General features: G+C 37.1%; 1 pseudogene; it reads left to right on the top strand.

The window, feature by feature from the left end:
- Window positions 1-27,328: 27,328 nt before the first annotated feature.
- LOC113898715 lies at window positions 27,329-104,435 on the top strand (annotated as a pseudogene).
- The last annotated feature ends 39,744 nt before the right edge of the window (window positions 104,436-144,179 follow it).

Here is a 144,179-nt window from a genome sequence, read left to right as displayed (position 1 = left end):
GAAGACTCTTGAGAATCCCTTGGACAGCAAGGAGATCCAACCAGTCCATCCCAAAGGAAATCAGTCCTGAGTGTTTATTGAAGGGACTGATGTTGAAGCTCTCACTTGAAAAGAGCCTGATGCTGGGAAAGATTCAAGGCAGGAGAAGGGGACTACAGAGGATGAAATATTTGGATGGCATCACCGTCTCTATGGAGATGAGTTTGAGTAAACTCCGGGAGTTGGTGGTGCACAGGGAAGCCTGACTGCTGCAGTCCATGGGGTCACAAAGAGTTGGACACACTGAGTGAATTAACTGAACTGATTTTTAATTTTATGAGAAACTTCCTTATGGTTTTCCACAGTGGCTCCATCAATTTACATTTCCAACAATGCATAAGGGCTCTCTTTTCTCCACATTCTTGCCAACACTTCTTATTTCTTGTCTTTTTGATTAGCCATTATAACATGAGGTGATATTTCATTATGATTTTGAGTTTCATTCCCACAGCATTAGTAATGTTGAGCATCTTTACATGTATCTTTTCATCATCTGCACACCTTCTTCAGAAAATTTTTTATTCAGATCACTGATTTTTAATAGGATTGTATGTTGTGTGTGCTAATATTGAAATGAATCCCTGTCATAACTCACTTAATTCAATGTTCTGGCCCCTGCAAAAGCAAATATATCATAGCGGATTACAGTGGTCTGGTCTAACTTTAACCACGTGATAGGCTCTATCATAGCTTCTCTAACATATGTAGTATCTTACTGAGACATATCACAAAACCCTGAACATTGGCAAATGGTTACTAATGTGGTCTTATTACCCCAGACCAGGATGGGAATCAGAAGTCATTTACATTCCTTTAGGACAGAAAACAGGACACATTTACTAGCTTTAGAGTTATATTAACATTCCTTCTCTGCCAGAGTAAAGTATGAAAAAGGCTAGACTCTGTGGTCAATGTACAGAGCATCATGCATGTCCTCCATATTGACAAGAACTGAATCAATTTTGGGGCTTTGACTGAGCCAACAGCAAGAGAGGAACCTGTATCTATTTCAAATTACAATACTAAGTAGTTCTGTCAATTGAGTCACACAACTTTGCAAATGCCATGATGCCAGAAAAAAGTCTATACCTTCCAAAATAATAATGTTATTAAAGTGTCCAGAAAGTAGATAAATATATGCAAATATCTTTATGCATTATCCAGAAAATTTAATGGAAAAAAGATTTCACATTTAAATAGCAACACCAATAAAATACCTAGAAATAACAGTAAAGAACATTGCTTGAGATTGACATGAAGAAAACAACACAATTTTATTATTACAAAAAAAGTCTAATACATTTGAGTTAGGTAAGAGGATAAACTTGTATCTCCAAACCAATATACTATGGTGTGTATGAATTGTACATTCCCTATATAATAAAACTTAAGGTTACCAGATGCTGATGCAAAGAGCTGACTCATTTGAAAAGACCCTGATGCTGGAAAAGATTGAGGTCAGGAGGAGAAGGAGACAACAGAGGATGAGATGGTTGGATGGCAACACTGACTCAATGGACATGGGTTTGGGTGGACTTCAGGAGTTGGTGATGGACAGGGATGCCTGGTGTACTGCAGTTCATGGGGTCACAAAGAGTCAGACATGACTGAGCGACTGAACTGAACTGAACTGAAGGTTACCAGAAATCTGATCATTAACAGAGTAGAATGACTGGCCAAGAATTTTGAATTTTACTTTGGTATTTTAGGAATGAGTTTGATAATTTGTGGATTTTGGAAAGGTCTGGCGCTGAAAGGTCTAATTTGGAATATCAAGAAGCCATAGTCCATAAAACAAGGTCTATATGACAATGACATAATTATTATTGGTGTGTATATTAATAAAAGAAGATTAACCTGATAAGATTAGTTTATAATTGAAATACTACTTAAGAAAGCAAAATACTCTGTTTCAATCTTCCCAAAGAAATATGTATGTGTGTGTGTATGTGTGTGTGTGACAGCTGTGTATAAAATTTAAAATGTAACCGTCACTGACTTGATGACTTTTTTTTAAAGTTTATTTATTTATTTATTTATTGGAGGCTAATTATTTTACAATATTGTATTGGTTTTGCCATACATCAACATGAATCCACCACAGGTGTACATGTGTTCTCCATCCTGAACCCCCCTCCCACCTCCCTCCCCATCCCATCCCTCTGGGTCATCCCAGTGCACCAGCCCTGAGCACCCTGTATCATGCATTGAACCTGGACTGGCAATCCATTTCACATATGATAATATAGATGTTTCAATGCCATTCTCCCAAACCATCCCACCCTGCCCTCTCCCACAGAGTCCAAAAGACTGTTTTATACATTTTTGTCCCTTTTGCTGTCTCGCATACAGGGTTATCGTTACCATCTTTCTAAATTTCATATATATGCGTTAGTATACTGTATTGGTGTTTTTCTTTCTGGCTTACTTCACTCTGTCTAATAGGCTCCAGTTTCATCCACCTCATTAGAACTGATTCAAATGTATTCTTTTAATGGCTGAGTAATACTCCATTGTGTATATGTACCACAGCTTTCTTACCCATTCGTCTGCTGATGGACATCTAGGTTGCTTCCATGTCCTGGCTATTATAAACAGTGCTGTGATGAACATTGGGGTACACGTGTCTCAATTTTGGTTTCCTCAGTGTGTATGCCCAACAGTAGGACTGCTGGGTCATATGGCAATTCTATTTCCAGTTTTTTAAAGAATCTCTACACTGTTCTCCATAGTGGCTGTACTAGTTTGTATTTCGACCAACAGTGTAAGAGGGTTCCCTTTTCTCCACACCCTCTCCAGCATTTATTATTTGTAGACTTTTGGATCGCAACCATTCTGACTGGCGTGAAATGGTACCTCATCGTGGTTTTGATTTGCATTTCTCTGATAATGAGTGATGTTGAGCATCTTTTCATGTATCTGTTAGCCATCTGTATGTCTTCTTTGGAGAAATGTCTGTTTAGTTCTTTGGCACACTTTTTGATTGGGTCGTTTATTTTTCTGGAATTAAGCTGCAGGAGTTGCTTGTGTATTTTTGAGGTTAATTCTTTATCAGTTGCTTCATTTGCTATTATTTTTTCCCATTCTGAAGGTTGTCTTTTCAACTTGCTTATAGTTTCCTTGTTGTGCAGAAGCTTTTAATTTTAATTAGGTCCCATTTGTTTATTTTTACTTTTATTTCCAATATTCTGGGAGGTGGGTCATAGAGGATCCTGCTGTGATGTATGTTGGAGAGTGTTTTGCCTATGTCTTCCTCTAGGAGTTTTATAGCTTCTGGCCTTACATTTAGACCTTTAATGCATTTTGAGTTTATTTTTGTGTATGGTGTTAGAAAATGTTCTAGTTTCATTCTTTTACAAGTGGTTGACCAGTTTTCCCAGCACCACTTGTTAGAGAGATTGTCTTTTCTCCATTGTATATTCTTGCCTCCTTTGTCGAAGATAAGGTGACCATAGCTGTGTGGATTTATCTCTGGGCTTTCTATTTTGTTCCATTGATCTATATTTCTGTCTTTGTGCTAGTACCATACTGTCTTGATGACTGTGGCTTTGTAGTAGAGCCTGAAGTCAGGCAGGTTGATTCCTCCAGTTCCATTCTTCTTTCTCAAGATTGCTTTGGCTATTCGAGGTTTTTTGTGTTTCCATACCAATTGTGAAATTATTTGATCTAGTTCTGTGCAAAATACCGTTGGTAGCTTGATAGAGATTGCACTGAATCTATAGATTGCTTTGGGTAGTATATTCATTTTCACTATATTCTTCTGATCCATGAACATGGTATATTTCTCCATCTATTAGTGTCCTCTTTGATTTCTTTCACCAGTGTTTTATAGTTTTCTATATATAGGTCTTTTGTTTCTTTAGGTAGATATATTCCTAGGTATTTTATTCTTTTCATTGCAATGGTGAATGGAATTGTTTCCTTAATTTCTGTTTCTATTTTCTCACTGTTAGTGTCTAGGAATGCAAGGGAGTTCTGTGTGTTGATTTTATATCCTGCAACTTTACTATAGTCATTAAATAGCTCTAGTAATTTTCTGGTGGCGTCTTTAGGGTTTTCTATGTAGAGGACCATGTCATCTGCAAACAATGAGAGTTTTACTTCTTCTTTTCCAATCTTCTTTTCCAATTCCTTTTACTTCTTTTTCTGCTCTGATTACTGTGGCCAAAACTTCTAAAACTATGTTGAATAGTAGTGGTGAGAGTGGGCACCCTTGTTTTGTTCCTGACTTTAGGGGCAATGCTTTCAATTTTTCACCATTGAGGATAATGTTTGCTGAGGGTTTGTCATACATATCTTTTATTATGTTGAGATATGTTCCTTCTATTCCTGCTTTATGGAGGGTTTTTATCATAAATGGACGTGTAAGGCTCAAAATGGTTGGCTTTTCAAATACATTCTATGGCTCAAAAACTGCAATCAGTCTTGCTATGGCTGTTGGTAGTTCTGATATCCAGACCAGCATGAGTGTTCCTGCCTTAGCGGAAAACTGCCAATCCCCTCAGTATCTATTAAGATTTCAGAATTGTTTTCTCTTTTCCTGATTTGGTTTTGATGTAGATATGTTACCAATGAACATTCTACTTCACTCCTGTCTAGGAATTTCATTTTAACACCATCTCTGAACATTAAAAACTAAAATAAAATCCCTTAAGGGTAAATAGAAATGTCTGGATAGAGATAAAACATAAAGTATTTGAAGGTGATTCTAAGGTTGGGGATTATGCATATATACATATGAAAAATCTAGTGCAATGCCAATAATCCCTTTGAACTTGCACAGAATAGATTATTCAAATGTATTTAAAATGAATCATCAAATTAGACAGATTCCATTTTCCAGATAGTCAACAAACTAAAGCAGCACTTTCCACATTGTACAGCTTTCTTAGATATAAATATGGTTAATAATACAATACAAAATCAATTAGAAGTGTTCATTCCATTATTAGACTTTTGTGAGATACAATGAAAAATATTTTGCATAGAATAACATTTGAAAATTTTAAGTCTCCTTGACTCTCGTTTCTAAAAATAAATGTTTATGTTTCTGCTCTGGCATGTAGGGTCATTCTTTCAATTAAAAAAATGCTAATAAGCTGAAAGACAACTCAGAGAATTGAGGTCAAAGAATAAGGTGTGGCCTGAAAATCTGAACAGAGACTCAGATTTGGAGATTCACAGAAATCACAACTTACTTGGTGCAGAAGCCACTGCTGGCACTGGTACAAGTAGGTAGACATAAACTGTAACTGAACAACTGCTGGCAGTTAAGTGTGGAGTATCATGAAAGTTATGCACTTTGGGGATCCTAGTGTTAGGAAGGAGAAGGCAATGGCAACCCACTCCAGTACTCTTGCCTGGAAAATCCCAAGGACGGAGGAGCCTGGTAGGCTGTAGTCCATGGGGTCGCTAAGAGTCGGACACGACTGAGCGACTTCACTTTCACTTTTCACTTTTCACTTTCATGCATTGGAGAAGGAAATGGCAACCCACTCCAGTGTTCTTGCCTGGAGAATCCCAGGGATAGGGGAGCCTGGTGGGCTGCCGTCTCTGGGGTCGCACAGAGTTGGACACGACTGAAGCGACTTAGCAGCAGCAGCAGCAGTGTTAGGGAGGCCACCAATGTTTTATGTAGTTTACCTTCAGGATCCCTGCCAGCTTCTCACTGTGTAAAGAAAAAAGGGAAAAAAAAAATCCCTTAGTTCTTTCTTCATATAGTATTGATTACTGTAGCTTCATAACAGTATTTAAAAGTGGATACTCTGAGTCTTTCCATTTTTTTTTTTTTAAAGTTGTTGTGGCTACTTAAAATCCTTTGATTTTCCACATAAATATTAGAATCAGTGTGCAAACATATGCAAAAATATGATGGGAATTTAATTGGAATTCCATCAGCTCTATAGTTCAAATGGGGAAGACTAGTAAATTAGCAATACTGAATCTTTAACTCCATCAACAGAATTCTTTTTCCACTTAACAAGGTTACTTAAAAATGTATTTGTATTTGGAATTTTCTTTATCCAGTTTTACTGAGGTATAATTGACTTACAACATTGTATGAGTTTAATGTATATAACAAGATGACTTGATACAGGCATATGTTGTGAAATGATCACCACAATGAGGTTAATTAACATACACACTTCACATATTTACAACTGATTTTTCCTGTGATGAGGACTTTTAAGATCTAGTCTCTTAGCAATTTACAAATATACAGTACAGTATTGTTATCTGTAATACTATAATATTATAATACCATCAGGCTTCCCTTGTGGCTCAGCTGGTAAAGAATCTGCCTGCAATGCAGGAGACCTGGGTTCGATTCCTGGGTGGGGAAGATCCCCTGGAGGAAGGCATGACATGACAACCCATTTCAGTATTCTTGCCTGGAGAATCCCATGGACAGAGGTGGTCTACAGTCCATGGAGTCTCAAAGAGTCAGACACGACTGAGTGACTCAGCACACAGTACATTATTATCTATTGTCATCAGGCTGTACATTACAGTTAGAACCAAACATGGAACAATGTACTGGTTCCAATTGGGAAAAGAGCATGTCAAGGCTGTATATTGGCACCCTGCTTATATAACTTATATGCAGAGTACATGATGAAATGTTGGACTGGATGAAGCACAAGCTAGAATCAAGATTTCCAGGAGAAATATAAATAACCTCAGATATGCAGATGACAACCACCCTTATGGCAGAAAGCAAAGAGGAATTAAAGAGCCTCTTGATGAAGGTGAAGAGCAGAGTGAAAAAGATGGCTTAAAATTCAACATTCAAAAAACTAAGATCATGGCATTCAGTCCCACCACTTCATGGCAAATAGATGGGGAAACAATGGAAACAGTGACAGACATTGTTTTCTTGGGTTCCAAAATCACTGCAGATGGTGACTGCATCCCTGATATTAAAAGCCCTTGCTTCTTGGAAGAAAAGGTATGACAAACCTAGACAATACATTAAAAAGCAGAGACATGAGTTTGCTGACAAAAGGTCCATGTAGTCAAAATTATGGTTTTTCCAGTAGTCATGAATGGATGTGAGAACTGAACCGTAAAGAAGGTTGAGCACCGAGGAATTGATGTTTTTGAACTGTAGTGTCAGGGAAGACTCTTGAGAATCCCTTGGATCCCTTGCAAGGAGGTCCAACCAGTCAACCTTAAAGGAAATCAGTCCTGAATCTTCATTGGAAGGACAGATTCTGAAGCTGAAGCTCCAGTAATTTGGCCATCTGATATGAACAGCTGACTCATTAGAAAAGACTTTGATGCTGGGAAAGATTAAAGGCAGGAGGAAAAGGGAATGACAGTGGACAAGATGGTTGGATGGCACCACTGACTAAAAGGAAATGAGTTTGAGCAAGCTCCGAGAGATGGTGAAGGACAGGGAAGCCTGGCATGCTGCAGTCCATGGGCTCATAAAGAGTAGGACATGACTGAGGGACTGTACAACAACAACATTACATCCCTAGGAGTCATTTATCTTATATTTGGACATTGTACCTTTTGACCACTTTCCCCATTATCTTACCCCAACTCAAACCTTTGCCAACTATCATCTTGATCTCTGCTTTTACAATTTTTTTTTTCCAGATTCCACATAGTAAGTGAGATCATGCAGTACTTGTCTTTCTCAGACTTGTTCCACTCAGCATAATGTTCTCAAGATTCATCTATGTTGGTGCAAATGATAGGATTTCCTTTTGAATAACTAATTAGCATCTATATCTGTACATCTATCCACCTGTTCCATTCTTTTTTGTATGTTCTATTCTTTTTTTCCCTCAAGGAATGCTAGTAATGCTTTCTCTAGAACTCTAAAATCATGGAGGAAAATGGGAAATATATATATACATTTTAATTGCTTTCTGTATAAAGACTGAACACTGATGTAGCTCACCAGCCATGTATAACTAGATTCAATAAACGTTATCTTATTATATTAGGGTGATTTTTTTTCCTTTTGTTTAATTCTGTATGTAATTTATTGCGTGAGTTTCACTTATATTGTCATAATATCTTATCGTTTGCAAAATAGCAGGCCCAATTTTAAAATGGGAATCCCTAGTGGCTCAAAGGTAAAGAATCTGCCTGCAATTCAGGAGACTGCCTTCAGTGCAGTTCTATCCCTGGGTTGGGAAGATCTCCTGGAGAAAAAAATGCCAACCCACTCCATTCCTGCCTGGGAAATCCCATGAACAGAGAAGCCTGGTAGGCTACAGACCACAGGGTCTCAAGAGTTATGCATGGATCAGTGACTAAACTACCACCTACTTAAAAATATTTCTATATGGTAGGAGTATTCCCATTTTAGATGAAGAAATTTTCAAAGAGGAAAAATTTTGATAAAGTTTACCAAGAAAATATACATTAAAGTTTGAAAATAAATTAGTGCTTCCAAAATCCTTGTCATTGTTCCATACTTACTCTGTGTTTTATGTAATGGTGCATTTAAACATTATAATAAAATTTAATGCTGAATGTATAACAATATGTTTATAAAACTGATTAATGGACTGTGAAGAAGGCTGAGCGCTGAAGAATTGATGCTTTTGAACTGTAGTGTTGGAGAAGACTTTTGAGAGTCCCTTGGACTGCAAGGAGATCCAACAAGTCCATTCTGCAGAAGATCAGCTCTGGGATTTCTTTGGAAGGATTGATGCTAAAGCTGAAACTCCAGTACTTTGGCCACCTCATGCGAAGAGTTGACTCATTGGAAAAGACTCTGATGCTGAGAGGGATTGGGGGAAGGAGGAGAAGGGGACGACAGAGGATGAGATGGCTGGATGGCATCACTGACTTGATGGACGTGAGTCTGAGAGAACTCTGGGAGTTGGTGATGGACAGGGAGGCCTAGAGTGCTGCGATTCATGAGGTCACAAAGAGTTGGACATGACTGAGCGACTGAACTGAACTGAACTGAATTAACAATTAGACTTTATATCTGTGTTGTGAGTAATCTGGGGATATAAACCTATTCATGAGTAAGATTTACCTAATCTAGATATCATAATACCATTATGTGGTTTAGACAGTAAAGAACCTACCTGCAATGAGGGAGACCTGGGTTCAAACCCTGGGTTGCAAAGATCTCCTAGAGAAGAGAATGGCTACCCACTTCAGTATTACTTACCTGGAGAATTCCACGGACTGAGGAGCCAGGTGGGCTACAGTCCATGGGGTCACAAAGAGTCGGACATAACTGAACGACAAACACTTTGACCTTCATTCAATATATCACGAATATTGGTATCAAGAATTTTTATTTTTAAATTTTATTTATTTTTTTAATTGGAGGATAATTGCTTTACAGAAACATGCTATATTTAAATGAATCTCTATCCAGGAAAATTACTTTGTCATTGATGGGCTATATAGGAAATTATTATTTAAGAAAAAAAGATATAATTTTAAAAATCCTCGCCTTCCCACTAGGAAAAAAAAGATTGAAGTAAACAGAAATATTAAATTATTTTAAGAACTAATTAAATAGATTTATTACTAAAGAAAAAGAAAATATTTTCCTATATTTTTTATTCTGTTCTTCTAAATTGAAAATATATTACTGTGCTAGATATCAAGCCAAACCTCCAAGAAAAACACTTAACAGTTTCATAGTTTCATTGACTAGTGTTTAAGATAGTTACTTTAAATCATAGCAGGATATGTGGAGTTAAATGATTTTATCTTGGCTTGAGAATTAACCAACAGCTGAGCATTTTACCTGAAAACTCACTCAATGTGATTTTAATGGACTAGTTCATGGGAAAATGCCATCACAATTAAAATGAATCTTTTAGGTTTATGAATCCTTGCAGAGACTAACACAAGAAGGATATCAACACAGGTTAAAAAGAGTTATTTCAAGCTTGAAATTATTTCTAATACCCTGAATAGGTGACATTTTTACAAACTCTTACAATTTACATATTTTCTTTTTTAATACACAAAAAATAATCAACTAAATATTATGTGCATATTTTTTAAAGTGCTATAGACCAGATGTTAATGGTATTCCTTTCAAGAGGATTATTTGCACTTCAGGGCTTTAACTACTCTCTAATATACAGAATTCTATACTGAGCAGTTTGCTCAAGTGTCCCTAATCCTCTGACTTTGAAAGATATTGTCATTAGAGGCATCAAAATTCTAGATCCAAAACAACAACAAAAAAATGCTCTTCATCTAGAAGGATTCTGGAATTAACAAAATCACTGGAGGCAGTTTCCAATCAGTTTTTCATTTTTTTTCAGTAAGATTACAGCATTATTTATTTCAACAGTGTTTAAAATAATTTTAATGGCAGAAGTGTTGACAGCATTAATAGTATGATAGATTTAAATGAAAAAGCAAATAAAAATTCATAAAGAGTACCTTGTTGGTAATAACACATAGGCAGGAAAGACAACAAAGACAAGTTGATAATTGGAAAGACACTTGAAACTGCAAGGATAGCGAGTCTTGGACTAGGATGGGAAATAAGGTACAGAATTAAAGGAGGTACTCTCAGATTCTTGAAAATGAGTGCCTCCCTACATTTTGTGCCCTAGGCTCTTGGCTTACCTCATCTTAGTCTAGACCAAGAAAAGCTGAATTAAATACTACACAGATTTCCTAAGTTTGGATATCTCAAAGGACTCATCAAACTTCCCAATGCATATACACATACTGCTTTTTAATTAAAATATGAAAATAAAAGACAGCAATAGAAAGAGAGTACAGACAAGTTCTAGAGGACTGAAAGATACTCAGTCCTCTACAGAATCTCTATAGACAATCTCTCTGTAGACAATCTCTACAGAATCCATAATGCACACTGGCTAGGCATTAACACCAACTGAGCTATCATGATCAACTGGAATGAAATGTGGGTCTTGCGAGCACTTAGGCAGAAGTAAGGGAGAGGGATTACACATATTTGGCTATGCAGTTAAGCTAATGTAGCTAACACGATACACGGGTGAAAACCACTAGTAAATCAAGCCCTAGGTGTATATAGGAGATTTCGACTTTTAACTACACCTTATAAATATGGCAACCCACTCCAGTATTCTTGCCTGGAAAATCCCATAGACAGAGGAGCCTGGTAGATTACAGTCCCTGGGGTCGCAGAGTCAGACACGACTGAGTGACTTAACCCAATGTATAAATATCACAGCCCTTATTTTCATTAAAGCTGACCTCCTATACCCATAAGAGAAGGATAGAGTTTTCCTAGAACACCTGAAAATCAATTCTATCCTATACATATTTCAATATGACTTCCCAAACCTTAAAGCCTCTGTGCAGAAACATTTTGACAGATGCCAGCTGGATAGCAAGTTAGTTTTAAAACAGTCTTAAGAATGCAAGAGATATTTTGAACAGATCTAGATGTAGCCCAGGACTCCCTGGTGACTTGATATTAAAGAATCTGCCTGCAATGCTGGAGACCCAAGTTTGATCTTTGGGTCTGGAAAATCCCCTGGAGAAGGAAATGTCAACACACTCCAGTATTATTTCCTGGGAAATCCCACAGACAGAGGAGCCTGGTGTGCTACAGTCCATGGGGTCACAATGGGGTGAGACATGACTTAACATGTCTTCCTAAGCCTCACTTGACTTCGTGAGCCTCAGGAAGGAAGCATCAGTACGAACAAAGCTAGTGGGAATGATAGAATTCCAGTTGAGCTATTTCAAATCTTAAAAGATGATTTTGTGAAAGTGCTACACTCAATATGCCAACAAATCTAGAAAACTCAGCAGTGGCTGCAGGACAGGAAAAGGTCAGTTTTCATTCCAATCCCTAAGAAAGGCAATGCCAAAGAATGCTCAAACTACCACACAATTGCACTCTTCTCTGCTGCTGCTAAGTCGCTTCAGTCGTGTCCAACTCTGTGCGACCCCATAGGCGGCAGCCTGCCAGGCTCCCCCGTCCCTGGGATTCTCCAGGCAAGAACACTGGAGTGGGTTGCCATTTCCTTCTCCAATGCATGAAAGTGAAAAGTCAAAGTGAGGTCGTTCAGTCTTGCCCAACTCTTAGCGACCCCAAGGACTGCAGCCTACCAGGCTTCTCCGTCCATGGGATTTTCCAGGCAAGAGTACTGGAGTGGGGTGTCATTGCACTTATCTCACACACTAGTAAAGTAATGCTCAAAATTCTCCAAGCCAAGCTTCAGCAGTACATGAACTGTGAACTTCCAGATGTTCAAGCTGGTTTTAGAAAAGGCAGAGGAACCAGATATCAAATTGCCAACATCTTCTGGATCATGGAAAAAGCAAGAGAGTTCCAGAAAAATGTCTATTTCTGCTCTCTTGATTAAACCAAAGCCTTTGACTGTGTGGATCACAACAAACTGTGGAAAATTCTTAAAGAGATGGGAATACCAGACCACCTGACCTGCCTCTTGAGAAATCTGTATGCAGGGCAGGAAGCAACAGTTAGAACTAACATGGAACAACTGACTGGTTCCAAATAGAGAAAGGAGAATGCCAAGGCTGTATATTGTCATCCTGCTTATTTAACTTCTATGCAGAGTACATCATGAGAAATGCTGGGCTAGAAGAAGCACAAGCTGGAATCAAGATTGCCGGGAGAAATATCAACAACCTCAGATATGCAGATGACACCACTCTTATGGTTGAAAGCAAAGAACTAAAGAGTCTCTTGATGAAAGTGAAAGTGGAGAGTGAAAAAAGTTGGCTTAAAGCTCAACATTCAGAAAACTAAGATCATGGCATCTGGTCCCATCACTTCATGGCAAATAGATGGGGAAACAGTGGAAACAGTATCAGACTTTATTTTGGGGGGCTCCAAAATCACTCCAGATGGTGACTGCAGCCATGAAATTAAAAGACACTTGCTCCTTGGAAGAAGAGCTATGACCAACCTAGATAGCATATTAAAAAGCAGAGACATGACTTCGCCTACAAGCTCTGTCTAGTCAAGTCTATGGTTTTTCCCTTAGTCAAGTAAGGATGTGACAGTTGGACTATAAAGAAAGCCGAGCACCAAAATATTGATGCTTTTGAAATATGGTGTTGGAGAACACTCTTGAGAATCCTTTGGACTACAAGGAAATCCAACCAATCCATCCTAAAGGAAATCAATCCTGAATATTCATTGGAAGTACTGATGTTGAAGCTGAAATTCCAATACTGTGGCCATCTGATGTGAAGAACAAAAGAGCCTGATGCTGGGAAAGATTGAAGGCAGGAGGAGAAAGGGATTACAGAGGATAAGATGGTTGAATTACATCACCAACTCAATGGACATGAGTTTGAGTAAACTCCAGGAGTTGGTGATGGACCCGGAGGCCAGGGGTGTGAAGTCCACGGGTTCACAAAGAGTTGGACCTCACTGAGCAACTGAACTGAACTGAACTGACTTAGCAACTAAACAAGTTATGTTCAAATGTGAGGGGTGGTACATAAAGAAGGCTGGGTGCCAAAGAATTGAGGCTTTTGAATTGTAGTGCTAGTACAATCCAGTCGCTCAGTGCTAGTACACTCCAGTTGCTAAGTCTCCTGGCAATCTTGATTCCAGCTTGTACTTCTTCCAGCCCAGTATTTCACATTATGTACTCTCCATATAAATTAAATAAGCAGGGTGACAATATACAACCTTGATGTACTCCCTTCCAGATTTGGAATTAGACCATTGTTCCATGTCCAGTTCTATTGTTTCTTGACCTTTATACAGATTTCTCAAGAGGCAGGTCAGGTGGTCTGGTATTCCCATCTCTTTAAGAATTTTTCTCAGTTTATCATGACCCACACTGTCAAAGGCTTTGGCATAGTCAACAAAGCAAAAGTAGAGATTTTTCTGGAACTCTTTTGCTTTTTGATGATCCAGCAGATGTTGACAATTTGGTATCTGGTTCCTCTGCCTTTTAAAATCCAGCTTGAACATCTGGAAGTTCACGGTTCACATTCTGTTGAAGTCTGGCCTGGAGAACTCTGAGCATTACTTTGCTAGTGTGTGAGATGAGTGCGTGTGCGGCAGTTTGAACATTCTTTGGCATTGCATTTCTTTGGGCTGGAATGAAAACTGACATTTTCCAGTTCTGCAGCCACTGCTGAGTTTTCCAGATTTGCTGGCATATTGAGTGTAGCACTTTCACAGCATCATCTTTCAGGATTTGAAATAGGTCAACTGGAATTCCATTTCTTCCACTAGCTTTGTTCATAGTGATGTTCCTAAGGTTCACTTGACTTCGCATTCCAGGATGTCTGGCTCTAGGTGAATGATCACACCATTGTGGTGCTAGAGAAGCCTCTTGAGAGTCTCTTGTACTGAAAGGAGATCAATCAATCCTAAAGGGAACCAACAATGCATATTCATTGGGAACACTGATGTTGAAACTGAAGCTCCAATTTTGGCCACCTGATGCAAGCAGTCAATTCATTGGAAAAGTTCCTGATGCTGGGAAAGACTGAAGGTAAAAGGAGAAGAGGGCAACAGAGGATGAGGTGGGTAGATAGCATCACCGACTCAATGGATATGAATTTGCACAAACTCCAGGAGATAGTGGACTGGGAAGCCTGGCATGCTGCCGTCCATAGAGTTGCAAAGAGTCAGACACAACTTGGTGACTGAATAACAACAACAATAATAACTGACTATAGAAATCTGAATACTCTGGATAGTTATCAAATTTTGCCTTTTCATTTTTTTGGTCCCTTCTTCACATGCACACCCTTTACATGTACTGAAGAATTCCAAATCTGAAAACCTGCATTATATTTAGCCATTTGCAATATGCTTAGACAATGTTGAGTGTTCAGTGACCTGATCCTTAAAACAGGTTTCTTTGGGAAATTTTCCAAAACTATATATTATCTTTGAACTCTTGCATGTACTTATTTGCTCTTTTAGTAGGTAAGAATAAAAGAAAATAAAGAAATTAAGTATAACCAATTTAAAATGGTTAGTAATCACATAGGTGAAACATTTAGATGAAATAGGAATGTTTGTATTATAATTAACACATTTCAGTGCCCAGTAGTAGTTGCCCAGTTGAATCTAACTTTGCAACCCCAAGGATTGTAGCCCACCAGCCTCCTCCATCTGCAGAATTTTCCAGGCAAGAAACTAAAGTGAGTTGTCATTTCCTTCTCCAGGGATCTTCCCAACCCAGGAATTGAACCTGGGTCTCCCTCATTGCAGGCAGGCTCCTTACCATCAGAGCCACAAGGAAAGCCCATAATAGCACATTTGGAGAGTTTAGATACAAAACCAAATGCCTGTGAGAATTTCCATATAGTTTGATTTCTAGTTTCCAATACAGTGTATGTAAAAATACTTTGAAATTATGTTTTTCTTTCTCACTAAGAAAAATTAATGAAGGTACCAAGATAGCATTAAGATTGAAAATACTCTGAATTTATATTTTATAGATAGAGTGTCTTAAGAATTTTATTTATAAGCATCTGTTCAGATATATTTTTATTTTCTATTAACATATTCAAAAAGTAGAAAATTTTTTCTGTCCAAAAATATTTTACCAAATAAATGTATAATATTAAGGCATACATTTACTATTTAAATTACACTGAGATTACCAAAGCAAAAATTAAGACTCGGAAAAATGTTTTGAAATTACATGTTTCTGTGAAATTAAAGTAGTTAAAGTAATTCTTCAACATTAAAATGATAGTTATTTTCTTCATTTAAATAAGATATTATACCGATTTAGATACATATAAGATGATGGAAATTTTTCATTGATTTATAAAATCAGAGCATAAAAAAAGAAATATTCAAAAACAGTAAATTATATTACAAATTCCAGGTGAATGAGGTCAATAAAGCCACAGAAATGTTTTGGAATTAGCAGGATGAAATGACTCATGAATATATGTGATAATGTACTACTTAGCTATTAAAACACTAACCTATGTTGTATAAATATGTACTGCTTAACATCTTTTATTATAATTTTAATTTTAGTTTTACAATTTTATTTTAAGCATCATTATCAATACTGTGTGATGGCATTATTTAAAGATGAAGAAAATTTAAGTTTTATAATTTTCATTAAAAATTTGAGAGAACTATATAGTAGGGAAAAAATCATTGGAAATGTTATAATTAAAAATTTTTATGAGATGAATGTATTTCTATTAATGTTAAAAAGAACAACTTAGGAACTATAATATTTTGATATAATTTTGAATTATCTGAGTTACTTTCTTTAAATAGTGCCTCATTCTTTCTCAGTTTTCTAGATTGGTTGTTAGGGGACTTCAGTGGATGAGGATATTGTACATATTATACTTTCAGTAAAAAAAATTAAAAATCATATTTCCGTCAATGAATTTGAGACATATAGTAGTTCAGCTTTAGAAACAACATATTAATTCATCAGTTTTTTAAAACTCTTTTATATATTACTAACACTTAAGTCTATTAGAATAAATATGTAAGAATATCCTTTAAACTTGTTACCAAAAATTTTTTGTATGCCTCAGTGTGTAGTTTTATTACGCTCATACAATTAAATTCAGTTCAGTCACTCAGTCGTGTCTGACTCCTTGGGACCCCATGAATCGCAGTATGCCAGGCCTCCCTGTCTATCACCAACTCACAGAGTTTACTCAAACTCATGTCCATCAAGTCGGTGATGCCATCCAGCCATCTCATCCTCTGTCGTCCCCTTCTCCTCCTGCCCCTAATCCCTCCCAGCAACAGAGTCCTTTCCAATGAGTTAATTCTTCACATGAGGTGGCCAAAGTATTGGAGTTTCTGCTTTAGCATCAATCCTTCCAAAGAACACCCAGGACTGATCTCCTTTAGGATGAACTGGTTGGATCTCCTTGCAGTCCAAGGGACTCTCAAGAGTCTTCTCCAACACCACAGTTCAAAAGCATCCATTCTTTAGTGCTCAGCTTTCTTTAAAGTCCAACTCTCACATCCATACATGACCACTGGAAAAACCATACTCTTGACTAGACGGACCTTTGTTGACAAAGTAACGTCTCTGCTTTTTAATATGCTATCTAATTTGGTCATAACTTTCTTTCCAAAGAGTAAGTGTCTTTTAATTTCATGGGTGCAGTCACCATCTGCAGAGATTTTGGAGCCCAGAAAAATAAAGTCTGATACTGTTACCAGTTTGCCCATCTATTTGCCATGAAGTGATGGGACCAGATGCCATGATCTTAATTTTCTGAATGTTGCACTTTAAGCCAATGTTTTCACTCTCCACTTTCACTTTCATCAAGGGGCTTTTTAGTTCCTCTTCACTTTCTGCCATAAGGGTGGTGTCATCTGCATATCGGAGGTTATTGATATTTATCCAGGCAATCTTGATTCCAACTTGTGCTTCTTCCAGCCCAGCGTTTCTCATGATGTACTCTGCATAGAAGTTAAATAAGCAGGGTGACAACATACAGCCTTGATGTACTCCTTTTCCTGTTTGGAACCAGTCTGTTGTTCCATGTCCAGTTCTAACTGTTGCTTCCTGACCTGCATATAGGTTTCTCAAGAGGCAGGTCAGGTGGTCTGGTATTCCCATCTTTTTCAGAATGTTCCACAGTTTATTGTGATCCACACAGTCAAAGGCTTTGGCATAGTCAATAAAGCAGAAATAGATGTTTTTCTGGAACTCTCTTGCTTTTTTGATGATCCAGTGGATGTTGGCAATTTGATCTCTGGTTCCTCTGCCTTTTCTAAAACCAGCTTGAACATCTGGAAGTTCACAATTCACATATTTCTGAATCCTGGCTTGGAGAATTTTGAGCATTACTTTACTAGTGTGTGAGATGAGTGCAACTGTGCGGGTAGTTTGAGTGTTCTTTGGCATTGCTTTTATTTGGGATTGGAATAAAAGCTGACCTTTTCCAGTACTGTGGCCACTGCTGAGTTTTCCAAATTTGCTGGCATATTGAGTGCGGCACTTTCACAGCATCATCTTTCAGGATTTGAAATAACTCAACTGGACTTCCATCACCTCCACTAGCTTTGTTCACAGTGACGCTTTCTAAGGCCCACTTGACTTAACATTCCAGGATGTTTGACTCTAGGTGAGTGATCACATCATCGTGATTATCTGGGTCATGAAGCTCTTTCTTGTACAGTTCTCCTGTGTATTTTTGCCACCTCTTCTTAATATCTTCTGCTTCTGTTAGGTCCATACCATTTCTGTCCTTTATCGAGCCCATCTTTGCATGAAAAGTTCCCTCTATGTCTCTAATTTTCTTGAAGAGATCTCTACTCTTTCCTGTTCTGTTTTTTCCCCTCTATTTCTTCGCATTGATCACTGAGGAAGGCTTTCTTATCTCTCCTTGCTATTCTTTGGAACTCTGAATTCAGATGCTTATATCTTTCCTTTTTTCCTTTGATTTTTGCTTCTCTTCTTTTCACAGCTATTTGTAAGGCTTCCTCAGACAGCCATTTTGCTTTTTTGCATTTCTTTTCCATGTGGATGGTCTTGATCCCTCTCTCCTGTACAATGCCACGAACCTCAGTCCATAGTTCATCAGACACTCTCTCTATCAGATCTAGGCCCTTAAATCTATTTCTCACTTCCACTGTATAATCATAAGGGATTTAATTTAGGTCGTACCTGAATGGTCTAGTGGTTTTCCCTACTTTCTTCAGTTTAAGTCTGAATTTGGCAATAAGGAGTTCATGATTTGAGCCACAGTCAGCTCCCGGTCTTGTTTTTGCTGACTGTATAGAGCTTCTCCCTCTTTGGCTGCAAAGAATATTATTATGGCCATATATAGATTAAATATGCATACCTAAAATAAAATTGAATACAAAATGGTACAGAACTCCTAAAATGTGAAGTTCTTAACTTTGCCGTCCAATATGCAAGTGCCTTTTGTACATAAAAACTGCACTCATCAGAATGGTCATCATCAAAAAGTTTACAAACAATAATCGCTGGAGAGGGTGTGGAGAAAAGGGAATGCTCTTGCACCATTGGTGAGAATGTAATTTGATACAGCCACTATGGAAGATGATATGGAGATTCCTTAAAAAACTAGGAATAAAACCACCATATGACCCAGCAACCCAGCGACACCACTCCTTGGCCTATACCCTGAGGAAACCAAAATTGAAAAAGACACTTGTATCTCATGTTCATTGCACAACCTACAATAGCTAGAATATGGAAGAAACCAAGGTGTCCAACACAGATGAATGGATAAAGAATGTGTGTATGTGGTACATATACACAATGGAATATTCAGTTCAGTTCAATCAATCGGTTGTGTCCGACTCTTTGCGACCCCATGAATTGAGCATGCCAGGTCTCCCGGTCCATCACCAACTCCCAGGTTTCACTCACACTCATGTCCATCGAGTTGGTGATGCTATCCAGCCATCTCATCCTCTGTCACCCACTTCTCCTCCTGCCCCCAATCCCTCCCAGCATCAGAGCCTTTTCCAATGAATCAACTCTTCGCATGAGGTGGCCAAAACACTGGAGTTTCAGCTTTAGCATCAATCCTTCAAAAGAACACCCAGGACTGATCTCCTTTAGGATGGACTGGTTGGATCCCCTTGCAGTCCAAGGGACTCTCAAGAGTCTTCTCCAACACCACAGTTCAAAAGCATCAGTTCTTTGATGCTCAGCTTTCCTCACAGTCCAACTCTCACATCCATATGTGACCACTGGAAAAACCATAGCCTTGACTAGATGGACCTTTGTTGGCAATGTAATGTTTCTGCTTTTTAATATGTTATCTAAGTTGGTCATAACTTTCCTTCCAAGGCGTGAACATCTTTTAATTTCATGGCTGCAATCACCATCTGCAGTGATTTTGTAGCCCCCAAAAATAAAGTCTGACATTGTTTCCACTGTTTCCCCATCTATTTGCCATGAAGTGATGGGAGAAGATGCCATGATCTTCATTTTCTGAATGTTGAGCTTTAAGCCAACGTTTTCACTCTCCTCTTTCACCTTCATCAAGAGGCTTTTTAGTTCCTTTCCACTTTCTGCCATAAGGGTGGTGTCATCTGCATCTCTGAGGTTATTGAGATTTCTCCCAGCAATCTTGATTCCAGCTTGTGCTTCTTCTAGCCCAGTGTTTCTCATGATGTACTCTGCATATAAGTTAAATAAGCAGGGTGACAATATACAGCCTTGATGTACTCCTTTTCCTATTTGGAACCAGTCTGTTGTTCCAGGTCAAGTTCTAACTATTGCTTCCTGACCTGAATGCAGGTTTCTCAAGAGGCAGGTCAGGTGGTCTGGTATTCCCATCTCTTTCAGAATTCTCCACAGTTTATTGTGATCCACACAGTCAAACGCTTTGGCATAGTCAATAAAGCAGAAATAGATGTTTTTCTGGAACTCTCTTGCTTTTTCCATGATCCAGCAGATGTTGGCAATTTGATCTCTGCTTCCTCTGTTATAAAAAGGAACACATTTAAGTCAGTTTTAATGAGGTGGATGGACCTAGAACCTATTATACATAGTAAAGTAAGTCAGAAAGAGAAAGATAACTATTGTATTCTGACATGCATAGAGGGAATCTAGAAAAATTGTACTGAAGAATTTATTTATAGAACAGCAGTGGAGAAACAGACATAGAGAATAGACTTATGGACATGGGGAGAAGGGAGGAGAGGGTGAAATGTATGGAAAGAATAACATGGAAACTTACCTTTTCATATATAAAGTACCTAGCCAACGGGATATTGCTGTATGGCTCAGGAAACTCAAACAGGGGCACTGTATCAAGCTAGAGGGGTTGAATGGGGAGGGAGATGGGAAAGAAGTTCAAAAGGGAGGGAATATATGTATACCTATGGATGATTCATGTTGAGGTTTGACAGAAAACAACAGAATTCTGTAAGGCAATTATCCTTCAATTAAAAAATAAATAATAAAAAAAAAACAAGCTTTAAATCCTCTCTACCACTAGGATAAAACGCTGAATTGAGACACGGTTAATGTATCAATTTGATGAATACAATTTATGCTAATTTCAATCAGCTTTGACTTGCGGCCACGTGTGCAGACGCAGATGAGGAGGTGAGAAGACCCAGAAGGCTGGAACTGTGTCTCTATTTAAATGACTATTCCTAAAAGGTGCAGAGAGTGGAGCTATGAGAGCCTAGGGAACGGTGACAAGAGGGACATGAACACCATGGCGCTGTCCCTGCTGAATGCACCGAGCCCCACGTGCTGCTGAGCCAGTAGCTGGAGGAGGAAGTGAAGCATTGAGGTCAGTTAATATACACTATGCACCTGGGCACCTGACTGCCTTCAGGAGGAAGGAAATCCTGCACTATACTGACGGTGCAAAGAGATGAGCATGTCGCGAAACACAACACCATGACCAGCGATCTCGCCTACAGTGTCAGGCTGGCCCAGAGGGACTGGGAGAACACCATCAGTTTCCGTCCATGACACTGTGTCTCCCACCTCCAGGACAATGCCTTGCACCTAGGGGGCCTGAAGAGCCCAGGACCCCAGCATCATTTCTCCAGTCCAAGTCTGTCTGCGGAAAGGTCCAGAGGCCTCAAGGCAGCGCCTTGTCTGAGAGCGGCTCTGGGCCTGCGGAAGCCAGTTGCTTGGTGATCCTGTTTCCTACTCTGCCAGGTCTTCCACATTTTTTGGCAGAGTACACCGTGGAAGCGGGGAGTCAACATCAAACAACACTTACGTTCCTTCACAAAATCGACTGGCTGCCCCACCAAAGTGGACAGTAATGGATCCCATGAGGCCGAACCTTGCACCTTTATCCCTGAGTGCACGCACACTGGGTGGCACCTGGTCCGGCCTCCTTTGTTCGGAAATAGCAGAGCGTCTGCATCACCAGTGAGAGTGCTCGGAGCACCAGCCCGTAAGCTGCTGGCTGCCTCCGAGCTGACGCCAAGTGCCTGTTTCTCCTCCCAGGAGACCCAGCGATTGACTGCCATAGGGTACCGGTGCCTCTAAGGGCCAATCTACATCAGAAAATGTGTGACAATCTATTACTAGAAGAAGATGAGCCCTTTGTTGACACTTTCATTAAAATCTACCAAGTATATTTTTTCCAGTAAAATCACACCAAGCGGCTTTAAAAGAGAGACAAAATTATCATTCCAAGTAGACACCGTGTAGTTCTTCTCAGAAAAAGCCATTTTGAAATCCCCCTGACGGTGAAATAGGTCATGGCTTGGGTGAAATGACTGATAAATGACATTCATATAAAGGCTCCATATTCTATGCCTTTACTCAAGACTCCTAGAAAATTATGTGAATCATTGTACTCTCTCACAGACGCCACTCCTTCTCATCTATACTCTTCATTTGGACCAGAAGTTTCTCAGATTTGTAAGTTTGAAATAGATGCAAAGCTGAGTAAAATTGCAAGTTCTTTTAGTTTATCCACAGTTGTTTCTTCTGAGAATATTAGGCAACATCTAGTGCTCTGGATACATTTCTTTCAGATTAAAAAAATACATATCATATACATATATACACACACATAGATACATGCCTATGTGAGATAAATTTCTATTTCTATATGGCTTTGAGTTAGGAACATTGTTTCTTTAATATTGAAGTGTTTCTTATATAACTGTCTTTTATATTGTCATTTCATGTCATCTAAAGTATTGCCTTTTAAAAATCCCTTCATTTCTGTTATGATTCTATAATCCTTTCATGTACTAGTGTGAATCATGCAGAAATATATTTGAACAAAAGTACCGGTCTGTTGTGCCATGACAAAGCAAGGCATGGCCATAGATGACAAAATCTTGTCTAAGCCCAAAATGAGAGCTATGCATTGCAGAACTTGAATAGGCCCTTGTGTTCATGTCAAAACAAATTCATCTTAATTCCTAGGAAACAGACTCAAAGTTCATAGTTACTGAATAATGACAGAATAACATCATTGGTCATTTATAGAGGACTGCACATACTGTGACTGCACTAGAACTGATTTTTATTTAACAGTTTCTTGTATCGCAAACTAATTTCTCAATTTTCTTAAGTTTTCTTAGTTTCAATTTTTATCTTCTCATAAGTTCTTATTTAGTAGTACCATTTTGAAAGAACTGCAATGTTTAATTTAGGCCATTTTGCTACTCATGATCAAACCATGAAAAGATTGTGAAGTGCAGTGTGAAAATTTCCACTCAATGAATAAAAAACTCATATGAAATGTATAAACTGAGTAAGAAAATGTTAATGAATATTTGATTTCTTGAACAAAATGTAGGAAGGTCAAAAATAGATTTAGAAGGTGATAATTTTAAATCTTTAGAAACACTTCAAGCAAACCTAAAATAAATAAGACTTATTAATAGAAGACAAATGCAAAGCTTGAACTTGCAAACGTACAAGAAACCCCAACAAAAACCATACATTTGATCATGAAGATAAACCTTTAAGCTGCAAACATGAAAAATCTTGTGACTACACATTTCTGATTACAATTCACTAGTATTGGAATTAACAAAAGAGGGATAGCCAAACAACCAAATTTTCCTGCTCAGATATTTAGTGCAAGAAACAGGCAAAAGCAAAACATATATTTAATACAAAAATGAAATTAAAGCAAATGTTAAATTTTTTGAGATTAATCAAACTTTATTGCAGAGCTTGTGTGGAAATTTAAACACTTAAATATCTTTATTGAAAAATATGAAAAGCTGAAAATAACTTAGCAAAGACATTAACTCAATAAGTTAGAAAACATGACAAAATAATCTTTAAAATGGAAGAAATATGAACATATAGTGGTATGAAGCAAAATCACAGAGTATAACTTATCAGTAAAATGAGAATATTTTATCATAAAACCTATATACATGAAACTAAACAGACATTTAAAGGAACTAAGTATGAAAAAAATAATTATTTAAAAAAGGAAAACATAAATGTAAGACAGTGAGATTTTAAATAATTAAGAAATTAAAACATTTTTATATTAATAATTTTAATTAGAGATAAAAGGACTTAATCCAGTGAAAAACGTAAATAGAAACCCCTGAAGAATAAGTAGAGTACATGCATATATTAATAATTTTGTAAGATCATTGAAAATAAACAAAAATTTGATACATAGATTTGTGGTTAGACTTAAAGGAACAAACCAAGATTACTGGGGCCCAGGGGACTAAAAACCAAGGAACTTCATTACCACACATAGGTGGAAGGTAAAAAGAACTGTATTATGGGAACCTGGGAAAAATTCAAGTCTACAAAATAGATCCTTTACCAAGAGTTGTAGCCCTTGGAAAAAGGATGGCTCCTGCTAAAATTTCAGTCCTAGAGAAAAGAATCAAGAAATAAGTACACTTGATTCTGCTGTCAACCTCTTCCATTAGGTGGATACAAAGGGGACCCAGAGTGTACAAAACAAGGTTCATGACAGTAATAGAGGTCAGCCTCCTAGGCCTAGAATAGGTAATTGGAAGATAGAGAAGTCTCTGAAGTGGCAAATACAAGTTGTCCCATTGCAGAAAAAGTAGTCCAATCAAACTTGAATATTGGTAGAGTAATCTTTGGATATGACATACCCTTTCAAAGCACTGTTTAGATTTGTTGTATCTTATGGACTATGCCAAAGCTTTTGACTGCGTGAATCACAATAAACTGTGGAAAATTCTGAAAGAGATGGGCATACCAGACCACCTGACATGCCTCTGGAGAAACCTATATGCAGGTCAGGAAGCAACAGTTAGAACTGGACATGGAACAACAGACTGGTTACAAATAGGAAAAGGAATACACAAGGCTGTATATTGTCACCCTGCTTATTTAACTTATATGCAGAGTACAACATAAGAAATGCTGGGCTGGAAGAAGCACAAGCTGGAATCAAGATTGCTGGGAGAAATCTCAGTAACCTCAGAGATGCAGATGACACCACCCTTATGGCTGAGAGAGAAGAAGAGCTAAAGAACCTCTTGATGAAAGTGAAAGACAAGAGTGAAAAAGTTGGCTTAAAACTCAACATTCAGAAAATGAAGATCATGGCATCTGGTCCCATCAGTTCATGGGAAATAGATGGGGAAACAGTGGAAACAGTGTCAGACTTTATTTTTGGGGGCTCCAAAATCACTGCAGATGGTGACTGCAGCCATGAAATTAAAAGACGTTTGTGCTTTGGAAGGAAAGTTATGACCAACCTAGATAGCATATTCAAAAGCAGAGACATTACTTTGCCAACAAAGGTCCATCTAGTCAAGGCTATGGTTTTTCCAGTGGTCATGTATGGATGTGAGAGTTGGACTGTGAAGAAGGCTGAGCACCAAAAAATTAACACTTTTGAACTGTGGTGTTGGAGAAGACTCTTGAGAGTCCCTTGGACTGCAAGGAGATCCCATCAGTCCATTCTAAAGGAGATCAGTCCTGGGTGTTCATTGGAAGGACTGATGCTAAAGCTGAAACTCCAATACTTTGGTCACCTCATGTGAAGAGCTGACTCATTGGAAAAGACCCTGATACTGGGAGGGATTGGGAGCATGAGGAGAAGGGGACGACAGAGGATGAGATGGCTAGATGGCATCACTGACTTGATGGACGTGAGTCTGAGTGAACTCCAGGAGTTGGTGATGGACAGGGAGACCTGGCGTGCTGTGATTCTTGGGGTCACAAAGAGTCAGACACGACTGAGAGACTGAACTGAACTGAACTGAATGCTATCTATTATGTATAGCTTATACGCAGAGTACATCATGAGAAACGCTGAGCTGGAAGAAACACAAGCTGGGATCAAGATTGCCGGGAGAAATATCATTAACCTCATATATGCAGATGACACCACCCTTATGGCTGAGAGAGAAGAAGGGCTAAAGAACCTCTTGATGAAAGTGAAAGAGGAGAGTGAAAAAGTTGGCTTAAGGCTCAACATTCAGAAAACTAAGATCATGTTATCTGGTCCCATCACTTCATGGCGAATAGATGGAGAAACAGTTGAAACAGTGGCAGACTTTATTTTTTGGGGGCTCCGAAATCACTGCAGATGCTGACTGTGGCCATGAAATTAAAGACGCTTGCTCCTTGGAAGAAAAGTTATGAGCAACCTAGATAGCATATTAAAAAGCAGAGACATTACTTTGCCAAGAAATGTCAAAACTATGGCTTTTCCAGTAGTCTTTTATGGATGTGAGAGTTGGACTATAAAGAAAGCTGAGTGCTGAAGAATTGATGCTTTTGAACTGTGGTGTTGGAGAAGACTCTTGAGAGTCCCTTGGACTGTAAGGCGATCCCACCAGTTTATCCTAAAGAAAATCAGTCCTGAGTGTTCAATGGAAGGACTGATGTTGAAGCTGAAACTCCAATACTTTGGCTACCTTATACAAAGAACTGACTCATTTGAAAAGAGCCTGGTACTGGGAAAGATTGCAAGCGGGAGGAGAAGAGGACAACAGGCTGACATGGTTGGATGGTATCACCGACTCAATGGAGATGAATTTGAATAAACTCTGGGAGTTGGTGATGGACAGGGAGGCCTGGCATGCTGCAGTCCATTGTTGCAAAGAGTCGGACATGACTGAACAACTGAACTGAACTGATGCTGTCTATTATACATTATTTTCACAGTTGTATTAAGTAGATTATTTAGTATTAGTAATAGTTGAGTTGCTTTTCATTTGTTTCTCCCTTTTATGGCTTTTGATATTCATTTTTAAAAGCATATTTACTATTATACCTCTTTTGTCTTATTGCCCCAGAACCTTTGTTTCAGTCTTAAATCATAGTAATGATAAACTCTAACCTTGTTGGTAATTTGCATGCATATACTTCTTCAACTTTGAGTATTGTTTATGCTATAAACCAAGTAGGTAGGTTTTGGTCTTTCCAGGTGGCACCATGGGTAAAGAATCCACCTGCAATGCAGGAGATGCAGGGAGATGTGGATTTGATCCCTAGGGTCAGGAAGATCCCCTAGAGGAGGGCATGGCAACCCACTCCATATTCTTGCCTAGAGAATCCCACGGACAGAAGAACCCAGTGGGATACAGTCTATTGGGTTGCAGAGTTGGACACAACTGAAGCAACTGAGCATGCACACACAAATAGCTTTTGATAGCATTAAGCATTTTTTTAACTGAAATTGTATTTTGTGTTTATAGTATATGCTGCATACTAAGTTTTCAAATCATATATAAAATGATATCCACCAAGATAGGCACATAGACACATTATTACAATATGTTACTATAGTAACATAGTCCTTGCTAGAAATGGATTTATTGAAAAATTTTAGTAAAGGAGGGGTTTGGTCAGTAAGATAATATAACAGGCAGTATCTCACTTGTGTCTCTCCAGCTACCTGTGGATAAAAATGCCTTTGTATGAGCATTGGGATCCAAATAGGAGGTTCTGAAACCCTCATGAAGCCCAAGACTGAAGAGAAATACTTTGAGAAGACACACCATGCCCTGGTGGCAGACTTACTATGGTCCTGGCTACAGGCCCAGAAAGAGCCCCATTCCCCTGTAGACTCATCTACATCCATGTTTGGCCTTGACTGTGGCTCTAGTTCCACTCATAGAGTGACCTTGGAGGAGTAATGTGTGCCTGTGTCACAGGCAACAGACTGAAACTTATTTTACAAGGCCAGAATACCCTGATACCAAAGCCCTATGAGGCACTGCAAGAAAATAATATCCCTGGTAACCATATATGTGAAAATTCTCAGCAAAATATAGCAAGCTGAATTCAACAGCACATTTAAAGGATAATGCAGAAATATCTAATGAGATTAATCCCTAGGGTGCAAGGATAGTTCAACATATGCAAATCAGTATTTGTGAACACCACATTAATAGAATGAAGGACAAAAATTACATGATCATCTGGGTAGAAAAAGAAAAAAACTATATTTGAAAAAATTTAGCATCTTTTCATGACAAACTCTCAACAAATTAAGTGTAGAAGGAATATACCTTCTCATAATAAAAGCTCTATATGTCAAGTATACCGTGTGATATCTTACTCAATGGCGAAAAGCAGAAAATTTTCTTTTCAAGTTCTGGAACAACTCAGGTTTACCCAGTCTCATCACTTCTACTCAACACAATACTTAAGAGTCCTAGCCAGAGCAATTAGGCATGAAAAATAAATGAAAGACACATATATTTTAAAGGAAGAATACAAATTGTATCTGATTTCAGATGGCATGATCTTATTTGTAGAAAACCCTAAGTTCTCCACCAAAAGATATTAGAGCTAGTACACAAATTTATTTATTATAGGATACAAAATTAGTTGTGTTTCTACATACTAACAACAACTATTGGAAAAAGATATTAAGAAAACATTCCCATTATAATACAATAACATCAAAAAATAAAATAAGATAAAGTAGATACTTAGGAATAAGTTCACTAACAAAATGAAAGATCTGTACAATGAAAATTGTAAGACATAGATGAAAATAATTGAAGTAAAAAGAAATAAAAGATATTTTGAGTCCATAGGAAGAATTTGTTCAGTCACTAAATCATGTCAACTATTTGTGACCCCATGGACTGCAGCACACCAGGCTTTCCAGTCCTTCACTATCTTCTGGAATTTTCTCAAACTCATGTCCATTGAGTTGGTGATGCCATCCAATCATCTCATCCTCTGTTGCCCCCTACTCTTCCTCCCCTAAGTCTTTTCTAACATCAGGGTCTTTTCCAGTGAGTCAGCTCTTCCCATCAGGTGACCAAAGTATTGGAGCTTCAGCTTCAGTCCTTCTAGTGCCTATTCAGGGTAGATTTCCTTTAGGATTGACTGTTTTGATCTGCTTGCAGTTCAAAGGACTCTCAAGAGTCTTCTCCTGCACCACAGTTCTAAAGCATCAATTCTTTGGTGCTCAACCTCCTTTATGGTCCAGCTTTCACATCCATACATGACTACTGAAAAACCATAGCTTTGGCTAGATGGACCTTTGTGGGCAAACAGATGTTTCTGCTTTTTAATACATTGTCTAAGTTTGTCATAGCTTTTCTTCCAAGGAGCAAGAGTCTTTTAATTTCATGGCTGAAGTCACTGTCCACAGTGATTTTGGAGCCCAAGAAAATAAAATCTGTCACTGCTTTCACTTTTTTCCCAGGCATTTGCCATGAAGTGATGGGACTAGATGCCAGGATCTTACTTTTTTGAATGCTGAGTTTTAATCCATCTTATTTGCTGTCTTCTTTTATCCTCATCAAGAGGTTGTTTAGTTCCTCTTCTCTTTCTGCCATTAGAGTAGTATCATCTGCATATCTGAGGTTATTTCTCCTGGCAACCTTGATTCCAGAAGAATTAATATTGTTAAATGCCCGTACTGTCAAAGTAATCTACAGAATTGATGGAATCTCTTTCTAAATTCTGATGGTATTTTTCACAGAAAAAAAGAAGGAAAAGGAAAAAAAAAAAAAAACTAAAATGAGATAACAAAAGACTTTTTTTTTTTAGTTTCTGCTGTCCAATGAAGTAAATCAGCTATATGTATACATATACCCACCTTCTCTTTGAACTCCCTTGTACTGTCTTCATCCCACCCATCTAGGTCAGGGAGCACTGAGCTGAGCTCTCTGTGTGTTATAGCAGGTTACTCTATTTTACATATGGTAGCGTATTTATGTCAAACCTAAACTCACAATTCATCCCACAATTCATCACAATTTCCTTTCCTTCACTGTCTCCTGACATCCATTCTCAATGTCTGTGTCTCTATTCCTGCCCTGGAACTAGATTTTTATAGATTCAACACATATTTATTAATGTGTGATATTTGTTTTTCTCTTTCTTATTTATTCCATGCTGTATGACACATTCTATTTCCACCCACATTTCTACAGGTGACCTAATTTGTTCCTTTTTATGACTAAGTAATATTCCATTGTATATATGACAAACATGATTTCAGGTTGAAAACTGCACCATTGTATGAAAAATATCAGACTAGGTAGTAAAGGCAGGCTAAAGCAATTGACTAAATATATGAATGTTTACCAGACTTCCCAGATGGTGCTAGTGTTAGAGAACCTACTTGCCAATGCAGGTGATGTAAGAGACACAGGACCATCACTGGGCTGGGTAGAGCCCCTGGAGGAGGGCATGGCAACCTACTCCAGTATTCTTGCCTGGAGAATCCCATGGACAAAGGAGCCTGGCAGGCTGCAGTCCATGGGGTCACAAAGAGTTGGATATGACTGAAGTGACTTAGCATGCACACATGAATGTTTACCAGAACAATTATACTGTTATGCTGTTTATTCTCAAATGGTCAATATAAAACGTTTTAAAGTTAATCAGTATTAACTGGGCTTTTAAATACACTGAGCTATATTATATTTATTTATTTTGTCCAAGGTAATATAGTTCTTCAAAATAAGTTTGCTCCCACTTTCCTCATCTGATACAATTATATTATTTGTCACAAACAACAAGCATCATGTAGGGAAAAGAGAGTCTCTTACATTTTCTGTGATACTCTGTGATGCTTTCTCTGTCATTGGCATGAATCAAGTTGTAAACTTCCTGACAAAGTCAATGTGAACAAGCGAACTCAATTTAATGTTTGGTTGAAGATGTTCTTGGCCTACCTCAGAGGTCAAGGTGGGGTAATCCTTTTAACTTCCATGGCAAGTTTGAGGAGGGGTGAATTTGAAAGCAAAACATAAAGAGATATTTGGGGAAAAAATGCAGAAATGAAAGCTTTGGAGGACATTGAGACATTTTCATCATGCTCTTTCCAAAGTCATCATATACAATTCTCCTCAACTCTCAAATCTGTAGCTCCTTGGTTTCTTTATTACACCAGAGTTCTTTCTCTATTTACATGTATGATTGAGCCTCCTCATCTTTTAGTTTTTACACCTCAGAGAGACCTTCCATAGCTGTCTTGTATATGTAGACTCCCCTTGCCCTCCACCACTCTTATTTTTAACAAAATCTTGTGTTGTTTCCTATAAACCATACATCACAGTTTGATTTCTAAATTAGCTTTACATCAGACTTGTGTAAAAACGTGTACTTGTGTTTGTTTTTTGTCTATTTCTCCTTGTATAAAATATGTTCCACAAGAGTATAGGCTTTGCAACTTTTTTCAAAACTCCAGAACCTGATATAGTGTCAGATAACTAGGAGAGGCTTGTAGGTACTTTTTAATTAATTGATGATAATATTGTTGTCTATAATTAACCATGGGAGAAGACGTGTGAAAGTCATGTACCTCTATATTATAGGCAAAGAAAAGTAACCAGAATTTATAGTCCATGAATATTAAAAACCTAAAAAATCAAGCTGAAAGGCAAAATATACAATACAAAACAAGGAAATAATGCAAGATATTTATATACATGAATATGTTGGCACTAGAATGGGCCTTACTGAATATTATCTAGTGCAATTCCCATGTTAAGTAATTACAAAAATAAATACATAAGAGTAATAAATGACTGAGCTTTGCAAATAGGCTTACCTGTCTCAGAAAAGTCTTACTAATATAGTACACAGACTTGTTATAGGAACAGGCTGTGTATATCCTAATCTATTTCAATAATGTATTTTATTTATATATATTATACTTTCACATATTAATTCAGTTTATCTCTAGTTATGTAACTTGCATGCTTCTGTGTGTTTTTGAGTTTTGAGTGGAGTGAATACATTATATATCTCTATTTGAGCATGACTTATATTGCTCTGTTTTAGCCATAGACTCTTTTCCTTTCTTATCATTAAAATTGTGCTAAAATAAAATTAATCTAACTCCATTCAAATTTACCTAAAAGAATATACAATAATACAAGAATATACAAATAATACAAGAATATACAATAATACAAAAAGAGTTGTTACACTCAAGTAATATCTATTAGTGCCGAAGAATTGATGCTTTTGAACTGTGGTGCTGGAGGAGACTCTCGAGAGTCCCTTGGACTGCAAAGAGATTCAACAAGTCCATCCTAAAGGAGACAATAATAGCAAATGAAGCAACTGACAAACAACTAATCTCAAAAATATACAAGCAACTCCTACAGCTCAACTCCAGAAAAATAAATGACCCAATCAAAAAATGGGCCAAAGAACTAAACAGACATTTCTCCCAAGAAGACATACAGATGGCTAACAAACACATGAAAAGATGCTCAACATCACTCATTATCAGAGAAATGCAAATCAAAACCACTATGAGGTACCATTTTACACCAGTCAGAATGGCTGTGATCCAAAAGTCTACAAGTAATACATGCTGGAGAGGGTGTGGAGAAAAGGGAACCCTCTTACACTGTCGGTGGGAATGCAAACTAGTACAGCCACTATGGAGAACAGTGTGGAGATTCCTTAAAAAACTGGAAATAGAACTGCCTTATGATCCAGCAATCCCACTGCTGGGCATACACACTGAGGAAACCAGAAGGGAAAGAGACACGTGTACCCCAATGTTCATCGCAGCACTGTTTATAATAGCCAGGACATGGAAGCAACCTAGATGTCCATCAGCAGATGAATGGATAAGAAAGCGGTGGTACATATACACAATGGAGTATTACTCAGCCATTAAAAAGAATACATTTGAATCAGTTCTAATGAGGTGGATGAAACTGGAGCCTATTATACAGAGTGAAGTAAGCCAGAAAGAAAAACACCAATAGAGTATACTAACACATATATATGGAATTTAGAAAGATGGTAACAATAACCCTGTGTACGAGACAGCAAAAGAGACAGTGATGTATAGAACAGTCTTATGGACTCTGTGGGAGAGGGAGAGGGTGGGAAGATTTGGGAGAATGGCATTGAAACATGTAAAATATCATGTATGAAACGAGTTACCAGTCCAGGTTCAATGCACGATACTGGATGCTTGGGGCTAGTGCACTGGGATGACCCTGAGGGATGCTATGGGGAGGGAGGAGGGAGGAGGGTTCAGGATGGGGAACACATGTATACCTGTGGCAGATTCATTTTGATATTTGACAAAACTAATACAATTTTGTAAAGTTTAAAAATAAAATAAAATTGTAGTTGGAAAAAAAAAAGAAGTAAAACAAACAAACAAAAAAAAAATAAAAAAATAAAAAAAAATAAAGGAGACCAGTCCTGGGTGTTCATTGGAAGGACTGATGCTGAGGCTGAAACTCCAATACTTTGGCCACCTCATGTGAAGAGTTGACTCATTGGAAAAGACCCTGATGCTGGGAGGGATTGGGGGCAGGAGGAGAAGGGGACGAGAGAGGATGAGATTGCTGGATGGCATCACCAACTCCATGTACATGAGTTTGGGTGAATTCCAGAAGTTAGTGATGGACAGGAAGGCTTGGCATGCTGCAATTCATGGGGTCGCGAAGAGTCGGACACAACTGAGCGACTGAACTGAACTGAACTGAACTGAGCTCTAAAAATTACCACTTTAAAAATATTACTTATCCTTTTTCCTGAGAATGAGAAGAGTGACAGGAGTTGCCCATAATCTCACTGTCTTGGTTCTAGATCCCCCAAACTATTATTCTGTTTTGTATTCCAAATTTATTTCCCATTTCACCTCAAAATTATCCTTTGAACACGGAGGTCAGTCTGTTATATGTCAGTTTCTTTTCTTCAAGTGTCACTTTCTCCTTGAAAGTTTTTTGTTTTGCTTTGTTTTTCATTTCTTACTGACTTCTGGTCTCACTAGCAATTTCCAGTATTATTTTCTCTAGGTGCAATATATGCAGTTATATTTAGTTTTCATATCTCCACTGAAACTCAAGTATAACAGCCACAGTGATCAATTGTGTATTTCCAAGTCATTCAAAGTTATAGAAAATAATTTAATAACATAAAATCTTGCCTTCTGAAAGAATGGCTCACCAGTGCTTCTTTGTACCCAAGGATACCCTTTTCACAAAATACAAACTTCCAATACTCACAGTATCAAGGTCTCAAGCTAACTGATTATTCTTCTAAAGCAGGGCTACATTTCAGATTGCTGTTTTAACAGATGGTAAGATAAAAGGAGACTAGGGATAAATGTTTCATATGGAGTGATTCTTTTTCTCAGCTACTTTACCTGCTAAACTTACTTTCTAAGAGTGTAGGCCTCCAGGGCAAGGACTTGTCTTCTTTATGCCTTTTGTGTGGCTGCAACAAATGATAAGTAACAATGTTTAACACATTATGGTAACACAGTGCATTTCTTTAGTATAGAGTATTTTTTCAGTCTATACATTTAACTTTATCCAGAATTTACTCCATGTTATTTATTTATTTTTTTTAAGTTGGCTATCTTATAATAAGCAGTGAGGTAAAGTCAGATGAATTTTCTTTTACAGGGCCCTGTTTTAATGACCTATTAATTTGAAACAACTTGAGAGGAAAGTTTAAAATTCTATTAGAAGAATTCCTTATGCACTACTAATAACTAAAAACATGGTTTTGTTTCTTATTGGTTCTTCATTTAATTACAGTTAAACATGTTTATACAATTCATTGTATGATGTACAGTGTAAAAATGTAAAAGATGATCCTTCTTATTTTCCTGCTTTTAAAGTATCTAGATTTTTCCTAACATAAGTAAATTTATAATTGATGTGGAATATATGTAGAGACTTTCAATATTTCATTACACATCAATTTAGTAAGAGGTAGTTGAGAATATGACTAGCACTACTTAGGGACTGGTTCATTTTAGAGATTTATATTAATGGATATTCTTAAACTTTGTTCATGCTTTATCTATTATAGTATTCCCCAATGATTGCGTGAGTAAAAACAGAATCTTCAGAAGCAAAGTCATAAGACTATTAGATACTCAAAGAAAGACTACTTTTGGCATGGAATAGGTTGATTACAATATACATTAACTATGTTAAAGATATTAGGGAGACTTCACTAGTGGTCCAAAGGTTAAGACTCTGAGCTCCCAATGCATGGGGCATGGGTTCTACCTCTGGTCAGTCTGGTCAGGGAACTAAGATCCCACTGCTAAGATCTTACATGCTCCATGGCATGGTAAAAAAAAAAAAAAAAAGTTAGGTAGATAAAGGAAGGAAGTAAATAGAAGTCTGTCCAAATTTCATGCTTTTTATATAGCATCTTAGCTACAGTGGATATAAATCAATAAATACATGCATACCTGAACACAGGAAGTATACAAAAGTAATTTTAGTATTATACTTATTGTATTGTTATCATTTGTTTTTCTTTTAATGATTTGCTCCCTTCCAAATACCTTCTATTTACCTACCTATTTATCATCTAATTTTCTCTCTACAGGGTCAAAGATTTAGCTGGAAATAGGAATCTACACTCAAATAAAATATAGAAACCCCCTTTGTCTGCAGGGAATATATTCCAGTACCCCCAGTGGATGCTTGAAATGGATGACTGTACCAGATGCTACATGTCCTGTGTTTTTCTCTTATGCATACAAACCTATGATGCAGTTTAATTTATGAATGAAGCACAGTGAGAGAACATCTGAGTTCCCGACATCACTACTCATGTGCTCCAGGGCCATAATTAAGTAAAATAAGGGTTACTTGAACACAAGCACTGACTGTGAAACTTGGAAGGTGATCTGATGACTGAGACAGCCACTAAGTGACTAATGGGTGGGTAGCATATTCAGCATGGATACACTGGACAGAGGGATGATTCACATCCTGGGAGCAACAGGGTGGGATGGTGTGAGATTCATCATGCTACTCAAAATGGCCTGTGATTTAAAACTTATAAATTGCTTATTTCTGGAATTTTACATTTACTATTTTCAAATCTTGGTCGATCACAGGTAACTGAAAGCACAAAAAGCAAGCCCGTGGAGAAGGGGGACTACTGTAGAAAGGCCAACAATACTGTTCATCTTAACGAAAATTCTTAGTTTTCCTAAAATGGATGGCTCACAATGATCCCACATGAAATATTTCATGACATAGATGTACTTCTCAATAAGTTCAGCATCTGAGATGTTAATTCTTTATACTTCAATGATAATTTAGAAAGAAGCAAATTCCATAAACTGTTGTTGCAATTAGATACCTCCCACTACACATGAATCTTTAATATCAGATTGTTTTATCTGCATCAAGAAACTCATGCTTTTCTACCCATAAGTGGAACAAAATAAAGTTTACTGAAATTTATTGTTTTTATTTTTTTGAATATTCTATTTACTTGGTCCCTCAATACATTTCTAATATGTCCTAGTAAGTACTGTATTTTCCCTCTATTTTATTTCATTGCAATATAGTTTGTTTTTAAAATGCTTTTCTTCAAAAATAAAGCAGTGCCAGTATACTGAAAAACAGTAAACTGCTAAGGATGTTGTATGTTGCTGGTCTGTTCTCAGAAGGCCAGAAGGCCATGGAAAGGTCTGCATTTGGGAAAGCTATAGCTGCAGATTGTACTCTCTGGATCCAAAAGCACTAGGAAACATACCGAAAACAAGCCAATCAGCAATCATATCCTATGGTGCTGTTAGGATTTGACTACATTCTGCAACATGTACTATTTATTCTTTTGTGGCTTCTCTTTATGTCCTGGTGAAGCTTTATACCCATACTGACAGACAAATTTTGTGCACAAAGAAAGCAAAATCATGACTTAATGTAGATTTGTATTTCCTAAGGGTCAAGTTTCCTGAGGCTCAAGTTGCCTTTGAGGAAATAGACAATAAATATTAGCATGTGATTAGGATACAATGGAGTCATTTGGTATCATTAAGGAAAATATATACCGTATTGCAACTGGAGAGGCACTGTTCCTTGTTTGTAGGAAAGGTCACTTGAATAAACTGTAGTCAGGGATATGTTGGGGCTTTTAAGGTATTTGAAGAAAACAATGATTATCAGGATAAAAACCTTGGATAAAAATCCTGAATAAAACTGATTCTGTTAGCAGCACCATTTCCAGGAAAAGATAGTTATACTATTAAAAATCTCCTTGATACTCATAACAAACAAACTGATTATTGTAAGCTTCACAAAGCCAAATTTCACTTTCATTATGGAATGAATCGGTGAAAGCCAGAGATACATATCAATGCCTTATAGATGTCTTTTTTTTTAATTTTTTTATTATTATTATTTTTTTTACTTTACAATATTGTATTGGTTTTGCCATACATCAACATGCATATAAATAAAAATTTAAAAATAAGTATATATGTATAGGGTAATCTTGAATTCAGTTCAGTTCAGTCGCTCAGTCGTGTCCGACTCTTTGTGACCCCAAAATCGCAGCATGCCAGGCCTCCCTGCCCATCACCAACTCCTGGAGTTCACTCAAACTCACGCCCATTGAGTCGGTGATGCTATCCAACCATCTCATCCTCTGTCGTCCCCTTTTCCTCCTGCCCTCAATCCCTCCCAACATCAGGGTGCTTTCCAATGAGTCAACTCTTCGCATGAGGTGGCCAAAGTACTGGAGTTTCAGCCTCAGCATCAGTCCTTCCAATGAACACCCAGGACTGGTCTCCTTTAGGATGGGCTGAATGGATCTTCTTGCAGTCCAAGGGACTTGCAAGAGTCTTCTCCAACACCACAGTTCAAAAGCATCAATTCTTTGGCGCTCAGCCTTCTTCACAGTCCAACTCTCACATCCGTACACGACCACTGGAAAAACCATAGCCTTTCCTAGATGGACCTTTGTTGGCAAAATAATATCTCTGCTTTTTAATATTCTATCTAGGTCGGTCATAACTTTCCTTCCAAGGAGTAGGCATCTTTTAAATTCATGGCTGCAGCTAATAGTTTAAATCAATTCTAGCTGAAATAACTCTTGAGTGTAAATGATAATTCAATGCTTTTATGACTAAATTCTTATTCTATAAGTTAGTGACATATTTTGTGTTCTATTGATCACACACTGAGATTTCGAAAAAAATGATTTATAGCATGTGTTTCCTACCTTATGATCTGGTTTATTTGACTTCAACACTATAAGATTGTCTGAAAGCTTATTTCTGTTTTTTGAGATTCTGTTTTGATGTGGTGGCAACATGTTTTTAAGGAAGGAGAGAGACAATAACATAATTGCTGGACAGGATGAAGTAACAGAATTCAAGTGAATATCAGTTTGAAGTCACTGAACAATTTGTGTTGATATAAGATAAAATCTCAATAAAGATATTAGAATTATGAGAATTCAAATTCAAAATATCACACTGAAGAAATATTTCAAAATTTCAGGAGGAAACTGAACATACACATTTTAAAGGAATGAATTTTTATGCACGAATATGTGTGAAAATGTAAATGTTTAGCTGATAATCTAACATATTAAGTTATTAAAAAGAAAAATGTCTAGAATATTTTTAGTAATGTTGGGGGCGCATGTAATTTGCTCGATTTTGTCTTGTTACAACAAAAATTTAAAGTGATGGACGGACCAGTGTTAAAGACCCATGTAATTTCCTCAGACAGACCAATGTTACAGCTCTGTGTTACAGCTCAATTTTATTTATAAAGCAAAGGTGAATACATCCTTGAGGTGTGAGGGTGGGCTGACCCAAAAGACGTGAAGAGAAGTCCCTAGCCCAATTTTGGCTCCTCTTTTTATATGTTTTTTTCCCCCTCCCTCTGGGCCTACCCTGTGTAAATTGGGCTAGCCAGGAGTGCTGTTTGTTCTACCTGAGGTCCTCATTCCAGTCTTCAGACCTTCCTTTGTTTTATTTTCACAGGCTTTTCCCTTCCTAGTCTTTTAGCCACCACCACTCTGGACTCCATTTTCCTATTCTAACTACCTAACAGTAACATAAATATTATAACAGAATTTTAATAAGCTGTGATAGGATGCACATATTTATCTCTACCCATCCAACTTTCACAATTCATATATATATATATATACATATATATATATATATATATATATATATATAAAAGACTAAATCTTCATAGATAGATACAGGAAACAAAAATGACCACAGATGAGAAATGCTAACCAAGTTTGCCAAAGAAAGTAAATGTACAAATAATAAATGACATAGGGTTTGCTGTATCTATCTGAAGTGCCTAAATGAGTGTCCAAGATAAGGTGGAGAATAGTCCAAGAATCCCATAGGTTTCTTCCAGAGAATTCCTTCCAAATGCTCAGTGACTTGGGACCAATGCATCTCTCTGGAAGAATGTGTGCAAGGCAGAGATGCTGAAAGGAGGACTGCTTGAACATCTATGAAGATAATTGATAACCCTGTCACTAGCTAGCTAAGGGACTGCTTTCCTCCACTTCTGTCAAAAAAAGAAATCTGCTTCTTTGGAAAAGTGAATAAGAGAAATTCTGTCCTGGGCCCATTGAACACTGATGAAGCTGAGGAAAAGAAAAAAAAAGTGTCTTACACCATAAAACTTCTGATCTTCACCTCAAACCTTCTAAGCATACCTGGCCAAGCTTAGAATCCTTTTTAGGAAACTAAGCAGTTCAAGAGAGAGCCCATACATATAGGTTCTGGTGATGGGAATGGATACTCCACATAAATCAGCCAGGTCTTGTACTGCACAGTGGACCTAAAGGTCCATCAGTTTATAAATTGTTCATGCATCTGAGCCTTCTGGAAGCTTTGAATGCCTAATTCATAGGTATGAAAATATACACACCGAGAATCATCAGTTGTTGAAAAATATCTCAAAAAAAAAAAAAAAAAAGATGGATTGAAACAACAAAAAAATACCTCTTATTTTAAAAAAAAATGTATTTATATGACAACTTTCCTCCTACATACATCCCGATGCTAAGAATAATTATTATTAAAGATTTTACAACACTGACTTAACAGATATCCTTTATACCACACAGAGAAAGATCATTAGTGTATTTATGCTTTTAAAAGCCACATTGTATGAAACTCACTGCATGGGTTATGGTCATTAAGACCTATGGAACTCAAGAAAACATTTTCCTATTTTGACAAGTTTATGATATTCATTATTGAAGTGCCAGGATGTTTCTGTCAGGTTTGCTAGCCATAGACATTATTCTCATTTGCAGTCAGTAACTTGACTGGCAGGCAACTCCTAGAGAAAGTGAGGATATTTAACTGCTAGCTTTGCCACACTACATCATTTTACTTCATCTTTCAAGCATTTTTCATATGACACAGCACAGAAAATGCCACAGAACACTGCTTCATAATTAGTTTCCTATTTCCTTTTGATATTTTTTTTTTTATGAGAGGCTCTATATCTTATTACAATATGTCATCCTAACACTGTGTAGCCTATTGAAGATTTTATGTTGTGTCTTCCTTTCTTCTTTAAAACGGGGAGGGAGGTTATGGCACATTTTCAATGTAATTAATAATTCTCAGAGTCCAAAAACTATCTCCCTTAATTGCCAAATGTCAGGTTATAATATTTATTATTTTCAGTCTTCATTTAAGTCATGGTGTTGTTAGGAAAAACCCTTTTCATATATCACATATTGTTATATTGCAGTGGGTGAATTGTGATGCCATTTTGCTTTGATTGCTCCAATTCTACCCATAATTCCAACATCCAACAGTCCATAGTTTAAAAAACACATTAAAGTTTTGTTTTTTCTTTTTCCTCACAATTTTGATAGCAGAAGAAAAAAACATGGGTGCCTAAAATCTACAACTTCTGTGTCTGAGTTGATCACAGTTAATGGATTTTGAATTTCCATGAGAGAAATGTGTTATAAATCAAACTACTTTAAATCATTTATCTCTTAGTTAAATGGATGCAACTATGAGGAAGTCCTAAAATATTTATGACCAAAGTTTGAAGAAACTGGGGTGGAGACAGCAGTCATGCTCCAATCTAGAAAATGTATAGATATAAATACAAGTGTGTTCTGAATTAGTGGTATTTTGGTATTTCTCTCACTACAACATTCATGTGAATCATCAGCCTTGTTCATTTCCACAAGGCACACCAACTTTGGCCTCTGTCTGCCCTTGTTTCATAGAACTTGCATGTTCTCTTCTTTCTGCATGGCTTTTTTGCTTATATCTTAGAATACTTGCCCCGGTTTTGTATTTTGTGGCACAGTGCATATGTTCCTGTCATGAAGCTGTACAATGGTGAGTGAATTCTGTTGCAGCAAAACTATAGCATTGCTTACTGCAGTTATCAGCCAGTAGCTCATAGGGCAGAGAAGGCAATAGCAACCCACTCCAGTACTCTTGCCTGGAAAATCCCATGAACGGAGGAGCCTGGTGGGCTACAGTCCATGGGGTTGCACGAGTCGGACACGACTGAGCGACTTAACTTTCACTTTTCACTTTCATGCATTGGAGAAGGAAACGGCAACCCACTCCAATATTCTTGCCTAGAAAATCCCAGGGACGGGGGAGCCTGTTGGACTGCCGTCTATGGGGTCGCACAGAGTTGGACATGACTGAAGTGACGCAGCAGCAGCTCATAGAGAATCACGTCTGCCTCTCTTCTGCTCATCAAGTCTCATGTGAGTGAAATTATCTGACATGGCCTAAATGATACTGAGGATCCCAGCAACAAAGGACTACTTAAATATAGTGTTTTAGCTTTGCAACTTCTCCTGCTAAAAAGAGAGGACTGGAATAGCATTGAAACATGTATATTACCATATGTGAAACAGATGACCAGTCCAAGTTTGATGCATGAAACAGGGCACTCAAACCTACTGCACTGGGACAACCCAGAGGGATAGAAAGGGGAGGGAGGAGAAACAGGAGTTTGGGATGGGAGACATATGTACATCCGTGACTGATGCATGTCAATGTATGGCAAAGACCACCACAATATTGTAAAGTAATTAGTCTCCAATTAAAACAATTAATTTTTTTAAATTACTTTTAATTTTTTTTATTTTAAAATTTAAAAAAAAAGTAAAAAAAAGAGAGGAATGGAATTTGAAGCAATTTAAGTTACAGAGATATAGCTAGAGGTTGATGAAAATATGGTAGATAATAGATATTGTGGACTAGTAAAAATAATGATACTTGCCTCTGCACAAGGCTTTTGAATAAAGACCAGGCCTGTGAGAACTTGAGAAACATGTTAAGACAACCCTATTAGTGGATCTGGAAAAAGGTCAAGGAATTACTTTTCTGCATGACAAATTGCATGTTTTTGCATGTTCAGATGTCTTCAGGGAGTGATGCCTTTGTTATTATTTGGCTATCCAAAAGTTCTTAAACATGCTTTGAAATATTCTTCAACTTTCTTCCTTTGAAACTTTAAGCCTCCTAATAAATACCTACTGAAAGCTTTTTATATATCTTAAAAATGCCGCCAAAGATATAAGACATTTTAGTCTTTTGTTTAATCATTTCCCTTAAAGAGAGTTTTACTGAGTATCCAATGTGACTCAGATTCTTCACTGGAGACAGTCCATCAGTGAAATAGAAAAATGAACTAATAGTTGCATTCTGTGTAGTAAGTGCAAATCTCTATATTTGAAGAATCGAATGAAAAAGCTATCCATGTTGATGGGGTCAGTTGATCCAGGCAGGGAAAGAAGAGTCAACCAAGCTCCAAGGCCTTGAAGTTTACATCAGTTCAGTTCAATTCAGTCCCTCAGTCATGTCCGACTCTTTGCGACGCCATGAATTGCAGCACGCCAGGCCTCCCTGTCCATCACCAACTCCCGGAGTTCACTCAAACTCATGTCCATCGAGTTGGTGATGCCATCCAGCCATCTCATCCTCTGTCATCCCCTTCTCCTCCTGCCCCCAATCCCTCCCAGCATCAGAGTCTTTTCCAATGAGTCAACTCTTTGCGTGAGGTGGCCAAAGTGTTGGAGTTTCAGCTTTCGCATCAGTCCTTCCAAAGAACACCCACTACTAATCTCATTTAGGATGGACTGGTTGGATCTTCTTATAGTTCAGGGGACCCCCAAGAGTATTCTCCAACACCACAGTTCAAAAGCATCTATTTTTTGGCCCTCAGCTTTCTTCACATTCCAACTCTCACATCCATACATGGCCACTGGAAAAACTATAGCCTTGACTAGACGGACCCTTGTTGGCAAAGTAATGTCTCTGCTTTTGAATATGTTATCTAGGTTGGTCATAACTTTCCTTCCAAGGAGTAAGCATCTTTTAATTTCATGGCTGCAATCACCATCTGCAGTGATTTTGGAGCCCCAAAAAGTAAAGTCTGACACTGTTTCCATGGTTTCCCCATCTATTTGCCATGAAGTAATGAGACCAGATGCCATGTCTTAGTTTTCTGAATGTTGAGCTTTAAGCCAACTTTTTCACTCTCCTCTTTCACTTTCATCAAGAAGGTTTTTAGTTCCTCTTCACTTTCTGCCATAAGGGTGGTGTCATCTGCATCTCTGAGGTTATTGAGATTTCTCCCAGCAATCTTGATTCCAGCTTGTGCTTCCTCCAGCCCAGCATTTCTCATGATGTACTCTGCATATAAGTTAAATAAGCAGGGTGACAATATATAGCCCTGACGTACTCCTTTTCCTATTTGGAACCAGTCTGCTGTTCCATGTCCAGTTCTAACTGTTGCTTCCTGACCTGCATATAGGTTTCTCAAGAGGCAGGTCAGGTGATCCGGTATTCTCATCTCTTTCAGAATATTCCACAGTTTATTGTGATCCACACAGTCAAAGGCTTTGGCATAGTCAATAAAGCAGAAATAGATATTTTTCTGGAACTCTTGCTTTTTTCATGATCCAGCAGATGTCGGCAATTTGATCTCTGGTTCCTTTGCCTTTTCTAAAACCAGCTTGAACGGAAGTTCATGGTTCACGTACTGCTGAAGCCTGGCTTGGAGAATTTTGAGCATTACTTTACTAGCATGTGAGATGAGTGCAATTGTGTGGTAGTGTGAGCATTCTTTGGCATTGCCTTTCTTTGGGATTGGAATGAAAACTGACTTTTCCAGGCCTGTGGCCACTGCTGAGTTTTCCAAATTTGCTGGCATATTGAGTGCAGCCCTTTAACAGCATCATCTTTCAGGATTTGAAATAGCTCAATTGGAATTCCATCACCTCCACTAGCTTTGTTTGTAGTGATGCTTTCTAAGGCCCACTTGACTTCACATTCCAGGATGTCTGGCTCTAGGTCACAGTGATCACACTGACGTGATTATCTGGGTCGTGAAGATCTTTTTGGTACAGTTCCTCTGTGTATTCTTGCCATCTCTTCTTAATATCTTCTGCTTCTGTTAGGTCCATACCATTTCTGTCCTTTACATAGGAAAAGCTAAAAAGAGATGGAATCTTCATGTCTTCAGCTATTATCCCAGGTCTTCAGCTATTATCCGGGATCTTAACACGAATGTTTGTTTATGTGATTGAATGAATGAATCTGTGTATGAATGTGTGGAATGACTGTGTTTATGTAAATTCATAGGAGGAACAATGCTGTTAGGTTTCCCTAAGTCCATGTTAGTAAGTGTTCTTGGAAAGGACATGATCTATAATAGCTCTTTTCAACTCTAAACTGGTTTGTGTAAACTTATACCTTTTTGTTTCCTTTCCAATCACCTATTCTTGATTGGTTTCTTAGTCTTTCCCATCACCTCTGTAACCATTTCCTGCATTAAATTCCTTCTGTTAAAAATTCTTAGAGTGGTTTATGTTTTCATAGCTAGATCCTGACTAATAGAAACTTATCACTAATAGAAGTAATAAAGTATTTCTACAAAATTGTGTATTCTTCCAGAGTTCAGCAATGCATCTTTGAATGAAAGTGAAAGTTGTTCAGTGTTGTCTGACTCTTTGTGACCCCATGGACTATACAGTCCATGGGATTCTCCAAGCCAGAATACTGGAGTGGGTAGCCTTTCCCTTCTCCAACGGATCTTCCCAACCCAGGGATTTAACCCAGGTCTCCAACATTGCAGGTGGATTCTTTACCAGCTGAGTTACAGGGAAGCCCAAGAATACTGCAGTGGGTAGCTGATCCCTTCTCCAGCAGATCTTCCCCACCCAGGAATCAAACCAGGGTCTCCTACATTGCAGGCAGATTCTTTACCAACTGAGCTATCAGGGAAGACATGTAACTGAATATGATGTATAATAACCCAGGTACACTTACTATCAGATATATAGTGTCAAAGTTTTGACGTAGATTCCCACTTGGTACTTCAAAATCTCTGCGTATATATTGACTTCAGCTGTGTGGAATGCATTGCGATTCTGGCTCTCCAAGTGATCAGATGTGGACGGTCACTTGGCATACTTGATACTGGCTAGATATTGGATGAAATCTGCAAGTGTTTCAACATGACACATAAGAACATTGAATGTCAGGTCCTTGATATCCTGAATTATAGCTTAGTAAATGTGAGCTACTCAGATAGCCTGTAGAGGCTCCATTGTAGCTCAGGCAGAACTAGAACATGACGGGATAAAGGCCTTACTTCTGCTACAGCTCTGCTAATAGGGTGAGGGATATTGATGACCTTGATGCTGATTATATGTAGATACTCACTGAATGCTGTGCCTTAATCATAGTGAAACTATGAAAGCTACATATAAATACAGATACATTTTGTGGAGACCAGAGTATCCACTTTCCTGTCATGTATCAACAATTTGGTCTCACATTGAAAAATATAGAGCCATGTCAAATGTTTACCTATGGCCAAATTCCTTGACAGATCCTTGAACCTTGTACTACTGAAGGTACCTGGAACCTATACAGACATTGAATTATACTCAGATTACAATACTTATTCAGTCTTGCTTTTCTCAAACCAGGTACTTGTTAGTACATCATCATGAGCCTCAGTTTCATGGCAGATCTGTTTCTGCCTTTTTGGACCTTAGCTCTGAACACCGTTTCACTTACTGCCACGGTTCCTAGTATCCAGCCCTGCAGCACAATGTTATAATAAAGGAACACATCCTTTACTTTGGATAGGAGGAAACTATATAAAAAGTTTGGGCTTCCCTGGTGCCTCAGTTGGTAAAGAATCAATCTGCAATGTCGGGGACCTGGGTTCATCCCTGGGCTGGGAAGATCTCCTGGAGGAGGGAAAGGCTACCCACTCCAGTATTCTGACCTGTAGAATTCCACTGATGGTATAGTCCATGGGGTTGCAAAGAATCAGACATGACTGAGCACACTACAGTGTATTAAAAAGTTTACTTATGATAAGAAATATACATTATTTACGTTTCCTCTAGTGTAAAATCTCCCTGTCAAAGTTAATGATAACCTCATTTGGTTTACTAGGTTTTAAATACAATGCCCTTATCAACCTATATGTGGCAATTTTCAGCATATTATTTAAATGAACAAAACTTTTGATACTCAAGCATTTTATTTCATGACATTTTTATTAACTAGTGCTGGTTCCTTTTCAAGGAAGGCTTGTAATTTTTTATTTGTTATCTTTTTCTTAAAATAGGGTCTTAATATTTATTGGCATATATATATATATATATTTTTTTTTCTGTTCAATTGTCATTGCACAGCCTAGCTAGAACAGCTGTCTCTGCATGGTGGTGTCCTGTGTTACACTGAGATCTTTCTCCAGCTTGGAGATCATGAAGTGTCCCACTCCTCATCCATTCCTACTTTCTTATTGTTGGTCACAGGTTATTTCATAATTGGAGGTTGTGTTCTGTGTAAGAAAATGGGGCTTTTGTTAAAGATTTAAAGCAAAGAAGAAAAATTATCTTAGTTTTAGAGATGACATGATATGTATCTAAAATCTTAATTAACATATAATTATTAGAATATATAAACTTAGCTATATTTTAGGTTGAGGGATACATTTAAAACTATAAATTTATATGTACTCTCACAAATAATTGAAAGTAAAGTTACTATATTATGATACCATTTCACCCAGAAATAGAAATGAGTTTAACAGGATATTCACAGTTTTTACATTGAAAGTTGCAATATATTGCTGAGAAAAGCTGGGCAAAATCTAAATAAATAAATGGAAGGATATATCATAATCACAAATCAGAAGGCTCAATATTATTAAGATGTCAGTTTTCCTGAAATTGGTTCAGAGATTCATTGTATTCTGAATCAAAATTTCAGATGGGCTTTTATAAGGAACTGCTATACTAAGCCTAAAGTTTATGTGGAATGCAAAGGAAATGGAAGAGATAAACAGCGTTTTACAAGGAACAAAGTTGGATGCATTTACTGCCTGATTTCAAGATTTACCATAGAGCTATAGTCAACAAGACAATGTAGTATTGGCACAAGGCATTTCAAATAAATCAACAAGACAGATTAGAGATACCATAAATAGACCAGTGTTTACATGGTTATTTGATTTTTATCAGAAGTGCTGAAGCAATGCACATATAAAATGACTGGGATCACATTTTTATTTGAATTTCTCCTATTTGGAAAAATATTTAAAATTTGATAGTATCAATTATTATAAGCATATGATGAAATAATTTCTGTAATGCCCGGATGGCAGAGTGAATTAGTATAGGCAATTTGGAGAACAACTGGTATTATTGACAAAAAAAAAAGTAGAACTCTCTGGCAAGATAGACTCTAAGCAGGGGACAGTGATTTCTTCTTAAGGTGAGGAAGTGAAAAGGTGCTTTTCATTTGTGAGGAAAATGTTCCACGGAGGCTTGCTTTATCTGTTCTATATAAGAGTAAAGGAGAAAGTATGCATATATTAGACTGTTTAAAACGTATGTATAGTATAGATAGGTTGGAAGTAAATGTTGAGTTATTTATTCTATTTAAATATGTGTATATATTGACTTTTGGTAGCTGGTTTTTTTTTTTTTTTTTGTATTCTGTGTATTAATTATTACACCATCTGCAAGACCTGCAATTGATGCAGTCAGTCCTCAAAAAGAATGCTTTCCATCAAGTTCCTGACTTCTTGTTCCCATCCCATTCCTCAGATGCAGGAGCTTTGTGCAAGCCTCGACTCTCAATACTTGGTTCTCAGGTCTCTCTCTCCATGTAAGCCTTCTCATCCTATTACCAAAATGGGCTTACCTTAATCCTCTTGCTATCAGACATTCAATAACCTAGAATATCCCTGCATGAGTTTCTCTCTGCAGAAGGCTTGCTCTAGAGCCAGCAGTTATTCAAACACATGCAGCTTCTCCTTTTTGTTTATTCTACACAGCACCACCTAAAGAGTGGGGTCCTTTTTATCTCTCCATCATGGCTAATGTTCTATCATTCTGTGTGTGGGTATAGTCCTGTGATAACTCTAGTATGTTTTATCCCAACTTCATAGAAGCTACAGACAGGATCACCGTGCTTTTGGTAACCGGTTCTCCTTTGATTAAATACTGTACTTTAGGCATCTGGTTGTCTCTTGGCTACACTGTTGCTGCTGGTTGCTTGTTGTAAGCATTTGGACAGGGCTTTCCTGTGGATGGGATCCAATTTGAGGTTTCATATTGACTAAAGTCTCTCTCCAGCTTTATCATCTCACACATGCACCTTTCTCCTTTTTTTACAATCAGTATTTTTTACTACACAAAGGGTTTGTTGAGACTTTCTTAAATGCCATAATCAAATATTATGCCATCCTCATAATTAGACATTTTACAGCCATGTTTAAGAAAAGTGGCTCTGTCCTCTAAGCCATGGTTCTGCATTGACACCTGTCTTTATGCCTATGCTGTCAATATCACACTCGACTCTTTGTGGCAGAATTGTCACTTTCTGTATATCAGAGATTCTGTAATGACTGAAAAGATGTCTCAGCTTCTGTAGCTGCAAATACTCAGTATTCACACTTCCATTATCTCTCTCTCAAGGTATTTTTATACATAAAACTATTTTTGCTAACTGAGACAGAACCCCTATGCAGTACCTAAACAGAGTCACTATCTTTCTAATGGTTTTCCAAAATGCCTGCCCCTATTATTCCAGAAATAACTTTTCCCTCTATGTTCTCTTTGGCACTGCTCTGATTATTTTCTTTTGTCCTAAGTTCTGTTGTGGGTTGGAAAGGTTATCCAAGAACTCGTTATATTTTGGTTGGAAAACAAAAAAAAAAAATCCACTTTTAGAAATGTCAGAGTTGGCACTATAGAATGGAATGTTATTATATGCTAGTGGTATTTGATACAGAATTAAGCATCCTTTGCTTGGCTTCAGCAACCAATGGTTTTACAATTTAACATGATTTGTTAGTTTAATATATTTTGTTAAGCAAATCCCACCAATACTTTCTACTTAATGAAATTCTAACAGTCCTTTTATTTACAAGTTTGAGTTATAATCCTTGGAAATTTTCTTGATGCCCCTTTGGAATTAATTGATCCTTCCTCTGCATTCCCATGTTATTTTTATCTCAGTGAAACTACTTGCTTCTGTATAGGTGGAACTAATAGTTTGTGTCCTTTTTTTTTTTTTTTAAATCTAATACCCCTTCCCAAATACGAGCTTCATTTTTAACAGGAACTTTCATGTCATCTTGCTGAGAATGTAGCACACTTAAAATAGTTGATATTAAAAATATGTTTTGAAAACTCAACTTTTACATGTTTAGAAGGATAAGTATAGACTAAACTTCAGACATTTAAGTGTATAACTAGATGAATTTTCAAAATTAAATTTGAGATAAGGAATGGTACCTGTAACACAGAAACCTACTTTGATCTTTCCTAGTCAATAACATCATTATATATTAGATCTGTCCATTTTTTTAAACTTGGGTTAATGAGACAACAGAGTATTAATTTGTTTCTGGCTTCTTTCATTCAACATATCTGTCAAATTCATAACTATCTTTGCATATACTTGGGGTTCATTTAATTTACTGTATGAACATTCCACATTGTAGTTAGTTATTCCTTCTACTGTTAGTGAACCTTTGTTTCAAGTGTTTGGCTATTGTGTACATATATGTATTCAGGATAGCTGAATGCATGTCTAAGAATTGATATTATAAAGTGTGTGCTTAGTTGCTCAGTCATGTCTGACTCTTTGTGATCCCATGGACTGTAGCCCGCCAGGCTCCTGTGTCCGTGAGGATTCTCCAGGCAAGAATATTGGAGAGGGTTGCCATGCCCTCTTCCAGGAGATCTTCCAAACCCAGGGATCAAACCCAGGCCTCCCACTTTGCAGGCAGATTCTTTACAGTCTAAGCCACCAAGGAAGCCCAGAATAACGTATGTAAGTACATATGTTAAGTTTTGGAAGATTTTGAGTTTTCCAAAGGTTAATTAACCTTACTTACAGTATATGGGACTTTCCGATATCCACATTATCCTCAGCACTTGCCAGCACTAAGACAATTTTTTTTTATCTTTCGTATTTTAAGCTATTCTCATAGTTGTGTGTCAGTATCTCATTTTAAATGGCATTTTTATTGTTGACTACTAATGCTGAACATATGAATATTGTGTTTTTGTATGTCATATTTGATTATTCCTGGAATAATGCTCACTTATCAGTTTTGTATATCATTTTTATGTATTGTTGGGATTAATCTCCTAATATCTAGTTTAGAATTGTTGCATCTATATGCATGAGAGAAATTGGATCTACCATTCTTTTTATGGGGCTTCCCAAGGGAGCTAGTGGTAAAGAACCCACCTGCCCATGCAGGAGACATAAGAGATGTGGGTTCTATCCCTGGGTTGGGAAGATCCCATGGAGAAGGGCATGGAAACCCACTCCAGTATTTCTGCCTGCAGAGTGCCATGGACAGAGAAGCCTGGCCGGCTACAGTTCATAGGGTCACACAGAGTCAGACACAGCTGAAGCAACTTAGCACAGCACTGTATCCTTCTTATAATGTCCCTATTGGTTTAAAATTTATTAGGGCCTTATAAAATAAATTGAGACACTTTTTTTTCTCCTTAATTATTTAATTAGGCACATTATTTTACTTATTTCCTTCTATAGTTTTTCATTCTTCATTAACTCTTTAGGATTATGTCAGAGAGTACTATATGCTGCCTTGATGTATTAGTGTCTATTTTAAATTAGTATTCTTATCACTTCCTGAACAATATGAGGCCTACAAAAATTTTAATTTCATTTTTTTCTTCCCCATCAGCCTTTCTGCTGTTATTTTCAAATCTTTTAATTCTATGTAAGTTTAAAAGCATACATAACCTTCTTATTATTTTCAACAGTATACATTTTTCACACATAGCTATCTTTTGCAATAGTTTAAATTTATTCCTGTATTTCCTTCCTTGCACGTGGATTTTCTATTTGTCTGAAGACCATCCATTAGCGTTCCTTTTGGTAAGTTTTTCTGGTGATAATTTATATTCTATCATTTTTTGTTTGATTGAAACACTGTATTTCTCTCCTATTTTTAAGATATTTTTCATTGGCTATAGAATTCCAAGTCAGCAGCCATTTCTTTCAAAGACCTAATTCAACTTTTATATCTCTAACACTGTTAAAAAGTCTGCCATCCGTCACAAGATTACTCTGTTAGAGATAGTTTGTGTTTGTGTGTGTTTAATCCTGCTTTTAAGTTTTCACTTCATTTTCTGGTTTCAGTAGTTTTATTGTAATGTGACTATTTGTAGTTCTTGCTGCTGCTGCTGCTAAGTCGCTTCAGTCGTGTCCGACTCTGTGCGACCCCATAGACGGAAGCCCACCAGGCTCCCCCGTCCCTGGGATTCTCCAGGCAAGAAGACTGGAGTGGGTTGCCATTTCCTTCTCCAATGCATGAAAGTGGAAAGTGAAAGTGAAGTCGCTCAGTTGTGTCCGACTCTTAGCAACCCCATGGACTGCGGCCCATCAGGCTCCTCTGTCCATGGGATTTTCCAGGCAAAAGTGCTGGAGTAGGGTGCCATAGCCTTTTCATAGTTCTTGGGGTCCATCAAACTTGAATCAGTGACTTGGGATCTCTCATCAGATACAGAAATATAAGTCACTATTTCTTCAAATATGACCTCTATGCCTTTTGCTGCTGAGATCACAACAGGCTGTAAAGATTATGTACAATATTTCCCTTTAGCTTTTCCTTAGTCCTTTTGATTTCTTTTTGTCCTTGAATTTGGATATTTTTAAACTGATGAATATGAGTTGCCTAAATGGAATCCCAATTGTTGGCATATCTGATGATTTTGTTCCTAAATTCTGGACATTGCATATGAAAAAACTTGTCAAACTCTATGTGGTATTTTCCTCCAGTGTAGGGTTTTTAAATTTTTTTTAATGATCTTATAAAAGATCATTTGATTCTGTCTTCTCCAATTTAGCAATTCAGGTGCCATGAGAACACTCCATTTGTTTTATGCTTAGTTTCTCTGTCTCTCTATCAGCTTAAAACCTGAAACATTATTGAGAGGAAATTGCAAACAGAAATTTTGGCTCACTTCTTTAAGGTTTCATTCCTTCTGAAATCCTGGTTTTTCAATTTCACCCTTTTTTGCCAATTCTGAAATCTAGCCTCTGTCTCCCCTACCTTGGGACACTCAGATGCCCCAAGATGCTGCTTTGTACTTGGTGTCTATCTGCAGACATGGATATTGGCAAATTCCTGCAGTTGCCACTTACCTTGAGTGGTCCTATACTAAAGAGGAGAGTTAAAAACAAACCACTGTTATAGGCCACTCCTGGTATCGATTTTTTTTTTTTTTAATGTACAAGGCAAGAATTTCAGAATACCAGAAGAGATACATCAGACATGCCTTTTAAGGTGAATTTCAAATGAAGACTCAGGTCTGAGAGAATGAGATCTCTTGAGTGGGTACTGCATGAGACATCCTTTTAGGGACTTTTCTCTCTTGTAATAGTTCCATGGACTCAGCAAGGAAGAAATCCTAGGTACAAGTAACACTCGACTTATGAAAACGCAAATGTGTGAATTCCAGGAGTTCTTTATAATTGGTTTTACTATTCCAAGTCAAGATACAACTTACCAATCGGAAGTCATTTTTATCATAAGCAGTTTGCCTAGTAACACAGGTGATAGTCCATCTTTATCAAATTTCTAGTAAAATATGAAAGTTTAACCCAAACTTAATCTCCCACAGAGAAAGAGATCTTGAAGACTTTTATTCATGTAAACTGGTGAGTGAGTGAGTGAAGTTGCTCAGTCATGTCAAACTCTTTGTGATCCCATGGACTGTAGCCTACCAGGCTCCTCCATCCATGGAATTTTCCAGGCAAGAGTACTGGGGTGGGTTGCCATTTCGTTCTCCAGAGGATCTTCCCAATCCGGGGATCGAAGCCAGGTTTCCCACATTGCAGGCAGACGCTTTACCATCTGAACTACCAGGGAACCCATGTAAACTGGTAGAAAATTAGAAATTTATTTGGGCTTCACCTCAGTGTGCCACCCTTTTCTATGGACATCAAAGTTTTGATGTCATGATTGTTTTCAGTGTTTTTAAGCAGTTGGTTTATATATTTTATGCAACCGTTGATGTACTTACCTGGGGTGTTAGTGTGATAGAATTATTCTACTACCTCCAGAGGTAGAAGTGAGTCAAAAAAGTTAAAGTTGTATATAGGTTAGCTTTTATTATTTCCTTTTTTTGGCTTCAAAGAGATTTATAAAGGTCATGACCCTGGGAGCTGTAAGCTATTTATATTTAGTGGAATCTTTGAACAGATTGTAAATTGTAAAATAGTCTTCTGTATACATCTGAGGATATTTCAGTGAGAGTTGCAGGGGAAATGATGATACTTGAGCTTCTAAAGAGAAGAAAATTGACAGTGTACATCATTACTCTCTAGAGACCACTTTATGTTAAAAAAATATAGCCACCTATTATATATATGTTCTATTAAATTCAAATTATTACACTGTTCTCTATATCTATGAAAAGATCATATCAGAATATTAGAAAATCAGTTATTATAGCAAATTTGGTACAATTTTCATATATTTTTATTTACCCCCAGGAAGAGACAGATAAGAAATAAAACTAAAGTAAGGAAGTAAAATATATAAATCATCTAAAAAGTCAATTGATAATATTTTAAGAACATCCAGAATAAAAGAGGTAGAAACATCTACTATAATTCTATGCTAAATCCATAAATTAGGAGTTGGTGGTAATTCAAGAACAGAAATTTGCCTTTCATAGTCATCAAAGTATTACTTAAGAATTCAGCAGTATTAACAGTTGCAGATTGTTCAGATTTTTCTTGGAAAAGATACTTATGAGACTTAAAATAGTTTATTTGAAAGTAACAGATTCTTACTAATTCCTTCTGTCATGAGAAATGATGCTCTGTTATATAGAAATCTTTTAAAACTTTGGATGATGTGCATGATCCATACATAAGAAGTTTTAGTGTCAAAAATATAATAAAATGAACACATTAGTTTTCACCTTAAATAGAGAGAGGATTAAGCAAACTATGTATGTTTTGATTTTTACATTAAAAATGACTTTTTTGCTGTGATTAAATGTTATTTTTCTATTGTGTAGTAATTAACATTGACTTATGGCTATATTTGTTGACTTCAGTACACACTCACAGACACATATCTTTGTATCTACCTATCTATCTATCATCTGCTATATGTCATTTAAAAAATTCTACAGATCTCATCCCTTTGTGAGAGTCTGTAACCAAGATTGGAAAATAAAAAGATTCTGAACATTGTAACTGTCTTTCTCTGGTGTTGTCACTTTTTCCTTTTTATTTATTTTGTTTTTCAAGATGCTTTCTCTCTATGACCTTATATATTCTAGTTTCATCTCATGACAGCACTACTCCTATTTACTCCAGAATGTAGGTGGCATCTGTACACACTGGTTACAATAGGTAATCTGGTATAATTATAATGTTTTAATGTATCAGCTAAATTTCAGTTTCTCTCATCTTTGTTCCTTAAGGGGCCACTAAATTATCTTAATTCAGAGTTTTACTAATTCAAGTTCATTACCATAGTCATTTCCTTCTGGTTTTATTTATTTCTGTTATCTCATTTAAAAAGTCACTCTTTTTCTCTTTGACACAGCCTTATACACACATCTCAGTTACTCTGCAGATAAAAAAATCAAGTAAATGTAAAACACTATCAATAGTTACTAAGAGTGAATGATTGAGAATGCCCTAACTTTAGTGAACTCAAAATGGGATTTTATTTTTTTCTTTGGGTGTGTGTGTGTGTGTATATATATATATATATATATATATATATATAATTGAGGTATAGTTGAGTTACAATGTTTTAGATGCACAGCCAAGTGATTCAGTTATACATATACACAAGTATTGTTTTTCAGATTATTTTCTAAGTTATTCTAAGATACTGACTATAGTTCCCTGTGGTATACAGTAAACCTTTATTGCTTGTTGCATATATATTCTTTAAATTAGAAATTTAGCATTCTATTTTTATGAAGTCAAACAAGTACAATCAAAATGTCAAATTTTTTAGTTAGGCAAAAATTCATGTTTTCTAAAATATATATATTATGCATAATGTTTATATATATATATGTATACATACACAAAAGCTTTTCTACTATGCTTGATAAAAGCTTGAGAAAGAACATCAAAACAGAGAAAGAGATGGAGAAATTGGAAAACATAAACTAAATGAAATGTGAGCACTAAATATGAAAGAGAAAGTGAAGCAAACTGCTACTGCTAAGTCACGTCAGTCGTGTCCAATTCTGTGTGACCCCAAAGATCACAGCCCACCAGGCTCCCCAGTCCCTGGGATTCTCCAGGCAAGAACACTGGAGTGGGTTGCCATTTCCTTCTCCAATGCATGAAAGTGAAAAATGAAAGTGAAGTCGCTCAGTCATGTCCAACTCTTAGTGACCCCATGGACTGCAGCCTACCAGGCTCCTCCATCCATGGGATTTTCCAGGCAAGAGTACTGGAGTGGGGTGCCACTGCCTTCTAGACAAAAGTAAAAGATCATCATATAGTTGTTTTTAAACATGGTTGCTCATTAGAAATATATCTGGAGATTTTAAGGAAAAAAAAGCAATACGTGGGCATTTGTATTTTTCAGAAAATTTTCCAAGGTAATTCTATATGCATCTGGATTTTAAGAAGTGATTACAGTTTTTTTCTATAAATGTTAGTTTTGGTGATATAGACATATTTTCCTGTTGACCAATCATGATACAGTGGTATTAAGTGAATAATAATTACAGAATCACGATAGTAAAATATGTTTATAAGTTTTCACAATCAATATCGAGACAAAAAGTAAAAGATAATTACAATTGCAAGCCATCATGGGAACATGATTGATCTAACAATATAAAATAATTATATACAATTTGGGGGGGTCAAGCAGAGTGATGTGGTAAGTGTACGTGCCACATGTTTTCATCTGTGCAGCCACTCTATGGCTTTTGGTCAGTGCATTTAATTTATTTACATTTAAGCTAATCATTGATATCTTACAGTTGGAGAAGACTCTCGAGAATCCCTTGGACTGCAAGGAGATCCAACCAGTCCATTCTGAAGATCATCCCTGGGATTTCTTTGGAAGGAATGATGCTAAAGCTGAAACTCCAGGACTTTGGCCACCTCATGCGAAGAGTTGACTCATTGGAAAAGACTCTGATGCTGGGAGGGATTGGGGGCAGGAGGAGAAGGGGACGACAGAGGATGAGATGGCTGGATGTCATCACTGACTCGATGGACGTGAGTCTGAGTGAACTCCGGGAGTTGGTGATGGACAGGGAGGCCTGGCGTGCTGCGATTCATGGGGTTGCAGAGTCGGACACGAATGAGCGACTGAACTGAACTAATCATCGATATGTATGATCCTATTATCATTTTCTTAATTTGGGGGAGTTTATTTCTAGTAGGTTTTCCCCTTCTCTTGTGTTTCCTGCCTAGAGAAGTTCTTTTACCATTTGTTGTAAAGCTGGATTAGTGGTGCTGAATTCTCTTACCTTTTGCTTCTTTGGAAAACTTTTGATTTCTCCATCAAATGTGAATGAGTCTTGCTAGGTAGAGTATTCTTGGTTGTAGGTTCTTCCTTTTTATCACTTTAAATATATTGTGCTATTCCCTTCTGTCTTGTAGAGTTTCTATTGAGAAACGGACTGATATCATGATGGAAATTCCTTTGTATGTTACTTGTCATTTTTCCCTTGTTGTTTTTAATGTTTTATATTTGTCTTTAATTTTTGTCAGTTTGATTACTATGTCTCCCAGTATGTTCCTCATTGCGTTTATCCTGCCTGGGACTCTGTGCTTCCTGGTCTTAGTTGACTGTTCCCTTTTTCATATTAGGGAAGTTTTCAGCTATTATCTCTTCAAATATTTTCTTAGGTCCTTTCTTTCTCTTTTCTTCTGGTACCCCTATAATGCAAAGGTTTTGAATTTAATGTTGTCCCAGAGGTCTCTTGGGTTGTCTTCATTTTTTTCATTCTTTTTTCTACATTCTGTTCTGTGGCAGTGATTTCCACCATTCTGTCCTCCATGTCACTTATCCATTTTTCTGCCTGTTAGTTTGCTATTGATTCCTTCTAGTGTATTGTTCATCTCTGTTTGTTTGTTCTTTAGTTCTTCTAGGTCTTTGTTAAACCTTTCTTGCATCCTTTCTGTTCTGTTTCTGAGATCCTGGATCATCTTCACTATCAATATTCTGAATTCTTTTTCTGAAACATTGCCTATCTCCACTTCATTTAGTATTTTTTCTGGAGTTTTATTTTGTCCCTTCATCTGGGATATAACTTTCTGCTTTTTCATGCTGATTAACTTTCTGTAATTTTTGTTTTGTTTTGTTTTGTTCTAGTTGCTGTGGGATTGTAGATCTTGCTGCTTCTGACTGTTCTCTAGTGTATGAGGCTATGAGGCTTCTATAAGTTTCCTGATGGGAAGGATGGAGTGGGGAAAACTGGGTCTTGCTTTGGTGGGCAGGGTCTTGCTCAGTAAAGCTTTAATCCAATTATCTACTGTTGGGTGGGGTTGCACCCCCTCCCTGTTAGTTATTTGGTCTCAGGCAAGCCAGCCTCAGGGTCTAGGGGCTTTATGGTAGGGTTAACTGAGACCTCCAAGAGGACTTATCTGAAGGGGGACCTTCCAGGACTGCTGCTGCCAGTGCCCCAATCCCTGTGGTGAGCCCCTGCTGACCCACTCCTCCACAGGAGAGCTTCCAACAATAGCAAGTATTTTTGGTTCAGTCTCCTATGGGGTCACTGCTCCTTTCCCCTGGATCTTAGAGCATGCAAGATTTTGTGCCCTCCAAGAGTTGTCTGTTTCCTCCAGTCCTGTATAAGTCCGATAATCAAATGCCGCTGATATTCAAGGTTGGATTCCCTCGCTGGGAAGCCTGATATGGGGTTCAGAACCTTCACAACAGTGGAAGAACTACTTTGGTATTATTGTTGCCAGTTTGTGGGTCACCCACCCAGTGAGTATGTGATTTTATTTTATCGTGATTGTGCCCCTTCTACCATCCTGTTGTGGCTTCTTTGTGTTTGGATGCAGGGTATCTTTTTTTGGTGGGTTCTAGCGTCCTTCCATTGATAGTTGTTCAACAGCTAGCTGGGATTTGGTGCTCTAGCAGGGGGAGATGAGTGCATGTCCATCTTGAAATGGAAGTCCTCAAAAATAGGATTTTAAATTGCTTCAGAAATTATTGTCATAATGTCATGTGTGTCGTTTTAAAACTGAGTTAGTTATATCTATACAAAGTATAAATTGAATTAACAGATAATTCTTGATACATATTAATATTTGTGTATCATATTATAGCAGAGGGAAAAACCTGTTACCATAATTGTTTTAAATGTTTAATGTGAAGGACAAGCTCAGTTATAGTGACTTTATCATGATGTTTGTAAAAAAATTTAAGTTCCTCTGAGAAAGATAGTGTTAGAGAAATTTCAAAAATAGAATGTCTCATTATGATTTACCTATGAGAAAAGATTCCTCACATATGCAGTGAAGAGTAAGATATTTTTCCTTTAAACAATTAATATTCAGATTATTTCATTTCAGTGACCAAATGGATGACATATTTGGATTTTTTCTTGTATGTATGACACTTTTTACCTCAAATTTAGCTCCCACATTTATCATCATATTTTCACTTCCAAATAAGTGGGCATAGCAAATGCATAGGATATTCCCATTTTTCATTTTAGGAGACAAAAGCATTGAACTTAATTAACTTGTCTGAGGAGAAAAAGCAGGAGTGGTTACAATTTGCTTCTTTCCAGAATACAAAGGGACAAATTAATTTCTGTGTTATGTTCTGTTTAACCCTTCTTTCAGCATATATGTATAATTTGCTAATCAATAAACCTGCCAAGTAAATCAGAATATGCAATAAAAGGTTGTGTTCATATTTCAAGCATTATAGTTGAAGATTTTCTAGCTCTTGTAATATATCACCATCTATAAAGGTATTTTGCTTGGCCTATTTTAAATGGTAAACAAAAGCAGCCCAGTAGTCTTATTTTAAACCTGCAGTAGTTTTCTGCATTAGAGAACCACTTATAATTATGACAGACCATGAATGTAATAGCTATTAAAATAGAGTTCTTTAAGTTAGGGTTGAGGCTATCATTCCCAGGTTAAATGTATGATGTCCAATTACATGGAGAAGGCAATGGCACCCCACTCCAGCACTCTTGCCTGGAAAATCTCATGGACGGAGGAGCCTGGTGGGCCACAGTCCATGGGGTCGCTAAGAGTTGGACAAGACTCAGTGACTTCACTTTCACTTTATACTTTCATGCATTGGAGAAGGAAATGGCAACCCACTCCAGTGTTCTTGCCTGGAGAATCCCAGGGATGGGGGAGCCTTGTGGGCTGCTGTCTATGGGGTCGCACAGAGTCGGACACGACTGAAGCGACTTCGCAGTAGCAGCAGCAATCCAGTTACATGTCACTTTTAATTAAACAGTGATTATGTGTGTCTGTATGTGTGTGTCCCATTTATATATTTGAGGCATACCATACTATGAAAAATGGATATGATCCTTGAGTTGGGAAGATCCCATAGAGAAGGTAATAGCTGTCCACTCTATTATCCTTGTCTGGAGAGTACCATGGACAGAGGAGCCTTGTCGGTTACAGTCCATAGAGTATCAAAGAGTTGGAGACAACTGAGTGACTAAGCACACACATGCAAATACTAAAAAATATTTATACTTCATATGAGATTAACATTTAGCTAGATATCCTATATTTTTATCTTCTAAATTCAGCAACCCTAATGACAGTGCATTGACACACTTTTGAAGATACTATTTGTTCGAAGTCCTCTGCCTATACAGAGAAAGTCCAGGTAGTTTCTTTTTTTCTTAATCACTAAAGCCTCCTAGAGTTAAGTTGAAAAAGAGATAGAGATATGCCTACCTAACTATGTAAGACTTAATTATATAATTCACATATTTCAATATATTGAATTAAAATATCAAATTACCCATTAAGCATTTTAGTATGGACTCCATTTAGTTCATTTTGGGAAACCTGAATTATTAACACAAATTTTTTTTCTTATATTTGTAAATTATTTATTTATTATATATTCTTATATTTGTATATTATTTATTATATATTCTTATATTTGTAAGTTATTACTTTCTTATATATTGTAATTTGGATTTCTTTTTATTAAACACAAATTTAAATACTACCAAAATATCCGCAGGTATAAAGAATATTCAATATTTTTTTCAATTCTTTTCAGTTGGCCTTGTAAAAGCAAAAATAATTAAAATGCATAATGATAGTGAGACAAACATGAAGGTGTAAATATTTTTCAAGACTATCAATGCCTTGTAATTTGGGAACATTTCATAGATGACAGAAGAACATCCATTTTTTTCTTATTGTGGTAAAATATGCATAACAATATTTGCTGTATTAACCATTTTTAAGTATACAAAACAGTGGAATTAAAGAACTTTATACTGTGCAACCATCACTACCATTCATCTGCAGAACTTTCTTCATCTTGCAAACCCGAGGCTCTGTCTATGGAATGATAACTTCGCAAGACACTCTGTCCCTAAGCCCTGGCAACCATCATTTAACTTTTATTTTTGCTTTCATTTTTTAATCTTCCCCTGGCCTGGCTCCTGGTAACCACCATTTCTGTTACTATGAGTTCAGTGTTTTTTTGTTTTTTAGAATCCACTTGTATGTGAGATTATGTAGTATTTATCTTTGTGAGTCTGGTTTGTTTCACTTCAAGTTCATTCATGTTGTCACAAATGGCAGAATTTTCATGTTTAAAGGCTGAATAATATTCCACTGCAGCAAACAGCCTAAATATCCATTGACAGATGAATGGATAAAAATGTGACATATATATATATATGTGCATGTGTGTATGTTTATGTGTTTATACACAGGCATATATATGTATATCTATTAATATATATCCATTATTTAGAGAGGGGAAGAGAAAGTGGCTATAGAGAAACTCAGATTGCATTCTAAATACTAAAAAAAAAAGCCACATTTTTTATGTATACAATACTAAAAGTATGCTTATTTCTATCACCCAAATACTCTGAATTTTTTTACATGGACTAATTTTCTGTATACTCATGAAGAAAAACATGTTCATAAATAAAAATCTTCTGATTTTATAAGCAAAATATAGTAATAATTAAAGAGGGAACAAAATATTCACATTTTTCATATTTCTGTCAAGGTATTTCTGAATGTCTTGCTTGCTTTTGTCCCAGAATAATTTTGGGCATGAAATATATATTGGTAAGTTTCTTAACATAATAGATATAGAAAAATGCCATTAGGCACTTTATAATACTGAGTAAATTTGTTATAGCTACATACAATCTGTTCCTTTTTATATCGTGTGTTTATTTTGCTGAAACCAATATAAGATCTAGTATCCTATATATAAGGAATATCAATATGACCTTCTCCTATGATTTGCCTCCACAAAGCCAAGTACTTACTGCATTAATATTCAAGTCTGGTATGTTTTAGTGAATTTTTCAATTCATATCATTATTTTGTTCATACCTACATTCTTGAAATGGTCTTGAAAGATAAGGCTAAGAAAGACAAAAGAATAGATTTGTTTATGGAGAGATTATTTTAAGCTTGCTGGAAGCAGCTGAGGAGTCTCAGGGGAGGAAATCAGAAACGGAGAGGCAATCTCTGTGTCTCTCATCTTCTAGCTGTTCCTAGAGGTTATATATAAGAAGATTAGGAAGCAAAACAGAATTACAATTGAAAAGCTTTCTAATGAAAACAAAGTTACCATGTTTGATTGCTTATACTTGTCATCACTTTTCGACAACAGCACAATATTGAGAGATGATTCAATAGAAGAAAATTATTTCCTATGTAAACAATTTGTTTGGGACAGTTTGGGTTCTGAAACACAATTGATATTTCCCTCAGTTTTAAATGACAATTTTAGTGCCCAGACCTAATTTTTAAAAGAATGGGCAATAATGAAGACATTGTTCCTACTAAATGGAGACTGTTGTTAGATACTTATAGGTTTTATATGAATATTTGACATAAAATATGCATTGCTTAACCTTATATATGGTAAGCATTAAGGACTGTCTTTTTCTGTATATTTATATTATAGACTGCACAATAATATGTTTTCCTTAATATTGATTATTTCAACTTCATAATGCAAAGAAGTATGTGAGCAATTAGTAAGGGTATTTAACAGTGAATACAAATGCCTAATACTTTTAGGTGGAGGGTGGACTCAGGTATACTATTTAATTTATTGTGCTAAATTATAGTTGATGACTTCTCTGATTCCCTAACTCGGTACCTTCTCCCCCTCGCTTCCAGCTCTTTTAGACCTTCACTTCCTAAGCTCTTCCTACATTTGGGTGAGGCCACTTCTCTGTAATGCTTTTCCCCACAACATTAAAGTATTTATAGTTCCCTGACTAAAAACAGTTGATACATTAGTATTTGGTGGTTTAGTTCTGTTGCAGTGTGAAGACTGGCATAATTAGTGACTTAAAGCAACATGTGATTGAGAGTAAAATTTAATGATCTTTTATAAAATATAATATTAGAAATAGTCAGTGACATTTTGAATAGTCAAGGAAGGCCAAAAGAAGAAAGTGATATTTTAGGTGGGTCTCACTCATGTTCAATTGTGTCTGTTTTTTTTTTTTTTTTTGTGACCTCATGGACTGCAGCCCACCAAGCTCTGTCCCTGGGATTTTCCCAGCAAGAATGCTAGAGTCGGTTGCCATTTCTTCCTCCAGGGTTCAGACCCATATCTCCTGCATGTCCTGCCTTGCAGGCAGATTCTTTAATACCGGGCCACCAGGGAAATGCAGTTTGGTATTTAATGATAAATAGAGGGTAGAGGGAGAGAGTCCAAATAGGGCATTGTTACATATATTAAATTATATACAGAGTCAGGGAATTAGGAAACTTGGCATGCCATGAACGTGGCACATAGCAATTGGAGGAGTAGAAACATGATTAAATAAGTGTCTGGCTTTAAAGGAAATTTTCTTTAAGAATGTGGTCACTGCAGTTGCGTCTAAGGAAAGTTTCAACACTTTGTCACGTCAGGAAAGTTACTTAAATCTTCCAAAAGAATTTCTGCTCTGTAAAATGAAAGAAGCATGATGTTTTCTTCATGTGATTTTTGAAAGATTAAATAACATGGTAATTTCAAAGAGTTCAGCACAGTATCCAGGCAGCAACCAGTAGTTGTTGTAAATATCAATTTTATGCATTATGCATTCTGTTCGTCATAGGAGTCAATTTGAGACAGTAAGAAATCCTTAATTCAAGTATCAGTTTGAGATAGTAAGAAATCCTGAATTTGTGTATCTGATTTTGGATTATGTTCACACATCGACACTAATTTTTAAAATTCTAAATTCAGTTGTTTAGTCACTCAGTTGTGTCAGACTTTTTGTGGCCCCATGGGCCTCAGCATGTCAGGCTTCCCTGTTCTTCACTAACTCCCTGAGTTTGCTCAGACTCATGTCCATTGAGTCGGTGATGTCATCCAACCATCTCATCTTCTGTCGTCCCCTTCTCTCTTTGCCCTCAATCTTTCCCAGGATTAAGGTCTTTTCCAATGAGTTGGATCTTCGCATCAGATGGTCAAAGTTTTGAAGCTTCAGATTCAGCATCAGCCCTTCCAATTAATATTCAGGATTGACTGGTTTGACCTCCTTGCTGTTCAAGGAACTCTTAAAAGAGTCCTCCAGCGCTACAGTTTGAAAGCATCAATTCAGCAAACAATTTATTAAACACTGAATACCATCCAAATAACAAATAACATTTGCCTGAGTTGAATTTCTTTTTAATAGAGTGTGTATACTCAGCTACATTTTAACAAAACCACTGTTTTAAAGTGAAGCTTTAAAGTGAAGTCTCACAAACTTTTAAAATTTATATATGTTTTATTTTTAGAAAATGACAAACCCATATGATGCATGGAAATAGAGCCACATGGGTATTTGTTTTCCTGGTCTCCTGTATTTTTCACTCATTTTCCCCCTTTTTGACATCAACTTCTCAGCAAGATGGTTGCAGTAGCTATGAGGTCTGTATAAACTCAGTACAATGCAACAATCTCCATATACAGATTCATATCCATGGGCAGAATTTGAAGGTAACTACTGTGTCACAGCATGTGAAACATTCTTTTACAGCACAGTGATACACATCAATCTCTTTTTAAATAGCCAACAATAATCACTAAAAGCAGCATGCAGTCATTCTCTGAAATTCTCTTTGGACACAGAAGTACCTTGGTTTCTACTAACCTACACATCCTCATTACATTCTAGTATTGTAGGTTATGCATCAACACGCTTAATTTCTTTTTTGATTTTTAAAACAGGTAACCAAGGTGTAATTTACTAATGATTCCTGAATGCCTTCTTTATTTATGGTTTGGGGCTATTTGCATGGCAGTCATTTAGCAAATTAATGTAGATGAAAAGCAATAATTTTACAGATGTTTGTTGCAATCATGCTGTCATCCCCTACTTAATATGCTAATCTATTGACATCTACTCATTAGAGACGAGCTCCACTTACTTTGTGACATTAGTATTTTATAACCTGGGGTGTGTTGAAGTAGGATGAAAGTCAAATTTTTAACCATCCCATTCAGAATGTATTTTTAAGGGGTAAGTGCATTTTATCCTTTATATCTTTAACTCTATTTCTTCCTAAACCAGGATTACAGTCTTCAAGTAACCCTTTGCATACTGCCCTCTACAGATTAGATTTTTATATTAATTCTATGTCTCAAGTGGCAGAAAGTTGACTAGCATCAGAAAATGGTCTCTCTGTTGATTGAAAAATCCTCAAAGTTTTCAACAATTAAACCAGGTAAACGTCAACTATGTAAAGGGACCCAGAATGGATTATGATAAAGATTGAATATCACCAGGAGCTCTCTATCCTTTGTTGGAATTTCTCTAAGTCAGATTTATTTTCCCTGGGGTTTTGATATTGATATACCTGTGGTCAACGGACTGAACATTTTTGGGATGTGACTCATTCAGTTCAGTTCAGTTTAGTCGCTCAGTCGTGTATGACTCTTTGCAACCCCATAAATCGCAGCACGCCAGGCCTCTGTGTCCATCACCAACTCCCGGAGTTCACTCAGACTCACGTCCATCGAGTCGGTGATGACATCTAGCCATCTCACCCTCTGTCGTCTCCTTCGCCTCCTGACCTCAATCCCTCCCAGCATCAGGGTCTTTTCAAATGAGTCAACTCTTCACAGGTGGCCAAAGTATTGGAGTTTCAGCTTTAGTTCAGTCCTTCAAATGAACACCCAGGACTGATCTCCTGCAGAATGGACTGGTTGGATCTCCTTGCAGTCCAAGGGACTCTCAAGAGTCTTCTCCAACACCACAGTTCAAAAGCATCAATTCTTCAGCGCTCAGCTTTCTTCACAGTCCAACTCTCACATCCATACATGACCACTGGAAAAACCATAGCCTTAACTAGACAGACCTTTGTTGGCATAGTAACATTTCTGCTTTTGAGTATGCTATCTAGGTTGGTAAAACTTTCCTTCCAAGGAGTAAGCGTCTTTTAATTTCATGGCTGCAGTCACCATCTGCAGTGATGTTGGAGCCCCAAAAATAAAGTCTGACATGGTTTCCACTGTTTCCCCATCTATTTCCCATGAAGTGATGGGACCCGAGGCCATGATCTTCGTTTTTTGAATGTTGAGCTTTAAGCCAACTTTTTCACTCTCCTCTTTCACTTTCATCAAGAGGCTTTTTAGTTTCTCTTCACTTTCTGCCATAAGGGTGTTGTCATCTGCATATCTGAGGTTATTGATATTTCTCCTGGCAATCTTGATTCCAGCTTGTGCTTCTTCCAGCCCAGCATGTCTCATGATGTACTCTTCATAGAAGCTAAATAAGCAGGGTGACAATATACAGCCTTGACTACTTTTCCTATTTGGAACCAGTTTGTTGTTCCATGTCCAGTTCTAACTGTTGCTTCCTGACCTGCATACAGATTTCTCAAGAGGCAGGTCAGGTGGTCTGGTATTCCCATCTCTCTCAGAATTTTCCATAGTTTATTGTGATCCACACAGTCAAAGGCTTTGGCATAGTCAATAAAGCAGAAATAGATGTTTTTCTGGAACTCTCTTGCTTTTTTGATAACCCAGCAGATGTTGGCAATTTGATCTCTGGTTCCTCTGCCTTTTCTAAAACCAGCTTGAACATCTGGAAGTTCACGGTTCACATATTGCTGAAGCCTGGCTTTGAGCATTACTTTACTAGCGTGTGACATGAGTGTAACTGTGCGGTAGTTTGAGCATTCTTTGGGATTGCCTTTCTTTGGGATTGGAATGAAAACAACCTTTTCGAGTCCTGTGGTCACTGCTGAGTTTTCCAGGTTCAGTTCAGTTCAGTCGCTCAGTCGTGTCCGACTCTTTGCGATCCCATGAATCGCAGCATGCCAGGCCTCCCTGTCCATCACCAACTCCCAGAGTTCACTCAGACTCACATCCATCGAGTCAGTGATGCCATCCAGCCATCTCATCCTCTGTTCTCCCCTTCTCCTCCCACCCCCAATCCCTCCCAGCATCAGAGTCTTTTCCAATGAGTCAACTCTTCGCATGAGGTAGTCAAAGTCCTGGAGTTTCAGCTTTAGCATCATTCCTTCCAAAGAAATCCTAGAGCTGATCTCCTTTAGAATGGACTGGTTGGATCTCCTTGCAGTCCAAGGGACTCTCAAGAGTCTTCTCCAACACCACAGTTCAAAAGCATCAATACTTCAGCGCTCAGCTTTCTTCACTGTCCAACTCTCACATCCATACATGATGACAGGAAAAACCATAGCCTTGACTAGATGGACCTTTGTTGGCAAAGTAATGTCTCTGCTTTTGAATATGCTATCAAGGTTGGACATAATTTTCCTTCCAAGAAGTAAGCGTCTTTTAATTTCATGGCTGCAGTCACCATCTGCAGTGATTTTGGAGCCCCCACAAATAAAGTCTGACACTGTTTCCACTGTTTCCCCACCTATTTCCCATGCAGTGATGGGACCAGATGCCATGATCTTCGTTTTTTGAATGTTGAGCTTTAAGCCAACTTTTTCACTCTCCCCTTCACTTTCATCAAGAGGCTTTTTAGTTTTCCAAACCCCAAGCTAAATCTAGTGCAAACCGTTGGAACAATCAAATGGAACAAGGGAACAAGATGATATAAAATCTGGAACTCACACTGGAGCACTGAGAATTTGGTGTGAATGTAGGTGAGTCACACTTCTGTGTAAGGTTGTGCTACCAAAAATGCATGGAACTCAGTAAATATGGGAAACTATTAGTACTTGAATGGAGACGATTTCATTTTCATGTTTGATGTTTGAGACATAAATATCTCAGAATGTTGCAGCATTTTATTTTCAAAATTAACTTTCTGATTTTAAAACTATAGCATGATAAATATTATTAAATGTGTTGTCTCTGTATTTTGTTTCAGGCATTAGCATATATATTCCAAATTCATTTGTATTCCAAATACACACATATGCCTTCATTTACTAATATAATTTCATTAATGAATAGTTGTGTTCAAAACAATACCCCTTCAGTGCTTTAAATAGGCACATAAATTAATAGATTTGCTTAAAGTATGATCCCACTCACCATTCCCAAATTCAAAAGGTACATAAGGTCTTGAATACCCCTCATTTTTTTTCTGCATCTACGAACTCTTATAATTTACTGTGTCTTATTCTCTTCAACATAGGAGATTGTCCTACATTATCCTGTTTAATAAAAGTGAAAAACATTAATTACCATAAATAACTCTTATGTATTCTAATATCCCTGTATTTATATTTAATTAATTTAATTTACTTTTACATTCTTAAATTCACTCACATTGAGTCTTGCTCACTTGGGATTATGTAAGTCAATATAGGGGAAGATGATGAATTTAGGAATCAGTCAAATAGATATGAATAAAATTTTTAAGTTAGGTGAAAATAAATCCCTACATTGATCCTCTTGAAAACTTGAATATCATCTTTTGCTTAACATTTGTTTATTTCTTTCTTTTCCAACAGCTACTGTGGACAAATTCCTATAGTAATACAAATATATGGTAATCCATCTCTCCACTCTTTTTTTTCTTTTTTCTAACTGAATTTCCTGAAACTGCTGTTTGCATGTTACTTTATCTCAACCCTGGAGACTTTAGTTCTAGACTTTAGTTCTAAATCGATTTTAAGTTAAAACTCAGAACTCAATTAGCTTGACTTTATAGCTAGCTAAGCCTGACTTTGCAAACTTATGTATCTTCCATATCCTCTATTACTATTTAACTACAATTTCAGGCCCCCAAACCTTGTTTTTCTCCAAATGCGCTATGCACAGTATTGATTTTATAGATGTGGCAGTGCCCATTGGTTAAAATTTGGGGTCTTGTGCTAGACAGTTCAAAGTTCAAGTCAGGCTTGGGGACATCTGTGAAAATGTCACCAATATATTTGATATCTCTATACATTTTTCTTCTTTATCTGTGATAAAAATGTAAATAGAAAAAGCATCTGCTTAATAAAGTTGGATAGATTAAATAGAAAAACCAGGAAAAATGCTGGCCACAGCACTGAGTACTCTTCCTCCTCCATTTCCCCTTCTGCTTTTTCTTTCTGTTCACCATTACTTGTCTGCTGAGCTCTGCTGGAAACTGCTGTAGAATGAATTCGAACCTCTCTGAATTTATGATACGAAACCTCAGTTTGGTGCTTCACATTCCATTATCTTTCCCTGTTATTTTTGGTACATTCACTACACTTTCCCTGAAATAGCAATTACACATTCCCTCCTCTATTCTCAAAAATATATGCGCTCCTTCTGACTCTCTTCACTCTTAGTAATTCACCTTGTTTTCATAATGCACTGAAGAAACAGAACTTTCTAAATATCATGTCCCCAAATCTGGATGAATAAGCAAGCAGGCAAAAGCCACATCTACATATGTAATCTTTACTTGTAGGGGAGAAAATTTATTTCAGTAAATACCTCACCTATTCTCTGGATCATGCTCACCATCCCCAAACTCAAAAGGAACAGAAGGTGTTGAATGTCCCTCCTTTTTCTGTATATCTGCATTAGAAATGCGTTGTCTTCTCATCAGCATAGGAGGTCATCCTACTTTTTTCTGATTTAATAAAAGAGCAAAACATTAATTCTGATAAATAAATCTTATGTATTCTAAGTTCTGATTTAATAATTTTTTTTTCTGATTTAATAAAAGAGCAAAACATTAATTCTGATAAATAAATCTTATGTATTCTAAGTTCCCTAGTAATATCGGCTTAAATATCCCTTTCAGAACAATTTGGAGAAAGAAATATTTCTCCACAATTCTTGCACGAATTAATACTTTTTAAGCTTCTCAAACATTCTGATCTGGCCTCTGCCTATACTGTCTACTGAAATGGTTATTAGGTTGATTAATAATGACAACACTTCTGCTTGTATAGGCAGTTATTGTCCTTATCTTAGTGTCAATAGCAATTAATATAGAAGAGGACTTCTGCCCTGAAATCACTGCTTTCTGTAATATTGTAGTTTCCTAGGTTTCACCTTCTCTTTCATCCCAACTCAGTCTTCTTTTTGGATTTTCTATAGCATTTCATAGATTTCACCCTTTTGAGATATAACCTACTTTGTTTGTTAGCAGCTAGTTATGGTTGTAAGAATCATAAAATAATGATAGTTTTATGCCAAAGTTATTTCCACACCCTTACACATAACTGCTAATTAACATACTTTAATAATAATGGGTATTTGTAGAAAGAAAAAATACTAAAGGCTGAAATTACTAAAACATATAAGAATAGGTTAAATATATTTTAAGGATGTATATTATATATGTTGGAAGTTATTTTATTCATGGAAAAGTTACATTTAAAATGCATAATATCAATCCTTCCTGATTCTTTAAAAAATGTAATTACTTTGTATTAAAATTAAATTGCATCTAATCATTCAGAGCAGTATATTTTAATGCATATCCATTTAAATTTCAGTTCAGTTCAGTTCAGTCACTCAGTCATGTCCGACTCTTTGTAATCCCATGAACTGCAGCATGCCTGGCTTCCCTGTCCATCACCAACTCCTAGAGCTTGCTCAAATTCATGTCCATCGAGTTGGTGATGCCATCCAACCATCTCATGTATAAGAAATGAGAAGAATTTACAGAGATACACATAGTGGCCATTAGATTCCATATCTCTCAGTATTTAATGTAATTTTATGTCTGGTAACAAAAGGCAACCCATTTGCAGTGAAACCCTAACAAACTGTATGTGTGCTCAACAGTGTCTGACTCTTTGTGATCCCATGGGCTGTAGCCCACCAGCTCTTCTGTTTTGGGATTCTCCAAGGCAAGAATACTAGAGTGTATTTCTATTTCCTTTTCCAGGGAATCTTCCTGAATCTTTATCTTTAATAGCTTCAAATTCTTCAAATTATACCTTGTATTAAGGTAGAGATTGGTTAGTCAGAGGGTTTTTCTCAGTTCCTGATCCACTTTCTGATGAAGTTCTCCCTTGTGAGTAGCTCTGAACTCTTGATGCAGTATTTCACTGTTACTTTACTTGTAGCCTGGTTGAGAGTGAGGTTGTAGGGGAGTTCTCTGTCTTCTGCTTAAGCCTCAGTCTTAGGTTAGTACTGTATCCTTTGGTCTTGGCAATGTGTCTCTCTCTCCTTGATCCTACTCTTAATGCACTGTAGTTTTGGGTCCAGCACATATTTCTACCTTTTATTTTTTTCCCCCTTTTTCATTTTCTTTAACTACCATTGTTTATTGCTGCACTAGGGTGACCATTAATGTAGCCCTACCACTCTCTTCTGAATTGTAAGCCTTTTACTCAATAGGAAAGGTATGGGAGAAGGATCCTAGTGGGGCTTTATGCCTTTCTCACAGTCTCACCCCCAGGACTACACCAAAATGATGCTTGCTTAGAATTTTCAAAAAGCAGTTTTTGTGAATTTAAGAGATCCTTATAGAAACATCTTCAGATGAGTCCTGCTTCCAACATCACCAATATTTGAACCCACCAAGGAGTTCCAAACTATCAGCAGCCGACACCCAACTTACACTAATTTATTAATAATTCTAGCTCAGTTTTTCTTACCAATGTTTGAGACATCTAGAAAGCAAGTTTGTTCTTCCTGTTTTTCTTTACTGAACTTCTTAAACAGTATTATTAGAGGTAGCAGTGGTATTTTTGTCAGTAACTGTGTTTGATGATGGCTAATTAAAAGACCCTTATTCCTTGGAAGAAAAGTTATGACCAACCTAGATAGCATATTCAAAAGCAGAGACATTACTTTGCCAACAAAGGTCCATCTAGTCAAGGCTATGGTTTTTCCTGTGGTCATGTATGGATGTGAGAGTTGGACTGTGAAGAAAGCTGAGCACTGAAGAATTGATGCTTTTGAACTGTGGTGTTGGAGAAGACTCTTGAGAGTCCGTTGGACTGCAAGGAGATCCAACCAGTCCATTCTGCAGGAGATCAGTCCTGGGTGTTCTTTGGAAGGTGTTCATTAAAGCTGAAACTCCAGTACATTGGCCACCTCAAGTGAAGAGTTGACTCATTAGAAAAGACTCTGATGCTGGGAGGGATTGGAGGCAGCAGGAGAAGGGGGCGACAGACGATGAGATGGCTGGATGGCATCACCGACTCGATGGATGTGAGTTTAAGTGAACTCCGGGAGTTGGTGATGGACAGGGAGGCCTGGCGTGCTGCGATTCATGGGTCACAAAGAGTTGGACACGACTGAGCAACTGAACTAACTAACTAACAGATTTTTAGGGAAATATTAGCTATAGTAAAATTCCTGATAGTAACTTTGTAAATAGTGACAAAGTTGTAAAAAATTTATGTATTTTTATCTGATGCCTGCTGCTGCTGCTAAGTCGCTTCAGTCGTGTCCGACTCTGTGCGACCCCATAGACATCAGCCCACCAGGCTCTCCTGCCCCTGGGATTCTCCAGGCAAGAACACTGGAGTGGGTTGCCATTTCCTTCTCCAATTTGATACCTAATCAACATATAAATTATATCAGTTTCAGGTGTATAATATGATGATTCAATATGTATATATATATTGTAAAATGATCATCAGGGTATGTCTAATTAACATCCATCACCACATGGTTACAGATTTTTTTCTTAGGATGATAACTTTCAGGATTTAGTCTTTTAACTTTCAGATATACAGTACAGCATTATTAACTATAGTCTTCATGGTGTATATACATTACATCCATAAGATTACTTATTTTATAACTGGAGGCTTTTACCTTTTTTACAACCTACACCATTTGACCCTTTCACCACTCTTGTTGTTTTTTTCCTTCTTCTTTTTTTTGAGAGAAAAAAAGTGCTTGATTATTTCCCAAAGTCAACTGAAAGAACTATGTCCAAAGAGGGTCATTGGTAGACACTGTAGATGGTGCCATAAATAGCTGACTGGCGGTCTTTCTCCAATTCTCAGGTTGCTTTTCTGCTTAGTCCTTGGAGTAGCTTGCTGTTCTCTAATCTTGTCTAAATAAATAAGAAAAATATAATTAGAAGGAAATTTCAGACAACTGGGAGTGGCAGAAATGGAGGAGTTGGAGCAGACAGCATTCATTTTATTTGGAAGGCAAAAATGCCTGAGTGTCTTCTGGGTCATGAAAGTAACTAAGGGAGCTGATTGCATGGCAGAATAACCCCACAGAAAGTGTTTATACAGCACACTGTCTCAGCCTCATTTCCAGATTAGCAGTATAGCGTGAACAGGACTTCTCAGTTTTCCCAAGAATGAACGCTTCCCAGATTGTGTGACTTACAGTGCTAAAACCAAAAAAGCCCCCAGCAAAGCAAGCTGATTGGGCTGGTGGTAGCACCCAATCAGTTATTCGCTGGAGAAGTTCTGATCAACACAGGGAAAACAAGTCAGTAAAAAGAAACCTGTAGGGAGAAAACAATGGGTCATAATTTATTTCTACTTCAGGTCCACTGAACTGAACTAAGGGATAAAAAACCTTGGAATCAGGTAGAAGATGAAGTATTTAAACTAATCTGAAATGTTGAGTATACCTAAGTAACAGGGAAATTGTAGAATGTGCCCAAACAATAAGAAAGCAGAAAAGAGTGATTTGAGAGACCATGTTTAAAGACAATTACTGAAATTTGCAACTCATCATTACATTGTTGTTCAGTCGCTCAGTCGGGTCCAACTCTGTGACGTCATGGATTGCAGCATGCCAGGCTTCCCTATCCTTCACTATCTCCCAGAGTTTGCTCAAAATCATGTCCAATGATTTGGTGATGCCATGCAACCAACCATCCTCTGTTGTCTCTTTCTCCTCCTGCCCTCAATCTTTCCAAGCCTTAGGGTCCTTTACAATGAGTCAGCTCTTTGCATCAAGTGGCCAAAGTATTGGAACTTCAGCATCTTTCCTTCCAATGACTATTCAGGATTTATTTCCTTTAGAAATGGCTGGTTTGATCTCCTTGTTTTCCATAGGACTCTCAGGAGTCTTCTTCAGCACCACCAGTCAAAAGCATCAATTCTTTGGCACTCAGCCTTCTTTATGGTCCAACTCTCACATGAATACATGGCTACTGGAAAAACCATAGCTTTGACTATGCAGACCTTTGTTGGCAAAGTGATGTCTGTGCTGCTTTCTAGGTTTGTCATAGCTATTTTTCCAAGAGCAGGTATCTTTTAATTTCATGACTTCTATCACCATCCACAGTGATTTTGGAGCCGAAGAAAATAGTCTGTCACTGTTGCTTTTTTTCCCCATCTATTTGCCATGAACTGTTGGGACTTTATGCCATGATCTTAGCTTTTTGAATATTAAGTGTTAAGCCAGATTTTTCACTCTCCTCTTTCATCTTCATTAAGGGGCTCTTTAGTTCCTCTTCACTTTCTGCCATTAGGGAGGTGTCATCTGCATATCTGAGGTTATTGATATTTCTCCCTGCTATCTTGATACCAGTTTGAGCTTCATCCAGCCGGGCATTTCGCATGATGTACTCTGTGTATGTTAAATAAGCAGGGTGACAGTATACAGCCTTGATGTACTCTTCTCCCAATTTTAAACCGGTTTGTTGTTCCATGTCAAGTTCTAACTGTTGCTTCTTGACCTGCTTATAGGTTTTCCAGGAGGCAAGTAAGATGGTTTGGTATTCCCATCTCTTTAAGAATTTTCCAGAGTTTTTTGTGATCCACACATTTAAAATCCATTAATTTTTATTAAAAAAATTTTTTTAAGATGAATCTGCTGTGGGCACAGAAACTTAAGTTTAAAATTAATAATTATTGGTTTATTTAATGAATTAAGCCAACTTATAAATTAGAAAGTTTTTTTTTTTTTTGGTAGGAAATTGTCTTAATTCAATTTCTAGTTCCCGGGAACAAATGATTTTACATCTATGATAACCTTCAGACAAATATCCCTTAGCGGGACAACAGTTTTCCTCTTAAGACAACAAAGAAGCATCAATCAAGCACCGAAGTGATCATGGGGAAAAAAGTCAAGTTTTCAATAGAAATTTGGACCAGTAATATGCCCAGGCAATACAGAAGAAGAATGAGAGTGACTTATTTGTAAATACAAGTATTACTCCTGAAAGTTTTAGAAATATTGTTCATCATCACTGAAAGAAGATGAATGTCCTGAATATGTATGTGGAAGAAATGAGCTTTTTAAAAAGATCATTTTATTGTCACTGATTCATCAGTATAAATGTACATATTATATTTGTGACAACAAAATAATCAGAAGGAACTGTAATCTAAGCCAGAGGAAAGGGAGCCAATTCAGAATAGATTGCTGGGAACAGTGATCCAGACTTGATTTACTTCTGCTTTCATATCAGTTTACTCTTAAACCAGCACTCAGTGTAGAAGAGATACAAAATAAGAATGTAGATTTGCAGATGCACAGTCTCACTGATGATGCCCCATTTCCTCATAATGGTACACGAGTATTCTGACACTCAGGGCATGGTTTGCAGGACATGAGAAACACTCTAGGTTGGAGAGGCTAAGGAACCAGAAGCTCCGGATGTTACAGCATTTTATAACAGAAGGAGAGTCATGTTGGTGCCTAAGAATGTAACTGCTAATAAGAAAGGGAGATACTCAGAGCCTCACAGTCACACATTTCTATATTTCTATAATCTGTTTCACACCAAACTATTGGATTTGCTGTCCAGGCATGCTAATAATGATCACTGTCAAAAATAAAGTTCAGGAATATATGGTATTCTAGAAGTCAAGAAAAATATTCTCAGGAAAAAGGCATGATTGAATCTCCCAAGGAATACGGGGATATACATCTGACCATTTGTGCTGGTAAAGTGGAAGAACCTTCTGAATTCACAGTATTTTTATCACCTGATAGAAAAATATCTTTCATTAAGAAACTAGCATTAAACCCATATCACAGACTTGCATGCATGCATTTGCACACAAAGTTTAAAGCTATTGAGATGAATTTACTTTTGAAAGGAATTAGGTAGTAGAAGCCAAAGATGAAATAATTTGGATAAAATGATAATTTCTAAAAGTTTTTAAAATAGTTGATTTGTTAAATGTAACTTTTAGCCATCAATTGTTAAATGTAAAACCAACATAAAGATATGGAACATAAAATAGTAAAATTTTAAAAAAAACCTTCATTTTGGGAATAAAATACAAATTTTCAGCTAAAAAGTATAAACTATAAATATAATATTGGATATTTAGTTGGAACTAATACAGAAAGAGCAAATTTCTCTGTAGTACAGGCCCTAAGAACAGATCGATCAATGCATAACTGAGCCACTAATTATGATACATTTGTGACAGAATAAAATGAACATTTTAATTGCATATCTGTAATTTGTTTTAATGAGTCAAAAATATTTTAATTAAACAAACTTAAGTAACATGATGAAACTGAATGCAATAAGTTAATTACAAAAATAAATGTGATAAAATTAAAGTGCTTCTCTTAAATTAGAAAATGTCCAAAGGAAATATATGGTTTTGTAGTTACAAAGTAAAATTGGTGTTTTAATGCCATTATGGCCCTTTTAGCAACCATGAGACTTTAAAGAAAAACAAATAAAGTCTTATAAAAGCCAAATGAACAACAGCTATCTAAGATGCTCTTTAAATTCTACAAAGTAGTTATAGCATCTCTTATACAGTGTAAGACATTTATACAAATTTATGAACAAATTTTCAAAGAAGGTAAGCATTTCCATCATTTTTTTCACTGATGTATCCCAGATGTCTATAACAGGTACTGTACCTGGCACATAATAGTGATGCTTAATAAATATGAGTAAATTTTTAAAAGTATGTTTCAGATAATAAAAATGAAATAAATGTCTACATTTCTTATAATGCTTAGTTTGTTGGTCTGCATGTTCAGAATTTTAGAGTAGATTATACTAAATAAAAGTATTTTTAGGGATAATGCTCAAAAAATTAAATATATTCAATTTATTGCCTCAAAATCTTTGAAGGTTTATAATTAAGTCAAGTTTTAGCAATTGAATAAACTGCCCCTAAAAGGAAGAATGAAATTTTCAGGAAAGCCATCTTCAGTAATCTTCATTAGTGCTGTATCACTATAAATATATTATACATATATTTTTCTTTGAGTTCATGTTGAAAAAAAAGAGTCAATATTCTATTTATCTGCTTCCAATATATCAATTTAAAATATTTACTCAATCAAGCCATTTTGGGGGTAGGGAAATGGCAATTCTAAGGAAAACAGTTTAACATCCTGAGCTGAAATTGAACCATGAATAATATTTAAATCAAATACATTAACATTTAGCTATTTTCATCTCACTTATGTGTCATCACATGTGCACTGAAATATAATCTAGAGCTCAAATGAATACTCTAGGGAAAAAAAACAACAACAAGTAATACTACTTTTCTGTCTAAGGGAACAGTTTATATCCAGATAAAAATTTTTTGTCCCATTCAACATTACTGTTAAACATTGAAAATAGTTACTGCTAAACAGTGCCTCCAGCTTTAGATGAGAATTGTTGCATGAATTTGAAACTACATAGCTCTATCCTGGAAAACTTTCCCCAGGTTTCTCTATTTGTCAGACTATAAAAGTAAACATTTAATGTTTATTGAGCAGGATTTATGAAGCTGTCAGAGAATTGACACACGGCAATAAAAACATATTGAGGCTGGAGTCTAGATAATCTGCAGCTGAATGAATTACACTAATTCTGGTGCTTGCATATTCATGCTATGGAAATAATTCTTGTAACGGATTTCTTCATTGTCCACAGGTGCCACAGCATGACTAGAAGTAGAGTTAATTGCACTCCAGGACATGTGGGAATTCACACATACATAGACCTGGCTTGTTTTCTGAAAGACTATTCTAGATTTGTGTAAGGAAGCCAAAACACCCATAATTAAATTATCAGAACTGCAAAGACTTAACTTTTGAGAAGATATTTTAAAAAAAGCAGAAATTTCTTACTATTATGTTGATATCAAAATTTTATCTGAATCTACATTCCAATTAATATGTACACTTATGTTCTGAATTAAATTGATACATTGAAAGCAGATATAAATGGATATCTGCCCCAAACTACCTCAAAATCAAATATAATCTAGTCTTCTCCATTAATTCCTTCCAACATGAGTGAATCTAGCCACTGCTAGATCCAGCTGTGAGAGAGCCACACAAACATTGGCTTTCTCATGGATTTTTGGTCATTAGTTTCTTTCAGGGTTCAGTCTGAATGTATGGGAACATTTATTGAGGGTTTTTCTCATTGTCTTCTTTCAGATCTTGGTTGGTGTTTTGCACAATGTTTCTTGGATTTCATTTAGCTACCACATAACCTTTTGTGAGCATATGCAGGATAATTTAAGATTTGCTCATTCGACTCGGGAAGTGGGGGAAACAGAACTATAAACTATACATTATAAAACTGAATGGGGACAGAGAAATATAGTCTTCCACTGGTCTCTTGGTGCTCCATAGTTAACTACACTGTGTCTCACTGTGTTCTTTTTCCAAAGCAAAGATTTAGTCTCACAAGCCCACTGATTATCCCACTTTTAGACAAGGATATTTATCAGTCCCTAACTTGGTAGAAAATATAGTGAGAAGGGGGTTGTAAAGGAGGGACATGAATGCATCTGTACTCCTTCATGCTCGGAGAAGATTCCCCTTCTTTCCCCTTGTATACTACCTAGGGCTATGAAGGTTAAAAGGAAAGAGTTTTGAGTTATAGAAGTGAGGATTTTGCACTAGTTCTGCTAAAATGGACTGTTACCTGAAAGCCCCATGAGAAAGTGATTAAACTCACAGACTTAAAGTTTCTGAACTCATCAGTTTAGTTCAATTCTGTCACTCAGTCGTATCCGACACTTTGTGACCCCATGAATTGCAGCACACCAGGCCTCCCTGTCCATCACCAACTCCCGGAGATCACTCAGACTCATGTCCATCGAGTTGGTGATGCCATCCAGCCATCTCATCCTCTATCGTCCCCTTCTCCTCCTGCCCCCAATCCCTCCCAGCATCAGAGTCTTTTCCAATGAGTCAACTCTTTGCATGAGGTGGACAGAGTACTGGAGTTTCAGCTTTAGCATCATTCCTTCCAAAGAAATCCCAGGGCTGGTCTCCTTCATAATGGACTGGTTGGATCTCCTTGCAGTCCAAGAGATTCTCAAGAGTCTTCTCCAACACTACAGTTCAAAAGCATCCATTCTGGAACGACCCAGAGGGATGGTACGGGGAGGGAGGAGGAAGGAGGGTTCAGGATGGGGAACATGGGTATACTTGTGGTGGATTCATATTGATATATGGCAAAACCAATACAATATTGTAAAGTTAAATAATAAAATAAAAAAATAAATTAAAAAAAAAAAGCATCAATTCTTTGGCGCTTAACCTTCTTCACAGGCCAACTCTCACATCCATGCATGACCACAGGAAAACCCATAGCCTTGACTAGATGGACCTTTGTTGGCAAAGTAATGTCTCTGCTTTTGAATATGCTATCTAGGTTGGACATAACTTTTCTTCCAAGGAGTAAGTGTCTTTTAATTTCATGGCTGCAATCTCCATCTACAGTGATTTTGGAGCCCCAAAAATAAAGTCTGACACTGTTTCCACTGTTTCCCCATCTGTTTCCCATAAACTGATGGGACCAGATGCCATGATCTTCGTCTTCTCAATGTTGAGATTTAAGCCAACTTTTTCACTCTCCACCTTCACTTTCATCAAGAGGCTTTTTAGTTCCTCTTCACTTTCTTCCATAAGGGTGGTGTCATCTGCATATCTGAGGTTATTGAGATTTCTCCCAGCAATCTTGATTCCAGCTTGTGTTTCTTCCAGTCCAGAGTTTCTCATGATGTACTCTGCATATAAGTTAAATAAGCAGGGTGACAATATACAGCCTTGATGTACTCCTTTTTCCTATTGGGAAGCAGTCTGATGTACAGTTCTAACTGTTGCTTACTGACCTGCATACAAATTTCTCAAGAGGCAGGTCAGGTGGTCTGGTATTCCCATCTCTTTCAGAATTTCCCACGGTTTATTGTGATCCACACAGTCAAAGGCTTTGGCATAGTCAATAAAGCAGAAATAGGTGTTTTTCTGGAACTCTCTTGCTTTTTCCATGATCCAGCAGATGTTGGCAATTTGATCTCTGGTTCCTCTGCCTTTTCTAAAACCAGCTTAAACATCAGGAAGTTCACAGTTCACATATAAGGCAATTAGCACAACTAAACTTAAATAGTCTGCCTGTTGGACTCTGGTGGTCATTTCTAGGGAAAGGGAAAAAAAAAAAAAATTAGCCCTACTCTAGTCATTGTGGTGTTTTAGTTGCTAAGTTGTGTCCGATTCCTCCAACCCCATGGGCTGTAGCTGGCCCAGGCTCCTCTGTCCATAGGATTTCCCAGACAAGAGTACTGGAGTGGGTTGCCATTTCCTTCTCCAAGGGATTATCCTGACCCAGTAATTGAACCCAGGTCTCCTGAACTGGAGGCAGATTATTTACTGACTGAGCTACAAGGGAATAACTCTAGTCATCTACTCATGTTAAAACAGTGAAAACAGTGGACCCAGGGAATGCTTTCATAGGTAGGAAGATGCCAACTAACTTCTAGCATAAGACTTGATAGGAATATTTTAACAGCAGTTGGTTTTGAAAAAAAAAAAAAACTCAAGAGATAACCAGAACTTCATTCACAATGAAAATGTGTATAAGGAAGAAACAGCAGGCCAACAAAAGAAATTTGAAGTACAATAATCATGTTGAATTTAAATTTTAGATTAAAAGATTTGCTTCATAAGAAACAAGAAAATTTCATAAAAACTCTTCCTTGAAAAATACTGTTCCAATGAACTCTGAAGCACTAAAGCATAACTAGATTAAAAATAAAAGAGCACCAATATCATTTGGGGAGATCTTTGTAAAGATTCTACCATTTAGAACACCACAGTCAATTGAGAGAATCAAAGTATGAAGATAAGCACACAATATATTTAAATCCTGATGGAATTCATATATAACATAAACAAAGCCTTGTATTAGTATGAAAGAACCCAGATGATTAAAATAATTTTCAAAATACTTCTTAAATGACACAAAAAAGTGTTTAGGAAGAAAGGCTGAAAATACCACAACAAAATGTTAAAATTCTACATGGCAAATAAAACACAAAATATACTTGAAAATATTTATAACAAATGTATTGCACAAAAAATAATTATTAAATATAAAAATAAATCTAAATATGTGTCTAATCTACATCTAAACAGGTTTCTCCTCATTGCCAAATTCAGACTGAAATTGAAGAAAGTAGGGAAAACCACTAGATCATTCAGGTATGACCTAAATCAAATCCCTTATGATTATACAGTGGAAATGACAAATAGATTCAAAGGATTAGATCTGATAGACAGACTGCATGAAGAACTATTGACAGAGGTTCGTGACATTGTACAAGAGGCAGTGGTCAAGACCATCCCCAAGAAAAAGAAATGCAAAAAGGCAAAATGGTTGTCTGAGGAGGCCTAACAAACACTGAGAAAAGAAGAGAAGCTAGAGGCAAAGGAGAAAAAGAAAGATATACCCATTTGAATGCAGAGTCCCAACGAATATCAAGGAGAGATAAGAAAGCCTTCCTCAGTGCAATGCAAAGACTTCCTCAGATCAATGCAAAAAAATAGAGGAAAACAATAGATGGGAAAGACTAGAGATCTCTTCAAGAAAATCAGAGATACCAAGGGAATATTTCATGCAAAGATGGGCACAATATAGGACAGAAATAATATGGACTTAACAGAAGCAGAAGATATTAAGAAGAGGTGGCACAAGTACACAGAAGAAGTATATAAAAAGATCTTCACAACCCAGATAATCATGATGCTGTGATCGCTCACCTAGAGCCAGATACTCTGGAATGCAAAGTCAAGTGGGCCTTAGGAAGCATCACTATGAACAAAGCTAGTGGAGGTTATGAAATTCCAGTTGAGCTATTTCAAATCCTAAAAGATGACACTGTGAAAGTGCTGCACTCAACATGCCAGCAAATGTGGAAAACTCAGCAGTATCCACAGGACTGGAAAATGTCAGTTTTCATTCTAATCCCAAAGAAAGGCAATGCCAAAGAATGCTTAAACAACTGCACAACTGCACACATCTCACCTGCTAGTAAAGTAACACTCAAAATACTCCAAACCAAGCTTCAACAGTATGTGAACTGTGAAATTCCAGATGTTCCAGCTGGATTTAGAAAAGGCAGAGGAAGCAGAGATCAAATTGCCAACATCCACTGGATAATCACAAAGCAAGAGAATTCCAGAAAGCATCTATTTCTGCTTTATTGACTATGCCAAAGTCTTTGACTGTGTGGATCACAAAAAACTATGGAAAATTCTTCAAGAGATGGGAATACCAGGCCATGTGACCTGCCTCCAGAGAAACTTGTATGCAGGTCAAGAAGCAACAGTTAGAACCAGAAATGGAACAGCAGACTGAGTCCAAATCAGGAAAGGAATATATCAAGGCTGTATACTGTCACCCTGCTTATTTAACTTATATACAGAGTACATCATGTGAAGTGCCAGCCTGGATGAAGCACCAGATGGAATTAAAATTGCTGTGAGAAATATCAGTAACCTCAGATATGCAGATGACACCACCATTATGGCAGAAAGCAAAGAAGAACTAAAGAGCCTCTTGATGAGAGTAAAAAAGTTGGCTTAAAACTCAACATTCAGGAAACTAATATCATGGCATCCAGTCCCATCACTTCATGGCAAATAGATGGGCAACAGTGAAAACAGTGACAGACTTTATTTTTGGGCTCCAAAATCACTTCTGATGGTGATTGCAGCCATAAAATTAAAAGATGCTTGCTCCTTGGAAGAAAAGTTATGAGCAACCTAGACAGCGTATTAAAAAGCAGAGACATTACTTTGCCAACAAAGGTCTGTCTAGTCAAGGCTATGGTTTCTCCTGTAGTCATGTATGTATGTGAGAGTTGGACTATAAAGAAAACTGAGCACTGAAAAATAGATGCTTTTGAGCTGTGGTGTTGGAGAAGACTCTTGAGAGTTCCTTGGACTGCAAGGAGATCTAATCAGTCCATTCTAAAGGAGATCAGTCCTGGGTGTTCATTAGAAGGAATGACGCTAAAGCTGAAACTCCAATAGTTTGGCCACCTGATGCAAAGAACTGACTTACTTGAAAAGATCTTGATGCTGGGAAAGATTGAAGGCAGGACAAGAAGGGGATAACAAAGGATGAGATGGTTGGATGGCATCACCAACTTGATGGACATGAGTTTGAGTAAGTTCTGGGAGCTGGTGTTGCACAACGAGGCCTGGTTTGCTGCAGTCCATGGGGCTAGAAAGAGTCAGACATGACTGAGCAACTGAAAAGAACTGAAATATGTGTCATAAAAATAAACAATTCAGAGACCCATTCCAAGACACATTATAATTAAAATGTCAAAAGTTAAAGAATAGGAGGAATGCATTAGAAGTAATTGTGCAAGACAGAAGCGAGTAGCATGATATACTCAAAGTGCAAAAAAGGAAAACAAAAAACAAAAAGCCTACCAGCCCAGAATACTCTACCTAGGATAGTTATCATTCAGAATTGAAGAAGAAATGAAGCGTTTTCCAGATAAGCAAAAGTTTAAGGAATTCATCACCATTAAACTGGCCTTAGAAGAAATGTCATTTGCTTGCATTTGTCAGTTCCAAATAAGAAAGAAAAAAAGTCTTCATATATACATATATATCTGTAGATTGTGTAAGTGTATGTAAAGTTCTTATTTCTGGAAAATAAAATGAGAAAAGAAACACTATTTGTTGCAAGATAGAATATAATGGCGTATTATTTTCATAATATTTTAAAAATCTTTATACTTTTTAAATATACCTGTTAAAAATTAATTAAAATAATGCATATTGCATAACCTTATCTAATGACTCAATATTGAATTTCTCTAATACTATATACAAGTTTTTGATTTGTTATATGATCTTCAAACAACTACTATGTACATATTAAGACTGCCAATTTTAAAGTCATTTTCCTGAAAACCTTTTAGTAGCTTTAAAAAGGGAAAGGACAAATACTTCTATTTCCAGTCTAGTATGTCCTTTTATCACACAACATAACCCGAAGCATAAAGCATAAATAAGTGTGGATACATTTCAAATGTATAATTTAAGAATAAAGTAACAGGAAAATAGATATGGATATCACAGAAATGGAGATATGTTGCAGTTTTTCTCTACTTCAAGATTTGGATTTATTAACAGAAAATCCATTAGTAAAGTATAAGGCCTGATCCTCCTTTCTTCATTTGACAAATGAAAAAAGTGCTTATCAAGAGTACACAGACATTCGATGTTTCATTCCCAGTGCTTTCGTATGCAGTACCTATTCCTTAATTAAACCAGGTATCTTTCTTAGCAAACCTTATTCTAAATAAGCTCCATAGGATTTCAAAACATCAATCAGTAAAATACATTTACACTTGCCTCTGAGTCTTTGAAGAGGCCTGCGAAACAAAGAGGATTTCAAAATTTGCTGTTTGCCAGGGAGGTGAGGATTTTTATGAAATTACCTATGAAATTATAAGTGACATACAAAATGACATTCAACAGTGAGTAAAAGTTCTGATTTATTTTTGTAGGATATATCATCACATTGTATGCTTTCTACTATATCAAGGTATAAATCCTATTGTTTCATATTTTATGCACCTACTTTTCAGAATACTTATTTATAGTCATAAATTATATAGATAGTGGCTCCTAACTGGTTATATTTCAAGTCATAGTTAGTGCACTGTAAGGATTGTACACTTTCTAGCTGTGAACACTGATTTTCTCTGATCTATATCTAGAAATAGATAATGTATGTAACATCAATGAACCAAAATTATTTAATAACTGAATTTACAATCCCCAAAAGAATAATAATAAGAATAACAAGGATAAGAATATTATAGTGGTTGCTGTTGTACCTTGATGGGATTCCCCTTCAGGACATGGGCTTTTACTCCCTCAACTGACTGCTCACAAAGTGGTCCTTCCTCAGCAATTTCCAGAGAAATGACTAGTTGATTTTGAGGTAAAGAGAATAGTCCCCATTTCACATTTTAGGGCACCTCTAAATGTAACCAGTGGAATTGATTATCTGATACACACATACATATATCTAATTTCTGTACTGGTTACACACCTGACAGTATATTAATACAGTTTTTACTTTAAACAGCCATATTTGTTTTATTTTTAATTTTTAGAAATTTAATCATGTATTTACCATTTCTGCTACTGTTTGTTTCTTTTATTTTTCTTTTCAATTTTTTATTGGAGGATAATTGTTGACAATTCTCTGATGGTTTCTGTCATATATCAACATGAATCAGCTACAGGTATACATATGTCCCCTCCCTCTTGAACCTCCCTCCCATCTCCCACCCCATCTCACCCCTCTAGGTTGTCACAGAGCACTGGGTTGAGCTCCCTCTGTCTATCTGGTGTGTCCTTTTCATTTTGTGGAAGAACTTTCAATAATATTTCTTTCAACACAGACTTACTGATAGTCCATTTTTTTCAACATTTTTTGGAGAAAAATGTTTATTTTTGGCTTCATTTTATTGTAACTTTATTAAATTTAATTAACATGTAATAAACTGCACATGTTTAAGTTGTATGATTTGACCAATTTTGACATTCATATAGAGACATGAAGCCATCATCACAATCAATATAGTGAACACATGTATCACCTCGCCCAAAGTTTCCTTGTGCTTTTTTCAATTCCTGTGTGGTTTTCAAAAAATCTCGTAATTATTTATTACCACATTTTAGCTTATATTTTCTAGAATTTTACATAGATAGAACTATATACATGGGTCCTATTGTTTGCTTGGTTTATTTTACTCAGTGTGATTTTTAGATTTATTTGTACTGTTATCAGTAGCCTGTTCCTTTATATTGCTAACTAGCATTTCATTCAGAGAAGGCAATGGCACCCCACCCCAGTACTGTTGCCTGGAAAATCCCATGGATGGAGGAGCCTGGTGGGCTACAGTCCAAGGGGTCGCTAAGAGTAGGATACAACTGAGCGACTTCACTTTCACTTTTCACTTTCATGCACTGGAGAAGGAAATGGCAATCCACTCCAGTGTCCTTGCCTGGAGAATCCCGGGGACAGAGGAGCCTGGTAGGCTGCCGTCTATGGGGTTGCACAGAGTCGGACACGACTGAAGTGACTTAGCAGCAGCAGCAGCAGTATTTCATTATATAGATATTCCACAGTTTGTAACTCTTTCAGCTGTTAATGATTGAGTTGCTTCAGTTTTGAGTACACATAAAAATCTATGTTTGTGTGTGTGTGTGTGATGTGTGTGTGAGTGTGCATGTGTATATTTAGAGTTCTAAGTTGACAGGTCTCCTAGAGTACTTTTAAAAGATGACAAGCCAATTCCTCATGGCTTTTATCATGATAAGAATTCAGTCTTTCTTATTTTGTTCTCTTGAATTTAATGACGTTCAAATACCTTAGTACCTGGATATGCATCTTAGATTTGATCAGAGACTCATGAGAACTCCTGTGTAGATACCTGAAAATCTTCCTTTGGGTAACTCCCTCTTTGATTTTCTGCTGCACAAGTCTAGATATCCCAGTCTCTGTGAATTCTGGGTTGTCCTGTAAGCTCAGTAAGCCTACTGTACCTTATATGCAGCCACCTCCTGTGTTTGGGGCCTGTGGGTATAAAGCAGGAAGATCTTAGACCATCTTAAGGAAAAGCTTTAGAGATGTCTTTTGTTGCATTTCTCTTAGAGGTTACAGCCCTGACTGTCTGTTATCCAATGTCTCGAAAACATTTAATGTACATCCCTCTGATTACTAATGTGGTTGAATATACAGTTTGCACTCCAACAATGTGGGTTAGGGGTGCCATTCCCCATGAAGTCCAAAATTTGAGTATAATTTTACAGTGAATCCTCCATGTCCATAGTTCTATATCCACAGACTCAGCTGACCTCAGACCATGTAGTACTTAATTTTTGAAAAAAATATGCATATAAATTGACCCACATAGTTCAAACCCATATTGTTCAAAGGTCGATTGTATTTTTATATAAAGAATTTCACATAAATATTTGATAAGATGGGAGATACAGTGTACGGCATGGTAACATAATACTGTATCCTATTTTTGAAATTGCTAAGAGAGTAGATCTTAAACATTCTAATTAAAAAGCACTTTTTTGGTTGTTCTATTTTGTATAATATCTATTATTTATCTTTGATTGTGCTTTGTCACTAAATTTATTTAAGGCTCTTCTTAACATTTGGATAAAAACCCTTTGCTTTTTACATGTGTAACAGATACTTCTCATACTTTGAATGTCTTTATTTTTTTTTCAAAAACAAATGTTATTTTTAATTCTATTGACTGTATCTTCAAAATATATTTAGTAACTGACTACTTCTCACCAGTATCATTGCTAGGACCTGGTACAAGCCATCTGTATTATGTTGGTACTACTCTGTTTTCCTGGCTTCCACATTTAAACCTATAGAAAGCCCATCCCTTTTGATTTTCTGGGGTCTGTTTTGGTTGTTTTTTGCTAATTTTCAAGTATTTCCATTTTGCTATTATAATTTCCCCTGTTTGGATGATAATTCACAAGGTCATTCTACCAATGGTAGATTCTCTAGCGAGCAGCCAGAATCATATTCTAATCGTTCCTAATATGTAAAATTAAAACTCATTTTTAGACATTAAGCTTAGATTGTATAACTTTGCTGTACTGTGTTATTGACTTTAATCATTTGTTGATCCTTTGAGGTTTTCTACATAGGCAATCAGAACATTTGTAAACAATGAAAACTAAATACCTCTAATCTCAATCCCTACCACCTTTATCTTCTTCTTGTACCAAATAAAACCTTATTTAAGAAAATTGGTTCTGGAGTGAAACTGGATAGACTAAAACTTCAGTGAAATTAAACCATTCAATTACAGTATAAGTTCTCTTGAAGGTCTTCCTAGGTGAGTGCAGTATATGGTTGGAGGGAAGTCTTGGATAAGTGTGTGATTGTTGGTGATACAGCAAAGAGAGTGCTCCAGGAGTAGTAAATGGCTGTTACATTTGATTTTAGGATTGATGGACCTGATTCCTCAAGGATTAGGTCTGCTGAGTCAGGTTTATTAAGTGAGTGGCCAGAGCCAAATTTTTGCTGACAGCTGAGTAACTGAACTGTCACCAGGCTCCTCTTCCCTCTCTCTGTCCCCACACAGCCTACAGGCTCTTTTCCCTTATGAAGGAATATCACAGTCTGCTCTGTTGAGTTGTTACCTTGATAAGACACCACACTTTCTAGAATATACACTCCATGGAGTGTATAAAAGAATTTATAATTACCTCTGGTTCTATATCAAGTTATTATTATTTGTTTCATATTTGTGAGTGTTTCACTTGCTGAAATGTAACTCTCTGAAGGATACATATTCATGCTTATGTTTTTCCTTTACCCTAAATGCATTTCTCAACACTAAATCATTCTGTTTTGCTTAAATTAACTTTGAAACCTTCCTCAGAAGTTTTTTTCCTTTTTCTTCAGGAGGAAAATTATGCTATTTTTTGCTTAGTTTTTTTTTTTTTTTAATAATTCAGAGCTTCCCTAGAATATGTTTTAACTGCAGATTAGCCATCATGGTCAACAAAAGAGTCCAAAATGCAGTACTTGGATGAAATCTCAAAAACGACAGAATGATCTCTGTTCATTTCCAAGGCAAACCATTCAATATCACAGTAATCCAAATCTATGCCCCAACCAGTAATGCTGAAGAAGCTGAAAATGAACGGTTCTATGAAGACCTACAAGACCTTTTAGAAAAAACACCCCAAAAAAATATCCTTTTCATTATAGGGGAGTGGAATGCAAAAGTAGGAAATCAAGAAACACCTGGACTAACAGGCAAATTTGGCCTTGGAATACAGAATGAAGCAGGGCAAAGACTAATGAGTTTTGCCAAGAAAATGCACTGGTCATAACAAACACCCTCTTCCAACAACACAAGAGAAGACTCTATACATGGACATCACCAGATGGTCAGCAACAAAATCAGATTGATTATATTCTTTGAAGCCAAAAATGGAGAAGCTCTATACAGTCAGCAAAAACAAGACCAGGAGCTGACTGTGGCTCAGATCATGAAATCCTTATTGCCAAATTCAGACTGAAATTGAAGAAAGTAGGGAAAACCACTAGACCACTCAGGTATGACCTAAATCAAATCCCTTATGATTATACAGTGGAAGTGAGAAATAGATTTAAGGGCCTAGATCTGATAGATAGAGTGCCTGATGAACTACAGACTGAGGTTCGTGACATTGTACAGAAGACAGGGATCGAGACCATCCCCATGGAAAAGAAACGCAAAAAAGCAAAATGGATGTCTGGAGAGGCCTTAAAAATAGCTGTGAAAAGAAGAGAAGCAAAAAGCAAAGGAGAAAAGGAAAGATATAGGCATCTGAATGCAGAGTTCCAAAGAATAGCAAGAAGAGATAAGAAAGCCTTCCTCAGCGATCAATGCAAAGAAATAGAGGAAAACAACAGAATGGGAAAGACTAGAGATCTCGTCAAGAAAATCAGAGATACCAAAGGAACATTTCATGCAAAGATGGGTTCAATAAAAGACAGAAATGGTATGGACCTAAGAGAAGCAGAAGGTATTAAGAAGAGATGGCAAGAATACACAGAAGAACTGCACAAAAAAAGATCTTCATGACCCAGATAATCACGATGGTGTGACCACTGACCTAGAGCCAGACATTCTGGAATGTAAAGTCAAGTGGGCCTTAGAAAGCATCACTACGAACAAAGCTAGTGGAGGTGATGGAATTCCAGTTGAGCTATTTCAAGTCCTGAAAGATGATGCTGTGAAAGTGCTGCACTCAATATGCCAGCAAATTTGGAAAACTCAGCAGTGGCCACAGTACTGGAAAAAGTCAGTTTTCATTCCAATCCCAAAGAAAGGCAATGCCAAAGAATGCTCAAACTACCACACAAATGCACTCATCTCACACGCTAGTAAAGTAATGCTCAAAATTCTCCAAGCCAGGCTTCAGCAATATGTGAACCCTGAACTTCCTGATGTTCACGCTGGTTTTAGAAAAGGCAGAGGAACCAGAGATCAAATTGCCAACATCCTCTGGATCATGGAAAAAGCAAGAGAGTTCCAGAAAAACATCTATTTCTGCTTTATTGACTATGCCAAAGCCTTTGACTGTGTGGATCACAATAAACTGGGGAAAATTCTGAAAGAGATGGGTATACCAGACCACCTGATATGCCTCTTGAGAAATTTGTATACAGGTCAGGAAGCAACAGTTAGAACTGGACATGGAACAAGAGACTGGTTCCAAATAGGAAAAGGAGTACGTCAAGACTGTATCTTGTCACCTTGCTTATTTAACTTATATGCAAAGTACATCATGAGAAACACTGGGCTGGAAGAAACACAAGCTGGAATCAAGATTGCTGGGAGAAATATCAATAACCTCAGATATGCAGATGACACCACCCTTATGGCAGAAAGTGAAGAGGAACTAAAAAGCCTCTTGATGAAAGTGAAAGAGGAGAGTGAAAAATTTGGCTTAAAGCTCAACATTCAGAAAACGAAGATCATTGTATCCAGTCCCATCACTTCATGGGAAATAGATGGGGAAACAGTGGAAAGAGTGTCATACTATATTTTTGGGCTCCAAAATCACTGTAGATAGTGACTGCAGCCATGAAATTAAAAGATGCTTACTCCTTGGAAGGAAAGTTATGACCAACCTAGATAGCATATTCAAAAGCAGAGACATTACTTTGCCAACAAAGGTCCATTTAGTCAAGGCTATGGTTTTTCCTGTGGTCATGTATGGATGTGAGAGTTGGACTGTGATGAAGGCTGAGTGCCGAAGAATTGATGCTTTTGAACTGTGGTGTTGGAGAAGACTCTTGAGAGTCCCTTGGACTGCAAGGAGATCCACCCAGTCCATTCTGAAGGAGATCAGCCCTGGGATTTCTTTGGAAGGAATGATGCTAAAGCTGAAACTCCAGGACTTTGGCCACCTCATGCAAAGAGTTGACTCATTGGAAAAGTCTCTGATGCTGGGAGGGATTCGGGGCAGGAGGAGAAGGGGATGACAGAGGATGAGATGGCTGGATGGCATCACTGAGTCGATGGACGTGAGTCTGGGTGAACTCCGGAAGTTGGTGATGGACAGGGAGGCCTGGCGTGCTGCAATTCATGGGGTCGCAAAGAGTGGGACACGACTGAGCGACTGAACTGAACTGAACTAATCACATGCAAGGATAATGTTAAATGAACAGATGATTGATGTAGTTTGTGTATATTGAGTCTGAATTATGTGAACTTTGAAAATCCACTTTCTAATTCATTATTAGAATATGTTGATTAAAATTAATGCATTTCTTAGTTGATCACAAAAATGTAACTTTCCATTATATACAAAGTTCTAAACGTTGGACAGTGATCTTAGCCTCACACTCTACTTCCATTTATTCTATTTTTCTAGGTACCTTTTTATCTATCTACCTTTTGTGTGTGTGTGTGACACAGAGGACAGAAACCCACTGAAATGATACTAAGCAAATAGAGCAACCCTTGCTTCATTCTTTGGTTTAGCTGTTAACACTGAAGGAGAGAAAGAGACAAACAGGCAATTCTGGGGTGTCTTGGGCAGTAATGTTCAACAGCACTAAGCCCCTTTCTCAGTCTCTCTATGTGTCTCTGTCTCCCCCTCTCCTCTGTCTCCTGTTAATCCTTTTCTCTGCTTAGCTTTTTCTCATCTACTAAATATGTGTTTTTGTCACATGGCTGTTAACATTGTTAAATTAAGGTTCTCTTAAATTTGACGTCCAAAATAGAAAGCCAAGAAAAGGGACACAAATGACATACCTTGGATTAAACTTTTGAACTCTTTAGCTAAGTGGCTAACATTTTGTTACATTCTTATCAGACTCACGTAATTGGAATAGAAAATAAATATACCCCCAAGCTAGTTCAAGTGCTTTTCAGACCTAGAGAACATGTACTTACTACCTATAAATTTCCCTGTTTTCATCACATGTATATGTGGATTTTTGCATATTAACATATCATGAAAATTTGGGGTTTGGATATTCAAAACATATATGTATAATATATGTATAGTATATACACACATATATACTATATACACACATATACACATATGTGTATATATGTATACTATACTTTTAGTGTATATAGATCCACCAAAGTGGATATAGTGCACAGTTGTTGATACGCCTGGTGATGAAAGTAAAACCCAAAATACTGCAAATAACAGTCCTGGAATGTTAGGTTCATGAATCAAGGAAAACTGGACAAGATCAACATGAGATGGTAAAAATAAACGTCAACATCCTTGGAATCAGCAAACTAAAATGGATGGGAATGGGAAAATTTAATTTAGATGACTGTTATAATCTACTACTTGGGGCAAGAATCCCATAGAAGAAATGGAGTAGCCCTCATAATCAACAAGAGTCCAAAATACAGTACTTGGGTGCAGCCTCAAAAATGACAGCCCGATTTTGGTTCATTTCCGAGGAAAGCCATTCAACATCAGAGTAATCCTAGTCTATGCCCCTACCACTGATGCCGCAGAAGCTAAAGTCGATCAGTTCTGTGAAGATCTAGAAGACCTCCTAGAACTAACACCTAAAAAAGATGTTTTATTCATCATCAGGAATTGGAATGCAAAAGTAGAAAGTCAAAATATACCTGGAGTAACAGGCAAGTTTGGCCTTGGAGAACAAAATGAAGCAGGGCAAAGGCTGATTGAATTCTGCCGAGAGTGTGTATCAGTCATAGGAAATACTCTTTTTCAACAACACAAGAGACAGCTTTACTCATAGACATCACCAAATGGTAAATACCAAAATTAAATTGATTACATTCTTTGCAGCCGAAGATGGAGAATCTGTATACAGTCAGCAAAAACAAGACCTGGGGCTGACTGTGGCTCAGATCATCAGCTTCTTATTAGCACAATTCAGGCTTAAAGTTAAGAAAACCAGGAAAACCATTAGGCCAGCCAGCTATGACTTAAATCAAATCCCATATGAATTTGCAGTAGAAATAAAAAATAGATTCAAGGGACTAGATCTAGATAACAGTGTGCCTGAAGAACTATGGACAGAGGTCCATAATCTTGTACAGAAGGCAGGGAACAAAAACATCCCAAAGAAAAAAGAGAGAAGAGAGTAGAAAGGGAGAGAGGGAAAGGCATATCCAATTATATGCAGAGTTTCAAAGAATAGCTAGAAGGGACAAGAAGGCCTTCTTCAATGAATAGTGTTTAATAATAGAAGAAAACAACAAAGACTAGAGATCTCTTCAAGAAAACTGGAAACATCAAGAGAGTATTCTGCTGTAAGACGGGCACAATAAAGGATAAAAATGATAGAGACCTAGTAGATGCTGAAGAGATCAAAAAGAGACGGAAAGAATACATGGAAGTACTGTATTAAAAAGATCTTAATGAACCGGATTACTATGATACTGTGGTTAGTCACCCAGAGCCAGACATTCTGGAGTGCAAAGTCAAGTGGGCCTTGAGACACGCTGCTGTTAATAAAGCTAGTGGATGCAATGAAATTCCAACAGAACTATTAAAATCCCTGAAGGAGGATGCCATCAAGGTTTTGCATTCATTATGTCAGCTAATCTAGAAGACCCAGCAGTGGCCACAGGACTGAAAAAGTTCAATCCTAATCCCAATAACCAAGAAGGGTAGTACCAAAGAATGTGTTAACCATTGGATAGTTGCACTCATCTCCCATGCTAATAAGGTCATATTTAAAATCTTGGATGGTAGGCTTCAGTATTATGAGAACCAAGGACTTCCAGATACCCAAGCTGGATTTAGAAAAAGAAGAGGAACTAGAGATCAAATTACCAACATTACCTGGATTGTAGAGAACAAGGAAATTTCAGAAAAAAACATCTATCCCTGTTCCATTGACACACTAAAGTCTTTGACTCTGTACATCATGACAAACTTTAGAAAGCTCTTAGAGAGATGCAAATACCAGACCATTGTACCTGTCTCCTGAGAATCCTGTGCAGGTCAGGAAGCAACAGCTAGAACCCTGTACAGAACAACTGATTGGTTCAAGATCAAGAAAGGAGTATGACAGTGCTGTCTGTTATCATTGTGTAACCTTTAGGCTGAGCATATCAATGCCAGGCTGGATGAGTTACAAGCCAGAATCAAGATAGCCAAGAGAAATATCAACAGCCTCAGATATGCAAATCATACCACCCTAATGACAGAAAGTGAAGAGGAACTAAAGAGACTATTGATGAGGGTGAAGGAGAAGAGTAAAAGAGCTGGCTTCAGATAAAATATTAGAAAAACTAAGATCATGGCATCCAGCCCCATTCAGGTCAGTTCAGTTCAGTTGCTCAGTCATGTCCGACTCTTTGCGACCCCAAGAATCGCAGCATGCCAGGCCTCTCTGTCCATCACCAACTCCCGGAATTGACCCAGACTCACATCCATAGAGCCAGTGATGCCCTCCAGCCATCTCATCCTCTGTTCTCCCCTTCTCCTCCTGACCCCAATCCCTCCCAGCATCAGAGTTTTTTCCAGTGAGTCAACTCTTCGCATGAGGTGGCCAAAGTACTGGAGTTTCAGCTTTAGCATCATTCTTCCAAAGAAATCCCAGGACTGATCTCATTCAGAATGGACTTGTTGGATCTCCTTGCAGCCCAAGGGACTATCAAGAGTCTTCTCTAACACCACAATTCAAAAGCATCAATTCTTCGGCGCTCAGCCTTCTTCACAGTCCAACTCTCACATCCATACATGACCACTGGAAAAACCATAGCCTTGACTAGACACACCTTTAATTGGCAAAGTAACATCTCTGCTTTTGAATATGCTATCTAGGTTGGTCATAACTTTCCTTCCAAGGAGTAAGCGTCTTTTAATTTCACGGCAGCAGTCACCATCTACAGTGATTTTGCAGCCCCCCAAAATAAAGTCTGACACTGTTTCCACTGTTTCCCCATCTATTTGCCATGAAGTGATCGGACCAGATGCCATGATCTTAGTTTTCTGAATGTTGAGCTTTAAGCCAACTTTTTCACTCTCCACTTTCACTTTCATCAAGAGGCTTTTTAGTTCCTCTACACTTTTTGCCATAAGAGTGGAGTCATCTATATATCTGAGTTATTGATATTTCTCCTGGCAATCTTGATTTCAGCTTGTGTTTCTTCCAGTTCAGCGTTTCTCATGATGTACTCTGCATATAAGTTAAATAAGCAGGGTGACAAGATACAGACTTGACGTACTCCTTCTCCTATTTGGAACCAGTCTCTTGTTCCATGTCCAGTTCTAACTGTTGCTTCCTGACCTGCATGCAAGTTTCTCAAGAGGCAGGTCAGGTGGTCTGGTATTCCCATCTCTTTCAGAATTTTCCACAGTTTATTGTGATCCACACAGTCAAAGGCTTTGGCATAGTCAATACATGTATACCTGTGATGGATTCATTTTGATATTTGGCAAAACTAATACAATTATGTAAAGTTTAAAAATAAAATAAAATTAAAAAAAAATTTTTTTAAAATAGCAGAAATAGATGTTTTTCTGGAACTCTCTTGCTTTTTCCATGATCCAGAGGATGTTGGCAATTTGATCTCTGGTTCCTCTGCCTTTTCTAAAACCAGCGTGAACATCAGGAAGTTCAGGGTTCACATATTGCTGAAGCCTGGCTTGGAGAATTTTGAGCATTACTTTGCTAGCGTGTGAGATGAGTGCAATTGTGCAGTAGTTTGAGCATTCTTTGGCATTGCCTTTCTTTGGGATTGGAATGAAAACTGACCTCTTCCAGTACTGTGGCCACTGCTGAGTTTTCCAAATTTGCTGGCATATTGAGTGCAGCACTTTCACAGCATCATCTTTCAGGACTTGAAATAGCTCCACTGGAATTCCATCACCTCCACTAGCTTTGTTCGTAGTGATGCTTTCTAAGGCCCACTTGACTTCACATTCCAGGATGTCAGGCTCCAGGTGAGTGATCACACCATCGTGATTATCTGGGTCGTGAAGATCTTTTGTGTACAGTTCTTCTGTGTATTCTTGCCACCTCATCTTAATATCATCTGCTTCTGTTAGGTCCATACCATTTCTATCCTTTCTCAAGCCCATCTCTGCATGAACTGTTCCCTTGGTTTCTCTAATTTTCTTGAAGAGATCTCTAGTCTTTCCCATTCTGTTGTTTTCCTCTATTTCTTTGCATTGATTGCTGAGGAAGGCTTTCTTATCTCTTCTTGCTATTCTTTGGAACTCTGCATTCCGATGCTTATATCTTTCCTTTTCTTCTTTGCTTTTTGCTTCTCTTCTTTTCACAGCTATTTGTAGCCATTTTTCTTTTTTGCATTTCTTTTCCATGGGGATGGTCTCGATCCCTGTCCTCTGTACAATGTCACGAACCTCAGTCCATAGTTCATCAGGCACTCTATCTATCAGATCTAGGCCCTTAAATCTATTTCTCACTTCCACTGTATAATCATAAGGGATTTGATTTAGGTCACACCTGAATGGTCTAGTGGTTTTCCCTACTTTCTTCAATTTCAGTCTGAATTTGATAATAAGGAGTTCATGATCTGAGCCACAGTCAGCTCCTCGTCTTTTTGTTGTTGTTGTTGTTGACTTTATAGAGCTTCTCCATCTTTGACTGCAAAGAACATAATCAATCTGATTTTGGTGTTGACCATCTGGTGATGTCCATGTGTAGAGTCTTCTCTTGTGTTGTTGGAAGAGGGTGTTTGCTATGACCAGTGCGTTCTCTTGACAAAACTCTATTAGTCTTTGCCTTGCTTCATTCCATATTCCAAGGCCAAATTTGCCTGTTACTCCAGGTGTTTCTTAACTTCCTACTTTTGCATTCCAGTCCCCTATAATGAAAAGGACATCTTTTTTGGGTGTTAGTTCTAAAAGGTCTTGTAGGTCTTCATAGAATTGTTCAACTTCAGCTTTTTCAGCATTACTGATTGGAGCATAGACTTGGATTACTGTGATATTGAATGATTTGCCTTGGAAACGAACAGAAATCATTCTGTCGTTTTTGAGATTTCATCCAAGTACTACATTTTGGACTCTTTTGTTGACCATTATGGCTACTCCATTTCTTCTGAGGGATTCCTGCCTGCAGTAGTAGATATATTGGTCATCTGAGTTAAATTCACCCATTCCAGTCCATTTTAGTTTGCTGATTCCTAGAATGTCAACATTAACTCTTCCCATCTCTTGTTTGACCACTTTCAATTTGCCTTGATTCATGGACCTGACATTCCAGGTTCCTATGCAATATTGCTCTTTACAGCATCGGACCTTGCTTCTATCACCAGTCACATCCACAGCTGGGTATTCTTTTTGCTTTGGCTCCATCCCTTCATTCTTTCTGGAGTTATTTCTCCACTAATCTCCAGTAGCATATTGGACACCTACTGACCTGGGGAGTTCCTCTTTCAGTATCCTATCATTTTGCCTTTTCATACTGTTCATGGGGTTCTCAAGGCAAGAATACTGAAGTGGTTTGCCATTCCCTTCTCCAGTGGACCACATCCTGTCAGATCTCTCCACCATGACCCACCCGTCTTGGGTGGCCCCACGGGCATGGCTTTGTTTCATTGAGTTAGACAAGGCTGTGGTCCTAGTGTGATTAGATTGACTAGTTTTCTGTGAGTATGGTTTCAGTGTATCTGCCTTCTGATGCCCTCTTGCAACACCTACCATCTTACTTGGGTTTCTTTTACCTTGGGCGTGGGTTATCTCTTCACGGCTGCTCCAACAAAGCACAGCTGCTGTTCCTTACCTTGGATGAGGGGTATCTCCTCACCACCGCCCTTCCTGACCTTCAAGGTGGGAAATTGCAGCCCCATTACTGCATGGCAAATAGAAGGGGAAAATGTGGAAATAGTGACAGATTTCCTTTCTTGAGCCCCAAAATAACTGTGGATGGTGACTGCAAACATGAAATCAGGAGACAGTTGCTTCTTGCCAGGAAAGTGATGACAAACCTAGACAGTATGTTGAAAAGCAGAGACATTACTCTGATGGCAAAGGTTCGTATAGTCAAGGCTATGGTCTTTCTAGTGGTCACGTTTGGTTGTGAGAGGTGGACCATACAGAAGGCAGAATGCCAAAGAATTGCTATCTTCAAGGTGTGGCGCTGGAGAAGACTCCTGAAACTCCCCTGGACAGCAAGATCAAACCAGTCAATCTTAAGGGAGATCAACCCTGAACGTTCACTGGAAGGACTGGTGCTGAAGCTGAAGTTCCAATATTTTGGTCATCTGATGCAAACAGACAACTCATAGGAAAAGTCCCTGATGCTGGGAAAGATTGAGAGCAGAAGGAGAAGAGGGCCTCAGAAGATGAGATGGCTGGATGGCATCACTGATGCAATGAACATGAACTTGGGCAAACTCCTGGAGATAGTGAAGGACAGGGAGGCCTGGGGCGCTGCAATCCATGGGGTTGCAAAGAGTCAGACACAATTGGGAGACTGAGCAACAACAACAATATCTATCTATCTATCTATCTATCTATCTAGTTGATTTTCCACCCCTCACCACATACTCCAGCCTTGTGTTGAAACTGAGCTATAAACCTCCCTGATATTTATTGCCAGCATTTTGTTCTTGAAAGAGAAAAATATATAGCTTTTTGTTGAGAAATCTTACCATATTTGAGGAGAAATTAAGTAAGAACATTTATTTTTAGGTCTAGAATAAATCACAAACTCTGAATCCTGTTTATAATATAAGTTGGTTTGAAACATTTAACTTTTCTCATATAAGTGAAATGTTTCTTTGGGTAACCCAAAGCAAAATCTAATTTTATGGTCCAATTCACTTAATTCAAAACAGCAAATATTTTTAACTACCTACTTGTTGAACATATAGTATAGATTGTATAAAGATGTGTAAAAGAGTTCATTGTTTCTAATTTTCCAAATGAATGAAATTGCCTTTAAAAGAAATGCTACAATATTCACTACAGTTTACCACAAAACAAGTTTGGTGTGAAAAGCAAGTTTGTATCATGCCTGGCTTACTTTGTCCTGTAGACACATCTTTAGCTTCCTTCTTCAAAATAAACACTAAAGAGCCATAAATAATGACTGGAAGTTAACCCATGAGGTCAAAATTTTCTTGATATTCTTAGTAAATAGTATTTCTTCTTACTTATAATCCATGGCCATAGTTTTTTAAATTTTGTGTAGTATTTAGCCTAAATGATATTAACATCATCACCATTGTGTATAGAATAAACATGCACAGCTTTTTTTTTTTTTTATGTTTACTACCTATTTAGATTTTAATACCCGTGTGATCAACATTAAGAACTTGAGAAAGAGATTATGGAGGGAGTAAATATAATTACATTAATAAAACTCTTGAGAAAAGAAAAGCACTGGATAATGAACAAGTTGAGACAAGGGCTAAAAATAAATAACCATTATCTGACAAAATGGACAACTCAGTCATCAGGAAGGAACTATTACTGATGGAATACTTACAGGAACATCTAATCTTTTTCTCACCACAATTCTATGTAATTAAAATCATATCACTGAATAAAAACTGGTGAGTCAAATGGTTGAGTTATTTTCCATACTTAACACAGATAACAAATTATTAAAGAAAGGAAAACAAACAAACAACTAACTTGGCTTTAAAGTCTATATTTTCTCCTCTCAATCATGCCACATTCTTCAAATATGAAAGTTAAGGTAACCACAAATATAAGAACGTTGTCACAAACTCACTCTGGTTAGAGTTTGTATGATTTGAGAGAGGCAAACAGTGTATGTGGGTCATGTCCTGTGATGCTCTAGTCATTGTAAGAGATGAATAATTACAACAATATGTTAAAATAAATTATGTTTAATTTCTTTTAAAACAATATGCTTAATTGAAATAATGTTCTTTTAAAAGAGACAGAATTCAACTGATGAAATTAATGAATGAAATAAAAGATGCCTTGATATTTCAAGTTTCAGTTTTAGAACAAAGCTCATATTATTATAAGAAAGAACTTTCAGTTAATTTATTGTTATTTACACTTGGTTTCTTCAGTATTCTCTTCTAGGTACAGATGAAGGAAAATGACAAAAGTGGGAAGAAAAGGATTGTTTAGGGAACTATTGGGAGTAAATATGTTTGTTCCTCATTTTCCTTGGTATCCTTCAAGAGTATGGCATATGCCAATTGACAGTGACTTCAGTATTAAAATGTTTATTTCTTCACCATTAAGTAGAATACTTAAGTAGAATACAATAAAAAGAGATAATCATCCTGATTCATGCAACAGCATCAATGCATCTCAAAAATGTTGTGCTAAACAAAAGAAATCAGAGGTAGTCAGGAGGCTATTTTTTGTCCTTATATAAACCAAAGACATTTGCTTCAAAGTTCATTTGTTAATTAAAAACTTTCATAGATATAATTTATTTTTGAGACTTAGATCATATGCAGTTTTATATAAATATTTATTGAGGTGCTGTGCTTTGTGTTGGGAACCAGTTTGAATAATGGAAAGTTCCTTGATATCAAGGAGCTCATAGTTTATTTATAGAGATAGGTAAAGCTAGAAATTTCAATGGAATAAAAAAAGAAGACAGTTTAAGACCTTAATAAATGTTGTTATTTTTAAAGTTAAACATACAATACAGTCTACCTCCATATCCACACATTCTGCATCTGTGGATGTGGATTTAACCAATCATGGACTAAAAATATTTGGGGAAAAACAGCATTCCAGAAAGTTCTAAAGAGATAATCTTGAATTTGCCTTGTACTGGCAATTATTTACATTTGTATTCTATTTACAGCTGTTTATATAGTGTTTCCATTGTGTTATATGTTATAGTTATCTGTAATAACTAATCAAGAGTTGGAGAAACTCTACGCAGTCAGCAAAAAAAAGACCGGGAGCTAACTGTGGCTCAGATCATGAACTCCTTATTGCCAAATTCAGACTTAAATTTAAAAAAGTAGGGAAAACCACTAGACCATTCAGGTATGACCTAAATCAAATCCCTTACGATTATACAGTGGGAGTGAGAAATAGATTCAAGGGACTAGATCTGATAGAGTGCCTGAAGAACTATGGACGGAGGTTCATGATATTGCACAGGAGGCAGGGATCAAGACCATCCCCAAGAAAAAGAAATGTGAAAAGTCCAAATGGCCGTCTGAGACCTTACAAATAGTTGTGAAAAGAAGAGAAAGGAAAAGCAAAGGAGAAAAGGAAAGATATATCCATTTGAATGCAGAGTTCCAAAGAATAGCAAGGAGACTTAAGAAAGTTTTCTTCAGTGATCAGTGCAAAGAAATAGAGGAAAACAATAGGATGGGAAAGACTAGGGATCTCTTCAAGAAAATTAGAGATACCAAGGGAACATTTCATGTAAAGATGGGCACTATAAAGGACAGAAATGGTGTGGATCTAACAGAAACAGAAGATTTTAAGAAGGGTGGCAAGAATACATAGAAGAACTATACAACAAAGATCTTCATGACCCAGATAATCACAATGGTGTGAAAACTCACCTAGAGCCAGACATCCTGGAATGCTAAGTCAAGTGGGCCTTTGGAAACATTACTGTGAATAAAGCTAGTGGAGGTGATGAAACTCCAGTTGAGCTATTTCAAATCTTAAAAGATGATGCTGTGAAAGTGCTGCACTCAATATACCAGCAAATGTGGAAAACTCAGCAGTGTCCACAGGACTGGAAAAAGTCAGTTTTCATTCTAATCCCAAAGAAAGACAGTGTCAAAGAATGCTCAAACTACTGCACAATTGTACTCATCTCACCTGCTAGTAAAGTGATGCTCAAAGTGATGCTCTCCAAGTCAAGCTTCAACAGTACGTGAACTGTGAAATTCCAGATGTTCAAGCTGAATTTAGAAAAGTCAGAGGAATCAGAGATCAAATTGCCAACATCTGTTGGATCATCAAAAAGCAAGATTGTTCCAGAAAAAAAAAAAATCTATTTCTGCTTTATTGACTATGCCAAAGCCTTTGACTGTGTGGATCACAATAAACTGTGGAAAATTCTGAAAGAGATGGGTATACCAGACCACCTGACTTGCCTCCTGAGAAATCTGTATGCAGGTCAGGAAGTAACAGTTAGAACTGGACATGGAACAATAGACTGGTTCCAAATCTGGAAAGGAGTACGTCAAGACTGTATATTGTCACCCTACTTATTTAACTTATATGCAGAGTACATCATGATAAATGCCAGGCTGGATGAAGCACAAGCTGGAATCAAGATTGCCAGAAGAAATATCTATAACCTCAGATATGCAGATAACACCACCCTTATTGCAGAAAGTGTGGAAGAACTAAAAAGCCTCTTGATGAAAGTGAAAGAGGAGAGTGAAAAAGTTAGCTTAAGACTCAACATTCAGAAAACTGTGATCGTGGCATCTGGTCCCATTACTTCATGGAAAATAGATGGGGAAACAGTGGAAACAGTGTCAGACTTTATTTTGGGGGCTCCAAAATCACTGCAGATGCTGACTGTAGCCATGAAATTAAAAGACGCTTACTCCTTTGAAGAAAAGTCATGATTAAACTAAACAGCATATTAAAAATCAAAGAGTTTATTTTGCCAACAAAAGTCCATCTAGTGAAAGCTATGGATTTTCCAGTAGTCATGTGTAGACGTGAGAGTTGTACTATAAAGAAAGCTGAGTGAGCAAAAGAATTGATGCTTTTGAACTGTGGTCTTGGAAAATTCTTGAGAGTCCCTTGGACTGCAAGGAGTTCCAACCAGTCCATCCTAAAGGAAATCAGTCCTGAATATTCATTGGAAAGACTGATGCCAAAGCTGAAACTTCAATACGTTGGCCACCTGATGTGAAGAGCTGACTCATTTGAAAAGATCCTGATGCTGGGAAAGGTTGAAGGCGGGAGGAGAAGGGGACTCAGAGGATGAGATGGTAGGATGGCTACACCAACTCAGTCGACATGAGTTTGAGTCAACTCCAGGAGCTGGTGATGGAAAGCGAGGTCTGGCATGCTGCAGTCCATGAGGTCTCAAAGAGTCAGACATGACTGAGTGACTGAACTGAACTCTAGTAATCTAGAGATAGTTTCAAGTATGTTCATGGGTTTTATGTAAATACCACACCATGTTTTATAAGGGACTTGAGTACCTATAGATTTTGGTATTTACAGGGGTCCTAGAACCTATCCCCTCTGGATATAAAGAGACTTACTGTGTTTCACTGAAGAAGAATATCTAATATAGACATAAGTGAAGGATTTTAAGTGCTTCTGAGTACAAATGAGAAAGCTAAACATCATGATTTTGAAGGTTGTTTATCAAAATAACTGGTGGTGCATATAAAAATGTTGAATGAACTTAATTTCCAATAATAAACTATACAGAAGAAAAGTATTATCATCTTAACAATTTTAGACAAAAATAACTTTTTTTTACAATCTGTTCACTAGTAAATGATGAGATCAGTTTTCAGAATTCACGTAGAAAACGTAATACTGCTACAGGAGATACTCTGCTTTTGAATCACTTCTTAGAGTAGTTTATGTAATGATATAATTGTGTCACCACTGTGTGCATTTACATTTGACCCTGCTTATGCCAACTATCTCAGGGACTGCTTTCCATTTTGTACAACCACTATGAACAGCAGAAAATGTCAGAGTGAATCAGTGGGTACCCTTTTTTTTTTTTTTTTATAAGAAAACAATTAAGTAACTGATGTGGAAGACCCATCAAATTTACTATAGTTCCATACTTGGCCTGTTCCACACTGTAAGTCTTCTTTGGCATTTAGACACTTTTTTTTTTTTTTTCATTTGATTCTTACTAAGCAAGTATTGTTACTTGCTACTCAACATCATGAATCCAGTTCTGAATCAGGAGATTAAAGCATTCAGTCTTTTGGAAGACACTTCATCAGGGCTCTCTGAGGACCGAGTTGTCAGCGTGAGCTTCCGGGTTCTCTATCCAATCATTATTATGAGTCTTGGGGTGTTTTATGATGCCGGTGATGTGGGTTTCCAGAGGAACATCACTGTCAAGCTTTATCACGCAGAACAGGAGGAGGCCCTCTTCAATGCTCGCTTCAGTCCTCTGAGCTGTGGTGTGCAGGTGAACAAGCTGTGGTACAAGCCTGTGGAGCAATTCATCTTACTTGAGAGCTTTGAAGGTACAATCCTGTGGGAGAGCCAAGACCTCCAAGGCCTGGTGTCAAGGAATCTCCACAAAGTGACAGTTAATGATGGAGGAGGAGTTCTCAGAGTCGTTACAACTGGGGAGGGTGCCTTGCCTCATGAATTCATGGAAGGTGTGGAGGGAGTTGCAGGTGGTTTTATTTATACTATTCAGGAAGGTGATGCTCTTTTAAAAACCCTTAATTCTCGCCCTCAAAGACTTCTCAATCATATACATAATCTCCAAGAGGAGGATGACTTACTAAAGGAAGAAAGCAGCCTCTATGATGACATTGTGTTTGTGGATGTTGTTGACACTTATTGAAATGTTCCTGTAAAATTATTGAACTTCTATAGATGGGGCTCCATCAGTGACCTCAGTGTCCTTTATCAAGGAAGTTTATGCAGTCCATGGGGTTACTAAGAGTTGGGCACGACTGAGCGACTTCACTTTCACTTTTCACTTTCATGCATTGAAAAAAGAAATGGCAACCCACTCCAGTATTCTTTCCTGGAGAATCCCAGGGATGGAGGAGCCTAGGGGACTGCCATCTATGGGGTCGCACAGAGTTGGACACGATTGAAGCGACTTAGCAGCAGCAAGCAAGTATTGTAAAATCCGAACTGTAAACATACATTATGTGTGTTGTGTGCTAAGTCACTTCAGTCATGTCCTACTCTTTGTGACCCCATGGACTGTAGCCTTCCCAGCTCCTCTCCTTGGGATTCTCCAGGAAAGAATACTGGAGTGGGTTACCATGCCCTCCTCCAAGATACCTTCCTGACTTAGGAATCAAACCCATGTCTCTTTTGTCTCCTGGATTGACAGGAGTGTTCTGTACCACTAGTGCCACTTGGGGAAGTCCTGACATACATTATAGGCACACCAAAATAAGATGAAATATTCCTTTCCTTTATTTCAGATACTACTAAGAAAGGATGATCTTAATAATTTTTAACTGTATTTTCCCAAACCTATCTGTCCCCAAACCTATCTAATCCCATGTTCTAAATGTCAGCAAATCCTGTTGGCTTCATCCTCAAAATCTATTACAAATATGACTGCAGCTCACCATCTACACCTCTGCTATGCTTATTCAAGCCCTCATTACCTCTCATCTAGACTGTTGTAATGAGGCTTTTACTGAGTTTCTCATTTTCTGTCTTTCCCTCCTACAGTCTGTTCTCCACAGAGTAGACACTGTGGTTCTTTCAAATTGTAAATCAAAGACTTATTCCTCTGCTTGAAATTATCTAATAGCTTTTCATCTCTTCCAGAAAATAATTCAGAGGTCCTAAGTGACCTCTGACCTCTGCTACCTCACTGGTTATTCGTAACCACTGTCCCATTTAGTTCCTTCTGACAGCTCTGTGGCACTCTGACCTTTTGCTCCATGACCTTGCCAAGATAATGCTATCCAGGCCCTTCCTGTGCCTGCTATGTCTCTTCATGGGAAGCTTTCCAACTGGTATCCAGACAGTGCACTACCTACCCATACTCAAATCTTTGCTCTAATTTCATTTTCCAGATTATTTCTCTACTATATTTTATTTGATCACTACTATTACAGCCTAAAATGCCGTATATTTATTTTTTTTCTTTTTCCATCCTCTTTCTTTAACTGTAAGAAAAAAAAAAAAAAAACACCTCTGTGACAATTAAGACTTTTTAATTTTTGTCTATAGTTGCTTCTCCAACACCAAGAAGAAAGCCTAGCATATACTAGGCATTCAGTAATCACTTCATGAATGATTGAATGGATTATATAGTTAGTGTACGGCTGTATTTGTTCAGAACGAAGAACTATTTATTAGTATATATTAACTATCCATTCAGTTCAGTTTAGTCGCTATATCTTGTCCAACTCTTTGCGACCCCATGAATCACAGCACGCCAGGCCTCCCTGTCCATCACCAACTCCCAGAGTTCACTCAAACTCATGTCCATCGAGTCGGTGATGACATCCAGCCATCTCATCCTCTGTCGTCCCCTTCTCCTCCTGCCCCTAATCCCTCCCAGCAACAGAGTCCTTTCCAATGAGTTAATTCTTCACATGAGGTGGCCAAAGTATTGGAGTTTCCGCTTTAGCATCAATCCTTCCAAAGAACACCCAGGACTGATCTCCTTTAGGATGAACTGGTTGGATCTCCTTGCAGTCCAAGGGACTCTCAAGAGTCTTCTCCAACACCACAGTTCAAAAGCATCAATTCTTTGGCACTCAGCCCTCTTCACAGTTCAACTCTTACAAACATACATGACCACTGGAAAAGCCATAGCCTTGAAGATGGACCTTTGTTGGCAAAGTAACATCTCTGCTTTTGAATATGCTATCTAGGTTGGTCATAACTTTCCTTCCAAGGAGTAAGGTCTTTTAATTTCATGGCTGCAGTCACCACCTGCAGTGATTTTGGAGCCCCCCAAACTAAAGTCTGCCACTGTTTCCACTGTTTCCCCATCTATTTCCCATGAAGTGATGGGACCAGATGCCATGATCTTAGTTTTCTGAATGTTGAGCTTTAAGCCAACTTTTTCACTCTCCTCTTTCACATTCATCAACAGCTTTTTAGTTCCTCTTCACTTTCTGCCATAAGGGTGGTGTCATCTGCATATCTGAGGTTATTGATATTTCTCCCGGCAATCCTGATTCCAGCTTGTGCTTCTTCCAACTATCCATTAACATGTATTTAATGTATGCAGTACATGCTTATAGTTTTTGCAAGCTGATCAGTAAGTGACAAAAGTTTATCTGTTAGTAGGAAAGGGCCCACATTGTGAAAGAATTAACAGCCAGAGAAGAAAGAATCATATTACCCCTAGGTTGCATGTTTTTGAGACGGTTCCATAAACCAAGCCTAAGTAGGATAATTATATCTATTACTAAGGAAAAGTTAAAATAAAGCTTGAAAATTTAAGTTAAATAGAAATATCTTTTGATATTAATCAGTCATCTGTAGAAAATAGCTAAATATTTTGTAGGACATTTGTTAGTTAAAAATAATATAGACAATAAAAAGGTATGCATGAGTATTCTGAGAAAATAATAATTAATATCAGATTCTGAGTTCATGTTTCAAGTTTTCCTTTATGCCAGTGTGTTCTTGGTAAGGTACCTTAAATCTTTGAACCTCAGTTGAATCACATTAAATCAAGTAAGATATGATTTCATTACTATCTATTTCTTACTATTATAGTAAATAAGATACGGTATATGGTCTTGTTAATCATAATGGATTGTTATATAAATCTTAGTTATTATTATTAGTGACATAAATTATCTTGATAAACACCCTGTTATTACTCATTCACATTTTGCTATTAGTCAGAGAACCCAGGGTCCACTCAGATAACAATGCAGAATTTATTATTATTTATTCTTATATAACCCTGGAGATTTTTGTATTAACAATTGTGTCTCAAGATCCCTTTTTTCAAGGATCTTGCAGAACTCATTAAAATTCAGTAACAGACACAAGTGACATTTTAACTTACTTATATTTTTTAAAGGAGCCAGATTTATGTAAGTATAAGTATTTTCTTTGTTATTAAGAAAGCACTTTGAAAAAGCAGTGGATTGCTTATCATAGATGTCTAATTACTTTGTCCTAATTGTCTAAAATTTCCTACACTTGTATAAATTTGCCCATTGCTAAAGTTAATATATCCCAGTAGTTTGTCACTGTTCACAGAGCCAGCAGTAGTATTATGAGGCACATTAACACATCAACTTCTAAGTTTCAGTAGGTCACCCAGCATTCAGTCAGTTCAGTTCATTTCAGTCTCTCAGTCATGTCTGATTCTTTGTGACCCCATGAATCACAGCACACCAGGACTCCATGTCCATCACCAACTCCCGGAGTTCACTCAGACTCACGTCCATCGAAGGAGTGATGCCATCCAGCCATCTCATCCTCTGCCGTCCCCTTCTCCTCCTGCCCCCAATCCTTACCAGCATCAGAGTCTTTTCCAATGAGTCAACTCTTCTCATGAGGTGGCCAAAGTACTGGAGTTTCAGCTTTAGCATCATTCCTTCCAAAGAAATCCCAGGGCTGATCTCCTTCATAATGGGCTGGCTGGATCTCCTTGCCATCCAAGGGACTCTCAAGAGTCTTCTCCAATACCACAGTTCAAAAGCATCAATTCTTCGGCGCTCAGCTTTCTTCACAGTCCAACTCTCACATCCATACATGACCACTGGAAAAACCATAGCCTTGACTAGACGGACCTTTATTGACAAAGCAATGTCTCTGCTTTTGAATATGCTGTCTAGGTTGGTCATAACTTTCCTTCCAAGGAGTAAGTGTCTTTTAATGTCATGGCTGCAGTCACCATCTGCAGTGATTTTGGAGTCCCCCAAAATGAAGTCTGATACTGTTTCCATGGTTTCCTCATCTATTTCTCATGAAGTGATGGGACCAGATGCCATGATTTTCGTTTTCTGAATGTTGAGCTTCAGGCCAACTTTTTCACTCTCCACTTTCACTTTCTTCAGGAGGATTTTTAGTTCCTCTTCACTTTCTGCCATAAGGGTGATGTCATCTCCATATCGGAGGTTATTAATATTCCTCCCGGCAATCTTAATTCCAGCTTGTGCTTCTTCCAGCCCAGTGTTTCTCATGATGTACTCTGCATAGAAGTTAAATAAGCAGGGTGACAATATACAGCCTTGACGTACTCCTTTTCCAATTTGGAATCAGTCTCTTGTTCCATGTCCAGTTCTAACTGTTGCTTCCTGACCTGCATGCAGGTTTCTCAAGAGGCAGGTCAGGTGGTCTGGTATTCCCATCTCTTTCAGAATTTTCCCCAGTTTATTGTGATCCACACAGTCAAAGGCTTTGGCATAGTCAATAAAGCAGAAATAGGTGTTTTTATGGAACTCTCTTGCTTTTTTGATGATCCAGCGGATGTTCGCAATTTGATCTCTGGCTTTCTGCCTTTTCTAAAACCAGCTTGAACATCTGGAAGTTCACAGTTCACGTACTGCTGAAGCCTGGCTTGGAGAATTTTGAGCACTACTTTACTAACGTGTGCTGCTGCTGCTGCTAAGTCGCTTCAGTCGTGTCTGACTCAGTGCGACCCCCTGGACAGCGGCCGACCAGGCTCCCCCGTCCCTGGGATTCTCCAGCCAAGAACACTAATGGGTTGCCATTTCCTTCTCCAATGAGTGAAAGTGAAGACTCTCAATAGTGTCCGACTCTTTGTGATCCCATGGACTGCAGCCTACCAGGCTCCTCCATCCATGGTATTTTCCAGGCAAGAGTAATGGAGTGGGGTGCCATGAGATGAGTGCAATTGTGCAGTAGTTTGAGCATTCTTTGGCATTGCCTTTCTTTGGGATTGGAATGAAAACTGACCTTTTCCAGTCCTGTGGCCACTGCTAAGTTTTCCAAATTTGCTGGTATATTGAGTGCAGCACTTTCACAGCATCATCTTTCAGGATTTGAAATAGCTCAACTGGAATTTCATCACCTCCACTAGCTTTGTTTGTAGTAATGCTTTCTAAGGCCCACTTGACTTCACATTCCAGGATGTCTGGCTCTAGGTGAGTGATCACACCATCATGATTATCTTGGTCATGAAGATCTTTTTTGTACAGTTCTTCTGTATATTCCTGCCACCTCTTCCTAATATGTTCTGTTAGGTCCATACCATTTCTGTTCTTTCTTGAGCCCATCTTTACATGAAATGTTCCCTTGGTATCTCTGATTTTCTTGAAGAGATCTCTAGTCTTTCCCATTCTGTTGTTTTCCTCTATTTCTTTGCATTGATCGCTGAGGAAGGCTTTCTTATCTCTTCTTGCTATTCTTTGGAACTCTGCATTCAGATGCCTATATCTTTCCTTTTCTCTTTGCTTTTTGCTTCTCTTCTTTTCACAGCTATTTGTAAGGCCTCCTCCGACAGCCATTTTGCTTTTTTGCATTTCTTTTCCATGGGGATGGTCTTTATCCCTGTCTCCTGTACAATGTCACAAACCTCCGTCCATATTTCATCAGGCACTCTATCTATCAGATCTAGTCCCTTAAATCTATTTCTCACTTCCACTGTATAATTATAAGGGATATGATTTAGGTCATACCTGGATGGTCTAGTGGTTTTCCCTACTTTCTTCAGTTTAAGTCTGAATTTGGTAATAAGGAGTTCATGATCTGAGCCACAGTCAGCTCCCCGTCTTGTTTTTCTTGACTGTATAGAGCTTCTCCATCTTTGGCTACAAAGCATATAATCAGTCTGATTTTGGTGTTGACCATCTGGTGATGTCCATGTGTAGAGTCTTCTCTCGTGTTGTTTGAAGAGGGTGTTTGCTATGACCAGTGCATTTTCTTTGCAAAACTCTATTAGTCTTTGCCCTGCTTCATTCCATATTCCAAGGCTCATTTTCCAATTAATGTCCCTTAATTTTCGCTTGAGCAACTCCATTCAGGATTTCTTGTAAGGCAGGTCTAGTGGCAGTAAACCCACTTGGTTTTTGTTTGTCTGAGAAAATCTTTATCTTATCTTCATTTCTGAAGGACAACTTTACTGGATTAAGTATTCTTGATTGACTGTTTTGTTTTTTGTTTTTTTCTGCACCTTGAATGTAGCATTCCAATCTCTCTGGGTCTTTAAAGTTTCTGCTGAGAAATCGGATACAATTATGATGGTTTGGTGGTGGCTCAGTGGTAAAGACTCTGGCTGCGAATGCAGGAGATACAGGAGATGGTTTCGATCCCCTGGCGGAGGAAATGGCAACTCACTCCAATATTCTTGACTTGAAAGTCTCAATGACAGAGGAATCTGGCGGGCTACAGTCCATGGAATTGCAAGGAATCGGACCCAACTGAGCATGCACACAAACATGTTAGTAACAGCCTTGTTTTGCTGTTTTCAAGATTCTCTCTTTGCCTTTGATTTTTGAAGATTTTAACATAATATGTCTTGGAGAATATTTCCTTGAGTTGAATTTGTATGGAGACCTGTGAACTTCATGAACTTTAGTGTCCAAATCTCCCCCATATATTTAGAAAGTTATCAGTTATTGTTTCTTTAAAAAAAAAAAAAATCTTTCTTCCTGTTTCTTCTCTTCTCCCTCTGGGATTCTGGTAACTTGTAGATTATTTTTCTTAGTTATGTCTTAGTTATTCCTGTAGCTTTGTTCATTCCTTTCACTTGTATTTATTTTAGCTGTTATTACTGGATAATTGCAAATGGTACATCTCTGTGTACACAAATTCTTCTGATTAATCTAGTCTGCTATTAAACCATCTATTGAATTCTGTAGTGCCTACATCTTATTATACAACTCTAATTTTTTGTTTGGTTCTATTTTCCACCATTTCCATTTATGTTGAACTTCTTGTATTTTCTAGTAGTATTTTCCTGATTTTGTTAGATTATTTATATCTGTATAGCTCTCTTAATTATTTAAAACAACTGTTTTGAATTCTTTGTCAGACTATTTATATATATATTTTTCTTTGGAAACAGTGTTCCTGTGGTGGTGCCATGCTTCCCTGATCCCTGTTACCTTGCATGTGTGTCTGCACACATGAAGAAGCAGTCACCTCTCTTAGACATTATGAATTGACTTTGGTAAGAAAGACCTCAGTCTGTGGGTGAAATCGCACTGGCATCTTCTGTGATGCTATTTATAGTGGTGCAGAGTGCTAATACGGGGATTTTTGGTGGCTCTGGTTCCGGAGAAAAGTGGTGTCCCACTATCTTAGGCTGAATCCATAGCATTGACAGCTGTGTGGTCCTGGAAAATACTTCAGGTATCCTGTAGCCACTGGGGTCCATGCCAATAGTCAAAGTCTCTGCAGGTTCCAGGGTGCCCAGGGTTGGCCCTGGTCATTTCTTCTAGGTGGCACCTATAACTCTTACCGCCAAGTGTGTGCACATCACTGACTCTAGCCACCGTTTCTGCCTGCTCTGATCTCTAGCTTAGCTTCTGGACCTGAATGCCCAGCTGACAACTCAATAACACTCACAGTTACTCCAGACATACTGTGCCACTCACAAGAGACCATACAGTTGTTGATGTTATGGACCACAGTGACCTGAGACAGTGAGACCTCATGCAATCCAAAATCTCCCCTGCTGTGATCCCACCACATGGGATCAGAGCAAGGAAGGCCAGTGATGGGATTTGGCCCAGGAGAGTGCAGGTACACAGCTACAAGGGCTAGCAGTAAGTAAGCTCAGAAGTGCAAGCGCACGACATGGGTCAGGGCTGGAGATAGACTAACCAGCAGGTTTGGGGGCCTTGGCTGGTGGCATGCACTCCCATGGCTATAGGGTCTTGCCACTGGAATGCACACGGTAGTAGAGGTCAGTGACAGGAGCCAGGCAAGTGGCAGGAAATGCATAGCTGTAGAGGCTATTCTCCAGTGCATGTGCAGCAGCGTGTGTCAGCCGCTGGGTCTAGAAAGCAGTCACAGAGGCTGCGGCTGCCTGCCAGTGTAGATCCTGGCCTTCAGAATGAAGTGAGAGGAGAAGTTGAGGAGGAAATGAGGTGGTTAGTGTCTGCAGACACAAAATTTTAATGAGCAAAATCTTGGTGTAGACTGTATTGGCGGTTTCTTAGGCAATGAGAGCAGGCCATTGGGAACTGCAGTTGCTCCTGCAGGTCACTGACACTAGTTGACCCTACCCTTCTTTTTTTCCTTCTTATGTCCTGTTTATTATGTCTCATCTTTGTCTTTCTGGGTAAAGTAAAATTGAAACAGTCTCTTTCTGCACTTCCCCCAAAAGCTACAAATGCTAGTTGCTCACCCTATACTCATTTGGCTTGCTTAGAAACTCTTCAGGGCCATGGAGTTTCCTTTTGATTAGGGCCATGGCATTTCCTCTTGGCATTGAACAGTGCCTGCCTGGGGAATGATGCAGACAAAATGAAACTGTTCTTCTTTCCCTTTTAGTGCAATTATTCTCAACTTTTATTGTTGCACTGTGTTACTAAAGGAGAAGGCAATGGCACCCCACTCCAGCACTCTTCCCTGGAAAATCCCATGGACGGAGGAGCCTGGTGGGCTGCAGTCCATGGGGTCGCAAAGAGTCGGACACGACTGAGCGACTTCACTTTCACTTTTCACTTTCATGCATTGGAGAAGGAAATGGCAACCCACTCCAGTGTTCTTGCCAGGAGAATCCCAGGGACGGGGGAGACTGGTAGGCTGCCGTCTATGGGATCGCACAGAGTCGGACATGACTGAAGCGACTTAGCAACAGCAGCAGCAGTGTTACTAAAGTTTCTTAAGGGGATTCCTGAACTCTCCTACAGCTATTTTTGCTCATAGGTAGTTGTCTAATTGTTGATCTTTCTGCAGGGGTGCAGAAGGGGATCTTCTACCTTTGGAGATATTCTCAAAAAATGATGAAAATTAATGGAAATATGGCTGGGGATTCCAATTATTTACATTTAATTTATTATTTAATACAAAATAGTTCTCATTTAGAATACTACATTTTAAAATATTTTATAAACACTCTTACTCAAACTTCAAAAGCACATAAGGAGGAACAAAACTTAGCATAAGAAAAAGCATAATTCTGTACTTTAGAGCCTCTAAAATCTACATTAAACTAGATAAAGAATTTAAAGTTTTCCTACTTCACAATCATTACAAAATCTCATCATTGTTTGAATCCTAAGTAGATAGCAGCCAGCCATTTTGTAGCATATGGGATTGCTTTGGAAGTCCATATGCTTTGTAACAGTTGGTGTTCAAATGAAAATGTGTGAAGTCAAATAAAATGTGGCCCAGACAACAAAACCTAATTACCAGCACCATCAAACTGCAGGCTTTCTTTCAAACTACCTATATCACTATTTTTGGTGCTTTATAAATAATTCTTTGGTAAAAATAATTTTTGAAAAACCCATAGATAATATTAATACAGCCTTTTTTGAAAAAAAATGAGGTTAAATATTATAAAGATAACTTTTATTCTAATTTTAACTGATAAATAAAGATAATGGTTTCCTTATTCTCTGAAAACTACATAAAATCCAAAAGCAAGAAGATAAATAGAAAAAAATAAAAGAGTCATCATTTATAAATCTAGGAGTAACTGTATTGTAGATGTATGTATGCATTTACGTGTATATTTATGTATCTTTGCAATTATGTGTGTAGTTCAGGACTGCAGGAAGACATCTAGAGGGAATATTCCTGGCTACATATGTAAAATAAGGCAAACAAAAAATGTTATTTTTGAAATTAAGTAGCAGAATCTGAAATTAAAACCTAATATTACCTTTTGGAAACATGAAAACATAAATGCAGTCTTTGTTGCTGTTTAGTTGCCAAGTTGTGTCCAACTCTTTGTGAACCCATGGAGTATAGAAACCAGGCTCCTTTGTCCATGGAATTTCTCAGGTAAGAATACGAGAGTAGGTTGTCATTTCCTTCTCCTCAGGATCTTCCTGACCAAGGAATCAAAATCATGTCTGCTACATTGGCTGGCAGACTCTTTACAGCTGAGCCACCAGGGAAGCCCCCAGATGTGGTCTAGATGGCTATATTCCTGAACTGGATTTTGGTATTAATTCTTGAGAAGCAGGAAAGGCAGGGTTGTAAATGAACTACGATAAACAAACAAAACAAAAATGTTTGGAAGAAGCTTGCAGCTGCCTAGAAGAGAAAATAAAGAGGCAGTCTACATTGTGACTTATCTTTGTAAGTAATATTTGCTGACCATAAAGACATAAAACTTAAAAGAGCTCATACTGAAGAAGGATAAATCCTTTCATTCTGAAAATTATCTTTATTCCTGTTCAGACATGAATATCCAGAAAATAATTTGTTCAGGAAGCATTAATAACCTTGCAATAAAATAAGAGTTAGCTGAGGATCAATATACATGTATTATAAGATAAAATAAGAGAAAGATTTATGGCAGTTGAAGTGGCAGTGGCACAGAAGACATGAAAATTGTGATTTCGTAAATAGCCATCAACTAAACAATTATTGAAATAATCTCATGTATAAAATAAGATTGTAGAGATTAAAAAATGAAATGAGTGTGTGTATGTGTGTGTGTGTGTGTGTGTGTGTGTGATAGGGAGACAGTTATGTGATGGCAGAAATGGAAAAAAAAAAAAGATGCCTACAAAGAATGAAAGCAAAATTGAAAGCATTACAAAGAGATTGTTGAAAACACAGTAATGTCCTTACAGGTCAATGTTGAAGAAGAAAGCAAAAGAAAGTAAACAAAGAATTGCTGCTGTTAAAAAGTATAAGAAGGGGGGAAGGCGCCAAGATGGCGGAGGAGTAGGACGGGGAAAACACTTTCTCCCCCACAAATTCATCAAAAGAGCATTTAAACGTCGAGTAAATTCCACAAAACAACTTCTGAATGCCGGCAGAGGATACCAGGCACCCAGAAAAGCAACCCAACTCCTCGAAAGGAGGTAGGAAAAAATATTAAAGACAATAAACTAGACAAAAGAGGGAGGGACGGAGTTCCGTCCCGGGAAGGGAGTCTTAAAAAGAGAGAAGTTTCCAAACACCAGGAAACCTTCTCACTGCCGAATCCGTGCCGAGCTTTGGAAGCACAGAGGGCAACATAACAGGGAGAAAAAATAAATAAACAATTAAAACTCGCAGATTGCGAGCCCTACGGTAACTCCTCCAGCAGAGAAGCAGCGCAGACGCCTGCATTCGCCATTAGCAAGCGGGGGCTGGGCAGGGAGGCGCGGCGCGGGCTGCATCGCTGAGAGTAAGAACCTGGCCTGAATACCCTGAGCACTATCTGAGCGAAATAATTTGGGCTAGCAAACCAGACTGTGGGATATCTACCATGCGAAAAGCCAGCCCTAACCTAAGACACCGCCAGCCGGCGCACGGAACAAAGGACTAAACAGAGGTAGCCGGCTGCAAACCTTCCCCCTCCGGTGACAGGCAGCCAGAGCCGGAAGGGGGCAATCGCAGCCCCAGAGAGACATTATCTATAAAACTGGCTTCTTTGCTAACTAAAACTTATTGGGGGTCTGGACGGTCAACATCTGCATGAGAAGGTGCGCCGGTTTTACACCCAGATAACCAAGTGGCGGGGAGGCGATAAGTCGCAGCATTGGCGCTCGCCAAACACCTCATCACCTGAGCTGCTCGGACCTGGGAAGAGCACAAAACGCAGCCCCAACTGAGTCTGCGCCTCTGAGGACTACCTGAGTGCCTGAACCTGAGTGGCTTGGACCTGGGAGGTGCATGCAACCCAGGGCCAGCCTCGGATTGTTCCCGGCGGAACAACCTAGAGCCTGAACAGTGTGGGCAGGGAGGCTACACGCGCCGTGAGCGGGGACAGACCCAGTGTGGCTGAGGCACTGCGAGCGCACGCCAGTGTCATTTGTTTGCAGCATCCCTCCCTCCCTCCCCATAGCGCGACTGAACAAAGAGAAGAAATACAGCTCCACCCACCAGAACACCGACACAAGCTTCCCTAACCAGGAAACCTTGACAAGCCACCTCTACATACCCACACACAGCGAGGAAACGCCACAATAAAGAGAACTCCACAAACTCCCAGAATACAGAAAGGACTCCCAAACTCAGCAATTTAAACAAGATGAAGAGACAGAGGAATACCCAGCAGATAAAGGAACAGGATAAATGCCCACCAAACCAAACAAAAGAGGAAGAGATAGGGAATCTACCTGATAAAGAATTCCAAATAATGATAGTGAAATTGATCCAAAATCTTGAAATTAAAATGGAATCACAGATAAATAGCCTGGAGACAAGGATTGAGAAGATGCAAGAAAGGTTTAACAAGGACCTAGAAGAAATAAAAAAGAGTCAATATATAATGAATAATGCAATAAATGAAATTAAAAACACTCTGGAGCCAACAAATAGTAGAATAACAAAGGCAGAAGATAGGATTAGTGAATTAGAAGATAGAATGGTAGAAATAAATGAATCAGAGAGGATAAAAGAAAAACGAATTAAAAGAAATGAGGACAATCTCAGAGACCTCCAGGACAATATTAAACGCTACAACATTCGAATCATAGGGGTTCCAGAAGAAGAAGACAAAAAGAAAGACCATGAGAAAATACTTGAGGAGATAATAGTTGAAAACTTCCCTAAAATGGGGAAGGAAATAATCACCCAAGTCCAAGAAACCCAGAGAGTCCCAAACAGGATAAACCCAAGGAGAAACACCCCAAGACACATATTAATCAAATTAACAAAGATCAAACACAAAGAACAAGTATTAAAAGCAGCAAGGGAAAAACAACAAATAACACACAAGGGAATTCCCATAAGGCTAACAGCTGATCTTTCAATAGAAACTCTTCAAGCCAGGAGGGAATGGCAAGACATACTTAAAATGATGAAAGAAAATGACCTACAGCCCAGATTATTGTACCCAGCAAGGATCTCATTCAAGTATGAAGGAGAAATCAAAAGCTTTTCAGACAAGCAAAAGCTGAGAGAATTCTGCACCACCAAACCAGCTCTCCAACAAATACTAAAGGATATTCTCTAGACAGGAAACACAAAAATGGTGTATAAACTCGAACCCAAAACAATAAAGTAAATGGCAACGGGATCATACTTATTAGTAATTACCTTAAACGTAAATGGGTTGAATGCCCCAACCAAAAGACAAAGACTGGCTGAATGGATACAAAAACAAGACCCCTACATATGTTGTCTACAAGAGACCCACCTCAAAACAGGGGACACATACAGACTGAAAGTGAAGGGCTGGAAAAAGATTTTCCATGCAAATTGGGACCAAAAGAAAGCAGGAGTCACAATACTCGTATCAGATAAATTAGACTTAAAAAAAAAAAAAAATGTAAAAGGTCTGCTGTATTTACCTTCAAATATATTTCTCATGTTGCAAAAAAAAAAAAAAATTAGGCTTGTTTTCAAATGGTGCACAGCTTACTTATACTTAATTTCATTCTTAACCCGTAAATGTATTTAAGTAAGGCTGTTTGTTACTCTTATTTGAACTAGATATACTAAACATAATTCACTGAAGTAGATATGCATTAACTTCAGGTCAGATTGAAATTTAATTAGGAAATGTACAACACTTTCACTGATTCCATGACCTAAGTGAGTGGCAACATGTAAAAACGTATTTTCAAGAACATATTTTGAAAGTTACCTTATATTTATTTTCTTAAAGGCATTCACAGAGGTATTCAAGGTGGCCATAATTTCCACCCTGACCTCCACCCAAATTGTTATTAATTACTAGAATGTAATGGCATAAGAATAAGCATGTGATATCAAGATTGATAGTCTTAGGAAGTGAGATCTATAGACTCAGTTAAATAATGAGCATTTATTCTATAAAGTGTGCTGCTAATGTTTCATATTAATAAAAAGGAACCATTTGGAGTATGTTAAAAAAAAAAAATCAAAGCATTGTTCAAGAATTTTAAAAATCCCCAAAATAAAAAACACTTCTCCTGTAAAAAAAAAAAAAAAAAAAAGAATTGTAATGATGTAAACCTGCTTATAGGTAATATACTTGTGACTGTAATTTGAATAAATGTCATATAAACTTATGAAAACATAGTCAGAAAAATAACTCTTATTCTGGAACTAAAAAAAAAATAAATAAATAAAAAGTATAAGAAGTAAATTTTGGTGTGTGTTCTTCAGTTATTTGGAAAACATTTTTTTTTTGTATAAATATTTGGTATTTCTGTGGGAAGATTGCAAATAAATACTTCCCTGTACCCAGCCTGTAAAAGAAATATTAATACAATTCTGTTGCTCTGCATTGCTAGTCATTCATTACTTCTCCATGAATTGTGATTACCACTGTTTTATTTAAAGATATAGTGAATGATGGTTTATGAAGCCACAAAGCACATATATATTTATTCTGACCTACATTTGTACAGTTTCATGGTATTGTTTCTAATTATTGATGAAAATTAATTTCCTTTGAAATTGTGTATTAGTCTCTCAGTCATGTCTGACTGTTGTAACTCCGTGGACTGAAGCCTACTAGGCTCCCTGTCCATAGAGTTCTTTTGGAAAAATCTAATGAAATTGATATTTACTTAGAAAGTAGCTAAAAGCTTTAAACAGAATTTTGATAATTTAAAGTTGGTTTATTTCCCTGGGTTCTTTTCTTGTTATAACAAAGATTTGGAAGGACAGACTAATTACAGCTCAAATAGTCAGGATTTCTTGGCTCTTTCCTCATCATAACAGAGATTCGAAACAGCAGACTAGGTATAGCTCAAGGAGGCAAAACTTTCATTAAACACCTAGTGGATAATACACTCCCGATACATGGGAGTAGGCCGACCCTAAAGAAGTGACCATGATCAGGCTTAGCTTCCATTTTTTATACTTCCTGTCTTTTCCTCTTGGTTCTGTCCTATGCAAAATAGGGCTTGTATGTGCCACCAATTAGAAAAGGAACTGTAAATGGGTGTATGATCAAGACCAGTCAGGGAAGTAGGTGTGTCTGGGGACATGCAGAATAGGGCTTTTACGTATTCATCTAGGTGGGCCTGGACTGAGATTTTTGATTAACAGTTGAAAGTTCTATAACAACAGGCACTATTGTGTATGTCTTTCCCATAATTCAGTTCAGTTCAGTTCAGTTGCTTAGTCGTGTCCGACTCTTTGCAACCCCATGAATGGCAGCACGCCAGGCCTCCCTGTCCATCACAAACTCCTGGAGTTCACTCAGACTCATGTCCATCGAGTCAGTGATGCCATCCAGCCATCTCATCCTCTGTCGTCCCCTTCTCCTCCTGCCCCCAATCCCTCCCAGCATCAGAGTCTTTTCCAATGAGTCAACTCTTCACATGAGATGGCCAAAGTATTGGAGTTTCAGCTTTAGCATCATTCCTTCCAAGGAATCCCAAGGCTGATCTTCAGAATGGACTGGTTGGATTTCCTTGCAGTCCAAGGGACTCTCAAGAGTCTTCTCCAACACCTATTACTATCAGATGTATGTATGTATAGCAAATTTATGAATCCTTAATGGGTTCTTGGGCTTCCCTGGTGACTCAAACAGTAAAGGACCTGCCTGCAATGCAGGAGACCTGGGTTTGATCCCTGGGTTGGGAAGATCCCATGGAGGAGGACATGGCAACCCACTCCAGTATTCTTGCCTGGAGAATCCCCATGAACAGAGAAGCCTGGTGGGCTACAATCCATGGGGTCACAAAGGGTCGGACATGACTGAGCGGCTAAGCACACAATGGGTTCTTGGCTGCCTAAGGTTACTTGATGAAACAGCTGTGCGTCAAGGGCCCATGTGCCAAATTTGGAAAAGTCCTTGTGGTTTATTTCTATCCACCGTGTGCCTCAGTCGCATGCTCAGAAATTGGAAAAGTCTCTGTGGTTATTTTTGTAACATATTTGTGAGCTCTCTTGGGCCACACTGGGGCATGTCTGGGGTAGAGTTTAGACATCATCTTGAATCTTTTTCAGTCAGGCCACCCCTTGTTCATGCCTAACTTTCTACCTAACAATATGAAAAGCAAAAAATAAATTAAAAGGGATATTGAAACTGCACCTAAAAATAAGTACCCTGAAACAGAATCAAATCATGGAAAAATAAGAGAAAAAATTATCAAAATTTAATGAGTATTAGGACTTTTTTGGGCTTCCTTGGTGGCTCAGATGGTAAAAATTCTGCCTGCAATGTGGGGTACCTTCAATCCCTGGGTTGGGAAGATCCCCTGGAGGAGAAAGGCTACCCACTCCAGTATTCCAGCCTGGAGAATTCCATGGACTGTACAATCCTTGGGGTCACAAAATGTTGGACACGAGTAAGTATTCTTGTCTGGAGATTAGCGGGCTATAACCCCTGGTGGGCTATAGTCGTGGGGTTGCAAAGACTCAGACATGACTGGGCAACTAACACAGGACTTTCTCGGTGGCCCAGTGGTTAATATTCCACACTTCCACTGCAGGAGGCATGATTCTGATCCCTAGTCACAAAACTAAGATCCGATATGCTGCATGAGAAGATCAAAAAAAACTAAAAACTGAATATTAAATCTTGAGTTTTAAGTTTTCTGTGTATCGCAGGAAAGATTTGTATCAAACCTTCAAAACATATGCATCTCATTTTAACATACACACAAGCAAAAAAATTTTAAAATCTATCAGGTATATAAATTCTCCATATTAATATATATTGCTTTCAAGGAAATAAAGTGCAATGAATATTAGATACAATTTAAATATCAAACTTTCTATAATTTCATAATGGAAGATACACATTTTCATGTACCCATGAAACATGATATAACATTGATCATTATTTAGACTACAAAGGAAGTCTTCATAAATTACAGAGAATGATTGAAAATTACAGATAATACTTTTAGGTCGTAATAATATATGAAATTAATCTAGGAAGAAAAAGAAACTAGAAGTTGAAAAGCCTGACACCTAGAAATTAAATATGTTAATACACAGAAAAATATACATTCTAAATTATAAGATAAACTCAAAACTTAGATCACATAATATATAAGAAAATAAGGTAAACTCTATAACCAGAATCTAATAGTCACACTAAATGAAAATTCATAGCTTGAATAAATAGTGTTAAACAAGACAGACTTAGAAAAGATATGTTAATTTATTTCCTAAAGAAATAAAAAAAAAAAGAATATAAAATCTCTGGAAAGTAGGGGGAAAAGTTAATTGAAATTTAAACATAAAAGACTAAAACTGAAATAAAAATGGTTAATACAGTGAGCTGTTGTTTTGGAGAGGGTGAGTGAAGGCAAGAATCTAATGTTCAAAAACAACAAGAAAAGTTATGAAACCACAGGAAAAGAAATGACAGAGTAGACATAATCACTGTTAGAGAGGAACTTGGAGAAATCATAAAATAATTCTTAATGAAGTGTATACAGTTAAAGGATCTGTATAATGTAGGTAATTTTAATATATAAATTAACAAGCAGCTACACTGAAGATGGAGAAAATTGCCAAAGTGGACCAGGCTTATACATTTCTATCATGCAGATAACCTTAAAAAAAAAACAGAAAAGTATAATACTATTTTAACTAGGTTTGAGGAAGAATATTTCTAAATTTTGCAAAGGAGTTTTTGCACCACTTCATTTTTATTTAAATAGCTACTGGAATTTTATTTTAAATTATAATTATATATTATATTAATATATTAATACAATAATTATTAATTAAAATTATAAATATACATTATAAATTATTATAATTATTATAAAATTGTAATAAATTTTAATAGTTAATATTACATATAATATAAGAATAGGGATTGTGCTGATACAGAAATGTTAATTTTTAAGAATACAGAAATTATTTATACTTTATTCATTAACACATTACATAAAAGTATGGCATCTGGTTTAATAGGTCCTGTTATTTCAATGTCATAGTGACTTAACCATAGACGAAAACATCTGTAATATCTAAATTCTTATGAAAATATCTGCAATATCTATAAGTGAGTAAGTTACAGTTAGGGCTAATACTATTAGTATTTGTTGCCTACATTCATGATCAAAGGTAATAACTATATTTTCAGTTCAGTTCAGTTCAGTTCAGTCACTCAGTCGTGTCTAACTCTTTGATACCCCATGAATCGCAGCACTCCAGGCCTCCTTGTCGGTGATACCATCCAGCCATCTCATCCTCTGCCGTCCCCTTCTCTTCCTGCCCCCAATCCCTCCCAGCATCAGGGTCTTTTCCAATGAGTCAACTCTTCACATGAGGTGGCCAAAGTATTGGAGTTTCAGCTTCAGCATCAGTTCTTCCAATGAACACCCAGGGCTGGTCTCCTTTAGAATGGACTGGTTGGATATTCTTGCAGTCCAGGGGACTCGCCAGCCAGCACCACAGTTCAAAAGCATCAATTCTTCAGCGCTCAGCTTTCTTCACAGTCCAACTCTCATATCCATACACGACGACTGGAAAAACCATAGCCTTGACAAGATGGACCTTTGTTGGCAAAGTAATGTCTCTGCTTTTCAATATGCTATCTAGGTTGGTCATAACTTTCCTTCCAAGGAGTAAGCGACTTTTAATTTCATGGCTGCAGTCACCATCTGCAGTGATTTTGGAGCCCAGAAATATAAAGTCTGACACTGTTTCCACTGTTTCCCCATCTATTTCCCATGAAGTGATGGGACTAGATGCTATGATCTTAGTTTTCTGAATGTTGAGCTTTAACCCAACTTTTTCACTCTCCTCTTTCACTTTCATCGAGACATTTTAGTTCCTCTTCACTTTCTGTCATAAGAGTGGTGTCATCTCCATATCTGAGGTTGTTGATATTTCTCCTGGCAATCTTGATTCTAGCTTGTGCTTCCTCCAGACAGCGTTTCTCATGATGTACTCTGCATAGAAGTTAAATAAGCAGGGTGACAATATACAGCCTTGAAGTACTCCTCTTCCTATTTGGAACCAGTTTGTTGTTCCATGTCCAGTTCTAACTGTTGCTTCCTGATCTGCATATAGGTTTCTCAAGAGGCAGGTCAGATGGTCTGGTATGCCCATCTCTTTCAGAATTTCCCAGAGTTTATTGTGATCCACACAGTCAAAGGCTTTGGCATAGTCAATAAAGCAGAAATAGATGTTTTTCAGAAACTCTTGCTTTTTCCATGATCCAGCGGATGTTGGAAATAGGATCTCTGGTTCCTCTGCCTTTTCTAAAACCAGCTTGAACATCTGGAAGTTCATGGTTCATGTACTGCTGAAGCCTGGCTTGGCGAATTTTGAGCATTACTTTACCAGAGTTTGAAATGAGTGCAATTGTGTGGTAGTTTGAACATTCTTTGGCATTGCCTTTCTTTGGGATTGGAATGAAACTTTTCCAGTCCTGTGGCCACTGCTGAGTTTTCCAAATTTGCTGGCATATTGAGTGTAGCACTTTCACAGCATCATCTTTCAGGACTTGAAATAGCTCCACTGGAATTCCATCACCTCCACTCGCTTTTTTCGTAGTGATGCTTTCTAAGTCTCACTTGACTTCACATTCCAGGATGTCTGGCTCTGGTGAGTGATCACACCATCGTGATTATCTGGGTCGTGAAGATCTTTTTTGTACAGTTCTTCTGTGTATTCTTGCCACCTCTTCTTAATATCTTCTGCTCCTGTTAGGTCCATACCATTTCTATTGTTTATCGAGCCCATCTTTCCATGAAATGTTCCCTTGTTTTCTCTAATTTTCTTGAAGAGATCTCTAGTCTTTCCCATTCTGTTGTTTTCCTCTATTTTTGCATTGATCGCTGAGGAAGGCTTTCTTATCTCTTCTTGCTATTCTTTGGAACTCTGCATTCAGATGCTTATATCTTTCCTTTTTTCCTTTGCTTTTCACTTCTCTTCTCTTCACAGCCATTTTCAAGGCTTCCTCATACAGCCATTTTGTGTTTTTGCATTTCTTTTCCATGGGGATTGTCTTGATCCCTGTCCTCTGTACAGTGTCATGAACCTCTGTCCATAGTTCATCAGGCACTCTGTCTATCAGATCTAGTCCTTTAAATCTATTTCTCACTTCCACTGTATAATCATAAGGGATTTGATTGAGGTCGTACCTGAATGGTCTAGTGGTTTTCCCTACTTTCTTCAATTTCAGTTTGAATTTGGCAATAAGGAGTTCATGATCTGAGCCACAGTCAGCTCTGGATCTTATTTTTGCTGACTATATAGAGCTTCTCCATCTTTGGCTGCAAAGAATATAGTCAATCTGATTTTGGTGTTGGCCATCTGGTGATGTCCATGTGTATAGTCTTCTCTTGTATACTAACTATATTTTAAGTTAGTACAAATATAGTTGTGATTTTCCCTAATAAACAAAATGGACTCTCTGATATCTCTATGTAAACTATTTTAATCACAAAAATAGAACAATTTTTTAAAGTTTTAAGATTTTAGCTTTAGAGTTATGCCTAAAGATGATATGGAGGGCACAAAAGACTGTTACAGTTTTAGAACATCAATGATAAATCTAAATTTTCATTTCCTAATTTCGTTAGAGACATGTTGTTTGTGTACTGACGTGGAAAGTTTGCTATAAATTACAGAACATTGTGTAAAATGTGCCACCATATTGTAAAACAATGATATGAACACACACATTCATGCTTATAATATGAATCTCTCATGTTCATATGAATATATGTTTTATGTAAATATATCCATATATTTATATATAAACATACATGCTTATATGAGTTGCAGTTAAAGTAGATACACAGGGAGGAAGAAGGGAACCTAATATATTGGAGTGTTAAAAGATAAACAGAAGAAGATTAAAATTTTAAAGATTTTATTGGAGTATATATTGATATGAATCTGGCAACACTGAGTCAAAAGTGTCCAGGAGTACTCCTCCAACATGGACTAGAAAAGAGGTATTTATACAAGTGAAGCAAGGAAATTATTTGATTGACTGAAGCTTAAGTTGGTACCTTTTTGGGAAGGCCTAGTTGGCTGTTCTTAAATTTTTTGGATTCTAGTGCATTGAAGGCAATGACACCCCACTCCAGTACTCTTGTCTAGAAAATCCCATGGACGGAGGAGCCTGGTAGGCTGCAGTCCATGGGGTCGCTAAGAGTCAGACATGACGGAGCGACTTCACTTTCACTTTACACTTTCATGCATTGGAGAAGGAAACGGCAACCCACTCCAGTATTCTTGCCTGAAGAATCCCATGGACAGCCTGGTTGGCTGCTGTCTATGGGGTCGCACAGAGTCGCACACAACTGAAGCAACTTAGCAGCAGCAGCAGCAGTGCATTGAATCTGGCCTAGATTTTTGTTTGCATAGGAGTCACTTTAAAAGCCTCATGGCCTCTTTGTTTAATTTATTTAACAGAAGAACCAGAGTAAGCAAGATTTGCCTTCACAGTGTACTTTCCTTATTTTGTACATTGTAAAATGTTTCTTTCTTAACTCTTCAAAAGTCAGTAGAACAAAAAAATCAAATAAAACATCAGTGAAAACATAGGAACTATTCTATGTTTAAGAAAATAATTGTCTTAATTATTGGAAACTATGAAGCAAATAATTTAGATATAAATGCATTTTTGTTTATTTAATTTTTATTTTCTTTGGCCACACCACATGGTATGCATGAACTTAGTTCCCAAACTAGAAATCAAACTCACACCACCTGCAATGGAAACACAGCATCTTAACCACTGGACCACCAGTGTACTGAGTGTTAAGTCACTTCATTCATGTCCGACTCTGCAATCCTATGGACTGTAGCCTGCAAGGCTCCTCTGTGGGATTCTCCAGGCAACAATACTGGAGTGGATTGCCACGCCCTCCTCCAGGGCATCTTTCTGATCCCGATATCAAACCCATGTCTCTTACATCTCCTGTATTGGCAGGCAGGTTCTTTACCATTAGCGCCACTTGGGACCACCAGGGAATTCCCTAAATGTACTTTAAAAAATGCTTGAATACTCTCTTTCAGTGTGCTTAAGCTTGTATAGCTAGGCTATCAATATAAGTCCAAAGCAAAAAAAGATATATCAGGGCATGTAGAAGGGACATATTTGAAATGGATAGGTTGCCTAAGAATTTTTAAAGTTTCTATCAACTATGTATTTGACAGTCCAATGATGGCAGAGAGTGTGGCCTGGGGATATGTAAATATATCCACGTGACATTTTCTGCAAGCCTACAATAGATTTCAGGCTGACAGTATTAGGCAGCTGGACTTGTCAATAGCTTTCTGACAAAAATAAAACATGGCAAAGTACATATTCTTCTGTGTCTGCTCTATCAAAGTCCAGTGTGTCACACTGCAGAGGAAAGATGCTGCCTGACTTTGGATTATGCTCATATCCAAGAATTTGCAGATGTCTGAATATAGTATTACAGTGAAAAACAAATTAAAACATTTTAATTTTTTTCTGCTTAATCGTAGAATATTAACTGCTCCAACATGATCCAGGTTTCATTGAACATCCTATTATTCTCTTTCAGTGGAAAACTATGCCAAAATGTTCATTAGCATCCTTTATATTAGGCAGCAGACTAGTCCATATATATATGATTCTGTGTCCCAACTGTATACTAGATAGTGTTAAGCTATTTCAGAAATTACTGAAACTCTAAGCATCAGTAATATCCTCTCTAAAATAGGGACACTTATATGTATTTGATGCTGTGGTAATGAGACTTAAATAATATAATGTATATAATTCTACTTAATAGAGTGACAGACACATTCTGAGCTTTCAAGTAAAGAGCTATATAGGTAAAAAAAAAAGTAGCCCATCCTTTCACTGGCTGAATTAAATTATTCTTTCACCACATATTAACTGCCTTGTCCAGTTGGTTATCCATTGGTTATTTATTATCTGACTCAGTTTACTTTCCTGTGCTACACGAGAGCTTATACCTCTGGGAACTGTTTAAAGAATTAGAAATTTGCACATACACATACACACACAATTATTAAAGTAAGTTCTGATAAATAGTAAGTGCTCATTAAATGCTATTATTATAACTCAAAGCACAATATTACATTCTTAATTCATGTTTCCATTCTATGTATATTTGTTTTTTTCCATTCTACGTATATTAGGTTCAAAATTCTCACTCTTTAGTTACACAATGAGTACTCAAATAAGTTTAAAGAGTTTCTAATTATTGCCAACATTTTAAAATTTAAAATACTTTTAATTATTTCTAAAATTTAAGAACAAAGTTAATAAATTTAAGACCAAGTAAAGACAAAAGGCTTACCTGGTGGCTCAGATGGTAAAGAATTTGCCTGCAATGTGGGAGACCCAGGTTTGATCCTGGGTCAGGAAGATCTCCTGGAGAAAGAACTGGCAACCCACTCCAGTATCCTTACCTGGAGAATCCCATGGGCAGATGAACCTGGCGGGTACAGTCATTGGGACTGCAAAGAGTCAGACAGGACTGAGTGACTAACACACACAAGACAAAAGAATAGTAGAGACTTGAAATTAGAAAAATAATTTCTCAAGGAAAGGTTACAGTTTATATTATCAATATTGTTATTGTTATTATACAAAATATTTACTGATAAATTCAAGTAAAAGAATATGTTTATTATTTCATTTTCATTAAGGGAAATGAAATGGTATTGTTCGGTCAGTCAGTTGTGTCCAACTCTTTGCAACCCCATGGATTGCAGCATGTTAGGCTTCCCTGTCCTTCACTGTCTCCCAGAGCTTGCTCAAACTCATGTGCATTGAGTTGGTGATGCCATCAACCAACTTGTCCTCTGTCTTCCCCATCTCCTCCTGCCTTCAATCTTTCCCAGCATCAGGGTCTTTTTAAATGATTCAGCTCTTCGAATCAGGTGGCCAAAGTATTAGAGCTTCAGCTTCAGCATCAGTCCTTCCAATGACTATTCAGGATAGATTTTCCTTTAGGATTGACTGGTTTGATCCCCTTGCCATCCAAGGGACTCGCAAGAGTCTTCTCCAACACCACAGTTCAGAAGCATCAGTCCTTTGGTGCTCAGCCTTCTTTATGGTCCAACTCTCATATCCATATACGACTACTGGAAAAACCATAGCTTTGACTAGATGGACCTTTGTTGACAAAGTAATGTCTCTGTTTTTTAATACACTGTCTAGGTTTGTCATAGCTTTCTTCCAAAGAGGAAGCATCTTTTAATTTTATGTCTGCAGTCACCATCTGCTGTGATTTTGAGCCCAGGAATATAAAATCTGTCACTGTTCCCATTGTTTCCCCATCTATTTGCCATGAAGTGATGGGACCAGGTGATGATCTTTGTTTTTTAATGTTGAATTTTAAGCCAGCTTTTTCACTCTGCTCTTTCACCTTCATCAAGAGGCTCTTTAGTTCTCCTTCTGGCTTTCTGCCATAAGGGTGGTCACTGGCACATCTGATGTTATTGTTATTTCTCCTGGCAATCTTGATTCCAGCTTTTGCTTCATCCAGCCCCACATTTTGCTTTTTGTACTCTGCATATAATTTAAATAAGCAGGGTGACAATGTACAGCCTTGATGTAGTCCTTTCCCGATTTAGAACCAGTCCGTTGTTCCATGTTTGGCTCTAACTGTTGCTTCTAACTGTTGAAAGTGGTATAATCCTACTTCTATAACCAAAATTATGAATATATATTGGTTTCTTCATATTGATGTTTTTTTTAATTTCAAACATATTTGATGTACAATGTGTTAGTTTCTGCTTTACAGAAAAATGAGTCAGTTATGCATACACAGATATCCACTCCTTTTTAGATTCTTTCCCCATATAGGTCATTACAGAACGTTGAATAGAGTTCCTGTGCTATTCAGTAGGTTCCTATTAGTTATATGTTCTATATGTAGTAGTGTGTATATGTCAACCTATTCTCCCAATTTATCCATCCCCTCTCCTCTTTCCACACTGGAAACCACAAGTTTGTTCTCTACATCTGTGACTCAATGTCTGTTTTAGATTCATTTGTAATCTGTAACAGATTAATTTATACCATTTCTTTATATTCCACATACAAACAATATCATATTATATGTCTTTCCATGTCTGATTTACTTGTCTCAGTATATAATCTGCAAATATTGAGACTGGTTCAACAAGCAGTTTCCGAAAGCATGATATTGGGGAGAATGAGAAACAAGACACAAGAATTCAGTGAAAAGCGAGGATTCGGAGACCAACATTGCTCCAAGGTGAAGGTGCTGAAACTGAATCCAAGCCAGCTTTATTATACTTTCAGCTGTGAATGAAAGAATATGCGGGGAGTTAAGCGATAACTCATGTGGCCTTCAGGGCCAAAGAACAAGGTGATCATTAACCACTGAATAACTAAGAAACAGTAATCAATAACGAATCAGCAACTAAGACCAATATTCTTACCTATAGATTTTCCACCAGATATGTAAAACATGTGACTCTGAGACACCAGTTGAGAAACAGTCTGGGGTTGGTTTTCCGACCCCAAGATCATATCTTGTTTTCAAGACTATGAACTGTTCCCTCTGGACTTGTTCCAAGAGTCTCATCCCTTATAGCATCCAGTTTATCAAATTTCTTTTGTGGCCCTTGCCGAGGCTCGCTTTTCTTTTATTCTTCCTGTCTCCTTCATGCAAGTCTATCCACGTCACTGCAAACAGCATTGGTTCATTCTTTTTAATGGATGAACAATATTGCATTGTATTTATTAGGTACCACAGCTGCTGTATGCATACCCCCGATGATGGACATTTCATTGCTTCCATTTTCTTGCTATTGTACACAGTACTGTGATGAACATTGGGGTATATGTATCCTTTTAATTTAGGGTTTTTCAAGTTATGGATGATTACTCAGAAGTGGGATTGTTGGATTATATGGTGCTCTATTTTTAGTTTTTTTTTTTTATGGAATCTCCATACTGTTCTGCATAGTGGCTGTACTAATTTACATTCCCACCAACAGTGTAGCAGGAATCACTCTTCTTTGCACCCTCTCTAGCATATTTTGTTTGTAATTTTTTGATGATGGCAATTCTAACTGGTGTGAGGTGATACCTCACTGTAGTTTGGATATGGATTTCTCTAACAATTAGTGATGCTGAGAATCTTTTCTTGTGCCTCTTGGCAGTCTATATGTCATCTTTGCAGAAATGTCTGTTTAGATATTCTACTCATTTTTTTATTATTTTCTTTATTGAGCTGAATGAGCTATTGGCATATTTTGGAGATTACTTTCTTGTTGCTTGCTTTGGTTGCAAATATTTTGTCCAGTTCTGTGGGTTTTCTTTTTGTCTTATTGATGGAACAAGCCAAAGTGGAACAACTAGATTGTAATATTAATATACGAACTTTTTGAGCAAATAGCATTGTCTATACTCGGCAGACTGAAGATGATTTAATTGTACAGGAAATAAAATAAAGATCTCCTACTCTGTTTTAAATATCCCTTTTGGCTCAACTGGTAAAGAATCTGCGTGCAATGCAGGATACCTGGGTTCGAACCCTGGGTTGGGAAGATCCCCTGGAGAAGGGAAAGACTACCTACTCTAGTATTTTGGCCTGGAGAATTCCATGGACTGTATAGTTCACAGGGTTGCAAAGAGCTGGACATGATTGAGCAACTTTCATTTCTGGAGAAGGGAATGGCAATCCACTCCAGTATTCTTGCCTAGAGATTCCACAGACAGAGGAGCCTGGTGGGCTACAGTCCATGGGATCACAAAGAGTCGGACACAACTGAACCACTTTCACTTCACTTCACTCTGTTTGAGCAGGAGACCTGCTGCTGAACTATGCTTTCCTTCAGGAATGGCCTAATCCCCAACATTCAGTAATGATAGACATAGATTATGCTGCTGCTGCTAAGTCGCTTCAGTCGTGTCCGACTCTGTGCGACCCCATAGATGGCAGCCCACCAGCCTCCGCTGTCCCTGGGATTCTCCAGGCAAGAATACTGGAGTGGGTTGCCATTTCCTTCTCCAATGCTTGAAAGTGAAAAGTGAAAGTGAAGTCGCTCAATCTCGTCCAACTCCTAGCGACCCCATGGACTGCAGCCCACCAGGCTCCTCCATCCATGGTATTTCCCAGGCAAGAGCACTGGAGTGGGATGCCATTGTCTTCTCCAGATAGATTATAGAAAGTTTGTAATATGAGAATTTTAGAACAAACTGATTAAATAAAATGTGATGTATGTTTAAATATTGAATATCAGAAGTGGCTGAAAATGAGACATCTTTGTAAGAAAAGACATAAAAATTTACCGAAATAAATTTTTCAATAAAAAAATTAAGATGCCAGATTTCAGTGCTAAATATAATTTATTGCTTTCTTCTGTAACTTGCTCCTAAAAATATGTTGCATAGCAAATTTCAAATAACATGAATCTGTAACTCTTGATTAATGATTAGTGAATAAATAATGATGAACTACAGTACACTAAAAAATTGCATTAGTAGATTTCTTACTCTTGAAATATATTTCACTTCATTCTTTTTAATCTGTATACATACAGAATCAAACTGTGAGCCTATAGTATATTATATAAACAATTCATCTATTAAAAAAACAGTGATTTAAACCCAAAAGACTTCTTAATAAGTGAAATGAGTTAAAAGTTCATTTTTAGTATTTGAATGAGGCCAACTTGACTTTGGAAAGAATGATGTTAAAGCTGAAACTCCAGTACTCTGGCCACCTCATGCGAAGAGTTGACTCATTGGAAAAGACTGTGATTCTGGGAGGGATTGGGGGCAGGAGGAAAAAGGGATGACAGAGGATGAAGATGGCTGGATGGCATCACCGACTCGATGGATGTGAGTTTGAAAGAACTCCGGGAGTTGGTGATGGACAGGGAGGCCTGACATGCCTCGATTCATGGGGTCGAAAAGAGTCAGACACGACTGAGTGACTGAACTGAACTGAACTGATTTTGACTAAATCTCATCTTTTATTTTTTTCCCCTACAGCCAATTACTCTCATGGGTTTAAAAGAGTAAGCTTTTATTCTGAGACTGCTATTAAATAATACAAAATAGAAAGATTGCTACACAGCCACTAGAATTTTATGCCACTAATGATATTTTTATGCCAGGGATATGATCTCATCCTCATGTAGATACCAAATTGTTCAATCTAAATTGAAATGTTGAAAAACCTTGTAAGGCCCAGGATTATGGGGCTGTTGTCCTTCTTTCATCTAGTTCTGTGTGTGTGCTTAGTTGCTCAGTCATGTCCGACTCTTGCAACACCATAGACTGTATGTGACTTGCCAGGCTCCTCTATCCACGGGATTCTCCAGGCAGGAATACTGAACTGGGTTGCCATTTCTTTCTCCAGGGGATCTTCCCGACTCAGGAATGGAGCCCAGGCCTTCTGAATTGCAGGCAGATTCTTTACCAACTGAGCTATAAGGGAAGTCCTTCATCTATTAATGAACACTCTAATCATTGTGCTAGCCTACTTGTTTCCCCTATCACTGCCCCACAGCTGTACTAATGTGCAGCCTTATTTAAGCAACTGCAGGAACAAGCTGGAATTCCAGATAATCAAGTGAGTGTTAGGAGAAATTATGTATGCCCCTTCATAAGATTCTTTTACAAGTGATCTTCATACTCCTTTTATCCCACTGTTTTCATGCAGAACAGCATGGGAAACTTAGAAAGCATGCCTTGAAATGGCAGAACCATGGAATGCAGGGAACTCAGTGCCAAATGACTGCTTCTTGGAGAGACAGTCACAGACATGGAACACAGATTTGGGACTTCACTTGAGTACTAAACTTTTATCATTTCTAATTGATTATATGTTTTGAGGCCTGTTTGTTACAGTTGCCATCTTGAACTAAACCATCACTAACTGGGAATTATACAAATCGTGATAGAATTTCGTTCTTTGGTTTCATTCCTTACCAACTGGCATGCAATCACAAATTAATAGCAATATTGAAGCCAAAAGTTGGTTAATGATTAGAGTCTCAACTAAATTCAATTACCTTCAGAATTTTCTTTGTTAATCTACAACTCCAAGGAGTTAACATTTTCTATAAAGTTTTGTTATGCTGTGAGTTTAGGGACAAGTTTTAATATACCATTGCTTTTGTCTATTAAGAAAAGAAGTACTATTTTAAAGAAGCTCAGGGATAAAGTTAGATATTATGGTGGGGGGTCAGTTGTAGCATTTTAAATGATTAAAATAACAAGAAATGTTTTTAGCTTAATTTAGAATTTCAGAAATCCTATATACTAGCTTAAAGATGTAGTTACCATTTTTTAATAAACAAGTCTGTTCTTTCCTTCATCTTTCTAACAGAAGCTCAAAGTTTTTAATGTAGCCCCCTTACCAAATTCAGACCATGTGATTCAGGATGAGTAGAAAACATACCTTATTACAGAGAAAAACATTTGCAAACAGTATGCTTCACAATAACAGCTAGTTAGTTTTATTTTTAAAAAGCAGTTCATATAGGCCTGGCCTACTCCTCTTGTAGCAACTTGATAGTAGGTGTCATTACTGTCACTAAACTAATAGTCCAAGGTGAGTTGCAGACTGAGTTTTCCATTGAGGTAGTGTTACACTAGGTCTTTCAACTTTGCAGTGAACTGGCTTTTCAGAATAAGGTGGTTACTCTTACCATAATTTACTTATTTATTTGAGTGATTGTGGTCAAACTTCTAGATCTGAGGGTAATTTTACACAGTAATTGATGTCGACCCCAAATAACTTTTATTTCATCCATATCTATCAAGATGTATTATATTAGAAGATAAAACTTCTAAAAATAAATATTTCATAATTCACTGAAAATAGCAATATGAAACTTTATGGGAATGTAAATAACATTTTATTAAAATCTATATTTTCAAAAAAACAACAGTAATGAGAAAGATGGCAAAATTTTATAGTGTTTCAAATCTATTTAGTACCTAGTTTAATAGAACACAGTAGGATTCTCCAAGCTGTTTCTGTATTCAGTCTGTTGCAATACATTTTTCTGTGTATAAAGAAAACCTGGCCTCACTCTGATATGAACTTAGTAAAGGGAGGCACATTTATTTTCAGATACCTGTGATATTCTTCTTGGTTACTACACTATAATTTGATAAATAATATTTCCTTAAAATGTTAGTTGCAAAATGAAATCTGAAATGATATCTGTGATAATGTTATAATTTGTTATGTTATAATCCATTCATCTATTTTGCACCTTGAAATGCTCTTTTACTAATGAATGATTTTGTAACATTGTACTTTTGTTGGTTAGAAAATATTAGTTCTGGAAGTAATGCAGATCTGTCAAAGTTGATATAGTTTATGATAAAAATATAACATCGATTAACATTACCATCAGTTTTGTCAGTATAGTCTTTAAGTATCCAGAGCTCTTAAATTAATTATAGCAGTTTTTCAAAATTTTTCAATTCAAATTTTGTCATTGGCAAAGCATACTATCATCATTTGTTTCCCTTAAAGTAGCCATTCATTTGGAAGACAATGATTGTATAATAACCAATTCTGAATATTAAGCATTTTCTTCTGTCAGTAATTTTTCATGTAAAAAGAATATTTCATGAGAAAGGTGCTAGTTCTTTTCCCAACTAAAGTGATCACAATAGCACTCTTCCCCCAGACATCATGGCATTTTGGCATGCAGCAGAAGTGCTTTATGCAAACTTATCATTATATCAAACAGAATATTTTAATGTGTGTCCAGTTTTACATCTGCAAAAATCTCCTGATTCCTGGATATATAATGGAATACTACCCAACCATAGAAAAGAATGAAACTGCCATTTGTAATGACGTGAACAGACTTAATGAGTATTTTTCTTAGTGAAATGTTAGACACAGAAATATATACTCTATTACCACCCACCACTTATATGTGGAAAATTTAAATAAAAGTAAGCAGATGTATATACATATACATATATATATATGAAAAACAAACAAGACTCACAGATGTAGAGATCAAACTAGAGGTTAACAATGATGAGAGGGAAAGAGGGTGGGTGAGAGGAGGGTAGTGGATTAATAGACACAATCTACTATGTATAAGATAAATAAGCAGTAAGGAATATTATACAGCAGAGAGAAATATAGTCATTATTTTGTAATAACTTTAAATTGTAATTGATAAAAATATTGAATTTTGTACACCTGAAAATGGTATAATATTGTAAATCAACTGTACTTCATTAAAATACTTTCACGGAATGTAAAAAATGAAAGAATATTTATATCATAATTAATAAAATAAGTGTACCAATTTATATGCTATCAAAATCTTTGTCCTAAGATCTAAAGCATCCTGGGAAAATTTCATACTTGGTTCATAAATATGTAGTCTAGGCAAAAAGAAGTATATCTATACACTAGAAAACAAATTAAATTTTAATGTGATAGAGAAATGAGAGAACATTTATAGTGTTGTGATGCTAAAGATTGAAGGTTCAAATTCTAGAAGCCATTAAATTAAATATTAATACATTGGTCTATATTTTTTAAAATAAAATTCTGTTTTAGAGAAAAAGCCAGCGCCAACTTAAAAAAATAACTATTTCAAAATGCTGTCGGTAAAAATGTATTTAATTGCCTTTTAGGCAATGATGATAAAATATTTTTTATTTTATTATTAACATTTATTAAATGCCTCTGCTCTGCCAATCTTTATTCTAAGTAGGTTGAATATGTTAACTCATTTAATTTTTTAGAGGAGAAAAGTGAGACGCAAAGGTTAGTTCTTATTTCCGAGATCCTAAAAGATTGTTTAGAGATTAGTAGAAATAATTTGAGATTGAATTCTTCTATGATAACTTTAAAGAATATTGTGTGTACATACATATATGTATTATGTATATATATATGTGTGTACATACACACACACATTATATACATGTAAAGATTCTTATCTGAAGCACTCTTTGAAATGAATAGTTTAAAAAATAATGCATAAACAGCAATTAACCAGAAATGTATGAGCAATTGTTGGAACCATTATAGTAAGAGAAATATAACAGAATGGCAGGTAATTGACATTTTTCATGTAGTCAGCACATTTCAAAAGAGACAATAGCATTTATTTTGACACTGAATATGTGGCCTAGAAGGAAACTGTTATGATTATTTTGGGGATCATAAAATGGGCCAACCTTTTAGAAGGCAACTGGTAATTACAGACAGCATATTTGTAAATGTATATTCCTTTCTCCAGAAATCTTATATCTACAAATGTTCCCTACTTATGAAGAGATGGATAGTAAATGTAAGATTCTTTGAAGTTGGATGGAGTTTGAGTCAAGAGTAGATAAATGTGTTTATTTTTGATAAAAAGAGGTAAAGTTGTTTCTTTGAGCCCAAGAGGAAAAAAGAAGAGTAGGTATAGGCATTGACAGTGATAAGTTGTGCATCTGACACAGCTAAGACATCTTTGTTCTGGGAAAGCCTTTTCTCTTTGATTTTTAGAAATTGAGTATAATAGTATGAAAATTCTTCACTGAGAATAATGTCATAATCTACATTTAACATCAGTGTCTAAATGTGTGCATTCACATATTTTGTGCCTATTTTGCATAGTCTTAGATACAAGCTATGAAAAAAATAATGCAAATATGTTAGTAGTGCTATTACCCAAAAGGTTATCACTTTTGCAAAAATCTCTTGTGCCCAATGTTCTCTTATCTCTTGAACCAAGATAAGAAAACTCCAGTTATAGTAACTACTTAGGCCTACAGTCTTCAGGGAGTGATTCTGTGTTATGCCTGAATGAAGGGTTAGAGACAAAGCCGTTTGTCTCTGCTGCCCTCTCAGATAAAAAGAAGACACTAATATTCACTATGTTATTCATCTTAACCCATGAAGTTTCTTCAAGAATACTTGCCAGCAGTGAGGAATGTTATATAGAAAATAACCATTTTCTATAAAGTACTACTTCAGGGCCGTAGTAATCATCAGTAAATGATGATCAAGTCTTCCAACTGTAGTGAGGTACAGAATCATTAGGTATGTTTTATGAAAGAATTGAAGCTGGTTATCTTTCTGTGAAATTCTAAATATAATTCTTTTATTTTTTAACAAGTTTAATTTGAGGTTCAACAAGTATACAACAATAGCTAGATATTTCACATATAGACCATTCCATATCTCTGTTATTTGACAACTTGGTATTATATTGCTTCCCTGGTGACTCAGAGGGTAAACCATCTGCCTGCAATGCAGGAGACCCAGGTTCGATCCCTGGGTCAGGAAGATCCCCTGGAGAAGGAAATGGCAACCCACTCCAGTAGTCTTGCCTAGAGAATCCCATGGACAGAGGAGCCTGGTAGGCTACAGTTCATGGGGTTGCAAAGAGTCGGACACGACTGAGAAACTTCCCTTTCTTTCTTTCTTTATGTTTTGTTGTTGGACAACTTTTGTTACTTAATTGCCATTAAGTTAATTTAACAAATTTTGCAGTTTCATTTGTCATATTAAAGTGTGCTTTATATTGTTTCTGAGACACCTAAAAAATATAACTAAAGCATATAAAGTATTCTTATTTTTCTTTATTATTGCTGAACTTCATCTCAGATTTCATGGAATGTTGAATTACCAAGGAACTAGAAAAAATAATTTTTGTAGTCATAGATTTATGCAGGTGTACCATTTTCCACCTTCTCTCCGGACATCCAGCTCCTTAATGTTAATACACCAATCAAATAATATAACTTATGTAACATTTGTATTATGTTATCTGATTATGCACCTAACCTAGAGTATCCTTGTCTTGAGAGTGTATGCTAAGATTCTCTCCTTCTTTACTCTATTCAGATTATCTCATGTTTTCCCAGATCACACTTTCAACTGTGACTATCTTTACTTCTATCCCCCATACTTTGTTTTCTAAGATTACATATGTTATCTTGGGGAGAAAACAAAGGTATAAATCCTATATAAATTTTTTTTTTAGGCAATAGTTGCTAAATCTAGAGAATACAATATATAATATCGTAACAATTATGTTTGAATCACCAGTTACCTCTCCTTTTATTATTTCCCTATGAAGAGATATATCACAAGTAATATATATTAAACTTGAATCTAGAAATTAAATCTTTATAATTTGCTAAAACAAGAGCACTCCATAGATACAAATATGTAACTTTAGATAAAGTAATAAATGTGTAGTGTAATATGCAAGTATAATATTAATTGATACTTATATTTGCATCATTGTAACTCAACTCTGTTCAAAACATTGCAATAAGATAAATAGAAATCAAACTAGTACTTGTTTATCTTTAGCAATTTTTACATCAGAAATAATTATCTTATGTTTTCTGTGCAGTGTTTCTTGTTTTTTTTTTTCTCTTATCCCTTACATTGATTCCTTTTTTCTTTTGAATGTTCTTGTTTATTCATACCACATCATGTAAATGGACATGTGAGTTGCTATCTCTGCTACAGAGAGCATAAACAGACGACATGCTACAACTAATAGATACTGTCTTAATCATTGTTACCCTCTTCCCCCAACCCTTATTCTAACCAGGCAGCATTCAGATGTGTGATCTTTCCAATTTATAATTAACCAGTATTTCTTATTTTCACAAAATTTCATCACTCTACCCTTTTTTAGTAGTATTCTTACTCATATAAATGTGTCTTGAGTTTTAAGGTAGATAACTCATATTGATTTTAATTTTTTGGAGTATGTACAGGTTGTTCTAAGTTAAAATGACCTGCAGCTATAGTTTTATGTTATATTATATATTTGCTCCCATTTACTTAAGAATTCAGGAAGAATTGTACCCTTGAAATCAGTCTTTGAAGAGAAGGGCTCTGCCTGCCTAGATTACAAGAGTCTTTTAGCTTTGAGTGATGATTAGTAACAAATAATTAGAAGGAAGGAAGCTATGACTAATTTAGAGAATACAGGGTTTATAAGCATTGCATAATATTAATATATTGTTGATTTGCAAACTTCAGAACATATAAAGTACAGTGTAAGTCCAAAGGTAAATGAACAATGAATTAGAATTCATAGTATTATACTAGGAAATAAATCAAAGGAATATAAGGGAATCATTTTTATTAAAATTCCAATAAAATTTGAAGCCCTCAAGATTTCTGCATAGTGTTTTTGTAGGGAGGGATAAGTGCTTGATTTCTTTCTGTTGATTGAGCAGTTGCATTCCTCATAAATGCCTTATGATCTTTTGATAACTGTCCTCATATAAAAGATGCTTTTGTTAATCAGACATTTCATTATTTGAATTGCTCATTATTTCATGTTATAGCTGACTCTTCATGATCATATGTTTATATTTAATTATCTCCTAAGCACTCTTCCATACTTGATTAGATTTTTTGCAAAATTAATAAACAAATACATCAATGTACAGAAAAGTTTCTTAATGCAGACCCTGAAAGGAGAATTCATACATTCAGTGTTTTCTTCCAGCATCAGCTAGATTCATTTTCATATTTTACCTCCTTGGTGATGCACTAAGTTCCCTGCTAATATGCCATTGTTTTTATTGTCTGACTCTCTAGGTGTACCAATTACCAGAAATTGTGTAGCAAGTCCAAAAATTTTTAGAACAAAATGTTGTTTCAACTAATCCTGGCATATGCACCAACAGTGTTAAGTTCTAATGCTCTGAAACTTAAGTAGATCCCTATCCAGAAGCTCTGAGATACACTTCATCTTTCCATCCTTTGTTTGTAATAGAGACTTGTCGGAAAAGATTCTGTTTCTAGTTCTTGAGCGTGTTAGTCACTCAATCATATCCGACTCTACAACTCCTGGACTATAGCCTGCCAGGCTCCTCTGTCCATGGGATTCTCCAGGCAAGAATACTGGAGTGGGTTGCCATTTCCTTCTCCAAGGGATCTTCCTGACCCAGGGATCAAACCTGGGTCTCCTGCGTTGCAGGCAGATTCTTTACTGTCTGTTCTACAGGGAAGTCTAGTTCTTGAACTGGATAAGAAAAAAAGGTGCTTGTTTTATTGTGCCCTTGGTCTTGTGTAACTGTGTTAGTATTCTATTGTTGCAATAAAAAGTTACGATCCAGCAATCCCACTGCTGGGCATACACACTGAGGAAACCAGAATGGAGAGAGACATGTGTATCCCAATGTTCATCGCAGCACTGTTTATAATAGCCAGGACATGGAAGCAACCTAGATGTCCATCAGCAGAGGAATGGATAAGAAAGCTGTAGTACATATACACAATGGAGTATTACTCAGCCATTAAAAAGAATACATTTGAATCAGTTCTAATGGGGTGGATGAAACTGGAGCCTGTTATACAGAGTGAAGTAAACCAGAAAGAAAAACACCAATACAGTATACTAATGCATATATATGGAATTTAGAAAGACGGTAACGATAACCCTGTATGCTGCTGCTGCTGCTGCTAAGTTGCTTCAGTCGTGTCCAATTCTGTGCGACCCCATAGACGGCAGCCCACCAGTCTCCCCCGTCCCTGGGATTCTCCTGGCAAGAACACTGGAGTGGGCTGCCATTTCCTTCTCCAATGCATGAAAGTGAAAAGTGAAAGTGAAGTCGCTCAGTCGTGTCCGACTCCTCACGACCCCATGGACTGCAGCCTACCAGGCTCCTCCGTCCATGGGATTTTCCAGGCAAGAGTACTGGAGTGGGGTGGTGCCATTAACCCTGTATACAAGACAGCAAAAGAGACACTGATGTATAGAACAGTCTTTTAGACTCTGTGGGAGAGGGAGAGGGTGCGATGATTTGGGAGAATAGCATTGAAATATGTATAATACCATATATGAAACGAGTTGCCAGTCCAGATTCGATGCACAATACTGGATGCTTGGGGCTGGTGCACTGGGACAATCCAGAGAGATGGTATGGGGAGGGAGGAGGGAGGAGGGTTCAGGATGGGGAACACATGTATGCCTGTGGCGGATTCATTTCGATATATGGCAGAACCAATACAATATTGTAAAGTTTAAAAATAAAGTAAAATTAAGAAAAAAAAAACAGAATATAACCACTAATCAGTACATGTACTTTATCACACCTTTGTATATTCATAATAAATAAATGGTATTATTTAATTTTTTTACATTAGTAGTAAATAGAAAATTAATTATTAATGCTTACAGTAATAAACACATGTTTCATACTCTGAAAAAAAAGTTACCAAATTTAGCATCTTAAAAATATTTTTTATCTCCTATTCTGTAGGTCAGAAGTCTAGTACATGTCTCATTATGCTAAAATCAAGATGTTAGTAGGTTTTTTGTTTGCTTGTTGGTTTTTATTTTTGAATGCTTTGAGATTGAACCCCATCCCAAACCCATTCAGATTGTTAGCATCTGCTCCTTGTGGTTGTAGCTCTGAGGTCTCTGTGTCCTTGGTAAATGTCAGCTGGGGGCCACACCTAGTTCCTTGAGGCCTCTGCCTGTTCTTTGCAAATTGTCTCCTTCATCTAAGTACCCATTATGGTTTGCAGAGCTCTCATACTTTGAATCACTGATTTTGCCTTCTGTGCATCTCACTAACTTCTTCCACAACTCTCTGTTTTTGAAGGGTCGCGTAACTAGTTTGGTACACCCTCAGAAATACAGTATAACCCTCCTATAATAAAATTATAATTTTAGTGATATCTTAAAAACTTCTCTTATTACTTGGAAGATTTTATTATTTTTAAATTCAAGTATAGAAAAGCAGATGGGAGAATACTTGCTTTTATAACTGAATGTCTTTTATATAACATAGTTTTGAAGTTTTTACTTTTTAAAAGTGCACTATATGAAATACTGCAAACTTGTTGTTCAGCAGTGGCAGAATGTTAAATCTGACTGCATCAGTTAAAAGTCAAATTTCTTCCTACCCTTATTTATCTCACTTAGATGTTACAGACCCAAAACAAATGTTTAAAACAAGAATAGAAAGTATAGAAGCAATAAAATTGCTAGGAGATTTGGTGTAATGAGAACAGAGAGAGGAAGAGAAAAAGGAAAAATGAGTTTCTTTTTAATATAGGAAAAAAATCATTACAGTAGGAAATTAATCAAATTGAGATAGTGGCAAATGGATGATTATTAATTCATATTTTGATAAACCAATGAATAATTATTTATTTTTGATTTATTTTTAGTAAATTTTCCATGTTCCACTGTTGATTCATTCAGTCAGCAATCCTATGCTCTATGTGTTATGGTTACAATGTGCCAGATACAGTGATAGGGTTTGAGGAAAAGATGGGGAAAAAAGACAATCTCCCCATGAATGTGGAGTATGCATTCTAGTCTGGGACTGTCTATTAGGAGATCTTTAGAGATAGCAATAGAAATTTAGGGGGAAAAAGGATTTTATATACCTAAAGTTATTGACATGGTGAAGAGTGCAGAATAGTAAAGCGATAGCACTGTGGCTAAAATCTTGAGGTGAACATCCATGAGAAAGGGACCTTGTAGAAAACAAGGGAAATACAGATACGTAAGAAGAAATCAGGGACGGTATTGTAGGAACTAAGTGTGGAAAACATTTTACAAAGTAGAAGTGAGCTTCAGATTTAATACATGAAGATATTTTAAAACTCAAATATTGGAAAGGTTATAGTTAAATGGATGATCCCATATACTTTTGGTTGTGTAGGCTCTTTGAAAGGCAATCTGCTGATATTTGTTACTAAAAATTTCAATTATCTTTTGTAAGTCTATAATTCTGTTTTTAGAATGTGTCCTGGTGAAATGCTCATGTTGTGTTGTTATTTAATTGCCAAGTCACAGTCGACTCTTTTGTGACTTCCATGAACTGTAGCCTGCCAAACTATTCTGCCCATGGGATTTCCCAGATAAGAATACTGGAGTGGGTTGACGTTTTCATCTCCAAGGGATCTTCCTGGCCCAGGGATCGAACCACATCTCCTGCACTGGCAGGCAGATTCTTTACCATTGAGTCACCAGGGAAATGATCATGCATGGGGATAAATTCGGGTACATAAATGATTCTTCATATATTTTTGTGATAGTTATTATTCAATGTAAATGCTTACCCAGCAAAAAGAGAATATCAAAATTAACACTACCCAGTAAAACTTTATATGGTAGTGGGTATATTCTATATCTGCTATTGAAATACCTAAAGACACTAAGCCGCAGTATTTCTAATGTAAGTAGGTTAAATTATTATTTGAAAAATATATATTATTAATATATACCTACACATATGTGATTTATTGATATAAAGCTTGAAGTACTGAATAATGCACAGATTGCAGTGATATTATGTGAAGTACATTTCTGTATGTATAAATGTTCATACATGTAAAGTTTAAAAATATATACTTTATAAGTTAACTGGACTTTGTATTAAAGTAATTTACGGATAAAAGCATTCATTAGTAAAGGTTTCATGTCATTAATTCAGATTTTAAAAATATAATATAATAACACTTTACAATAAAGTTGATATAGCTTTATAATATTCTCAATTAGAACAATCATGATTTAAAGTTATAATTATTGTGTTTTTTATACCAGCTTTTATTACTTTTAAAAATAATAATGCAAAAATGCTATTTACTTACTACAACTTTATTAGAGTTTATACTTTTCTGTTGCTATGAGAGTAGATCTTAAAAGTTCTGACCACCAAAATGAAATGATGTTAAATAATTATGTGAGATCATGAGGTACTAGCTAATCCTAAATTGGTCATCATACTGCAATGAATGTGCATCAAATCAACACGTTATACATCTTAGACTTACACAGTGTTTTATGTCAGTTATATCTCAATGTAATTAAGAAAAATATT

The sequence above is a fragment of the Bos indicus x Bos taurus genome, chromosome 9 (genome assembly GCF_003369695.1).
Source record: "Bos indicus x Bos taurus breed Angus x Brahman F1 hybrid chromosome 9, Bos_hybrid_MaternalHap_v2.0, whole genome shotgun sequence".
NCBI lineage: Eukaryota > Metazoa > Chordata > Mammalia > Artiodactyla > Bovidae > Bos > Bos indicus x Bos taurus.
This window is presented reverse-complemented; position numbering and strand designations above follow the sequence as displayed.